Here is a 144,179-nt window from a genome sequence, read left to right as displayed (position 1 = left end):
AACACAAGCCTGCTGACCACAGCACTAACACACACCTGCACGCCTCATTCATAAACCATTACGAGATTACTAAAAGCGCACCTGTGCCTTTTTACTTTTCTCTTTCAGCAGAAACATTTGCTTTCCATTCATAAATATAATACATTTCCTGCATTTGTTCTTTCTGCATCTCTGACACACCTGTGACGCTCGTACATTTGTCAGGGTCACCGTGACACGTTATACCGACCTGCATTTATATGTGGTTTAATTGCATTTGATTTAAATGACGTGTCTTCAGTAGCGCGGCAAGATTCATTCCACACTAACACATAATGGATTTAACACGCTTGTGTAACTCTTTAAAATAGCTGCTATGAGATACAAATGAATGCTCTGTGTTTGTTTAAGAATGGCTGAACTGACCTGGAACGCCAATTTTTATTGTCGCCATTTACCTGATGGTGTTCTCACTATGCCTGCGGCTGATCTATTATTAAAAGTTATGTGGTTCTTTAAACAAAATCTTTATGACTACCTGGACACTTTAACAAGTTATCTTATCTTTCCAGGTGTAAAGTGGCAACAAATCTAGAAAATATCCACACTATTTAAACACAATGATCTTTGCGAGTCTATTTAGACTGTCCAAACTATACTGTTTAATGCATTTATCATTATATATATTTAGCGTCCGAGCCTCTGATGGATTAAAATCAACTGACACAACAACCGCAGCAGGAAATTAGAGGCCCTTACACAACAGAAAGACACTGTGACTACATGTACCCATCTCTAATAAAGGGTGTGATTGTAATTATTTGCGGCATGGTAAATTAATAACAGGAGTTAAGCACATGGGAGAGTGAGAAAGGGAGAGCTGAGAGATGGGGGCCGTGTGCAGCAGCAGCAGCAGCAGGAGCTGTGAAAGTTAAAGGCAGGAGATTCGGTCTCATCTTGGCTATCACATTACCACAGCCTGCATGATACATGGAGATGCTGGCCTCTCTCTGTGGCCCCCATTGCTCTACCCCCACTCACTTACTCTTAAAGTGACACGCCTCCTCCTCATACCAGGGCCAACTGTGCGATAGCACAGGTGTCCTCAGTCTTTTTTTAATGTTTTTTTGGTAAGATGGCTTGACATTTATGAGGATAGATATGAGTTATCGGAGGAGGTAAGCCTGGAAATGTATCTTTACTGAGTGAAGTAGAGATTTGGGTGTTTTGCTGGCCTTTAGTCAGTTATTTGCTGTTGCTTGCATGGCGAGCTATTTCAACTTTAAATTAGGCAATGTAATTTGTTACAAAGAGTGAGCATATTTTTACCCCATGGGCGCTTCCTTAATTAATTTCTGTTTATTTTTTGTTGAAATTCTTCTAAGTTTCAGGCATTTCATCCCGCTGTGTTGTGCTCTAGTTATTAGGGTGAAGGTAAGCAGGAGACCAACGTTTTACTCTATGCAGTGTAATGGCATGGGGAATATTATTATTTATATGGATTTAATGTAATATAAATATACACAGATTTTGCACTGCCGACACTTTGCTTCCATAGCAATTATCTAAAGTGGTATGACTTCAAAAAGTGTGAAATGCAAGTGCTGCATATTTCTGAAACGGCAAATTGAAAAGACTTTCCGCGCAGCTTTAATGTGTTTCATAGGCTCTCAAAATCAGTGATGTGCATTAACCGGTTTGGCTGGGTATGCCATTTTGAGAGGGTAGTCAGGTGCCTGGAGCCAGGAAACAATGCTCTCCACTCTGTTTGTGTTGTGATGCTTTGTTATGGCTTTGTTCTGCTCTGTTTGTCCTCTCAGTCATTTGAAGAGTGGACCTCACTTGCCGAGCTCTGAGAATTGCTCTCTCTTCTCTCTCTCTCTCTGCGTGTGTGTGTGACAGGTCTGCAGAGTATAGTTTCGCCAAACAAAACTAGGCCACAGTATGATTTCACATTTGTTACTCAGCCAATAGCATGCAGCCTGTTTCAATGTGCATCTATTTATCACAGAATCCCACAGGCGTTCGCTGCTCCAAATTAGTTTTTGCTTTAAATTTTATCACATACTAAAAGACAATATTCCCCCAAAGTTATTAGAATTCAGTGTTTGTTTTATTAAAGTAAAGGCGCCGCCTCCCGATTAGCTATCAAAGCAGGCGCAGAAAGAACTCAAATATTCCCAGAAATATTTTTATTCTTCTTCTGATCACAGTGGAGACTCTTCTGGATAAAAACACATATGTCTGGGCAAAAGGAGAAGAGGCCTTACAGCGGTATGAAAGCATGAGAGGCACCTGCTGGCTTGAGCCTGTTTTTTTCCACTGCGATAGTAAATAAGCATTTCACCTGATGCCTTTTTGCTGAGAGGCTCGGAAAGTGTGGCAGATCAAAACGAGGACAGTCAGAGGTGCTGTGCTGTGCTGTGAATAGCAGAAGATGCTATTGGTTACAAGGAAACGCATGTGTCGCGTTTAATCCTGCATTGGCTTCCTTTCAAATGCTGCGAGTTTGTTTTTCTCTGCCTGTTTCAATGCGTGTGTTTGACCTTGATTGTGCATATAATGAGTCTATGTGTGCGTGCGGTGGTGTTAAATGGGTAGGCGTGGTCGGCTGTGATCCACTTTGGCTCGGAGTCTATGGTAACACAGGACTGCAGACGGAGAGAGCTGGGGTGTGTGACTGTTAGGAGCAGAAATCTGAAGAGGCAGTATACACAGAATAAGGGTAGCATGGCAATGGTTGAATGGGAAGTGTGCAGGTTAGTATGTGTCTGAATATGTTTTTATTGTAATCAGTATATTTCCATTTGCTGATTAAAGGTAGAGTATTCAATTTGATATTTTTTTAAAGTGATAGTTCAGCAGCTTGAAAATACACATACTGTCTTTGTTTCTTTCCAAGACTGAAACTGTGTAGTTACAGCCAATTAGCCTATTTTAGACTGGAATCAGGGTAATCTCTCCAAACTTTAAAAAATCCTGCTCATTTAAACTCAAATCGGCACATTGTTTCATGTTTATTTGACCTGTTCAAGTGCAAAAAAATCATTTGTGGTTTATCTATTCAGTTGCTAGAGTCGGTTAGCACAGGCTTTGGTCTTTATGCAGGAACAATGGCGCCATACCAGGCAACCACCAATGTAATTTTCACATATCTGTTTGAGTAGGGATTAAACAAACAAGATACGTGTTAATTAGTGAGCTTCAGACATGACATGGATGTATTTTTTTGTTACCCCCTGCTTCTGTGCTTCACTAGGCTAACTACCGCCTGGCTCCAGCTCAGTTTCCAAAATGTTGAATGTTTTCTCATTGGTCTTAAAGATGCATATTCACGTGTCTTCTCTGTCTTGTGTGTTGGCAGACTCGGAGGCATTCAGTTGATGGGGAGATATCGCAACACAGAAGAAGCAGAAACGATTTTATCAAGAAGATCAAGAAGATCAAGCAAAACGTGCCAAATATCGAACTGAGGTGGTTGGTTGCAAGAGCAAAAACAAGTGCAACGCACCACAAGAGCCATGTGGGAGGAGAGTGAGGGTGTTTTGCTATTCGCACGGACCAAGCCCAAACACTTTCTCTACTGACATACACTGAACGTTCCCCAGCCTTCCTCCAGAGCTTTTCCTCAGGGGGAGCCCCTGCTATGAACCCCAGCTCCCTTGGCTTCAGCAGGCAGTCCAACCTCAGTGCCAGGCGCTGTGTGGGCATCCCACAAGTCTGGGTTCTGCCCACACAGGACTCAGAGACTGCACCTGAACAAAAAGAATGAAATACTCCTGAGTCACTCCTCTGTGTGGTGACTCTCCTGTCTACTGTTAAATTGTTGTAAAAGTTGACTGCCTCTTCCCCAGCAAATTTCTGCTTTTAGCAAAAACCCTGTCCAGCGCCTCCACCAAGTCCTTTTCGGTCACCACTTCGTTATAAATTGCTTTACCACCAAGCAGCAGCACGAGTTCCTTTGTGCTTACCACGTGGTGGAGGACCATGGGATGCCGTCAGAGCTCGGAGGAGAAGGAAGCGGCACGGCGCTCGCGGCGAATCGACCGCCATTTGCGGTCAGAGAGTCAGCGGCAGCGGCGTGAGATTAAGCTACTGTTGCTTGGCACCAGCAACTCGGGCAAGAGCACCATAGTCAAACAGATGAAGATCATCCACAGTGGAGGCTTCAATCTGGAGGCCTGCAAGGAGTACAAGCCTCTCATCCTGTACAATGCCATCGACTCGCTCACCCGCATCATCCGTGCCCTCACCACCCTCAAGATCGACTTTCACAATGCTGATCGCGCCTACGACGCTGTGCAGCTTTTTGCCCTCACAGGGCCGGCTGAGAGCAAGGGGGAGATCACTCCAGAGCTGCTGGGGGTCATGAAACGTCTATGGGCTGACTCAGGGGTCCAGGAGTGCTTTCAACGATCCAATGAGTACCACTTAGAGGACAACACTGCCTACTACCTGAATGACCTGGATCGCATCTCTTCAGCCGAGTATATCCCGACTGTAGAGGACATCCTGCGATCCCGCGACATGACCACTGGCATTGTGGAGAACAAGTTCACCTTCAAGGAGCTCACCTTCAAGATGGTAGATGTGGGTGGACAGCGTTCAGAGAGAAAGAAGTGGATCCACTGCTTCGAGGGCGTGACTGCAATCATTTTCTGTGTCGAGCTAAGTGGCTATGACCTCAAACTCTACGAGGACAACCAGACGGTAAGAAAAATTCATTTTAAAGGGGCCACGTTTTTACTCACAGTAAATGTACACATATGTACACATTTATGCAGTAGCCACTGACACTAACACAGTAATTTGAAGAGAAACCAGTTAGCACAAAGTTTTTACACCATTTGTGATGAGAAATGCAACACTTATTTCTCACAGGAGTGGTGAGAATATATCTCTTACGTGACATAGATAATGCATGACTAATAATCTGCAATGGTCTATGTATCTATGTATCTAGATTCTAGTCCACACACACACTTTACTATATTCATATAGTGAATAAAGGGAAATTACGGCAAGGTGTAAATACTACGAAGCAAATCATATTTGTATAAAATGGTATAACTGTTCCGAGAAGCAAAGAGAACACAAGTTTGTTCTGCTGTGTCATTTCCTCTCTGTACATCCCCTTCTTAGATACAACAACCATGCTGTGGTTACTTTTTTGTTTTGTTTGTTTCTGTCATGCACATATAATTTGCAACAGCATATTTTTTGAAGATAAAAGCTATTTATTTCGCAAACTGTGAACAAAGAGCTTGAATTTAAGCTGCAGCAATTAAAAGTATAATTGTTTTCCCAGCATTTATTTCAGTAGATCAAGTGAATCATGTGTTGCCTTTTCTTTTTTAAATTACATATGTTTATTTCGCTGGGAACAAAAGCTCAACAGCTTATCGTTTCAAGTGGGAAAACAAACGGGCCTAAGCAAACACGTGGTGGGTGTTAAAGTTCATTCTACTGAGTGAACTATTTAGTGGACATACAAGTCTACAGTTAAAGGATACAAGTATGTGAAACTTTAATTTTATGCGAAAATAAAAAGTCTACCTAAATGTAGGGCTCAGAGGTTGTATGAATGACCTTTACCGTTTGGAGGGTTGCCACAGAAAGGCAGAAAAACTATGGTATCCTCTTAGACTAACTGTTGATTGGATTTATCATACAAATATGCCTATCAGCTAAATGTTTAAGACATAACTGCAATAGTTAGTTGTCCCAATATCCCCACCAGGCATTTAGGAATACTCGAAGAACCCTGTTTATCCTAAATAATATGCCTACATATTGTAATTCCTCTACATTTCATTTAGACGCTGTGGAAAGCCTTAACCAAATTTTATGGTGCACAAGCAAAGTCCTTTGACGGTGGTCATGAGTGGACTGATTTCCTGGTAGTGGTTGAAATGCATTCACTCTGCCTTAATGTGGTAGGAAAGCTATTTTAAACCTGTCTGAATGAAAAGAGTGTCCGGTGTTTCTTATCTCCTCTTCATGGTTGTGGAATTTGAACAATTTGCTATCCATAGCATATCCATCTCCTTATCTGAGTGTTTTAGAATAGTTGGGTGGGTTATTGCTTGTATAACAGCCGTTTTCGATAATGAAAGGTCAACAATAGATATTCTACTTTTTCAGTCTAGACCAACTCTGAGAAATCATCTGTCTTCTGTTCCTTCACAGGCATGATCACCCTTTTCTTTCTAGAGGTTCCAGTATCCATGTTCGCCTCTTTATACAGTCTCCACAAGAAATAACACAGAGGAAACTTTTGTCATTCCTGTAGCTGATCTGGCCTGATAATTCATGGGTTACCCGGATAAAACAGGGTGTACACTGTGCCAGGTTGGAACATGAAATCAATTAGTTTTATAGGTTAAAAATAAAGTCTGAGGAGAAAAATGCTGTATGGTGTTAATTGGGTTCACAGAATAATGTGTGAGGCTGTACCTGTGAGAATTAGCAGATTGTGAAGGCACTGTGTAGCAATGGGAGTTCACAGGTGCTGGAAAAAACAACTTTTATTATTCTATGCTAGGAGGAGGAAGACGAAAGCAATGGATCGGAAGTATCAGAGAGAAAGACATCCTGAAATTAGAGCAGCAACCCTGCTGCAGAGCCTACAGGGATGAATGAGATTTCTTCAAATCCAGGCATTTTCATGGTTGGCTTGTGGTAGCATTTGATTATTGACAGATGAGCTTAAAATCTGTGTAAATACATTAAATATGTTGGAAAATAGTTGCTGAAAACATGTGAAAAGACTTTGATCATTAGAGATTAAAACAGTTTTCAGTCCTAAAGCGTGGCTCGATGACACACTGATGCCACCCTGAGCATAAACCTGCACCCCTAGCAGAGAGATAGTGATTAATTCATCTCGCTCAGAGTCAAGTAAGACATTTTCTGAACTCATGTAACACGTTTCAGTCGCTTCAAAATTGCTGCTTGACTGCTCCTATGAGTGGGCGTGGCTTTAGAGCATTCAGTCGGTGTGTCTGTGATGTGATAGCGTTATTCTGTACTACAATACCGATGCTATATACAACAATTGCCCATGCACTTTCTAAATCACTTAACATATTCAGGATGAGTGGTTGGGATCTTATCCCAGCATGCGCTCAGTGAGAGGCGGGGTACACCCTGCCAGTCTATCGCCTAATCTTGTTCAGTGCCAACCACTGAGCCACATCAAATAGTTGTACTTATTATTGATGAGAACATGTAACTCATAGAATACCATGGATGGTGAGTCAGTCTTCTCCCAAACCACATAATGGTGGCCATCAGGGCACACCCTCATGAATCCACCAGGCAGAAGCAAAATGCAGCAGCGTATTCTGAATGTCACATTCACTGTACACCTAATCTAAATGTTACTGGCCTGAGTGCAGGTATGTCTCAATACAGAAGGCTCCACATCGAATTCCTTCATCTTGGAGGCTTCCATAACCACTGTCGGCTGACACAACACTGCTGAACAGCTGCTACCTAACACATGGTCTAGGCTCTACATGCTCAATACATCGGCAATGTGAGAAAGATAAGAGTGTTTGTATCTGTGTGCTCTTACGTGTGTCAGGTTGCAATTTCTACATGATGATGACGATGATATACCAGCTGATGGGAAATACAGCATCAGTTAGTGCAAAGTCAGTGTGATGTGACGGTAAAGGATCATTAAGCTGACCCTGATTCAGATGTGAAGATGTCAGAATTATACTGACAAGCTTGTGTAGAAAATAAGTGAAAGATCCAACAGTTTAGCATGCATACAGAATAATATTACCATGTGTTTCTCAAACTCACCACCTCAGGAAATATCAGGCTGTCCAGGTACCTCCTACATGACCCATGTGAAAATGCAGCAGCTGATCAGTTCTCCTGATCTGCAGTTCTCTTCCTTATATTTCCTGTTTGGAGCCTCAATTATTTATCTTAGCTCTGTTGCCATCACATCTTAGCTTGTAAATATAGATGTATGCTAAACAAGATTTTGAAAACATGCTGTATGTTAAATTACATTCATTGTTGCATTAAGGCTCATTTTAAATGTCACTGCCTTACAAGCCTCGCACTTCTCCACCGAGATGATTTTCTCTGTCAGCGTGTTTTTTTTCTGCTGTACCTGGATCCACTAGTTAATATGTCATATTTTTAATAGTATAATATGTTTTTAATGAAGTCATTTCATTTTTTTTAAGTATTTCAGGGATTCCTGTAAGTTCCACTATAGGGAGGTAGCGTACCACCAGTGGCACACGTACCATAGTTTGAGATCCAGTGCTTTAGAATCAACAAACCGATGCACAATGCCTCCAAATAAAATATCCAGAATAATTTCAACAAGTTACTGAAATAAGTATGTCAAAATACTAAAGCCTGATGTGTGCCAGGCAGAAAACATGCTACATATTTAAATCTAAAGAAAAGACAGATACTGTTGATCGACTAGAGCAAAAAAAGCTTCTGGTAAACAGCTGAATATTAGGCAGACTGCTCTCAGGGGAAATAGGTACATACTGCTAAGAAAAAAAAATCCCATGTGGCACAGTTCTCTGGTACAAAAACAGTGCACACTCGACAGATTTTAGATAAAGAACAAAGACATGACCACATCCTTAACGTATTCAGTTTTACAGCACAGAGATTTAGTTGCTGGGACAATATTCGAAGACACTATGTCATGTGTATTGGTTTAAACCATCCATGACGAAATGGTGAACACAGTAAAGCTGTTGTATAGTATATATATTGATTTCCAATCAATAGCTCTTAGAATGCTGCTATCAATGTGTGCATTGTTAAGGGGAGTTGTCATTTTAATTTGTTTTTACGGCCTTAGCAGTGGAGATTGTTTCCGTCCACCATCAGTAATATTTACCTTCCTATTGCCATGTAAGTACAATACATGACCTTCTTTACCTTAGCACTCACACAACTGAGTCAACAGTGCATTCGATTGAATGCATATGCATGAAAAAGAGGTTATTAATTTATGTAATATCAAATTTTATGAGATGAAACAAAAATGTAGTACAACAAAGTCACAAATTCAACTTTCTGGACCAAGGGTGACTCATGAATTCTAGTTCAAGTGTACCTCTGACTCTTTTATTTCATAGTGAAAGTTGCAAGCTCTGAAAACCTGAGAACAATAGCGGCACAGTGCTTTGTTCAATAGAGGCTCTGTGAGTTCTGTCTTATCTAACGGAAATACAACACACCACGGCTGATTATGGGAGTTGAATGGCACAGGGAGGAAAAAAAGGTGGCAAAGCTCAGTGTTTGTCGAAGCTTTATTCAATGTCACACGAGCAGAGAACAAACTTGGTCAGACGAGATCCAGAACGGTTCAGTTTCAATGCACCAGCTCACACAAGACAGAAAAAAAAAATACACCAGAATAATTACAGTACAACATTTACCCATCAACCCATTCCCTGATGCATTTTCCCTGTCCCATCCCTGTCTTCATAATGAATCGGTTGCCATGGCTACGGTTGCTTAGCAACAGGCCAGTCAAATGCTCCTAATCCTGCACTGTTGACAGTGAGCTGTGACTAGGGAAGGGAGGATGAGAAGGGGAGAGGGGAGGGTGAGCGGAGGGGAGGGGGAACAAACAGCAGCGCTGGAGAGAATAGATATGAGGTGTGTATGTGCGTGTGTGTGCACGCATTGTGTGCCTGCGTGAGTGTTTTGTGGGTGCGTTATTATGAATGTGCAGCGCAGGTTTATGTGCACTGGCTGAGGCTGAGCAACTGCAGTGAATTCTGTGTGTGTGTGTGTGTGTGTGTGTGTGAGGTGAAAATGAAAAGCCTTCGACGTGAGGTGAGCAGTTGTTTAAGCTTGTGTTAGCCAAACACCAAAGCACACACTGAGTGCAGTGTCAGCTTTTTTCTCCCCATTGTTGCAATTATTATTTCATTAATCCCTCACACGGGAACGAATCACCTGTCACATGAAAGACAAATGCAAATTAATTACTGGCGTTTGGTGTTTGTGTGTTAAAAGTTTGTCGTGTGCTGCAAAGACGACGACGTTTGAACTGATCTGAATGTGAAATGACTTCAAATCACACCAACAGACAGGTGCCTCAACATGTATTCAGGGAAAGTCTCTCCTCACCCAGCTACAGCATCTTAACCGGTGCTAATGGGTTATCAAAGGCATTACTATCATGTAATTGAATTGCTTTTATATGACATAACGGTGTTTTGAAAGAGAGCTTCCCAGGAAACAGAATGAGACTGTTCAAGGACACGCCAAGTGAAAAAAATTGTTTTTTTTGCCAATATTCTCCTTAGCAGGCTTTACCTGTTCACATACAGTAGGATTCAGTGTATCCCTTTTGCTATCTGGCTATTGCTGTAATAGAAAAAGCCTATTTATTGTATGTTTTCCACATTTATCTTATTTATATAAATGATTTTAAATTATATTGAAATGCTCTATGATGAACTCCAGACTCAAGCTCCGTGGCTGTGAAGTGAAGCCACAAAACTGCAGTTCCTCAAATGTCCACTTGAGGTAGGCTACAGAACGAGTCTCCATAAGCCACCATAATAAACTGCCCACAGCAGAAATAAACATGTTTACAGCCTGGTACAAAAAACTGTTTTGGTCTCTATAGCTAATTCCCTTGATCATACCAACTGTACTTAGTCAAAATGTTTAATTAACTCACCTATTCAAATTATATTAAGGCTTAAAGCTACGCATAATTACCATAGTGGCCACTTTGGCTGATAGGTAGGTGCTGTTAGGGCTTTATTCAGTCTGCCTCAGATCCACCAATGATCCACGGCACCAACATGGCAGAGCCACGACACTCTTCAGAAACCTATGGGTAATGTCACGGACACGGCATCCATTCCCTATACTGTCAGTGGATTGAGCGCTACACACTATCCACCGTTACATGTAGTATTAAGGTACGAGTCACACCTCAACTCATATACTCAACACATCACAAAAGACAAATGTAAAATTCTAGACTATGTTTACTCATAATCAAAAATGTAATTTTGCGATAATAATATAATATGTACAACTGTAATGTGTTTGTTTTCAAATCTCAGCCCAGCAGTGTTGCTGCCCACATTAACAGAGACATTAGTAATTAAACAGAGAGGGGAAAACAGAAAGGTGGCAGCCTGACTGATGTAACTCTCAGGTACAGCAGAAAAAAAACACGCTGACAGAGAAAGTCATCTCGGTGGAGAAGTGCGAGGCACCTCTACTTGTAAGGCAGTGACATTTAAAATGAGCCTTAATGAATTACGAAGGGGTGGCTGCACACTTAAGTGATTTGTATTTATGGGAAACAAAGCAATGACACTGGGATGAACTTCCTCATTAATACTTAAGCTTAATTAAGGCCTGCACCTCTGGTCAGGAGGTGGTGAGGGGAGAAGCAGTGTGTGAGTGTGTGTGTGTGTGGTTTTAGTGTGAGTACAAAGCAAAGGAAGGGAGTCTGCATGCTCTACCCCTCCTCCAACTCCATCAAGAAACTCTTACTGTACAAGCGCTGTGGTGTCCAAGTATAGAGACTCCCTGAGCTCAGTTGTCTGTCTCCTGCCATACTCTCTCAGCAGCCGGACTCTTGTTTTGACACCCTGGAAAGAAGAGTGGTGTAAAATCTTTAGGGGCCAGTTTTTGTCCCCAGGGGGACATTATACTTATACAGATAGCTTATGTTTCAATCTGATCGGCTCACAACATGTGAGAGGACGGGAGCAGAGAGGAAAGCTTACGGATGAAGACTGCTAACAGACTCTTATGCAATATGTGTTGAACACAAGAAACCTTATTTTATTTCCATTTTCTTGTGGCGTTGGATAATTCATTACCGTATAAAGAGAACAAGTCTTTTATGAGATGTTTTTAAAGTATCCGGTGGCTAGTTTGCAGGACTTGTGGTTCAACAGAAATCAGTTCACCATTTGTGTGTTTTTATTAGGCAATACTTCATGTCACTGCCTTTAAAAAAACTTAAAAAAGGGGTCACATACTATAACATAAGAGGCAGCTCTTGTTGATATAAGTAATCCATCATTGTCTTTTAGAAGCTCTCAAATAATTTTTTAGGCTGCATATAAGAGACACATGTAGCTTTCTCATAGCTGTGGTCATGTCATCATTATCCAAAAATACTGCACTTACACCACTGAATAATCAGGGTTAGCTCTAGTCTAATCCTTCACTATTCCCCCTCAATATCTTTTTTCATGCTGTGCAGATCTTGTGATTTGCTCAGAGCATCATGTTGTTTCCGTAACCTTTTAAACAGCAGTCTTCCATCTGACAACCTCCCAGTCACAAGCTACTGGCCAGTCGCCACATGCCAGCAGCTGCCATGAACAGATCAACTTTCTCTGTTTTCTTTCTTTTTCTCTTATACATTTAACGTCACATGAGCGCACACAGTGAAAAAAAAAAAAAAAAAAGCACATGCATACATGCACATAGGCATGCATAGACATTACACACAGAGATTCATTCATGGACTATATAGAAGCAGCATATTTTACCATCCATTTGAATCCATTTTGTAATATCACATCCGAACAAAAGTAACCGATAAACGGTTTAAAAAAATCTACATATATATTATATTACCGTACATTGTTAATGTTCTGGTTTAATGCTGACACAAGGCATCAAGGCAGGCATAAATGATTTCCATTAGAGAGCTGTGATTAATTAAATCTTTGACATTGAGGGAACCTTTATTAAGATTTATTAACAAAGCTGAAAGATGAAGAAGAAAACGATGTCATCGAGCCAGTCTCAGCGTCCTAAATGAAAAAGTTAAAGCAGTCTGTCCTCAGTGAAAGCAGCCTGCATCCAGGTGATCCATTCAAATGTTCATATGGAACAGTAAATATACAGTATGTTGGTCACTGATAGGTAGTTTTGGACATGGAGAACAAGAGTGGTGCTAAAAGAAGTAGTCAGTTGTTTCAGACGAGAATGCGAGAGTTCAAACTCAGGTCTTCAGCCGTCTGAGTCTCAAGTCTCTGTTGACATAACAGAGAAGCCATACCTTTGGCTAGTGAAGTGGATATCTGTGACTTTAGATCCCCTTTTATCTTGTCTTCATTTTCATCCTCAAATCTTGCCATGACCTTAAATGGTCTAATTTTCTCTCCTGGGTTTTGCCAAATCACATGATCGCGCTTGTCTGAATGGGGTTGTGTGATAAATTGGGCTGATTTGGGAAGTTGCTTCAAAGTAAATAGTACATTTTTCTTAGCTGTGAAATCATTCCCTCGTGGCCTCATCTTCTTTTTTATTCCTTTTTCTCTCTCCATATCCACACAGAGCCGCATGGCCGAGAGCTTGCGTCTGTTTGACTCCATCTGCAACAACAACTGGTTCACCAACACGTCGCTCATCCTCTTCCTCAACAAGAAGGACCTGTTGGCTGAGAAGATCAAACGCATTCCTCTGACAGTGTGCTTCCCTGACTACAAAGGTCAGAACACCTATGAGGAGGCAGCTGTCTATGTGCAACGGCAGTTTGAGGACCTCAACCGCAACAAGGAGACCAAGGAGATCTATTCGCACTTCACCTGTGCCACTGACACCAGCAACATCCAGTTTGTGTTCGACGCTGTCACGGACGTGATCATCCAGAACAATCTCAAGTACATTGGGCTGTGCTAGGACCTGAGGCTGGGTGGGATGGGGGTTGGGGAGGGTGAAGCGGGCTGCTTTGGCAGCAGTTGGCCCGCCATCAGGCTGGATAAACGAAAGGCATGTCAGTCTGCCTGACGGTTTATCTCTTTGAAGAGGTGCAACAGAGAACTGAAAAATGTAAGAGACGGTCAGAGATGGACGATACTGTAGATTCAAGTGTTTCGGTTGAAACAACAAAGCTGATGGGCCGTGGTCAAGATGGGATTTTTACCCAATGTGTTTGCACTGAATATGAGTATGCAGAGACACCCAAACACACACACACACTTACACACACACACACACACACACAACCTTATGTTTGCTCACACACAAGATCCTTGGATCAACAGTCAAGCACTTGTTTGACGAGGCAACACTGGAAATTTTAGACAGCTACCCCTACCTGCCTGCCAAACCTGAGGTAGTAGGTCTGTACTGGTGGTGTTCGGTTACGTTTGTCTACTTTATTTTATTTGCCAGAGTCAATTAATGCTGCTTTACGAGAAGAATTTTGACAGAATCAATGTTCTCTTTTGGATTTTCACCCTAACAATGGTAACCAGTGAGTGCACCTGATGAGACGTGTTTGTGAGGAAAAAAAAAAAAAAATGTCAGTAAGACATGATGTCACAGGGTTTCTGCCTAAAAGAGGAAACTGCCACAGTGTAAAGCTGAAGTGAAATACATTTTCTACACACTGTTTCTGTTCTGCCCCCTGGTCTCTAATGTTGTTCTCCCCCCACCTCTTTCTTTTTATCTTTTTTTGTGCTTTAAAAAAAACAAAAAACAGAATATGTCTCGCAAACCTGCCTTTTACAGCAGGTCACTGACTTATAATACCAGGAGAGTGTTACGCTCCGTAGAGTCAAAAGTATTCTTTATGATCATTCCAGTTTCCAGCAAGAGACAACAAAAACAGTGCCAAGATCAATTTGTAAATAAAACCAGATCCCATTCATAACGTTCATTTTTTGTTTTGTTTTGTTCTTATGGACAAATACATTAAAACATGCATGATTTTGTTACTTTGGGATACTAATATATTTTCCTTGGGATTCTGTTCCTCTTTTCTTAGGTTTAAATAATATATTCCCAAAAATATATATAAAAGTCAAACACTGTGTACGATTGTACAGTTGTCAGAGAGGAATCTATTGAAAAAGAGTTATATCAATATAATAACGGTGATTATGATGTTATGACGCTGATGATGATGATCATAATGGTGGTGAAGAGCTCAATGATGACAAGGAAAATCTCACTACAAAGTTAGCATGAGAGGAGAAAAGTGGGTCAAAGGAGAACAAGACTGTAGAAAACAATGAAAACATTCAATCTTCCTTGCATTATCTAAGTGGAAATTGTTAAACAGCCAGTCAGTATGATGTGTAAATATACTGTAAGGTACACTCTTTGTTCAAACAAATGAAAATAAAGGTTGAGTTGGGATACAGAGTGAGATAAAGAGAGAGCGAGAGAAAGAGAAGGAGGAAAAGCCCACTCCACTCCTCCTCTTACCCTTTCTTTTCAGTTCAGAGGGTGATGTGCAACAACTCAGCTAAGGGCTTCAGGCTTAACTTTACGGGATGTCCACCTCAACAAAAGACAAAACAATTTAAAAAAGAAATATAAAAAGGACAATAACTATGAATAAAAACAACTTATGCAAATTTCCATGGTGTAGTAAATGTGTTTTTGGGTGGTGGTTGTGTCAAAAGTGCTTTTAAATGTGTTTGGGAGGGTAATTTTTCATAGATGGCGGCCCTCCGTGCCACATTTATTCTTTCATAATCGCACCGCTTTAAATGATTTGCAGCGCGGAATAGAACACGCTGTCCGAAATCCTTGTTTCCATCCTCCGTGTCCAAAAATCATGACATAAAAAGTGTTTGTCCTCGCCATACAATGTAGCCGCTGGGGCGTGAATAATTCACACATAAAGTATGCAATTAAATTACTCCTGAATGAACTTGGCCTATGTGTGATGGGGTGACAGCGTACAGTGTCATACAGATTCCACTCTAATTAGTGTATAAACCCCGGCTGACCCAACGTGTCTGCTGACGGGTCTGTGATGGCCCCCCGTATAAAAGTTTAGCCATTATTAGTTTTTAAAGAGTTAAATATCGCATGTGGCAAATAAATTTGGTTTTACTGAATGCAATATTTATGCAGTGAGGTTTTGGCAAACCTCAACCACTGCATATAAAAACTGAGACATGATGAGTGTTTTCTGGAAGACAAGAAATGAGACAATGTCTGTGATGAAACAGGATGATGCTTCTACCATGCAGGCCATCCTGTTACTTTTCTGTAACGCTCCTGTGGTATGAATATTTTTCATATTTAAACATTGTTTAAATATTGATGAGGCTTTCAGTACATCAGACTGGGGACCATACATAAAACATTACAGTACTGTGTGGCTGATGGTTTTTAATATTATTTTCGCTCATCTTAACCTTTACTTACTTTAGCTCAATTTACATCACTGTATGAAAAATGTCTTCAGGTCACGGGTGCATTCGTTTGTGGATTGATTTAAGCAACAGGGGGGATTTGTTTGAGAGATGAACATAAATAAAATCCACTGATGAGAAGGGAGCGTCCTGCTGAAATCATGCCTTGTGACTGTCATGTGCTAGGAGATGGTGCCAACCATAAAATGACTTGAGTTACAGACTGGGAGAAAAGCTGCACAGAAAAAGAGAGGAGGAAAAAACCAAAGGAGGTATAGAAATGTTCTTTATATATTTATTCAATTGAATCGGGGAGTAAATTTACGTGAAATTCTTAGTACAAATGGTAAAGTGGTGAGGGCTGAGGTTTTCTCAGAAATGTTTAGTCACAAGGTGGTGCTAATCAGCTGATGGTGCTGAAGTCATAGACTGGAAATTCACTGCCTTGGACACTTATTGACAGCCTAGTTACTTTGAGTGAAAGTGATACAAATAAAAACACAAAAAAACAGAAAAAACTCTAAGTACATTATTTGGCCAATCTCCCACAGGGAGGAACCAAATGAAAATAAACTTCTTCTGTCCCTAATCCTAATAAAATGTCTTAGTGTACTGTGGAGGATGTGTTATAAAAATGTATGGATAAAACATATTGCATGTAAATGAGCCTTGCACTAAAAACAACTGAATTCAAGCTGAAAAGTTAATTGAAATAAATAGAGCGGACATTTTACAGACCTAATATAAACTGTGCACATTGTATGTGTGCAAGACTGGAAACGGTGGTATACATAACTAAGTGTAATAAATGCAAAGTTATACTTGACATTGACGCAGCGACAAATAGACAACTTGCAGTTATTCTTGCACATATTGTAGAAGTAAATGAAAGCACTAGTACACACCACACAAGTAACCACTGAATCATATACAGTAAAAGGGAGATAACGGAATAAGACTTCAACTTTGCTCCAAAAGATATGAGCAATAATTTAAAGTTCCCAACAACAAGAACAGACGGGCTAAAACTTGAAGCTTTTTAGCAGGAGGAGTTTTAGGAGCAGGACCACACCTTATTTTTCTCTCTCCTTCCTACTCTCCATAGGGTTCTGAGGCGGGACCACCCGGCCCGGGAGCCATAGCAGATTCTCCACAACACACCAACAGACCAAAGTACAAGAGTTTGCGCTTCACTCACAATCTTTTCATTTTGTTAAGTCATTTAAATGTTTGTTGTTGATGGTGTGGTCCTTGCTAGTGAAACACAAGGTAAAGGTATTGTGTCTCATCATACTGCATAAGCAATGCGTCCTGATATGAAATCCAGGTACCAGGATTGTGCCACTTTTATTTACAGGTTAGGTAAATCTGGAGCAGATTTGTAAGTATCTTCAATCTCAACAGAATTCACTGACAGCCATATTTAATTTCTGTAACATATCAGAAGCCTGGGCACTGATACTCCTGTCTTTACTTTTAGATTTTTGAAACGTCAAAAGAGCTTTGTCCATAAAATGTAAGATTTAAGCCGGGGCCATGCCAGACTCAGATTTGTCATCATCATGGAGACATACAATATCTAATAAGGAGAAGGGACAGAGGGCATTTCTAAAAATGTAAGTAGTTCACAAACAACCATGGGCACAAATAGAAATTTTTGGCCGTATGATGACAGTTCTGAAACAATAAATATCTATAATCCCTGGCATGTTCCACGGCCTTGTATATTTCTAGGCATCCTGAATCATTCAGACATTTTTAAAATAAAAATAAAGAAAAGAAGAAGGGCCTTGCTACGAGCCTCTCTTGAACCTTTTCGTGTTGTTGACCCTCTCCAGTTCTCTCAATAAGATCTCTTCCAAACTGGTCACCCCACCACCACTATATCTTGTGATTCCTCTGCTTCCACCTGTCCCCAGCTCCCCTTCTTTTACTCTTTCCTGCGTCTCCTGAGTGACCTCAACATTTATACCTGACATCCTATCCCCTCTGGACCTTCTCTCTTTCCTTTAAGCTTGTCAGTCTGTTCCCACTTGCTCCTCGGCTGTGAATCAAATGGTCAAGCCTTTGGGCAGCTGGGAGTAAATTCCATGAGTCTGGTTTTCTCGGAGGAGTTTTAGTATTTCTCTTTCTCTCTGCTGGCAAATTTACTACTCCCCAGCCTCCTGCTTGTGACCCACAGAAGCCCGTCTCCATCCACTCCTCTCGTCTCAGCATTACTGAGAGAGTGATGACAGCTGAGGCTCATCTTTCAGGCTACCCTATGGTCACTGTCTCCTCCTCTGACCTTTCTAACATGAGCTTAATGTCTCCCTCAACCCATCCTTAATGAAGTACTAAAAAAATTCCCATGAGCAGACTTAACTTCTGCCCTTTTGAACCCTTCTCCCCCTCCCGGACCATCTCGGCTGATCTGCTCTACTTCCTGACTGATATCATCAACCCCTCCCTGACATCTGGCTGTGAACCATCTGTCTTTGAGTTAGAGCCACTGCTCCACTCACAAAACCTTCTCTGTCTTGACCCATCTGACATCCATTATGGACTGCTGTCAGGCCTTCCTTTGGCACTCCTTGGTAATTACTGTGTGGAGTTTTATCGATCCAGAAACTGGGATTGTATCTAATGGAGCCATTTCTTTGTCACAAGAAATACTAAAATAAAATAATATTGCCAAATGTGTAATATTTTTTGTTTCAAGTATATATTTTTTGATTGTGAGCATCCAGATATGTGGCTATTTAAAAGTAAGGTATTAAAGCCAAATTGAACAGCCATATCTTTGAAATGTAGTCAATATTATTTTAGCAATTTCGCAACAATATCATGATTTAAAGAAACAAAGTCATTAGGATTCACTGATTGGGAATCATAAATGTCTGTACAAATCTTCAAGGCAGTGGTGGATCGACCATCCAGTCAACTAACAGACTGACCACTAGACCGACTGCTAACACGGCTAAAAAACACACCTAACAATCCAGAAAAGCATTTTATCTGTTGAGGATAAACAGCTAAAATAAACTGGCCACATAAATTCAATATCAAAGGCCTGTTTATACATACAGGAATGTTAGACTCCCCCAAATATGTGTTGTGCTGAGATCATTTCTTTTTATCCACAGCCAACATGAGGCCCTCTTTGCAGGCTCTGTTGTCTTTTTGTTAGCCTTCCTCTTGTGCCAGTTGAATATGTCAAGAGACCACGGCCCTTAAAGCCTTTCTCTATGGCAGCATTTCCCAAACTTAGGGTTGTATTTGGTTTATGGCAGAATAAAGTGGAAGTAAAGGAGTTGAAGTAAGGAATAAAGTGAAGAGGATGCTCTTCTTTTATTTTAATTAAGAAAATTGAAATGAAGCATTCTCAGTATCAGGGAAAGTCACAAGACGTGACTTTCAAGAGACGGTGTTTTGACAGCAGGAAAGTCAGTCGTGTCTTTTCGTGGGTCTGTTTGTGACTAGTGTTGCTAGCTTCTTTATTAGTAGATTAGAAATATAGATGTTGCTTTTTCTAAAGGCCATTTCAAACTGCTGCACGGCAACCACCCTGACAACTACCTACTTTCACAAGTGCCTTGGTTCGGCATGGTTTGAAGTTTGACAGAGGAAATCTGTGCGTTTACGCATGGGCGGCGACCACTTCATATTGCAACCGCCATGATCAAAACCATTGCGCCCCATCACTGAAATAACTGTAGGCAGTCAGTCGACATGCAGCGGTGTGAATTCCCCATAGTTTCAGGTCCAAAGACACACAATATTTCTCCTCAGGGTTGAGCTGAAAAAAAAAAGTATGGGAACCCCTGGTCTATGGGTATATAAAGTGTACATGACCTCTGTCTTCAGCACTTCTCCATCAAGTCCTCACATGACTCCTTTTCTCTCACAGGACCTCCATATGATGCTCCAATGGTTGAGTTAGCTCCAGACTGAACCTCTCATTTGATATTATAGCAGAACATTGTCTGGCCTCACAAGATAAGTGTATTTGTTGCGCTGCTATGAAGAGCCAAGCCAGCACTCTCTGCAGAAGCCTGTGTGTAATGAAAACATGGACCAGGCCTTTAGTGGAGCCTTAAGCCTTAATCAAGTCCATCTCACAGTGCTTTGGGGCATCAGATGAGATGTGAGCCAACATTCCTCTGCTGAAGCAAAGGGTATAAATGTGACTGATATTTAATTTAACAGCAGAGGTTAGGTGTGACTGCACATGGTCAGACAATTCAGGCTGAATCGTGAAAATAAGGCAGAGGGTTTGGGCTTGGTTTACACATTTCAGACATAAATCTGTTCATTTCGATGAAATCCCACCTCGATCACGGGTTCAGTCTCCTTCAATTTTGAAGACGTAAACGTGTGCCAAATCACAGCAGTGTACCAGACGGACACCTTGTTCATCTCCCACCATAAAACTGCAGATAAAAGGCAGATACAAATAAGATGCAAGGAAACTGAGAAACAGACTCAACAATCTGACACAGTCGCTACAAGAAACGGATGGAAAATACAGATAACACAAGCAAATTCATAAAGTAACACCAATTGGAGGCCTGCCAGCCTGTACCTTAGTGCCATCTGCAGTATGGGACCAGACTGGAACAGAAACTGTCAGACTGATGGACGGAGAGCCAAAGAGACTCAGAGTATTTTGGCAGTAACACAACCACACCCAGTACAGGCAGCAGTAACTGATCAGTACAATGCTACAGCACTGATACTGTATTGCTATTTCTCGCATCGCGTGCTGTATTAGTCCATACTCATTGGCTGCTGGATATGTGGTTGTCTATGAATGTTTCTTGTTCTCACATCATGAAAAACAGATGTTGATCTCAACGAGTCCATCTGATTAAATTAAATTAACTTACTGAAAATAATCAAAAACAGCAGCCTAGTTAAGTTATCTGCCAATTGCGGGTTCAGGACAGCGTGCCTTGTGGTTGGCAGCTAGTTCCAGATGTGATGCTCGCTATTTTCTCTGTTTTCTAACCTGTAGTGGTAGCTATAAAAAAATAAATACAAATTTCAGAGTCTTCATCTTCGCTATGACTGCTTTTAGTCCAGTTTATTCTTTTGTAAAAAGCCTCATCATTGCACAGTAATTTATGAATAGCTCTGCAGTGAACCGCCGTACTTACCCAGCTCTCGTTCTCTGTTAATATTTACTGAATGCTTGCTTTCCGTAATTGCCATAATTTGTGGCTAGTTTGTAGAAAGATGACTTTTTAGGTGTTTGGATGTTGGCGAAACAGCCTGTAGGCATCATTAGTGTGAGTAAAAATATACTGACTTTAGTAACTCCACCTGTCATTTGCTGTACTGCCCAAGACACACAAACACACAGTGTGTATATTTCCCTTATTGACCGACTGTGAGGCTCTGTGCATCTGCTTTTTTCCGTGAGTGGTGTGTCACTTTTCCATGAGCGTGGCCCTGATTTGCTACAGTCCTCCAGTAAATCATTTTCATGACTGACTGACATCGATGTGCATGTGCATAAAATCAGATCACTGGCCTGCCCTTGTAATACTAAAGCAGCTCGGGGAGGGGTTAAGGCTGTGAAGTTGCTCTGCATCAATAATTCCTAGCCAAAATTATGGCACCGTCTCAGTTGCTGTCTTTTTAGAAACTCTAACAAGTCCAGATTAAGGCCTGAACTGGTTGAAGGAATTCTGACTCATGCCAAGAGTCATCCTCCTTTGTTTTAATTGGGATCATTTCTAATTGGGAAACAACTGAATCAATACGTAACTCCAACCAACTGCCATTTAAAATGATACAACAAGGATACAGTGTTCGATTTTTGATGACTAAAGAAGACTGAAGACGAAAACCTGCAATTAGTTGCAGTCAATCTCTCAATACTTTGTCAGTACTAGTGGAATGTAAATCTTAAAAACAGGCTTAATAATTTACTAAAACAGCTGGACATTGTTGCATGTAGTAAATGTACTCAAACAAGAGTAAATGCTACATTTGTTGGGCAACAGTTTCAGCAACAGATTAACACACATTTGTTTTTGTACGACAATTGAGATATAAGCTCTATAACTCGTCAGTAGGATCAGTTCATTGCTTAATTTTTGGTCTTTTCATTGGATCTGTTGACCAAAAGAAAAATATATCAGCAGTCTCAACCAGACTTCTCTAAAGGTCTAATGTGTAGTATTTAGTGGCATCTAGTGGTGTAGTTGCTGATTACAACCACCAAACTACGGCGGCCCCGAAATGCATAAAAAACGCAAAAGACCCGACAGTGACAGTGTTTAGTTTGTCTGTTCTGGAAGACTGTAGAAACATGGTGGGAGTAATATTGCGGAGTCTGTACAAGAAGACCTGTTCCATCTGTGGATATAAAAGGCTCTAAGGTAACAAAAAAACATAATGATTCTTATTTTCAGGTCATTATACAAACCTCTCTATTTATATATTATATTATAGTATATTATTATTATATTATATATTATATTTTTTTTTATACATTCTTCAAACTCTTTCCTGAACAGGATGACCAGAGTAAATATAAATAGCTGAAATTGTGAATCACGTCTTTTTGATAAATAACTAACCCTTATATATTAAATCCAGGACTTTTTATTAACGTCAAGAACACAGCTGCAACCATTTCCCAATTTGTCTTCTATTTATCTCAATTTCCATGGTGACCCTCCATTTCGTGACCCCACTTAAAGACATGATTCATTTCCAGCCTCTGTTAAGTCCTTTCGTTGTCATATGTTCCATTACTTCACAAAGATCACAAAGATATGTTTTTCAGAGAAGCAATCCACCTATAATTAATAGGCTTACTGGCTTTCATATTCTGGGCAGTCTGCCCTCCTGCCATACTTTATTACCCCAGTCTAAAAATGCCTCTAATGCTTTATCACTAACATGATCTAACCTGACCTTTTTGGTCACTTTAGCCTTAATTTATTCTCTTCTAATAATAATAGAAAATTTATTTATTACAGACTCCCACTCAAAAACATTCTAAACTTTCTTTTCTCGTTACTTCCCATCCATTTATTTCGGATTTTGACATATTGAGACAAAAATAACGTTAATAAAATGCTTTTTTCAGACATAACTTTCAACTTCAAAATAATACATGTGCTTTGCCACTATACATGCAGTACATATGGCTGAAAACCTTTCACATTTTGTTCTTCATTACAAACATTTCAAAGCTCTTGGACAAAAAAAATTAAACATCTGTTTGTCAAAAAGAGCTTATTTTCTTATTTCTTTTCTATTTTTCAACATCCCAAATGCCAATGTGCTAAAATCTGAGAGGAGCTGTCTAAGAAATTGTCTTAACTAATTTATTAACACCAACTGTTGACAACCTGGTGCAAAAAACAATGTTGGTCTCTATATCTAATTTCACCATTCATGACAACTGTACTGGGGGTGAATTTTTTATAAAACTCGCCCATTCAAATCGTATTAAGGATTAAAGTTATGCAGAATGCAGCACTTTTTAGATTAGCTGCCACAAATTGCCAACATGGTGGCGGCCAGAGCCATGAACAAAATAAAAACCTTCTAAATGGCTCTTTATTCTGTAGGTGAATGTCAGTAAGTACTAAATTTACCTTTTCAGTTTTCAGGTATTTCCATTTTGTGGAACTGAACTGCTTATCCTGTTCAGGGCCAGGAGCTGGAGTCTCTCCAGGACACATTAGAAAGCCATGGAGTTTCTGTCCCTACAGTTAAACACCCAATTTACCTCCACATTTAGCTTTTTAACTCACAGTCCAATTATCTTGCACACCCTTATCCAACTATCCACCACTCCGTACAGGCCACACTCAGGTCAGAGATAGCACAATCCAGTAAGTTCGTTTCAATAAGAGTATTTCCTTGTTATCATTATGATCGTGTTCACCGTGTGCCAATTAATCTATGACTAATTGCAAACAGTTTTTCACATTAGACATTTTGACATATCACAGCAGGAAAAGCACAGATGTAACTAATAACATTAATGATGTCTGCATACCTTTTATGTGCGTGAATTCCAGAGTCCAGTGCACGCTCACTAAATGTCCGGGCTTCCCAAGGGTACCTTCGCTGCACATTTCTTAATCATTTAGTTTTTTATCAAACTGCCACACACTAATTGATACACTGCAAACTTGTGGTCAGGCAGGAGTACTGATTAGAGGAACGGATTGGATTGTTGGGCTCTAGAAAAAAATTCTAATTACCCTGCCATGTAAAGTCTGCTGTTTCCACTGATGGGTACTTGACAGCACACAGAGGTACACAGACAATCCACAAAGAGTGGGAGGAATAGGGTGAGCGGGTTTGCAGCTGGGTCCCTTAAAGGGATAGTTTGGGTTTTTTTTAGTGGCATTGTATGAAATACTTCTGCATATTCAGTGTGTTACCTGCTGTGGAGTTTGGAGGAACAGGCGGAAGTCCTGGCAAAAGCACTGCTGTGAATGGGGTCAGGAGAAAAAAAGGTCCACCTAAAAAAACTTAATATCCGTTTACGTATACGTTATAGTAAACACATTCTCATATTACCCCGTTAGACAGCACTTTCCCCTACATTGTCTCAACCGCAGAAGTTACATATTCTTAGGCCTAAGCCCCAACAGTGTTGCTCGTGGCATATTACACCACAGATCTTAAGGCAAGTTAAAGTCCATGCAACTTCAAACCCCACAGAGAGAGTCTTTGTTTACTTGCTCAGATATGATCATTTTCCTGGTTCAGGTGCTTCTAAATGTGTAAATATACAAATTGTTTCCATTTTGGCTTTTTTTTTCCGACCGCCAGCTCGAGCTGCTCTGTGAGGATTGACGCTGGCTGCTCGTGGAGTCCATCAAAAATAGAACGGACATGTATGCCCCACGGAGCTGAGTGGAGAGCCGCTTCTGGGACGCTTCTGAACCGGACCACTTCTGAGAGGAGGGCGGTGCATCTGTGCCCGGTGGAATTTGGGGGTTAAACAGAAATTGATTTTTCTTTTAGGTGGGCCTTTTTTTATGTGGCTAAAACAAGTTCTTCTGCTGACCCCATCCAAAGCAGTGCTTTGTTCTACTTCCATGCCAGGACTTAAGTTTGCTTCTCCAAGCTGGCAGCACGCTTAATACAACCCCACTTAAGAAAACCCAAACTATCCTTATAATGCGGCCCTGCAGTTTTTGCAATAGCTACTTTGCCTTTCCAAATGGGATACGCTCCCCTGAACATTGATGCTTTACAATGCAACAAAAAAAGCTTAGCTAGATAAACTAGATATTGATGGAGGAAACATAGAGATTAAAGAGCTTCATTTTGTTTAAGTCTGTATACACATAGCAGCTTATTCATGACCACACTGGTTATTAGGGCAGTGCTTATGCAGCGTATTAGGTGGAGTTTTCAGGAAAGAAGTAGATAGAACCCAGCATTAAGGGCGCATTCAATTTCAGGTGCTTGGCTCATGTTCATTGAAAAAAATACATTTATGTACAAGCCACATCAAAATAAGCAGCACATTAATAGAGAGGTATGGGTTACTATGGCAGACTATATGAAATGGTATCAGGAGAAGAGTTTAAAAGGCAGGTGAGGTGATAAGCAAGCTTGGGTACATAAATGATATTCATACGCCTGAAAAAAAAAATCTCAAATAACCACTGCCTTGTTTGAAGTAGGTGATTTCCCACAGAGAACAGAGAAGGCTTGAGGATAATGAGGCCATAAAAACAGGAGGCAAAGAAATAGTGAAAAAAAAAGGTTCAGTACATGACTAAAACTTGTCCAAAACAGTTGACAAACTGACTTTTCAGGAGGTATTTTTTAAACTCTGACAGGTTTAATAAGGGAGTAAATGATCCCCTATTTAAAGGAAAGGTTGGCCTCTTCCATTCTTACTTTCAATTCTAACTTTGAATTAAAAATAATGTGTAAAAACCTGATAAAAGCGCTGTATGCTTCATGACCAGTAGAAAACAGCCAAAGCTAACGAAAGTCAAACATTTAGCTAGGTAGCTCTCAATTACACTTTCATGTCATATACTGCGTACACTACTTCCCGGTGTAGTGTGGTCATTTCAGCAGTGTCTCAATTCGAGTACGGAATACTTACTGGAAATGACGATCTCAACGTTTCAGCACTTCTGTTTTTTTCTTTGCCGAACTGCAACCTGGCAGAGCGTTAGCAGCAACGTCTGACTGCCAAAATATAAATATAAAACACATGTACAGCTTTTACAACATTTGTATGTTACAGTATTCACCGCAACCACTTCAGCTTCAGCAGCTTCCTTGGCTGCTATTTTCACAATGCCGGGGGTCCCCCCTTTTACGCTACAGAGCTAAAATAGTGTCAGAAGTTTCAAGCGTTCTAGACTTTATTTCAGATTTTTTTGACCATTACAGTTGTCCCTCGCTATAACGCGGTTCACTTTTCGCCAACTTGATGTTTCGCAGATTTTTTGTGTGTAATTTTGCATGCTTTTTTTTTTTTTTTACAGCATACTGTACAGTATGATCGCGCATTGTGTTCGGCACCGACAGAGGAACTGTGAAATACGTGTGAGCTACTGGTAATAATTTCTTATGTGTCAAACCTCGTAGATTGATCATTAAAATTAAATTTGTTAAAAATGTTTGGCTTTGAAAACAGGTTTTGATCTTTGGTTTCATTTACTAATACAGTATTGTACTTATTTTTGTTAAATCTGCGAAAGTTTGAACTTTGAGAGTGTTTAAATAAGAGAGAAATGTGAGAAAATGTTAATGCCTGTCTGAGAAAAGTGTATAAAAGTGTGTGGTTAGGGGTTTTACGGCCTTAAAACATGTATAATAATTGTAAAACTTACTTCGCGGATTTCGTTTATTGCGGGTTATTTTTAGAACGTGTCCCCCGCGATAAACGAGGGACCACTGTATATATATTTGCCATAACTGGAAGTGTGAATGCACGTATCCCACCTTGTAGCAATTATTTTTAAAAAAATAAAAATATCAGGGGATTACCAGTCTTTAAGGTACATCGCCAAGGAAACACAAAAGTATGCACCAAATTTTGTGCTCATCCATACTATAGTTTTTGAAATAAGTGGTGGACTGACCAACCGACTAACATGGCACTGCTAGCATGGATAAAAATGCTCTCAAGTTTGCTGTAACCCCCAAATTCCAAGTTTCCAAGCTCATGGTCTATACATTTACAGAAGACATCAAGCATCTATAAACCTTTTGCGTTAGATTTTAGTTACTACTAGTTACTACTTAGTTAGCTACTTTAGCATTACGGTAAAGTTATGTTAGTATTTCACCTTGTTTTTACCAATTCAGGAATTTACTCAAGGTAATGTTACATTCGGTAAACTAATTCTTGAGTTGTTAAATTACAGCTGAACTTACAGAGAGTACTTTTAATAAAGCAGAAATCAAATTTTTTGCTTGTTTGTTAATTTCAGCTAGAAGGCAATATTATAGGCGGTATTTCAGTCCTGGCTTCTCATGGCAGTTTGTATGTCATTAATCAGCTATCCTTCCTTCTTGAATAAAGGCAGCTTTGGGGAAGAGAAACACTTTGTTTCTGACACTTCTACACTGGGTGACATTTATCACTTGTTTCTCTCAAAGTAACAAAACAGGAAAGACCAGAACAACATCCCATTAGGTTAAACTGGACTTAATATACACTTATTGGGACTAATTAGTAGTACAAACTGCAGCTGGGCAGATAGAAATGTTAGCCAAGCAGCATTATAGCTACAAACTAGACTTTTGTTAATGTAGCATAACTGACTCACTTGCTTGTGAATTGGTACATATTGTTTAAGGACAAAAACAATGTTAAGTTGATTTGATTTTTTTATGAAATTGTTTGAAATGAACTGCCTACAGATTCAATGATTCACACCCATCAGCATAGTCACTAAAGTAAGGGAGGATATTGGGCTTGTGAAGATAATTTGCCCAACAGTATTTCAGATGAAATATATCCCCTGCTCACCATTTCAACGTACATAAGACAGGATAATTAATTAAATGAGGGAATATTTAGAAACACATATCTTACCACACTAATCTATCTCACTTCTGGGCTGCCAGAGCTCTTGTAGTCTCTTCTCCCTCACATCACAGTGATGCACCATTTCTGCAGTGATGCACTTCTGTGCCACCTTGTGGCTGACATATCTTTAAAGGTTTCTTGCGTAGTTTTATAAAACTGAAACAGGAAAAGGTTTTTTTTTCTACCTCTGTACTGAACAAACAACAACAAGGATATTTTGGTAAGTACCTTAACCACTCATACTCATTCAATCTCCTATGAACTCTATGACCTTGAGCTCCCACTGCTTATATTAGTGGACTACAGTTCTCAATAATGATGTTATGTTTGGACTTCCTAGTTCATCACAAACTTGAAGCAGTGAGTATACCACATAATTAATTTATTTATAAGTACATATAAATAAACCCTTGGATTCATGAAGCTTTTTTACAGCACACATTCTGACTTTTCGTAACAGGAAAAGCACAGGTGGATCGATGACTCAGTTCCTGCAACTTTCATTGCAGCAATTAACAATGTTCTGAATTGAACAAGCCGCTGGGGGCTGAAGAAGGGCATCAGACAACTAGCACCGTCTCTGCTCATGTGAACCCCAGTGTGATCAGAGGGAGGGGGCATTGTGGTTTTGACATACATTGGATCCTTAACCTATAATGATTGCCCCAGGTGGTGTGTGCAAATTGCAGCTGATCACCCTGAAGCGCTCCCTTCACCTCTGTCTCCACCCTGTATGACATCAGCAGCTCCCTGTGTGAAAACCCCTCAGTCTTTGTCATGACTTGTGGTTATAATACCCCTCTGTGACTTATGGAAGAGGAACCAGGCCCAAGGATGGTGGTGTGATTACAATTCCTGAACTAATGAATGAATGAATTATGTTGACCTGCAAGTAAATTCTTCATCATTCTTTACAGTTTATGTCAATCACAAGATTTATTTACAGTTTTGTTGTGTGTATTTATTTAGATATATATTAAGGTAATAAAACCTCCAGTCACACTTCCAGCTGCAAGTTAACAGACATTCAGACACATTTTAATTTATCCAGATATGCATCGAAATTAAATATTTTAATTTATGATTGTTTTATTAACAATATGGATCGATAAAAAACAATTAGATCAATACACCCTAATCATGGCTAAATGTTTTAACTGACACAAAATGAATGCAGCACACCGCAACATTAAGACAAATTAAAATCAAGAGATACTTTATACTTAAGTTTGAGAGGATGTTTTTTATGCATTTTGCATTAACCAAGCACATCTGAACTAAAAGCACTGCACATTGCCTTCCATAGCTGAAGTGCGCTAAGAGAGTCAATGAATATATTGCTGTAATTCATTACCTGTCTCACCGCAGATTAATTAAAATGTGTTGCTGCATCGACTCAAGTCCAGCCTTCTGTTCCACAAAATGTTTCTGAATGGAGGAGGAAGCTCAAACACAATACTAGCAAACTGGGTGCACACAATAGGTCTTTTCCACTTAGTACGAATAGCACTTAGCAATGTCTGTTTCCAATACACCTTATTCACGGCAGCCGTTCTGACATGAAATAGCAGGTAAACACAGGTGTTACCAAAGATACTAATGAGGGCTCTTTTCCATTTATTGTAACAGAGCCTTTCCAATCAGCCAACATGCACTCTGACTCTATTTGACCTTAATGGCGTGACACTTAAATTAGCTCATTGGTAGCACCTGTGTTTACCTACAATTTCATGTTAACATGGCTGCTGTGAAAAAGGTCTTTTGTCCTAGTGAGCCACAACAGTGTGACAGTGAGCCAGCATGCGCTGGAGCTGAAATTTTCCAAAGCGTTTTTTTATTTAAAGGTCCAGTGTGTAAGTTTTAGAGGGCTCCATTCACAGAATATTTATAATGATGGATGGATTTGTGTATAATCACCTGAATATAAGAACAGTTATATTTCTGTTACTTTTAAATTAGCCTCATATACTGTAGCCCGCCAGTTTGAACTGCCATGTTTTCAACAGTATCCCAAACTAAACGCATAATCTGTAGTTTCACCTTCATGTTAGGGAGGAGAGGGTGATGCAACAGGGGTTGCAGCCAGCAATTACACCACTAGATGGCACTAAATCCAACATGCTGGACCTTTAAATCAGCGAGTATGTCGCCATAGAAATCAATATGTTGTGAAAATACACAGATTTGCTTGAAAAAAGTAATCCATGCTGACTTGACACTGAAACATGAAAAAAGCACAATGTGAAACACTCACCACTGGTGTTCAAGTCACGGGATAAATACTATCCATTAGTCTGTTATTCGAGGCCAGGCCTGCAGGTTTGTTTCCCTGTTTCGATCCGTTCTGCCAGAGGCTCCTGAATCAGACAAATATGTCGAAACAGGGAAAAGTACATAAGACACAATTGTGTCTGTTTTGACTGCAGGCCACAAAGTCTCTGCTCTGCTTGCCAGAGACAGCTACATCCCCATACAATGTAGACTATAGGGAGTGGACTTCTGCAAGAGATCAGTTTCTTGCACTAATCAGCAGTGTTTGTTTGTGGTCTTGCTGCCCTTGCTGTGTGTGTTTGTGTTTTACACACCAACTTGTTCTTGCCAGGATTATGCTCAGATTTCATTCTCTGTGAACATGGTAAGTAAACTGGGCCACACAAACTCAAACACGTCTGAGAAAATCTTGACCCCTCTGGTGCCATTAGAGGGCTGAAGTCTCCTCTTGGGTTTAAAATCAGAACTGAAATCATCGAGTGTGACCGAGCCTTAATCCCCACAGAGCACTGGCCTCATTCCAGTGATTGATTCTCATTCAAGTGAATATTGATTGTCCCCATTTAGAGATTTCAAGCAGCCATTTGTAACAGTACTAGTCTGATAATTCCCCCATCTCACTCTCTTTCCTCTCTACACCATCCAGGCTGTTACTTTTAATTAAAAAAGCTGACACAGTTGCGGCAATGGTTTAGCATTCTTTTGTCTTTATTGAGGCTTTTGGAACATTAACACAACACAAATCATATGTTTGTGCTTTAGCTCCCTGCTAACCCCCTATTACCTCATTTTATGCCTCCCCTGCCCCCTCCTTTTGTTCTGGGAGTGTTCGATTTACTGGTCGGATACAAAGTGTGACTGTTCTACATGCAAATTAATCAACATTTCATATTTGACAACATTAAAAGGTCTAAAAAGGTAAAAATATTCATTACATGCATGGTTTAGTGACCTTTATGCCAGCACTGCAATAAATCACACATATTTTTTTTTATTTCTCTGCTTTATCTCCTATTGTCTTCCCCCCTCTCCTCCATAACCAGCAACTGAGATTGAGCACCATAACCTTGGACATGGCTGTCAGCATTATAATGATCGATAAAGCTGCAAGCTGGAGTTCACTGGGTCGAAGCGGTTTGGAAACACTGGGACCTACATGGTTAAAGATGACTCAGATGTTGAAGGCGGGTGGTGTATGAAATCTGGTACAGTTTGGATTTTGATGAGAATGGCAAATTAAGTCAGGTTTGGACACATCCTGTACCCTGTACACTGTGAGGTACACCTAAAGCAATTCAATACACCAGTCTTCAATAAATGAATCACAGCTTATTGAGTGTAAATTAGATGGTGAGTTTTTCAGGTAATGAATGGGTAAGGCCACTTAATTGCAGTGCTTTATTACTTAATTACTTGCTTGATTACAGTGGGTAATAATTAGGGTATTGAAGATATATTTACAATATGGCCATTGTTGCTCAGCTTATGTACACACAGCTATAATTAGGTTAAAACCTAAATGGGTGTTTTCTGGGTATTGAACCTATAACTACACAGCGGGTATTTCCTCCTCTATGTCTATGTTACTTTATTGCTTCACTCTAAATAAAACTGTATATGCACAAATGAAATACAGAATAAATAAGTGTTTTGCAATGTAAATATTGAGGTGGCTTTTCTTTTCCAATTTTATTTTAGCACCCAGGACAACCGAAATGTATATCCTGGCCAGCCACACCCACAGTACACACATTATATTTCACAAATTAAAGGTCCTGTACACACACACAAGTGTTTTGATTTCTCATAGCTAATTAGACCTCTAGTCTATTTTGCTTAAGAAGCTTCCTAACTGAGTGAAATGACGCCATGATAAGAGCTGTCTGAGATCTCTAAGTGTTTTGAAAAGGTGCTTCATTGCTTCCTTTCTTACCTCTTTAGGCAGAGGATACAGTGGAGCATCCTTTGCGAAAGGAAAGGAGATAATGCAGTGCCAAAGTTCCCTGCAGCAATGAAGTTATATTTTTACTGGGTTTCCATGTTTATTTATCCTGCAATGAAACAACAAGGTAAGAACATACGCAGAGAAATATCTAAGTGGCACATTTTGTTGTCAACCTTCTGAACATTTCACTAGAGATCCATGTCAGTGTAAGTGCAGTTAATTTCTGAGCACTGCAGATGTGTCTTTTTGAATTTTTCCTTTTTATCTTTGCTTGACCTCATTCAGGTCAAGGAAAAGTGTTTAGGAAAGGACATAGGAGGTCATTGTCTGACTATTCGACCGCACCCACAGTCTTGAGAATCAGGCAACATAAGTGAAAACACCTGTGTGGTTGGAGCTTTGACACTATTGTATGTTGTTTAGTGGTAGAAGACGTATACAGATCTTTTACTGTACTTAGGAAAAGTATCAGTACATCAGAGTAGAAACAAAAAGAGGCATTCATAATCTTAAGAAAAAAAAAGATGAGTCAAAGTAGCATATAATGGATATACTCAGTTTCTAAGAGCTCATGGTCTAAACCTTAGAGTAGTTTCACTGTCCTGCAGAGACACCTAGAGGCTGTTAGTAGTACTTTCGTGTAATTTCTGTTGTGTTTTTCAGCGATCATACATGTTACATATATGTTCTTTGGAGGGTGTCCAACCTGAAGACAGCTGTAACAACTGATGATACACTAGTTTTCCGTGTCTGATGTGCCTTTCTTCAAACTTTCTTTCTTTAGGCTAATAATTAACACACAAATACAATGGAGAGGAACATTCAGTGTTCACTGTGGGTGGTGTGAGGTCAGGGTTAGGAATTTGTATTTGTCATAGACTTACAGTAATTCAGAACATATTTCCTTGTTGGACCTATTTAGAAAACAAAAATGAAGGCCTTGCTTAGAGTCAAAGATTTGATTAGATTAATAATAATATTTATTATAGTGTGAACATAACTGTTACTGGTACTTAGATAGTCCCGTGACTTATTGACAAAGGTGTCAAAGTCAGTGTGAGGACTACTACTATGGTATGTAACATATAATATATGTGTTAACATATAGTCTCTTTCCTATCAGAAGGCTTGGTTGTGCTTAAAAAATTATATTTTACAGACACTATACCACTATTTGAACAGATTTTTGTCATTTCTGAATTTGGGTGAACGTTTTTTATCTGTCACCATATGTGTTTTAATTCAACTGAGTTAATTTCAACTGATTTCAATCAAGTTCAGCTACATTTCTGACGGCGTTTATCTGTGCTCCTTTGTGACACTTGTTTCTTTACTCGTGGGTTTATCATTAACAGTTTTATTTGCTAAAAGCTTACTCATTTTTAACACATTCATTTTGACATCAACACTCATGTTTTAGCTAGGTTTATTTATTTATTCCATATCCACTTACAACCAAACACAACATATCTGGTCATTTATTAGATAAATCTTTGTTTTACTCCACCTCCTTGCCCCCCTGATGGTTTTGTGTACTCTCTTCCCACACTCACACCCATAAACACACCTCCACTAAAGGTACATGCTGTAAGTATCCGTACAGGTGCTTCAGTCAGTGAGGAGCGACTCCAGCAACACTCCTGTTCTCTGGTCCTCTCTAACTCTCTCAGCAAAATGTCTCACGATTATTTCGGATTCTCCAGGATTTTGCATTCAGATTTTGGATTAATAAGGAGCAATGCAAGAAACACGGTGGCTCTTAACAATGCAGCAGATATCTCAGTTATTGTGGTTTACTTTGTAGTTGTCTTGGCTGTGGGAGTATGGGTGAGTTCAGTCTTTTAGTCGTGGCTCTTTTAGTTAAATTGTTTATCACTGTTTTACCGTTTTTCACAAATTGTCAAGTATTTATGGCATTTATGTTGCAGGCTATGGTACGCACCAACCGAGGTACTGTGGGTGGCTTCTTTCTTGCAGGGAGGAGTATGGTGTGGTGGCCGGTGGGTATCTTATTGCTCAGAATAAGACAGAAAGTCTCTCTCATGCGTTTTAAAATTAAGCTCGGTCTCAATCTTCCAAGAAATAAGGGCATTATAAAGGCAGGCGGACATGACAGCTGATAAGTTTTTACTGTTGTCTGTTAATTGGTATTATAAAATGTGTCATAATGGAAGTACTTGGCGTTCAGTGGAATAATTAAATGTGTGAATCATCTATTATGTATCTATTACACAACTACAAAGAGCTGTAATCTTCAGTGCAATCTAATTCCTCTCCTTCGATATCTGTTCAGCACATTTCATAGAATCCAATACAGTCAAAACACCTTGTTCATTAATAAAATCATGCACACCACAGATCGGAGCATCACTCTTTGCCAGCAACATTGGCAGTGGCCACTTTGTAGGCATTGCTGGGACGGCTGCAGCTGCTGGAATAGCCATCGGTGGATTTGAATGGAATGTGAGTAGCCATATCTGACGCCGCTAATGACACCATTATCACTCCTTACACAAATGTATTTTTAACCTGTGACACCGATGTTATCCCTTATCTCTATCAGGTGAGCTGGTAAACCTGACCCTAACCCCAGATTAGCCCTAACCCTAAGCATCAAATCTTGATTGTGTTCTTGTTGTATTTTTGTGTGTTTCAGGCTCTTATAGTGGTCGTCATTCTAGGATGGCTCTTTGTGCCCATCTACATCAAAGCTGGGGTAAACAGAATACATAGAGCACATGTTGGATGAGCAATACAATTATACATATTGTATATTTAAAGGTATTTGTTGCAATGCATAATTTACATTTCCAGCAAAAATAGGAGTGTCAGGCCATAAGAAGTACATTAGAAGAGGTGTGTAAATAAAACAAAAACAAATAAACGTGTCATTCATTATGAATATGTTTAGGTGGTCACCATGCCGGAGTACCTGAAGAAGAGGTTTGGAGGACAGCGGATTCGCATTTATCTCTCTGTGCTGTCCCTCTTCCTGTATGTTTTCACCAAGATCTCAGTAAGTCACCACATCTCAACCCTCATTAACGCATTCTCCTCTGTTGTCATTATAAACTGGAATAATGAGTTTTTTCCTCTCGTCATCACCCAGGCAGACATGTTCTCTGGAGCCATTTTTATCAACCAGGCTCTTGGGTTGAATATCTACCTTGCTGTGATCATGCTGCTATTGATTACTGCACTGTACACCGTCACAGGTCTGTCCACTCATGATGTATTCACTTCCTTTTCCACTGAACTAACAAATCACTCTAAAATCGCTAAAGTCTTATCTTCTTTACAGGGTGAATGGCACCAGGCCTGGGAGTAAAGTCTTCTCAAGGCCATATGTAGACACACACACACACACGCACATACACTCAGACTGGCTAAGCTATCTGTGGTGTGTTATTGTGGTTAATTACCCATGGACTGCGATAAGTAGGAAGAGCCCTGCTGCTGTTTTGTAATAACGTATCCACACCTGAACTTTAGCTTTTCAGGATGAATGGTGAAACAGCACTTACATAATCACTGCTTAACACTGAATAACTAATTTGGCACGATGAACTGGATCATGCCCAAACTTAATTTGATTTTATTCTCTCTGGAAAGTTTCTTTATGTAAAAGAGTGGAATTAAAATATGTCGATTTTTAAATAAAAATGTACAGATGGATAACATCACATATTGTCTCTCAGGTGGATTGGCTGCAGTGATCTACACAGACACCTTACAGACCATCATCATGGTTGTTGGATCATTCATTCTTATGGGCTTTGGTAATATATTATTCTCCTTTTGTATCTTTATACTCCTTTGCTTTTGATAAATTGTCATGACAAGACTAATCCTGTTTGTGACATCAAATTGTGGAAGATTGAAAATCAAACTTGCACACATGTCCTCAGCTTTCGACAAGGTGGGAGGCTATGAAAACTTCCAGACCAGCTACATGGAGGCCATCCCTTTAAACAGAACGAACATTAGTGCGGACTGCTACGAGCCTCGGGCAGACTCCTTTCATATTTTTAGGGATGCGATTACAGGAGACTTGCCGTGGCCTGGCCTTGTGTTTGGACTTACCATTCAGGCCACCTGGTACTGGTGCACAGATCAGGTCAGTCAAGCAAATGGGCAGCGTTGTTGGGTGTGACCACTACTTTATTTGTATTGAGTCAATGGAGGCTATTAGAAAAGACAAGCCATCAACACACACATAGCATACTGATTCCCACACGTTTGTACACACATTGAGGCGTCTTTATCTGGCCTGTTTTTGCCAGAATCACTCAAGCGGTCTGAGGTGGCCTGTTGACATGCTTTTAGTTAGATAATAATGCACTCTCAGAGATAAGATTAACAGGCAGAAGAATGAGATGTTAATTCAAATGTTGACATCAAGCAAACACATAAACACATTATGGTCAGCTTTAGTTATCAGAGGAGAATACTTATCATTAAGCATATCCGATTGGCTTTTTGGCTTAAGTTTTGTATTTACAAATATTTTGAACCAGAAATATAAAGAATAGTTTGGCATCTACTACAACCATCCTTTCATCCATTTACCCATCTACCATTGATTGATTCATGGCACTAAAGATCGTTTCCCATGTTGTTTTTCTGTAGGTGATCGTCCAGCGTTGCCTCTCAGCCAAGAATTTGTCTCACGTTAAGGCAGGTTGTATCTTATGCGGCTACCTGAAGCTGCTGCCCATGTTCCTCATGGTTTTCCCCGGGATGATCAGCAGGATCCTCTATACTGGTGAGTGTGCCGTGGTGACCAATGTCTGAAAGTGCTATCGTAGCTCACGCTTTTCCACAGACATATCGTAGATTTAAGCATTTCTTCACATCCTGCTGATCCTATTCATTTTATTCTAGATGTGGTGGCATGTGTGGAACCAGAAGAATGTCAAAAACACTGTGGGGCCAGTGTGGGCTGCACCAACATTGCTTATCCCAAACTGGTGGTGGATCTTATGCCCAATGGTGGGTTGCCAAAGACCATTGTCTTATGAGCCAGAATGCCAGTAACGCCCCTTTTTCTTCAAATAATCTTCCTCCCGTTTTATTCTATCTATTTCAGGTCTGCGAGGTCTTATGCTCTCTGTCATGCTGGCCTCTTTGATGAGCTCACTTACCTCCATTTTTAACAGTGCCAGTACTCTCTTCACAATGGACATCTACACTAAGATTCGCCGCTCAGCCAGTGAGAGGGAACTCATGATTGCCGGCAGGTAAAACACATTTAGGGTTTAATTTGATGAGATTTCGAATGTTGTGAATTCATTGCAACTATCTCCAATTGTGTGTGTCTGACCATGTATAGATTGTTTATCTTGGCCCTGATTGGTGTGAGCATCGCATGGATCCCTGTGGTGCAGTCAGCCCAGAGTGGTCAGCTCTTTGACTACATCCAGTCCATTACCAGCTACCTCACACCACCCATTGCAGCTGTCTTCATGCTTGCCATCTTTTGCAAACGTGTCAATGAGTCTGTGAGTTTCCACTTCAATCATCTCTGTATTTACACATTTCAATGTTCAATGCAATGCAAAGTTTAAAAGTCTGCAGCCAGGCTAGCAACTATATGAGGCTGTACTAATGATGATGGCACAAGTTGAAAAGTTTGGGGATCACCAAACTATCAACAATTCACCATAAAGGCAGAATGAAAATGTGGACCAGATCTCATGTCAATGAATACAGTAGTTGTTGAGACAATTTGCACTGGATGAAAAGTCATAGGATCACCAAAGACATTTATAGTCATGCTTTGGGCTCCCTGGATATCCATATGTCAAAGTGGTTGACCAACTGTTAAACATCCGTACAGCCTTGCCTCTAGGATGGATTAAAACAGTGAAGTGCATTTTTGTGTGGTTAAATACAGTCCACTATAAACATCCTAATTACTGCCTGAGGGTCTGTCTTTTTACTGTTTTCTATGACTTATTGTGTAATTGGGTGTCTTGTGGACACAAACAGTTGAATAACATGTATTATGTGAACTGATGGAGTGTGAACATGAACGCCCTGTTGATATGATTCTTACTCTCAGGACCTTCACATTAGCTTAAACGCTGAAGTCATGCACACTATCAGCTGATCAGTGTAGGTTAACAGCAGATTTATCACCAGTCACATCCAGACAAGTCATCAAGGAGGTTTTCATAACCTGACCTAACTCATGCTCTTTCTGCCTCAGCTCATTTCCTCTGCCCTGGTTTCTTGTTAATACATTTGCCATGACTTGTCTTGCATTTTGTATATTTTATATCTTTGTTGTACAACATGTATATTGGACGCCCCTCCACATACATCCAGATTTATTTATACACCCCTAAGAGCAAGAGCAAGAGCAAGAGCAAGAGCTAGCAACATGGCTCTATAGATGGCAATGTGGGGTTGATTGATCCACCACTTTGGTCCAGACTAAAACATCTATTGGATGAATTACCATGATGTATTCATGGTCCCCAGAGGGAGAAGTTTACTGACTGTGGTGATCCTTTTTTCCTATAGAGCCACCAGCAGGTTTACATCATTGACAGTATAAAGAGTTTTCTAAATCTAAAAATTGGCAAAGGCGTGGATGATCAGTGGACCTTAGGAAGGCTGATGCCTGGTGTTTAAACAAGCCACCTGTAATGGCACCTACCTGTCAACCAGAGTGGCCACACTGTTAATTATTCATAACTTTAAGCCTCAATATAATTTGAGCAGATGAGTTCTTTTTTCTTTTTAATGCTCTTTTTATTGTTTTTTTTCCAGTTTTATGAATACAAAGAATGGAAAAACAAAACAGACAACAAAACATACAAAACAAACAGACAACAAGAAAAAATAAAAATCCCACCCCAAACTAACAGAGAACACTGCAATATGTATCTTTACGTATATGTATACATTCATATACACATACATCCATATATACACAAGTATACATACATACAAAATCAGCAAGATGATAGGAGACAGGCAAGTGAATATCGTGTATAAAATAATAGAAAAACAAAGTATAAATAAAAAGGCAGTCAGGCCTCCCCATCCAGAAAAAGATTATGAGTTATGGTTTCCCAGATCCTCCAAAACTTGGCTGATTTGTGGTCAAGGTCATGAGTGAGCAGGTGAGTTCAATAAAAATTCAGACTCAGTACAGTTGTCATAAACGGGGAAATTAGCTATAGAGACCAAAGCCAGCCTCAAGTGGACGTTAGAAGAACTGCAGTTTTTGGCACTTCACAGCCACGGAGGGTGCTGCTTGGTTTACATTTGTGGTACTAATTACCAGCTATGGGATGGATTCACATGAAATTCGGTGATCCATTCACTTTTTATCCAGCACGATCATCAGGTCATTTTATTTTAACTAATACTCTACAAACATAGAGCCTCACACAGCTGCTAGCATGACTGTGGACTTATTTTGCTAATACAGATGTTACTCATCTAAACTGACAATTTGTCCTACTTTTTTCTTTCCTCAGGGTGCATTTTATGGTCTCATGATTGGCCTGTTAATCGGCCTGTCCAGGATGATTTCTGAGTTTGCCTATGGGACAGGCAGCTGTGTTCAGCCCAGTAACTGTCCCACCATCATATGTGGAGTCCACTACCTCTACTTCTCCATCATCCTGTTTGTCATCTCCTGTGTCATCATCCTGGCAGTCTCTCTCATGACCAAACCCATCGAAGATAAGCACGTATGTGACCTCTGTGAGATGGATGACACCAAACCCAAAAATGATAAATAATATGCTTCAACCATTGTGTTGTGTTGTTTCTCTAGTTGTATCGACTGTGCTGGAGCCTGAGGAACTGTACAGAGCAGAGGGTGGACCTTGAACAAGACGACTGGGTTAACAACCAAGATTCCAACACTATGGACATAGACGGTAATCAGCAGACGTGCAATACTGTAGATGAATTTACAAGTATAGACACATAAGCAGCTTTCTTTATCGCCTTTGTCTTTTCTGTTACAGAACCAGAGGAGGAGCCAGGCTTCTGCAAAAAGGCAGTGATGTGCTTCTGCGGCCTGGAGCAGAAAAGTGCTCCTCCGCTAAGTGAGGAAGAGCAAGCGGAGCTGGAGAAGAAGCTCACAGACACCTCAGAGCTTCCTCTATGGAGGAATGTGGTCAACGCCAACGCCGTCATCCTCCTGTGTGTGGCTGTTTTCTGCCATGGTTTTTTCGCTTAAATAAACTCGACTGACTCCAATTGCTCTCGGATACTGTAATCTATATTTGAGTGGATCGGATGGACATGATTTTATATTCATTTAATTTATGACCACATGAACTGCTGCACCCTTTTCTCTAAAATAAGTTAATGCAGACTCTCCTACAAGTTTGGAAGATCAGTTGGAAGGTTGGTTGCAATCTGCAGCTTCACTGCTAGATGCCACTAAATCCTACACACTGGACCTTTAATTCACATTACACCTAAAACATTAACGTTAATATTGTGCGTAAATATTCACATGTATTGAATTGCACAGTTGTCTCTCCTCGTCTTTATTGTTGCTTTTATGACTGCAACTGTCTACGTAAATTAGGATGACTCATGGATGACTTGGGCGTCACCTGAAAAGAGCCACAGGTCTTTATTCATGTGAACTTGTTTAGATAATCAGAATGTTTTTAGTTTTGGCAGTAATGCTGTAATGTTTGATCATGATGATGTCCATTCTTATTTAATTCTCAACACTGGAAATATAGATGCATCTTTATTGTCTAATGGACTTTCTAGTTTACATGTGAGTGAATGTATATGAATTGTTTTTAATTCAGGATGCTGCCTTTAATCATAAAAAATAGAGATCACGTGATATGTTATGAGAATTTTTAAGGAAGAACCCTTGAATAAGGAGGACTGGATCCGGAGTATCAAAGTTTAAGTTGAATTTATTATTCTTGTACAAGAAGGAGCAGTGCAACACACAAGAGGGTTACAGAGAAAAGGCTCCCTGAAGAGCCTTATCCGTTAATTCTTATACATTTTTTAAATGGGCTGTCTCAGACACCATTTTATGTATCAAAATGACCCTTCTCAGGCCTGTTTCTCATGTTCTTGCCTCTCCCCGCCATTCTCAGAAAAACACAGTCCAAATAAGGGAAGTGCACGAGACATGCAAAAGACAGGAAACACACATTATATGATCAAAACATCTGAACCTAATACTCCGTCGTATGAACCCCAGTATAAATCTTAATTTTTATAACACGATACAAAATAATGAGGACAAGATGGAAGATGTAGTAGAGATGGAAAAAATTCCTGCGTTTGCTACCTCATTCTACCTAAGCCTTGTTTTTCTCAGCATGTGTGCTCAAAGTCAATGAATGCTGTCACTTAAACCTATGCATCTTAGCTGTTCTTAGCTCTTTTAGGATCTCAGGGAAGAAGGTCTGTGAATTACACAGAGCACTGACTTGCTTTGCCTCCCTCTGGTGGTTCACTGCTGAAAATGTACTGGTTATACTGGTTTGCTGTTTTTATTATTACATTAGACTTCTGGTAAATGCTCTGATTTGTGTAAATTATAACCTGTGTGTACTCAGTAAATAAACGCTGACTGTTAAACAGATGTGATCCCTTTTTAATTTACCATAAGACTTATTACACATGTTTTATCTCGCTCTTATCACTAACTCTGTGGTTAATGTATACTTAGCAGTAATGTTGGCCTTGAATACGTGCACTGTTGTTGAATGATTTATGGCTTTTTCTCCTCTTGTATGCTGCAGGTTTATATCTTTTGTGATGAGTGATTCTGCTGGCTCACTTGGTGACTAAGTGTAACAACCCACAGTCAAAGGTCATCATGGAGGACAGTCAGAAGAGACATTGCTGTTTTAGTGCTAAAGCCCAAACAACATCTGTCAGCCACTTTGGGACAGACAGACTGAGTGGATTGTGATAGATAACCTATTGTAAAAGTGAGTCATTGATGAAGAAATTCCAAGGCTCAGCCAGGCACAGCCTGAAGAAACAACGAAGAGCTACCACCCGACAGGCCCACCACCTTCAGGGAAAGGCATAGAGGTTAGGGTTAGGGTTACCTTGTCAGCCAAAGGACCTGGGCATTTTTCTGGCTTCACAGACTGGTCCTAGGAACAGGGAAGATCACCTCACATTGATGAAGAAAATGTGTATTGTATGTTCTACCCAACCTTTGTTAACCCAGACTTCTCTCTAAGCAGTATGTCAACCTATTAAGTCTGTCTACTCGACCCAGTCTGTGAAAGAGGCTGAGATGTCTCCACACTCCAGAGGCGTCATTTGAGGTGTAAATTTTCAGCATGTAACATCCAGGAATAAAATACAGCAAAGAACCTTAAATTGCATGGGCAGAATGTCCTTCTAAAGTTGGAAATAAAGGTGAAAGACTAATACATAACACTCATAACTCATAACACCCATCCATGTACTATATGTATATCTAAATAAGTGCATTGTTCTGTTTAAATACAAGCTGTCAGTTTGAACACAGTGGCTTCATATAGGCACAAGAGCCTCATAACACATCTGCAGATGAGCTCAAACATGCAGTTTAGGTGTGAAAAAACCTCTAAGCTACCAATGTTAGATTACATCTTCACAAAATACCAAGTATACCTAACTGCAATCACATTTCCTTAAAGACAAAGTATGAATTCTTGTCATCTGCAGTCTGGCGTACTCAAACAGGTAAAGTAGAAAACAGGCCTTGTTGAAAGAAACATGCCTCAGGGTATGTGAGGCCCTCTTTGTACGTGACTTGACTCATTGTTCTAGCAGCTACAGTCCCTCAGGTTATAGTTACTCTGAGCTGCACTTCACCTCTTAAGACTGCAACGGGGAAATTCTCACATCACTTAAGGACCTTGACTTGGCCATAAAACTTAGTTTATGGCCAACTGAGTTGGCTGTAAACTTCCCACACACACGTTTTGTAATGTTTTGGCTCACTGACATTCACAAAAAGCTCATAGTAGCATTCTTGGTATATTCTTAGACAAACAATTACACTGTGAACTCCTGGGTTTAGTATTAGTTGTATTCCAGTATTTTCCAGCACAATGACAGTTGTGGAGTTGTTTGCGGATGTTTCCAAGCCTATAAATCTGTTCAAATCACACACACGTAGTTCTGAAGGAGCTGACTTCATGAATGATTACTCAGGTTTTTCCATTAATTGCTGCTTATTTATGCTTTAGCACTGTTGAGAAATGGTGGAATGCCAGTATTTACTATCAGTAAATGTTAGAGGTACTTTACTTGATCTGCATACAAAACATATGTAGCACTTATAAAACACATTAAACTACCAAACTGTATATAGCCTACACGTACAGCTGAAACTGATTGGTTGATTAATCAATAAATAGATTTTTAATGGTATGCAAAAATATTTCATGGTTTCAGCTTCACTTGAGGATTTGCTGCTTTTCTTTTTAATCATTTTAGTTATTTTTATTTTTGTAATCATTTTGAGGTTTGGACAGTTGGTTGGCCAAAAAAAGCATTTGTGAAGTGAAAGTGAAAGCATTACTTTGGGTATTCGTGACAACGTTTCTGAAAATGAATTAAAAATTATGAATTTATGAATTTATTAAAATAGTCATTAGTTGCAGTGCTATTAAACAAAGCCCTATCTCAACCAACTACAACTGTAAAATCCTGCTTTTACATTAGTGCAAAAAATAATAATAAGTTCCTTGAAAAGCGTAACCAATATAATCAATGCATGTCATTACTCGACAAAGTTACATTTTTCTTGCTTTAGTTACTCAGCACAGCTCCATTAAAGCTACCTTTAACCCCAAAATCTGCAAAACCACTGTGACATTTGTGGAACTAGAGAACAGGACACTGTCATTTAACAAGCAACCAGCCTGACGTTACAATATTCACTTCGCTAGCTGGAGATGTCCAAAACATTATAGTGGTTGTGTTTTGCTCCACTGTCATTTACAATAAGCATTACTATTTAAAAAAAAGTGTTTTTCATATCTCTGTGAACTTCTGGGTTTTGCAGTAATTGTACTCCAGTGTTTTCCGGTGTGATTACCGTGATGTCGTGAAGCTGTTTGCTGATGTTGCCGGACCAACAAATCTGAAGAAGCTGCCTTTATTTCAGTGCTATGAGTGAATAATTACTCAGGCTTTTCCTTTAATTGCTGCTTATTTATTTATAGTGTTGCACAATGGTGGAATGCAAGTAAGTATATGTAGTCCAGTTGGAGATATTTACTGAACAGCTAGCTCAACACTGGAGGTGTTTACTGAAGAGTAAGCTCAACATTACGGTAGCTAGCTTAACATTATCCTGGCAGCTCTGTCCTGTCCTCATCTTACTTTCATACCCTTCATCTCTACAAATAAACAGACTAATGGTATGTAATTAATACTATTAACTTTGGACTTACAGAGTGTGTATGTTTCTCTTTTATGGAGGTTAGCTGCCTCACCACACTTCCAGGAAGTGGCGTCAAGCTCTGACAAGTCTTTCCATGAAAGCGACATCAACATCCATCAAACTCCTGGTAAGACTTCAAAACACAACATAATATTTAAATGTCAAAATTACTGTATATATAATACACACTATAATGTAGTTATAAGCAGCCAAGAGGTCCTGTTAAGTATTTATTGATGTGTAGAGCATTTTATAACATCTCCTATGAAGACGTTTTTGTATTGTTGCAGTGTTTTATTGTCTGTTTAATTACTGGATATTTGACATGCCTACAAAAAGGATGCTGCTGGGTAAGAGATACAACAGAGAGCCGAACATCTGATCTGTTTGAGGAACTTTTATTGCATCAGTGATGTGTTGAGCACATATTGTGAATCTTCCTCAAACAGTCCTCTGCTAAAACTCCTTCAAACAGGAGCTATTTGGTGTCCAGATGTTCCTTATCGCTCTATTTCGTCTCATTGCATTACTGCATTTGATGCCCATATTATGTAAGCAATAACCCTCTTAGATTGAATGAAAAATCACATCATGGTTGGTGTTTTTTCTTTTTTTTTTTTACTTTGATCTGAGGATTTATTTTTTTTATCGGTCAGCGCTAAGGCTTAAAATCCTCGTTATGCAACGTCGCTGAATGTTCAAGATCTGCGGTTGATCTGAGGAAGCTGCCTTCAGTTTTCTGGGTGAATTTGATAGAACCACAGCATGTTTTTTTTTTAAAGAGGACTTTAAAAGTTTTAAGGCGGAATGAATACAAATGAAATCTCTCTGCTGTGTTGTGCCATTTGAGCCTTTTGCAGGAATCCACGTCTGCAAAAAAAGAGAGAGAGAGAGAGATACATGTGGTGTGTTATAAATATGATGAATCTGTTTTTCCCAAACCTTCTAATGAGCAGCCTGATAGAAAATTAATTTATGAGTGAATTGATGCTTTGTTCTGTGTTCTCAGATCTCCTGCACTGCTTAGATTAGATCTATTTGCACCAGCTTCCTGTATTTCCTGTGTGCCTGGCTGGTGTACCTAACCATATGTCAGTGTGTGTGTGTGTGTGTGTGTGTGTGTGTGTGTGTGTGTGATATTGTATACAAAGTATGATTCATGCTTCTCATGCAAAGCCGTCATATATCAGATGGGTGTGTGCATAAATGTACAACAGTGTTTTCATAGGGGTGTTTAGACGGGAGGGTGGGTGGAGGAGGAGGAGGATGAGGAGGGGGGGATAACATTGTTAGCGTTCCTCATTGGCTGAGATATTTTCTTCTTCACTGGCAACTAGAAAACGTGATCCTGCCTGCAGAGGCACTGCAGTGTGTGCTGCAGCGAGAGAGAGCAGCGAAACAGAAAGAGAGGGAGTGTGTGTAAAAGAGAGAGAGAAGAGAGATAGAAGAGGGGGGGGAGGTAGGTGGGCTGGCAAAACAAGCCACATGCATAAGGAGGCAGCCAGAGGCACAGAGACAGAGAGAGGGAGAGAGTGTGTGAGTGTGTGAAAACACTGCGCATGTGTGACCGACTGGAGCAGACGGAGAAGGAGAAAGAGGAGTGATGAACGGCAGCTGAAACAAGAGGAAAGGGGAAAGAGGGAGGAAGAAGAAGAAGAAGAAGAAGAAGAAGAAGAAGAGAGCTTTACCTGAAAACCAGGAGGAAGAGAACGGACGTCAGAGAGAAAACACAGCACAGGTCACTGCACAGACATAAGGTGAATAATTTGAGAGGTGGAGGGGATGGAGAAGGAGAGACCAGGGGGAGACGCTCAGCTACAGAACGGAGGAGAAGGAGCAGGGGTGGGAGAGTGAAGGACAAAAAGGTACCAGAGAGGAGAGAGGGATGCGGAAAAGCAGCCCCGAGACATGACGCATCCACCTTGTAACAGCTTCCTCCATCTTACATCTCCTCCATGTTTTCCTCCCCTCACCACCGCCGAAACCACCACTGCTGCTGCTGCTGCTGCTCCCGCTTGTTGTCCATCCTGCTAAGAATCAAACAGACAGGAGAGAGCATCCTCCCTCCGGTGACACATAACGGCCCAACATAGAGACTGAGCGGCTTGGTTTTATCTTCACAGAGCAGCAGCATCAACAACAACAAAAACAACAACAACAACAACAACAACGTCGACAGAAATAACAGGAACAGGAGGCGAGGAAGGACTCGAACGAGACAAGTGCGTAGTCAGACAGGTGAGGATGAGAAAGGGCTTTGCATGTCTTTCATAGAAATGACACTGAGCTTTTTTACTCTGCGTTAATATTCAGCGTTTTTTTACCTGGATGTTTCAGATCTGTTTAGGTGTGGCTCGTCTCTCTGTGCGTGTGCAAGAATCAAACTGACAGCCTTTTGTTATGTTAAGCTGGGATTTACATGGTTGTTGCATCATGGCCGTCCATTTCGCAGACACACACACACACACACACACATGCTCACACACGGATGCATGAATGGAGACACACACACACACCTCTGCACGCGTCTGTTTATCTGCACCGGCACACAAGCAAATGACTGCAAATCTGCGAATAGGACGGTGATGATGTGTGAGAATGGGTGTAGATGGTTATCTTCATGTCTCCGGCGGTTATGACATTTCACAGCCCTCTGCACAGACAGACAGTTTGGGGTGGGAGGGGGGGCAGAGGAAGGGTGAGGAGGGGAGGGTGGGGTGGAGGGTGATGGGTGCGGGTGATAGGGACAGGGCAGGAACGGCCTGTTCTGTAGCTGTCAGCAGCACTAAGGCATCTCCATATTGGCCATACATTGGCGCTGCAGTGAGAGTGCTGGGTACACCATGCTGCGATTGCATAACTGCACCCCCTCCACACACACACACACACACACACACACACACACACACACACATGCTAAAGCTGCTACTATCTCACAACGGTCCAAATATTTTGGCCACCTCCGTCTCTAATCTCAACGACAGCGCTGTCCACCTTAAACCTGTGCTGATGCAGCCCCCCTAAAAAGGACAAATCAATCGGCTTCAATCAATCGAGCCACTGTTGTTATTGAAGAGCCAGACTTTTTCCCTCCTTAAGCTGTGTCAGCCACAGCGATGATTGCTTTTATTCTCTTCTGGCCGTGGTGTGCAGCTCTGCCATGTTGCCGTGGGAGCTACGTAGACGAGAACAAAGAGCACTTGGCTGTAATGAATTGCGAGGCAAAATGGCCGATGTCTGCCATGAATGACAGTGGGCTGAATTATTAAAAACAACACCTCCCCATGTACTCGCTAAGCACTTTGCGCCCATGCAGAAGCACACAAATGTCAGCCTGCCGTCAGGTAGTAGACTGTGGAATAACTACATGTACACACAGCTGGATGGAACGACTGTATATGCACGAATTAGATCAAAACATCTGGATCTGAATGCTGAGAAAAAAATGTGCACTTCATGTTAGCCTGCCATCATCATACTGCATGTCATATGTGAATGAAATCAGTTCCTTTATTCAGAAAATGGTTGTTAACAAAAGCCCATTGAGAAAGTCATAAAATCAATAATTACATAAAGGTGAAATCTTTGTGTTTAAAGCTGTATATGACCAAACAAGCAAGACACAGAGTCATCCACCTGTCATGAGCATCTATACAATGCCACATTTGATATTCTTTTCACTGAATCCTCGCCAAAGCCCCAATGATGTCCAGAGAGAAGCTGCGGTCAGCAAACATACAGTAAATCTGAGGATTTGTCCTCATAAGGTCATAACGTGTTATATAATCAAGATAACCACATAATATCCCACACACAGGTCTGAGGAGGAGAAATGTGCCGATTTTTTTTTTTACCAGCCGAGGCATGAATGTGGATACACATCGCAACATAGCTGGCATACCTGACATACTGCTGGTATGTGGTCGTGCAGGGGCACAAAGAAAGACCCGGTCCACGCTGTGGACTCATGGATGGATGGATGGATGGTGGGTGTAAAAGACTGACAGGTAGATTTCCATTGAGAGAAAGGAGACAGGAAGGCAGGCAGACTGATGCAGGGTATGTATGACTCATTCAGAACACGGTGCCCTTTCCCTGCTCTCCGATCCGATGCACAGGTGGAATCTATCCAGTTTTGATCAGCTGTGTGTGTGTGTGTGTGTGTGAGAGCATGAGAGAGATAGAAGAGGCGAGGTGAGGGAACATGGTGGGAGTATGAGAGGAAAGGAATGTTGTAAACGTGATTTTTCTCTTCAGGTGTGTTTGTGTCGGTCGGATGATGAACAGATTTAAAAATGTTCCTCTTAGTGGCTCGTATCTGTTCGTTATCTGTTTGTTTGTGAATCAACTGGAATGTAAAGGGTGGTGCCGTGTACGTGATCGGGAGTCGTCCGAGGGTGAGAATGTTCTAGGATTTGAGTCTGTGTGTGTGTGTGTGTGTGTGAGAGAGATACTGGGTATGTGTGTGTTTAATGCCATGAGGAATTTGCTGCTGAGACAGACTCCTCTGACATCTCTGTGGTCAGCTTCTCCTCTTCCTCCTCTTGCTTGTGATGACGAGGTCAAATGCCTGCCATGATTTTATTAGTGTGATAATTCCTCTGCAGGGAGAGGACCCAAACACAAACATGCAACAACACACACACACACACACACTCACACAGTCAATGTCAAGACTGTGAGAGAGCTGCAGCACTGTGTTAATGTGATGGCTAGGTCAGAGATGAGCTCCTTACATAACTGGAGTGAGGGCTCCGTCGATTAGGAAGAGGCTGCGCCAAAGCTGGCCCATCAGCAGGCAGCCTGCATCGGTTATCAGCCCTTTTCATAGCACTGTCACTAAATACGAGGGTAATTTTAGCTGCTTCACGTCCCCCAGGCTCCAGACGCTCCTCAGCCTGCAGCCTGGATGCTTTATCAACTCGACCCCTGCCTCCACCAGCCAAGACATGTTTTCCCAAGATGATGTGGATTCACAAAATGTGTCTAGACAAACAGTATAACTGTGTGGTGATGATACAAGTGCAGCTGACTGTTTGAATTTTAAACAATAGCCACATATCTGCACATCATATTTTCATCATGTATCGTAGATTTTTTTTTTCACAGCATACACATAAAATTGACTTTTTTAAAATCCCCTTAGACCTCAAATGTATCTTTCTTATGTATTTGTACTACAATTTATTTGTATTTATTGGTCCAAATACTCACCATTACATTCATATTTTATTAGTCTAGCTTTAATTCAAACTATAATTTACTGTAGTTTGAACTTCAAAATTGAGGTCTAAAGCCTTGTATGTACAGAGCTGGGGCAATATATTATAGCATACAATAGTATAATGTAGGATATCATTTAAAATAGTTTGATGCTATCTTTACAAAACTCCCGTTGGAAGTGTCTAAATTATAATTTATTACCGAGGTCATACTTAAAGGACTAGATTAGGAGGCAGGTTTCCTGAGAGGAAACATGTTTTTCTACGTATATCACAGCAAGCATTGAGATTACACGTCAGTCCATTGACGTTTTCTTGACACCTCTGCACACACACTACTTAATTTACTACAGACAATAAGGCTCTCTGTGTGCTTTTGGCCACCCGGTGTCTCCTGTTCGTCTTCTGGCTTCTCTGTGTGTGTGTGTTTGTGTGTCTCATTCTTTGGTCCAGCACAATAACTGTGGTAAAAAGGGACAGTGATAAAGACAATCATTTCCAGCTGCGGCTTTGCTCTCCTAAATCGTCCCCACATGCCTCAAACTTCTGCAGCGGAGTGTCAACACAGAGCCCCTTCACACACCATGTTAAACATTGTCTAAACATATATAGAACCTTGCCTAAACAATCTGATGTTTTAAACTAGTAAATATCAGATCATAAAATAAGTAAACATGACTAAGAATGTAACATAATGATCCAGCAATAATTCACACTATGATCATTGTATTGTTTTTCATAATGTCTAAATTAATGATTCTAATAAATCCCCAATTAATACAGAACAGCAGGACACAGTTAACTGTATTGAATATTAATTTAATTGTGCTTGATTTTGCACATACTTCCATATTAATCATTATCCTGACTAATACTGATATTGATTGTAGGCATATCATTCAGCTTTTGTATCATGAACTAGACATATTCTATGACTTTGGTTATCATATTATAATGACCCGCACTTACAGGCTGAGGTATTTACTGCCACATGCTCTTCTTCTTCCTGTTAATGTCTGTACCTGTGAGCATCGCATACACATTCACACATTCACGATGAGCGTTTCTCACATACATATCCTCTGAAAGCATCGAGCTTCGCCCTCTAAATATATCAATATCTGTATCAAACGTGTATGAATGCACTCTGTGTTTGCAAGAGGATCAGAAAGGCTATTTTTGGTGACGTGTTGCAGCACTGCAGCGCTAGAGGAACACATTTGGTGAGATTGTGTGTGATCCTGGCTAAAAGCTTTGTGTGTATGAGTGTGGGGTGTGCAAATATGTCAACAGATTCATTGTGAAAGGATAAAGGAGAGAAACAAAAAGCCACCTGCTTGCCCAACATGGCTTGCAGCACCTGAAAGTAAATGGACTAAAGCACTTCCGCCTGCTCTGTACATCTCTATCATTCGGTGTGAATCTTTAGCAGGGGTTAGGGGCAGGAAACCACTGAGAGGTACATAGATAAACAAACCATAAATAGAAACCAGAACGAGCTCTGCGCTCCCTCTCTTCTTTCTCTCTCTCTCTCTCTCTCTCTCTCTCTCTTCGTCGCCATGTAGGTCACCTCCTCTGCTCAGTTTTTTTTTTCCGCTAATGAATCATCGCTGTTGACAGCCGTGCACAGAATGAAAGATGTGTCATCTTCCCTCCTCTGCTGTTTGGCAGCTATTGTTTTGGTCAAACTGAAACATTTTCATCCATACACTTCTTGTTCGTTTTTTTTTTTCTTCACAAACCCACACAGAGTATGACACAAACCCACAGTGGGGATTTGTAACCTGTCCCCACGCATGTTAGAGTCTAACTGACGCAACTTAGAAGATGATGCTAATAGGGAGCAGGAAGTATGACAAAAGAAAGGCTGCAACATGTGTCACAATCACTATGTGATGCAGTTTACGGCAAAAAAAGATTTTAGCAGTCTATTAATAAGTACAAACTGAAAGTCTTTGGGTTATTTTACTGTTTTGACAAAATAGACCATTGGTTAAAAAAATACTTGGGATCTGGCATTTGCTGCAACAAACATGTAATAACAAATAAAAGGAACAAAACAAATGTGTGTTCTGAGTTGCACTCACCACAGAAGCAGACATGCCACGTTTGTATTTCTTTATGCCTAACTACTGCACATATTAACATGATCTTCCCACTTTGTGGCACACTGATGAAAGGTATACTTTGTGTGGCATGATAATTATCTCCAAAACACACCTGGGCTGAGGCCAAGTTACTAAAGGAAGTGGGACAAAATGTTCTTCCTTGGAACTTCTGTCATCATTGCAAATATGTACAAAGAAACTAATCACGCAACTACAGCAGACTTCAGAGCTGATGAATCCAATAAATCATACACAGAAATATGTGTGAATTTCAAACGAACTCATTATAGAAACAGACTCCAACTAATATCCCACAGCGAATATTCCTTGAATGAAATACAATAAAAATGGATAAAAGCATGTTTTGATGTGTTGCTTTTTAACAGATTATTCTAATTTAAAGGTCCAGTTTGTAACATTTAACATTTCTTTCTTTCTAATGCTTGAAACATGGGGGGTGAGGTGAGGGATATTCAGTCAATCTGCAACTTCACCACTAGATGTCATTAAATTCTACACGCTGGACCATTAAATATCATTATAATTTATTAAATTGTGCATAAAATGCATTTAATGAAGAAGAAACATGTGTATTTCATAACTATCTTTACTGTTTTCGCAGGTAGGTGGCCCAAAGTTATCCTGAGGACAAGTTCTGAGTCTGAGACACTGAAAAAGGGAGACAAGCACAGAGGCATTCTTCAGACTGTTATCACATCTTCTCAGTTTGGGAGGACTGTCTGAAAGTCCAAAACAAACCCTTCACTCCCACCTCTGAGGAATTCAGGAGCCTTGGAGTTTGAAGGAGTCATTCCAACGGAGCATTAAAAAAAAGAAGAAAAAAAGACCTCCTCCATTTCTCTTACGGACAAGTCACCAAAAAGGTCACACAGGGTCACCTGATCAAGGACCAAGAGCAGAGAAAAAGACTGGAGGTTGTTTTTTTTCTTTCTCACGCACTCGAGTTAATGTGTAACACACCCGCAGCCAAAAACAGGAAGTTAAGCGGGCCTTTAAGTGAGAAATCTAAGGGCTAGTTTGAGAAGGCAAGAGTTTCCTTGGCAGGCCACAGGATATACTTTAAGACAATAGCTCTTGGACCTTTTTGAACTGCCTGAACTCAACCTACCACCTGTCCCCCACCCCCAAACTCTGTGAATGCAGAAATCCACCAACCTGTACTGTATGTATATACGTGAGCATCTGTATGCATATGAGATTATTTATTGGTGTCATCACTAAGTGAGAACATATCTTTGTGCTAAATTGCTGTGCTTTGTGTGTGAATATTCTGCAAATAGCCATCAGAGACAGCACAGGAACATCAGCATAAGGTGTAAAAACAACAAAAGAAAAACTACCTTTAAATAGTCAACACTGGTCACATACTGTAAGCTGGACTGTTAAATCATCTGTACATATCAGAAAAAGAGCTGCAGATTGCGGTGCTCTGGCTGAGCTCCTCTATCTGTCTTCCCCTCATAAAGACTCAGGCTGATAATAGCGCCCACCACAGGGGGGATCTGTGAGGGAAACATGGAGGCAACCATTCGTCCCCACGTTCCCTCGAATGGCTGACTTAACAGAAGGAGCCCAAGTCTTTCCCCTTTGTCCAGAACCAGGCAGGGTTGTCCAGCGCTGATAAGAGCCACAGCCCCTCTCTCTTCCACCTTCAAAAACGTGCGAATGTCCTGCCTCAGGCGTCAGCCCGTCACCATCCCCATGGACACCGTCAAGATCATCCAGTCGGAGAAGTTCCCCAGAGAGTGCCCTGTGCCCGTCACCCAGCCTCGCTATGCCCCACCCCCCAGAGTGGCGTGGGACGGTGGAGGTGAAGGCGAAATCATCGTCAACCAGGCCTGCAGTGACCTGACCCTGGACATGACAGGGTCCCCCCGGTCTATGGTGTCCCCCGCAGCTCCAGTGATGCGCAGGGAGCAGAGCTTCCTGGCGCAGCGCAAAACCAGTGCCAACGAAATCTGCTACCACCAGTTCCACTACAAGATGGAAGACGTCATCGTCAACCAGTACGTGCTGCGCTCCTCCTCCACCTCCTCCTCCACTTCTTCCTCCTCCTCCTCGGGACCCGTCATGCCCTGCGAGCCCCTGGACTGCCCCACCTGCGGTCACACCTACAACTTCGCTGGCAAGCGTCCGCGCATCCTTTCCTGCCTGCACTCGGTGTGTGAGGAGTGCCTGCAGATCCTCTACGAGTCCTGTCCCAAGTACAAGTTCATCTCCTGCCCCACGTGCCGACGCGAGACAGTGCTGTTCACTGACTATGGCCTGGCTGCTCTGGCCATCAACACCAGCATCCTGAGCCGCTTGCCCTCTGACCCCAACGGGCCCGTGCAGTGGGGCGGGGACGCCGACCGCAGCTGCTACCAGACTGTGCGCCAATACTGCCAGTCAGCCTGCACCTGCCAGATCGCCAACCCCTTGTCCTCCTGTGGCATCATGTAGACAAGGGGGGACACTGCAGGCATGACTCGACGCTGCCCGACCCCCTCCACCTAAACCCTCACCACTCTTTTCGTCTATAAGCTCTCCCCTCTCTGTCAATCCTCTCTCACACACACATACATACGGTAAATAAATCCCTCCACAGATGTTATCTCTATATATTTAATAGCACAGATGGATACTGTGTGGGACTAATGGATGCCGGTGGTTCAATAAATAGTAAATAAATGTATTTTATGTATGGACTGGAATCCTATTCACCCTCTCTCGTTTGGTTGGACGTGTTTGTCATTGACATCTCTTTACATGGGAATGCCAGGGGAGGTCTATCCCCCCAACCTAGGTGAATAAAGATTAAATAAATGATAAAAGCAACTCTGTGTGGCCTGCACGTGTTATCTGTCAAGCTGCAGAATTATGGATTTCCTTTATTGTTGGCCTTAAAAATTGATTTTTTTTTTTTGTAGATTTTAAGGGAATAGTTAATGGATGAATTAATATGTTGAGGTATTTTTGAATGGTTGTTCTGCACAGTCAAGGGGGTTAAAGTAGTTTTGTAAAAACCCCTACCAGATACCACAAAGGCTACCCCTTAATTTACACCCTATTTTACATATTTGATTCAGAAATGGCTTTGATACTTCACAATTCAAGTTCATTTTCAGGCACAGAGTGAGGGTTGTTTTTCATAGCATTTACCGAAGTAATTAAAAATAAATAATTATGGGAATTTCTGTCCTCAATTATGCAGAAACCCCATTAAAAAACCTTTTATACAATCCATTACTTCACTCCAAATCAGAAACAATTAGTTGATGATGATAATTTAATCAGGATTAGATGAAAATCTATCAGAAATTTTTGATAAGTAAGAAACTGTTTAACAACGTTCACTTGATCTCAAATATGAGGATTCGCTTCTTTTATATCACTGTGATTATATTTGGGTTCAAACTAACATTTTAAAAACTGAATCATTAAGATATTTGCTGAGGAAATTTGCTTAAATCTTCAATTATATCAGATTGTTTTTAGATGGACATGCAATATTTGGGTATTTGATTTGATTGTTTTTAGATGGACATGCAATATTTGGGTATTTGATTTGATTTTGATATGAAAACACGTTTCTTTCATGTTGCAGAAGTAAACTAAGACAACAAGAATCAAACGTTCAGAGAGATACTTACAACATACTTTTGACATTTACAGTGTAATGCACTATAAACTCCACAGCAGTATTCTTTATGAATTTGTAGCTTTTGATGAGAGAAAATAAGACACAAGTTTGAGGCTGTAATAAAGCTAATGAAGCGTTGTGGTCACAGTTTTATAGAAAAACAGTTTATTTATCTATATAAATAATACTGGTAAGCATAAACAATAAATAAACAAGGCAGACTGCTACATCACATGAGCTGGTAGTCAGTTTGAAAGCAGCAACAGTGTTTAGACTTCTAAAGGAAATCTTTCATCTCTCCCTCTTCAGAGCTGAAACCAAAAATGTCCATCATCATCATTTATACAGGCTCAGTTTTCCTCCTGGTCCTCCTGAACAGCTGGCTCAACCGTCGTCGTGCAGAGTTTTTCTCAGATGACTGCATCTGTTGGCTGTATGGATAAAAAATTCATGAAAGCAGAGCTAAAGCGAGTCATTGTGGAATGGCTGTGAGCAGTGTGTTAGCTAAGGTTCATGAAAAACAAGTACAAAATGTTCAAGAGGTGCAGAGGCACAAACTGAAAATGAACTCCCACCAAAGCCTCTGCATCTTCTGGTGCAGTAGGTCTGGACTACTGCGTCGGTGTGGCTGGCTGCCATGTTGGAGCATTTCCTCAGAGCATCATGCATCATATGAGATTAATAATTCTGCCCCCTTAGAGGTTACAGTTATTAATATAAAAACTCACCCCCATATTTCTCTCACAGAAGAGCCTCTTCCCAAAGACCCAATTTTAAGCTTCCAGGTCTTGCTGGTTCTTTTATTTACCCCCTCTTTTTTCGACTCCTGAAAAGGAAAAATAAAATATTAATGAATCAAAATAGGTAGAGAAAATAGGCAAGATAAAGAGAAAAATAAATGTAGATATTCTTTAGCTGGTATTTTGATTTTGTTTATCACTTAAATACAGATGATGTGTTGTGTTTGAGTGTACTCTACCTGCACTTCATGGTTTTCCTCTACCCTCTCCAGTATGTTATCTGTACTCTGATGCTGCCCTCTGCAGCCTGCACTCAACTTTCCTGCACCAAGCACACACATACACACAAAAATATAGCAACAGAAAAGACTGCCAATCCATTTTCATTTAATATACTAAATATACAACCATATACAACAAGAACAAGTGGACTCACTTAAATGCAGTGTTGCAATAGTTGTGTCTGAAGCTGATCTCTGTCGAAAATGAGTGTAATTCTTCCGCCTTTGGGGTTCACTGGAACTGAGTTCTGCATTTTCTGCGTTTTCAAGCCTTGGACAAGAAGAGAGGTCCTCCTCAGCCGCTTTGAAGTCATTCTGACAGGCGTTGAGAGCCTGAAAGCGATTCGAGTGATGATAAAAGACAATGCTGTCATGGTTTAATTTATATTAACCCTCGGGCTGCATGAAAACATCTTGTCATCACCAGCTTGACAAGCTCGTGTCATGTTTAGAAAAGCAGCCTGCCGTTTGGACAATGTGACAGTTTTATAATTGCTTTGCAAAAATGTGAGTGAATATTTTCACCTGACTCACCTCCGAGTCTTGACACTCCTGCAGGGCATTCATCTCCATCTGTAACGCTTGGCTGTGCATCTGTTGTCTGGCAATTTCTTCCAACATTTGACACACTTGCTCCAAGTAGCAGAGCCCAGGACTCAATCCATTCACCTCCTCCTCACCAAGGTCCTGCAGAGATTATTAAAGGAGAAAAGCATAGAATAAAAATACAAGTTTAGTTTATAATCAAAGTTTTTCTTCACTTTTGCTCTGCAAATACTGCAAAATACTGCAACATAAACAAATCATAGGAGACATTATCCTGTGCTAGATGCATGGCTCTATGGATGGCAGTCTACTTTGGTTCACACTGAAAGCCGACTGAATTTTTTCTACTATAAAATAAAAGTTGAAAAATTTCATGTCATCAGGTGAATTGTGGCTCTGTCATTCCAACTTTGCACCCTGCTTGTCTGTACAACTCTTTACAGCACTAAGTCACAAACCACAAACTATTTCACTCATTTGATTTGTGATTTACAGAGTTTCCCGATGGACAGCAAAGTAAACTGCCATGAACTGTAGCTGCTGTTAGCTAATGTTAGCTCAGTTTATTAGCCAGGCTGTCTGGAGTACGAGCTCAGAGACTGTTTGAGAGAGTGTTTGTTAGTGTTGAGCAGAGCCAGTGTCATGCCAGAACAGGAGGTGGGCAAGCAGGCAATGAAACTGGCCTCTATAAACATAATGACAGAGTCGAAGAGACAGAAGAGGACGTTGATGGAGGAAGCCAAGAAGAGAAAAGAAGGGAGCGACCAAACAAGAGGCCATTGGACGAGACTAAATCTGGGACTGACTTTTAGTCATTGATAGGTTCATGAATGAAAAGCATTGGTATTGCACTCTAAAACTGGATTGCTACAATACTAATTTCTACCCATTGTTGCTTGAAATATCTCCACATCTACCAGACGGATAGATAGATTGACTTTTTTCTAGCGTCACCAGCACGTAAATATTTGTTGTTTTTGACAACTAATGGATGGATTGCAACAATTTTAGTGAGATACATAAACATATTAATTTAGTGCCAGGTTAAAAATGAATAATTTGTGCAATATTTTGGTCAACATTGCGGACGTGTTAACATGATGACATTAGCATTTTGCCCAAAGCAGCTGTGCAGCCTCACAAAGCATGACTGTACCGACTCTTTGTCCCATTGATGACTAGAATTAACTTTAACTAAAAATTACTTTCATTGTCAGTTCATCTGTTTGTCCCGTTTTCTACGGGATAAATGTTCTACAAAATAATATACAGTCCAAGTTGTGTTTTAAATGAAAGTTTTGCCTGATCAACAGTACAAACCTTTGAAGATATTCACGTAACTAAACGTAACTAAAATGGCAAATGTTTGTCATGATTAATTGACCGACAAATGTCGTACAGCACCAACTAGAAATGAAAAGAATATGAAAGAACAGTGTACATAAAAACAATGAATTATAATATTAAAATGATGAATAGATGTAGTTGTATGGGAGTTTGACCTTTGCGTGAACTTTTAAGGTGGAACATTAAAAAAAGAAATCCCTAACCTGTTCAGATTATCCAGATATGCTACTGATACATGTTACCTAGATGAGTCTTTCAATAGGATAATAGTATAATTACATAGTATGTAATTGAGTGGTTATTATACTTGACATAACATTGTTTCTCAGTATTGAATTTCTCTAAGCCTTTTAATCCTGGCTCTCATCCAGAGAAATGAAACACACCCAAAGACTAAAGCAACACAACAGTTAATTAAATGCAACTGTCACAGCAAATCCGGTTTTAAGCATGACCTAATTTCACACTGAACACACTAACTCGCACCAAACTGAAGACGAACGTCTCCAATACTGGTGTTCAAAAATCACATTTTAATTCAAAACTAGTCCTTTGCCATCCATTCCGCTTAACATGTTTCTCCAAAAAACCCAAAGACAGCTCAACTTCCCCCACGTCTCCATCCATTCCTCTCATGCCTGTGGGCGTAAAGTCACCTGGGCAGACTGGTTTACGATCCCTTTGCAACAGGGACGGGCTTGTGACGGGTTGTGAGCATGAAAGAAATCCTGTATGAGTAATGACATGCTTATCCTACTTTAAATTTGAGAGCAACTTGATGTGTTGCAACCCTTTAACTAAGGACAAAGTAGAGGTCTTGTCACACCTCTGGGACTTTCTTTCATGCTTTACTTTTACATTTACAAGCCTGTGCTGTGCAAGACTGTACATGTTACTGTGAAACTTGATGTCATCCTGAAACCAAAACAAGCTCAAACAGAAGTTAAACACAAATTCTTAGACATTCGAACACAGGTTGGTTTGTGACACAATCTCACCTCTAATCTTCTTTGAACTGCTGGCTTTACACAACTCATAGACATTGGTCGTCTGCATATCTGCCTCGTATGCACTAGTGGGTCAACAGTCCTCCTTGAACCAAAACTCTCTGACCTTTGACCTCTCACTAACCCAGATGTCTGCTGTTTGGGTTGAAACGATGCTCGAGGACGTCGTCTGAGCACCACGTCCACTGTGAGGGGCTCTGGCTTTTCCTTTAGATGTTTGGATTCAGTCCTCAGGATTGCTTGCTCCACTTTTTGCCGTAGGATGCTGGAGCCCTCCTGAGCTCTGCTGGGACAGAGGCGCACAGACGAATAGGAGGATAAGGAAGACGCAGGAGAGGAGAGCACAGGAGACAGTGATGTTGAAGCTGGAGTGGGTGAGTCGTCTTCTCTTTCTGGTGTAAATATTTCAATTTCTGTGTTATCTGTTGAGCAGGATATAGCAGGAAAGGACGCGTCAGAGCTGGCTGTCTCCACCCCAGAGTCCACCGATTCTGAGCGCAGGTTCCCAGTGTCAGAGGAAGGAGTAGGAGGGTCATCATCATTCAAACACTGGCTTCCTTCAGATACCCAAGCCTCCATTAGGTTTCCAAAACTCCTGTAGAGATTCATCCTCGGCTTGACTTCACAGCTCTTCTCCTCCTGAGCTGCAGCAGGCAAATGAACACCGGTTTGGACGGCCCACACAGTTATTAGCTGAGGTGAAGTGGCAACGTAGAATTCAAAACATCCCCTCTGATCCGCCTCTGCTGCTTCACCACGCCCCTCCCCATCATCCGTCCTGTCGCAGCGCGGGGCCGCATGTTCAAACCTGCTCCTTTCTGTCACTCAGTCCTGAGAAAAAAAAGAGTGACTCATGTGTTATTGGAAATGTTAGATTTGTCTTCTCACCTGTAAGAAATCCAAGACATAACAAGAACAAGCCATGACATGGTCGCATAGACTTACCCCGCATACTAAATACTTTGTGTATTTACTGACAGTACTTTGGATGAAACTGCACTCAGAGAGCTGCAAAGGAATGCTGATAATAAAATGATAAAAAGCCTCAGGTCTCGTTAGTGGTTGTACATATTTCCGCACAAGTTGAGATAAAAACAAATCTTAAAATTTACGAGCGTGAGCATGAGAAGGGTAACATTATACGTTCAAATTCCTCAGTGGATATACAGTATCAGTATCAGTATGTGTGAAAACAGGTTGAAGTTGAAACAGTAAATGCTGTTTCGTCATTTCTCAAAGATTTATCTGAGAGTATAGGAATGTGGAGAATGAAGACTCCTGTCTGCTGATTTGATAATCTACATTCCCCAGGTGAACAGTGGCTGCATCTGATTACACACAAAGACGCATTGATAATGATGAATGTCCTCCATCCAGTCTGCTTGGCCACTTGTATTATTTTTTACATTTTACACCAGCAGTGTAGAAACTAAAACTCAAATACACACATCACATCTGGGCTGTTGCTACGCTTTTAAACACTGAGCTCATGTCGTGTATTTTGGGGAGAAATTTAAAGGATACCTCTGTAACGGTTTATCCTCACCATGCAGGATCGGGGGAGGCTGGAGCCTAGAAGCAAGAAGTAAGGTACAACCCGGACAAGTCACCAGCCCATCACAAGGCACATAGAGACAAACAACCATTCACACTCACACCAACAGGCAATTTAGTCACCACTTAACTTATTAAGTACATGTCTTTGGACTGTGGGAGGAGTGGGAGGTTCGAAACTTCTTGCTGTGAGGTGAAGTGCTAACCACTGCACCACCATGCCGCCCTAACTAAATAATAAAATGTGTAATTAATACATATTTTTTTAATACAAGCCTTCTTAGAGGTTGTTTGATAATAAATAAAACAATATACAGTACTAGTCAGAAGTCTGGACACACCTTCTCTTTCTGCTTTTTGTTATTTTCTTCATTATAGATTCACACTGAAAACATCAAAACTATGAAGTGACACATGGAACAAAGCAAAATATGTTTTAAGTTTTAGATACTTCAAACAAGTCATCTCTCAGCTTCATGTGTTGGGCTTTGTGTTTGGACCCAGTGCAGTTTTAAGGAGTTTATTACGAGAGTTAACACAAAAGCACATGGGGGAAAACTTGAATCGCACAGTGTAGAGTAGCACTGTTAAATCACTGGAAGCTCTAAACAGAAGCTTTAATCACAGCAGTTTACTGGTGCGGGATAATCTGGAACAGGAGTGTTGGCTTTTCCAGACAGGTGTGCCTCATTACTGAGACCTGTACAGTCAACCACAACCTCTGGCCCATTGTCGAGGGAAAAAAAAACAGAAAAGGAGGGAAAATTACAGAGAACGAAACCAAACAGGAAAACGATAATAACCATGACGTAATAAGGTAGTTACCTGGAATGCTTTGCAATGCTTTATTTTAGGATTTCATTGATTATCTTTAAAGCCCAGAGGGGCCTTGGTTTAAGTGTTTTAATTCTTATTCCCTATGTCCCTTCTTACTCCCTGAGATCCTCTGATGTATCATTCCTGGTTGTTCCTCGGTGCAGATATATACACAAAGATCACACCGCACATTTATAAAAGGGCATTACGTTGATCTATTTATGTTTTTTTATGTCACATTTTATTCAACTTTCTTCATTGATTAAGAGTTTTTAATTTATTCTTATTGTTGTTAATGTAGTTTGTTTTATTACATTTGTTCTCAAACTGTGATATTGGTGGTACTCGAGCTCTCTTGAGTGGTGCGTGGAGGATTCCTTGAAATATACATTTTTAATTAAATAAATAAATAATTTATGAACATGTATAACATCAATACTACAAGACTTGAATGAAAATACACGGATAAACAACGAGGTCCTGTAATATGTTTCAATATCAGCCTGCTCCATAGTCATGTTACGTTAATGCAGGAAGTGTGAGGTGTAAGAAGACACTGTTTTATTATGCTCTGCTTTATATTTAAAGGTGCTATATAAATTAAATTTATTATTATGATATTATGATGTTTCTGCACTCAGGTTTTTCCTTTGATTTGTTACCTCTCTGATTTGTCATATTTTCAGGTGCATTTTTTGTAATGAATAAACGTTTGTTGATGCAGAATAAAATAAAAAAATATATATATATTCTATGTGTTTTTATTGTCCTGTTATTGCAGAAACATTTCATAACATGTCTGCCGTTGCATCGCTCCTGTTCATACTCGGTCGCTAGGGGTCGTTGTTGTGCATTTTTCAAAAGTCTCTTTAAAAGTCACTTTAAATAACAGCAACACAACAGAGTGTTTGCTCTGTAATTCTCGCGTCTGTTTTCACTGTTTAGGCTTTTTATTTAAGAACAAATCAACAGAGTCCTTACGGCAAAGCTACTGTTGTATCTGACAGTGCAGGCAGAAGAATATGAGTGAATGAAACAGGCTGGAAGTTAGTTGTTGCGTGTGTTTAATTCTCTGTGGCAACCAGCAAACACCGCGGTGATCAGGAGACCTGCTGCAGCCTCAAAGATGGACAAATACGCCCCTAAATTCAGCAAAGTTCTGGTGACACCTGATCCACATTATATACCTGGGTAAGTAAATGCCTCCTGACGTGAATTGTAATATTTAAGATGAATTAATAGGCTGTCTATTAATTCATATAACTGCACAGGGCTCCCTTAACTGCTGTGAAATTCATAGGAGACACGAACAAGTCAAATATAATGTGACAGCCCTGCAAAAATGCTTAAATTATAATAGTGTTTTATGTATTTATTTATTTGGTTAAAGTTTGTCAGAGTAGTTTTGAATCCAGGCTTTATGTGTTGCTGGTATTTTGTCTCTTCAAGCTGAGGTGTAAAAACTGGCATGATCCCATGCTGACTGTGATTTTCTGAGAAACTGTCTTAAATCTGTAGATTTAACTCAGATCTATCTCAAGCTGCTACAGGAGTTTGTGTTTACCGTCGACTACCTGTTGTTTTCAGGTATGCAGGTTATTGTCCACAGCTGAAGTTCCACATTGGGAAGACTTATGCCCAGCAAACAGCCGAGCTGCTGACCAATCCTGAAGTGAGACACTCCAAACATCTGCTCCTCTACAGGGGTCGTGTCCCATCCAAGTCTGCCGTGACACTGATCCCTGACAGTGAATTGAAGAAGACGATACCAGGATACACAGGTAGGTTTCACACGCTAGCACAGGTAAGGGACAACAAAGTAACTCAACACCTCATGGAAAATCATTTTCTACTGGAGACACCAGTTCAAACTTTTCAATTTACATTAAATTACTAAATGCTGATCAGCAACATGTATCAGCTATAACTGAAATTTAGATACATTAAATATTATATGTGAGTTTTCAGGGTACAACAACAACATGAGACAATGGGAACGTGAGAATAAGCTGTTATGGGGGATAGTGTTGAAAACCAAGATGTCACAGCCATATTCAGAGCAGTGTTTGTAGTAGTGATTTCCAAGTAAAAGTCTGTTTTTGTCAAGTATTTTAAGATGTACAACTTAAAACAACATCTGTTTCTAAAAAAAACAACATCTTGGTTACTCTCATAGATGTCACCGAACCATTTTCATTGGAAATACTTTCTCTCAAAGAAGCGTGTGGAGTACTGAGTGTTTCTGGTATTTGTAATGTATAATTTTGATACTATTCACCTCCATTGTACCAGGGTGGAGGCAGAAATTAAACCAGTATCTTAAAACCTGAGTGAATAAGACCAAACCTATCTTCATGGCTTGACACAAGTATAGATTCAGCTGATGTTTCACACTGAAACAGTCATTTTATATTTGTTGTTGATTTTAGAACATCCGTGTGTTCAGTTAAAGTATTTTTTTGTTATTACAAGGTTAAAATATTACTTACCTGCATACTGTAAAGAATGAAAATCATTAAACTTACTCTTAAAGAAAAAGTCCTATTCCAGTAAGAGGATGAGAGAAGTTCCTTGTGGGTACAGGGTGAAGACAAAATGCGTTCTTGTGTTGTGACAGTGAAGATGAACGTGTTTTTGGCAGTCCATTTTGTGGGTGTAACAATAAACCAACTCTTTAATGTTGCTCGTTGCTGTTTTTTAGGCCTCATTCCAAAACGTCAGGACTACTTTGGCTGCAGCTACGCTGAAACATGTCGTAAAGCTTTGTCTGAGTCTTACCACAAAGAACGCTTGAGGATCCAGCAGCAATCAGCCGAGCTGACAATTATTGCCAACGACACTAACCGACAATTTGAAGTAAATGTTCAGGCTCTATCACTCTCACTCTATTGTCCACGCACACACACACACATGTTGACATGGCACCTCTGAATAGGTTCATTCTTGTTTAATTATCCATGGTGGAACTGCAGTGTCGTGTCAGTTCACTGTAATGTAATCCACCCTTAAAACAACAGATAGGTGAAACTGATCGGCTTTCCAGAATGACTGACAGACTAACAGATTCTTCAATTATGTCTCTAAGATTCAAATTATTTAACTTTCTTAGATAATTAAAAGGAATTATCAGCAGTATAATCATTTTTTCTGTGGCACAAATTTCCATTTTTACTGATTTTTCTTTTTTACTGGAATACGTTTAAATTAAACCTGTGTTTATTGGTATTACATATACAGTATATTGTCATGTACTTTCTGTTACAGCTCACAAACGTTTTTGATCATAGATCTCGTATAATCTCTGAGTCATTCATGTTTTAATAGTCTGTTATCTTTTACAGAGGACAAAACTCCCCTTGACACCAATCTCCAACCAACCGTTCTCCTACAAGCCCTTGAAGTCCTTCACCCCTCTTGGAAGACCATATTACATGGATGATGATGACCCACAGAAGTACTTTATCTCAGGTACCACAAAGATAATTTCTACAGTTGTTTCTAGTACAATGCATTTGGCCTTAAGGACTTAGGGAGTTTGACTTTTTTGGACGAAAACAGCTGCTTGCTGTGACTGAAAATCCAACCGTGCAGACTGTAAAACGAAAACAATACTTTTTATTTCTTTCATGCCAAAGAATTTCTAAAATTTTCCAGCAGCTCACTGAGTGATGTCACTTTACAGGTTTTGCAGGTCACGTGCCAAAAACTCGCTTCCTAATTGGCAAAGGTTACCCCATCATGACCAACCAGGCGCTGATCCAGTTCGGGGAGCAGCAGCGAAGTGACCCCACATCCCTGCCAGGGCGGAAGGACAGTACAGTACCCCCCATGCCCAGAATCTACCCGACAAAAATGGGTGTGGTTCCGGCATTCACAGGACACATCCCAGGTCGTTGTCAGTGCTAGCAACACATTTCATACTACGCAGCCTTGTGAAAGTAATCACTCTGCCAGTGTTCCAATTAAGTTCAAGCATGTCTAACTCTACCCAATCTCACAGGATATAAGTTCATGTATGGACAGACCTTCGGTAAGCTTACCCGGAGTGCTTTGGACAAGTGGCAACAACAGGACCCGTCCAGCAAAGTCATAAAACCCTCAAACTCTTCAATAAAATGATCATTACTGGCGAGATGACATAAGTGAAATCTAAGAGCTTAGGGAGTCCTTACTTTTCCAATTTGTGCTAAAAAATCATGTTCACGGTTAGAAGAAGAAGAAGAAGAAGGGTAAACATGTTAAGTCTTTATTTGACAGACTTTGATTGTCACTGGGCATTAAGAGGAAGCATTCAGAAGTTGAGAAAATGACGCTGGGTGGAATAATTTTAGACTTCACATTATTGCAGTACATTAAAAAAAAAAAGAGTCTATTTTACGAATTTTCTGTTCTTTCCTCTGTCTTATCTAACCTCCAGTCTATCAAAACATACCTGACACACACACTGAAATACCTGAAACAGCCACAAGGTGGCTTATAGTTGTGCAGCTGAACAAACTTCACTGGAAGACATACCAAGCTATTCCACATACTTTGAATATCAGCGGCAGAAAAATGTCTGAAACCTGCCTCTACAGCTAGAAAAACATTAACAGGAAGTTAAGAGATCTAGTAAGATTTAAAGCACTGTACTGTATGTTTGTTAACTCATGCACCTACAGTAAATCCATGCTGGGAATTCACTCAAGAAAGCAAGTTAGGCTACTGAACATAAAACATCATCGACAATCCACGGGGCTGCTGTGTAGCATATTTGGCACTAGTACCAGTGTATTGCTCTCTTTTTTCTGGTAAAGGTAACTATGGAGAGACTAAGAATGAGGGTGACTTATGAGAACTGGATAGTTTTGCACCACAAGAATATCCAACAGTCTACAGCAGGTCAGTATTCACATGTTGTGATTGATACTCACGTACACATACATAAAAATATAAAAGGAGACAGGAAACAGAGCTGGCAGCACCTACTTACAATTATCCCAGAGTACAATTGCAAATAGAAGACTTGGCCCTAATTCATCAAGCTACTTCCTGGACAAGAGCTCTATTGTTGAAATGATCCAGCCTCCTATGACCATACTCATAGGGATTCATCTCATAACTACTATAAGCACAAATTTACAAAAGTACACTGATAAAACAAGAACAAAAGGGACTTTTTTAAGACAAGGTCAGCCAGTCACACCAAGAACTGGTTGCACCAACTGTTCGTATTTTCAAAGTAGGCTGAGTTATAACGTAGGCTAAGTGTTTACTAAATGGAGATTATGCGTCACTAAATTAAAACGGGGTTGCACCAAACGAGTCACTTATGTAGAGATTAATTGTCACTGCATATTTACCTCAAATTCCAAAAAGTTATTCTAACGGCAAACTAAATGACTAGCTAATTAGCATCTGTTAGATGCACGCATGAAAATATAATAATACCTACATGATTTTCAGTTAGCTTTAATATATAGGTTGAACCCTAAAATGGTTAATTTTGGCATTATGTGACAGCTTGCGATGTTACAGCGACTTCCTGTTTACATATTGCTTTTGACAGGACAGATTTTTCCACACACATTACTTTACGTTAGTTTTTACTGGAAAATTCATTGAGTAGTAATGATGCAAACTGATTTATTTTGCTGCTGATAGACGACGAATAGATAGAAAAGACAAGTAAACTTATTAATGGACAAAGAGCTGGTGCAGCTTGATGAATCTGGGCCGTTGCCAAAACTGTTAATCCTGTACTTTGTGTGCTTTCTGATCAGTTCAACAGTGCTATCGAACACTGTGTATGCATTATCATGCAGTTAAGACTTATAACTAAAGTCCACTCTGTCCTCCACGCACAGAGAGTTTAGTTTTCAGGAGTCCTTGTCAGTATGAGCTCCTCCTAGCTTCATTGATCTGATGGATTGAGCCAACAGTCCAAGTTGCGATCTGTCCAAATGCAGCCACTGTGATGGTCGCCTGGATCTAGGACAGAAATGATTTATTGGTTATGAGTACGCACAAATTACTGTGAAAATAAAACAATAAAATCTGCACTTCATTGTTCACTGCTGGTTCCTACCTCCTGGTTTGTGCTCCAATGTGACTCTGAGTAGACATCTCAGACCTGGTGGATGCATCAGCTGCTCCAAACAGTTTAGCCCAGCGAAGCCAACCCTGACATGGACTCTCAGCCTGGACACAAGTTGATGCATTTGGGGTCTCTCCCCTCCTTTCTTCATGCCTGCTGTCCATACTTATTTGGGACCAAGTATCTGCATTTTTCTGGCTACAGTCCTCCCCTTCGACCACACCATCTATTAGGTCAGCTTCTTTCGGCCACCACTCTGGAATAGGACCTAGTGGACTCCTGCAGGCCTGCATCCCTTTGCAATCCTGCTTGGCATAGCTCTGAGAACTTAGAGACTCTTTGTGATGCAGAATAGTCTGGTGTGAAATCTTAGTTTGCTGACTGTCTACTTTTTTGTCAGCTTGCAGTACTGGCCAGCTGGTCACTAGGTGAGCTGAGCATGGTGGAGGTGGAGATACATCCTCCTCCTCGGAACACAGCTGTTTGTTAAGTAACAGTCGGGGCTCCAGGAGCAAGTTAAGGTCAAAGGGCAACACAGAGAGCGGCTGCAGCAGAAGTAGCAGCTCCTGAAACAAGGGCTGACACTGATCCAGTGACATGGACAGGAATCCCCATGAATGGTAGTATGTTGTCACCACATCTGTGGAGACAGTAATGGGTGTGAACACACAAAGATACAAACACATGCAATAATCTACTGGTAAAGTTTAAGCAAGTATTTAAGTGTTTAACAGCTGAATGCATTTAGAGCAAAGTCACAATTTTCAGACCTTTCAACCAAATCTCAGTTTTCCTTGTTCCCTTGTTTACGTGCTAACATTTGCCAATTAGGACCAGGTACAAGGTATTGGACAAATTAAATGCTTGACCTGATAAAAGGTGCAAAACATTGGTACCAAAAGTCACAACAGTCCACTCAATAGTGGTTGATATTTGATATCTGAGACCAATTAACCAATGGTCTGTCCCAACTGACATTGCCATTTGACATTGTGCCTTGCTGATACAGTGTAGTGTGGCCAAAGATAAAAAAAAAGCACAGTACACGGAGCGCTCACCTCTTTGACTCTGAAGGTGACTGAGCCAGAACTCCAAAGATCTCAAGCTGAAAGAGAGAGAAAATTACCAACAAAATGTAATCAGAAACTTTATGAGCATTCTTTAGCATCACTATGGTCAAATGTAGTTTCTGTGCTTACTTAAGTAGGCCCATGATGAAGGCTCTCAGTCTCATGCAGTGGCTGGTGAGCTGGGGACATAGTCTGATTTTGGAGACTAGGCTTTGAAGCACCTTGGTGGATGGACCTGTAGCAGAGTTGGAGAGAGACCAAAAGGAGTTCATTACAACACAAACCACAAACAATGCTGCTCCACCAGTGCATCAAGCCAAAGCCATCTAGCACCACTCGGCAAACTGATGCAGAAGTACATCTCATTTGAATCATGATCTCTAGTCACATTTACCAATCCTTGTAGAGATTTCCACCACGCTCCAGGAGTGGTTGCGGCGCTGCCCAACGATGAGATCCAGTTTGTGATCCCGAAGGCCATCCTCTAGAATTTTCTGGATCGTTGGACACAAATGTTCCAGGACAAGACCGGCAATTGTGGGACTGCGAGAGCTGTTACCCAGACGCATCTGTGGCAGAAGGAGAGGAATATGACACAGTATATTTCCTGCTGACACAAGTTATTTGACTCCAGAATGTAAGTAAGACTGGCGGATTGGCACTTTTCCATTGTGACACATCTTTGAAGCTGCTTAGCTCTGCCAGTTTGTACCTTTTCTTCAGGGTCTCTGCTGCTGCCAAAATGAGCCATGATCAAATCAACCGCCCGGCTCACCGACCTCAGCAAACCTGGAGACATTGGAATGAGATGTTAGAGAACTGAAGTTGCAGTTATGCGCTGTTTGGACAGATACAAAACAGATATATGTTATATCTACAGCACATGTTACATGGGAAATCTGGATCATGTGTTATTTCTGTGTATTTTCTATTTTCACTGCACTAACTGGGTCAACGCGTAAAAAAATATGAGTGCTTTCAGGGTTTATTATCATATTGCAGGAATGCAAATGTGAATGAGAACTGAAGATGAAAGCAGCAGTCCTCATTGACTTGCTTCCCCCAGCTTTTCCTTCTTTCGTCTCACACCGGCTAGCCTCTGTGAATGTCACGGTAAAATTCTTTATGCATGTTGATGCCGCCTGCAGTGCTGCACCACACCGGCTGTTCATCACTGCTGCAAAACGTCTCGGTGGCAAAAAGGCTCACATTTATATAATTAAATTTGCACCGAGTGGCCCATATGGTAGCACTAAAAGAGAAATGATTAGGTGTGTTATAAATCATTACCACTATTTCTACTGCATCATCCTTCTCCCCTCTCGTCCTCTCTTGGAGCTTGCAGTCGCACCCACATAGGCTACAGAACAGAAGGCTCGGCCAATCCCGTGCAGGGAGAGTTAAAAATAGGTCATGTTTGAGAGGAAGCCCCTTCAGGGTATTGAAGGCACTGCTGCACCACTGTGAGCTTTTATTGCTGCTTTCAACAGCTCATCACTGGATACACAATCCAATCAAGGAGGAATCCAGTCATTACTGCTGCTATTTTACTCCATTTAGATTTCAATGTGTGACATTTACTGCGTTTAACATCGTGTTTTATACAAACTGATACAGTGTATAGTAGTCAATCATTGGTCTCACCTCTCCTCTGAAGATGGCTGATAGACATAGACTCATAAGATGTATCGGGTGAGAGGCAGAACTCTGTAGGTGGCCTGTCACTCAAGATCAGAGATTCACTGTGTTGACTCTGACCCGGCCTCCCGTTGAGCCCAGCAGCAGAATCCCAGATTTGCTGTGGGTGTAGCCCAGAAGCAGCTGAGGAGAACAAAGAGGGGAGAGGAGCTACTGACGAGAGGGCGGCTGTAAAGCTACCGTGAAAAAAGCCAGAGTCAGCTGCAGGTGCTGCCCGGTGCCGAGGGAACCTCTTATCTGGTCGTGAGCTTGTGGGAGGAGACAGGGACACCTGCAGGTTCGGGTGATGGGTGTCAGTGGTTAGGGGTAAAGTGGGTGGTGTATGAGAAAGTATTGAATGGTAGGACGTGAGGGACTGATTGGGCCCAGTGTTGGTATGGCTCTGCTCAGGGGTAAGGTTAATTAAGTCCTGGTAGGTGGGGATTTTAACAAGCTTGGACTGATCTGGGGCTGGGGTCAGGTTTAAAAAAGTTTTGCCTGAGTGGGGGCTTGGTTTATCCTGCAACTGGACCAGTGTGGGCTTTGGGCTGGTGTGTGTTGGCTCCGGACTGCTTTTTGATGTACATGGACTGTAGCGTCCTTGGCTTCTGCTGGACTGGCTCCATGTGTGTCTGCGGCCGAAGCACTCTGGACTCGGTGTGCAGGTCGAGCAGGTATCGGAGCTTGAGGGAGCCTCCAGGAAGATGGGGTAGTGGCTGCCCATTGGTGAAGCTTCCAGCTGAAGATTAGAGAAGCACTGACTCCTTTTGCCCTTGAACTTGAACCCTGGTTGGGAGCTACCAGACTTGCTGCTCTTTTGAGTCATGTACTGCTCCAAGAGACAGCCCAAGTGTTGGGTCTGGGGTTTGTCTGTGGGGACCAGGACAAAAGGCTGAATGGGCAGCGAGGTTGGTCTCTGGGCTTTACTGTAGCGCACCACTGCACTTTCCAATGAACATGCTCCTGAGAAGGAGGGAGAGGATAAGCAAAATAGTTAGAACAGATGTTTCTGGTGTATCTTTGAATATGTTGCTGTCTCACTTATAAAACAAAGCAACAAACAGAAATAATCTCTCCTTCACTGCCTTACCCTTCTCTGTAGCTTCAGTATCACAGTGCTCCTGGTCCACAATCACAGATGGCTGTGTGGATGCAATGCTTGTGCCTTGGCATTTACTGCTATGTGGGCTACAATCGCTGGGGCACAGCGAACATGGTGTGTGGGAGAAGCTTTGGATGCTGTCTATATGTTTCTTCCTACAGAGGGCTTTCTCAGTGGAGGTGGTGGCAACTTGATAATCATAGTTCTGAAACTGAGAGCAGTGTGCAGAGGAGAACCTCTTTTCCTTTTGTTGATCCTCTTTCTCCTGATGGCGACACAGAAAAGAGAGAATGGCTTAGGTTTACACAACCAAATCACACTATTCATGGATTTCTTATGAGCCACCGAGTCTTCCATAGAAACTTAGTATGCCATTAATCATGTTTTTTTAAAAATAATTTATCTATCACATCTGTAGAAAATATTTAGTTGCTAGTTATGGTCTGGGTTCACTGTGCTTTACAATCTGCTTCACGGGTTCTCAAACTGTGGTACGAGTACCACTGGTGGTCCATGATATGAGCTAAATGTGACTTAACTGAGTAAGTAGAAGTAAAATTCAAACTGGAAATATTAGGAAGAGAGGTTTACCCTTTTCCACCATATTAGAGGTGCTACATGGTGTAAAAAAAAAAGCTGGACAGTGATGACCTTACTTCAGTGTTTAGCATAGCTATATCATCTACTTCAGGACTAAAGGAAGAGCTGTTTAATTCCAACATTACCTTCTTGACTTCTTTGGGTTGATCAACAAAGTCAGAGGGAGGAAAGGTGCTACTTCTGCTCGGACCCTCAGGGCAGCTGGTGTGGCTGGAACAGGCCGGGCTGGGCGACTGAGAGGACAGGTCACAAGTCACAAGCTTGTAGTACTTCTGGTTGGTCCCCGTGGCTAATGTGGCTTGGCTTTGGAGACAGGCAGTCAGGTCTGACACCTCCAGCGAGGAGAGACCCGGGGGTAACGGCTCCTGAGAGTAAAGATTGCAGTTAGAGTCGAGGCCCTGAGGAGACCAGCAGGAAGCAGATGGCGTCATGTCATCCTCCTGTTTTGGGGGAGTCGCGTCATCGTGTTGGACGTCCTCGGCTGGAGTTTTGGGAACAGGTTGGAGGTTGAGGAACACAGATCCTTCAGATGACTGAGAGGGGTGAACTGCAGGACTGCTGAGGTCCTGAGGCGTGGCAGGGTTGTTGCTTCTGTTATAGATAGTGCAGAAGTTAACCAGGACGCCGTCAGAGCTGTTACAGGAAGAGTCGCTCACATACTCTGCGTGACTGTTGGAGAACAGCTCTGGGGAACATTTGTGTTGGCTGTGGACACAGCAGGACATGTTATCCTTCAGTCTGTCTGAGTCCTGCTCTACATAAGCTATGATGCCAGATCTACTCACATGAAAGCACTGGCATTCAGTCTGCAGTGAGTCCAGCTGGTTAGAGAGCCACTCTTGGTCACTCTCACTACCCAGTATGGTGCCTTCGTTGCCCCATTCACTACCCCCATCCCCGTGGGATACTGTATAATTTCTGGCACCATTACTTAGAGGCCAGTTAGAATTTCCATGCAGCACAAAAGATGAGTCCTCGTGATATCTGTGCAGATTACCTCCATCGCTATCCTCATCTTCCTCCTCCTCATCTAGTTCTGTGGTGGGAAGGAATGAGTTATGGGACCGCAGGCTGCCTCTGGCTCCAGAGCTTTCCTTCTTCAGATGGGAGCTGGTCTCCTCCGGTGACGAGGTGGAGTCGTACCTCCCGCTGCTGTCACTGCCCCCCTCCTCCTCCGCCCGATCCTCATTGAGACTACAGTAACTGCTCGAAAAATGTTTTCGGCCGCCGGTGAAGACGTGCTCTCGGTTCAGCGTGTCTTGCTCTGGGAGGGACACAGCTCGGGTCAGACCCACTGAGCACAGGCGGCCGGGCCTCTTGGCCGAACTGCACAAAGCCTGGACAGGAAGTTGCCAAGTGGGAAGCTGAACCACAGGGAAGTGGCACGCTATCAGGGTGTCCCCTGAGAGACTGGATGCTCCAATCATGCTGCTGAATGAGGCATGAAAACTGTCTCCATGTTCCAAAACTCAAAGCCTGAAAGAAGAGAATAGAACATAATCACTTCACAGTGCAATTCATCTGCTTTGAATGTGGCATCAGTGGTGTAGAAACAATCGCAACTGTGCAAAAGAATGCATACAAACTAGATTATATGCATGGATACTTCAATTAGTACCACTGGTACTGCATATCTGAACTAAGTTTGTCTATCAAGGGTGATGAAACATGCATTGAATTTAAGAATATTAATTCGGGGATGTAAACCGGTACACCTGTTTGGGGAGAAAGTACTGGAACACATGAGTAAATGGCTAGGCATTGAGGTAACTGTGTCTTCAAGACTGTGTCAGTTAGAGGACCAATCAGAATCAAATATATCTAAATATGTATGTGCGGTTTTAAAGGTCAGGGTGGTCACAGCTGCTCGAACGATCCTCAGATTAGTGTACAGTCGCTCCAGATGTTTAAAAAATGGATGGAATTTATATCAGAGATCGCATCATGTGAAAACATGTTGGCTAGAATTAACAATGAAGAGGAAAAATTTAAGAGGGGATGGCGCCATATTTTGTGTATATACTGTCGGACCTCTGGGACTCATCAAATCTTTATTTTTGGTTGTTTCAGGTGTTCATTTATCACAGGCCTTTGTATACATTGCTGGATGTCGGATATACTGCCTGTCAATGACTATGTTTGTTTTCTAGTTTAATTTCGTTCATGTATGTTTGAGTGAATAAAAACGACAAAAAAAGAAGATACATATCAGAATTTTAAAAATCTCTTCAACACAATCTGTTCATGTAGTAATAGAGTTGAACAGAGAAATATGAGACTCTATCTGCATTCATGTAAGAGAAGTCCTAGGAAAGTTAGACCGGCAGTGGTATCATTACATACCCTCTGTATTTGAGTGTAAATGGTTTAAATTGTGCACAGTTGGACCATGGAGACCATGGCACTGCATGTAAATGTTTCCTGCCCCCAGTGGCCTTTCTAGCAGTATTGCTCTGACAGGCTTAAAGCCTCAGGGAACTAATTACAGATTTTAGTATAAAAGAAAAATCTCCTATAAATAAATTGTGGGGTAAAAACATCCCAACAGTTGTAGAAAAAACATAAAAACATGCAGCAAAACTGCAGGCTACTGCTGTCAGAGTCTGCTCCCTCACTTCACACTGCTGGTCCTCCAGTCAAAGTCCTTCTCTTGTAGTCTGCTTCTGGCCTTCAGCACAGCCAACCCTCCATAATTCAGTCAACCATTAATAAACTCCTCCTCTTTCCGCCTGGGCCAACCACAGTCTCTCGCAGTTACTCAGCTGCTCTGTAACTAGGGCAGCTGCACTGCAGAGATGCTCCGCTTTGCACAGCTAAGTGTAAATACATTTTCACATCAGTTTAATTAATTAAAACGTGCCCTGCTGTATTCATACGCGTTTCTCCAGATTTTACAGAGCTCAAGTTTGCTGCAAAAATCATGCAGCATAATAATGATCATCATCCTTTCATGAAATACAACTCTGAGGACTATTGCTAAGTAATTACAAAGCATCACTGCACATAAAATATTTAACCACTGGAGAGTGCTGATGACATTTGAACAGAGAGAAGAGGAAATCAAAGTGAATAAAGATGAATAAGTTATCAGTTATAATTTATGTTGCTAAGACACAGCCACACATCATTAACTAACATCTGCCTTTAGCAGTGTTACATAGTCTTGGTGCTGTGTTGTGAATTTGCACTTGACTGGAAATCATGCTCAGACATATCAATATTTTAGATGCAGCATCCCGTTTTGGGTTTTTCTGTCAAACTTCAGGCTGCCATCAGTTCACAGGCGTACATAGACTTCGGTGCTGTACTGTCTGGACAAAATGTGTAAACAATCTGAACATCTGCCGCAGAGGTAATCCTCTTTATCGTCACATTGCTACAAAACAACAACATCCTTACCATGGCAACAAACACATCACATTGGATCATAAATAGCATCCCAAACAAACTGGGTCAATCTATGTTTATGGAATGTTAACATGGAAACAGAATTGTATATTACGGCCATTATTTTCCGGATACGACGCCCAAATACAACTTTCTCAACAGCTAAATGTGCCACTATACACTGACTTTGTTCTTCTGGCCCGTTAAAGCTGCTAGAATAAAGACTTCTAGACTCCTAAACAAGCTGCTTAAGGACAGGACATTATCTATTAGGCTCTGATTGTTGGGCTGCTGAGGTTTTCAAACGGGAAGAGTCAGCGTCTTTTCATCTCCATTTACCCGGTGATGGTGATTATCGGTTTGAAAGTTATGGATGGAGATGTTCTGAGCTAAGTAATTTCGGTCTAGTGCAGCACGTCGGATCAATATGAAAAGTGTCTATAAGACTCTTCAGCACTAATTCAACAAAAAAACAAACATAAAACATAAAAAAAGAGACTTATGTTTCGGTTCTGCAGCCCCAGAGCCAGGTTTTTATTTTGGTACACTCCAATATTACATATATTTTATACAGTCAGTGTATTTCTACTCTAATATTTCCAGATATGAGCTCATTACATTAGATAATTTTATATTTAAAACTGAAAGGCCATTTAAAATACGGTTTGTTTGCTCAGGAGGTAGAGCAAGAAGGCTATTTTATAGGGCTGGTGTTTTGTCCTTGAGCAAGATACTGAAGAGCTAAACTGTTCCCAGATCAGATTTTTACCTTCAGCTAAAAAGACTTTATCTCCAGGTAAGTAAATCTGTAATCATACGCAGCTTAACATCCCTTCCTCTGGAGGGAGACCTGCTTTACTTTAATTGAATTTTAATATCTTAATATAATTATAAAGATTAACATCTATATAATACTCGATGGATTTATCCTGTCTCTGCTTATTTTCAACAGTTCAATAGTTCAACACCACAGGAAAGTAGGCCAGTGTGACTGACTAGCTGTCTGCAGAGGACTAACAGTTTCACTGCAAAGCGGATACGACTGAGATGGTTTTGATGAACTGAACTATTTCACTGTCAGGACGAGTCAGCCATCTCACATGAGGGATGGGACTGTGGTGGTTCTGTGAAAGCAAAAAAAAAGAAAGAAAAAAGTCTGATGTCCCCTTTTTGCCGTCACACTTGGAAACAGACTCGGATAATGATGATGCTTGTTACCAGTGATGTCGCTCTGTAATGAGACAACATCATTACAGCTCACGTATACGTCTCTAATCATGTGAGGAAAAGTTTCAGTAAGAACCCCGATAATGGTCGAACTAGATCAGATGACCTCAAAAGTAAAAGACATATTTGAACAGAGAGAAGAAGAAGGTCAGCGCACTATATGGACAGATACATGTGTGTATATGTAATGGTGTCCTTCAGTATTCCAGCTAACTGTAACATGATAAGTAAATTGTCATTTAAAACAAAAAGAAGCACACCCGGTCCTCAAACACCACAACTGGGTGGAGTTTGCATGTTCTTTCCAGGTACTCCGGCTTCCTCCCACAGTCCAAAGACATGCAGGTGAATTGGAGACTCTAAACTGGTGTGCATGTGAGCGTGATGGTTGTTTTTCTATGTGTTAGCTCTGTTAAGACCTTGGCGACTTGTCGAGGGTGCACCCTGCCTCTGGTCTAATGTCACTTGGGATAGACTCCAGCTCCCCCACGAGCCTGATGAGGATAAGCGGTTATAGAAAATGGATGGATGTTGGGTATTTTGACCTGTCACGTGTTGTATCATTACAGACTATGTCAGTAAAAAAGGTTCAAAGAGAGCTGTGGTGTGGTGATTTCATGGTATGTCCTAAATTTGCTACATATATATGTGTGTGTTTTTATAATAGAAATGAAACATAAGTCACTGAACTACATGTTATAAAAAAATATAGTGAATAAATAGTGTAGCGCTGGTTATTCTTAGCGTTAACCATAAACTTGTTTGTTAAATTAGTTACAGGCTGTGGGTCAAGCAGCTTCACTTGACTACTTTAATGTCCAACTGTACAAATGAACACTGACTAACAATGTGATACATCATATCACTCCACCCAATATTAACAATCACTTATTAAAGGCAAGGTGAACATAAAATATAGGTTATTTTATAACTGGAAAAAACAGAATACTAACTGAATTATATTAATTCTCTGGCGCAAAAAATCATGTCATCTTTACAATAAACACTCACAGAAATAAATCTCATCTTACATTATTCCCTCTCCAGATGAAATGTCTTAATTTCAATGGTAATGATAAAATAATCTCATTTTACAGTAGCATCTCTCTCTCTTCCACACACAGACAGACTTAAATCTCAAAGAGAGCATTAGCATCAGAAAAGACAAACGCTGGTTCATCTCTTGCATCATCATCCTCATCACCAGCATCATCAGTGACTCTCCTACTTGCAAACAGTCAAAGGTGATGTCCACCCTCTTCCTCCAGGTGACCCTCATTTAAATACGCTGTAAGATCTAAAAAAAAAAAATCATGCAAGCAAACAAAAATAAATAAATAAATAAAAATCATGCCACTCACCTTTGATGTCAAAGGTGCATCAGGAAACTCATATTTTCAGCCCTGTTACCTGATCCGTGCCATTCAAAACCCCCACGCGAATATTCAGAACTGTATTACAGGGTAACATGAAACCGGTCCGACATTGAGGGGTCCGGACAAACACAAGCGGTCCTCACGCCGCCGGTAACAGCACCGCTCAGCACTGGTGGAGTTATGGCGTCACGGCTGCTTTAACCAATGAGGAGGGAGAAGAGGCTGCCGCTAAACGTATCCAAGACACCTGGTAGGAGAAGAGTTTATTAATACAGCTTGTATTTATTATTTAATTTTTTAAATTTTATTTATTTTGAAAGAATGATAAAAATAAACATCATGTGGAGCCATGCGTAAAATTATGATGAGTCACAAATATGGCAATTAAGGCGTGATAGATAGATAGATAGATAGATAGATAGATAGATAGATAGATAGATAGATAGATTGATTGATTGATTGATTGATTTTCATTCGAACCATATAAACTGAAACTATTCTCCAATAATTATGATAACATAAATACAAATGTGTCATTGTTGCTGCTGTAGATCAGTAGATGTGTAGAATTAATCACTGAGCTTGTTTCATTGCCTAAACAATGAAGACATGATGCATACAGTCACACAACAAATATTTTATATAATGATATTGTTTACAGTTTGTTGGTCAGATCACACCCTCCATGTGCTGCTGTCACATTCATCTCACTAACCTTGGCTCATCTCGCCCTCCAGTGGCGAAAAACGAGCAGTGTTCAGCTCTCCATGCATCCATTTTCAAGGACGGTTGCACAATATGTATCATGTATTTTCCTCCTCTTATATACTGTCCATAATCCACATGGTGGTAATGTTGTTCTCTGGGGATCAACAAAGATCTTCAATAATAATAATAAATAAAGAGACAGGCTTTGTGTTGCCCTTCTTTGGAGCAAATGGGTGCAACCTCTTCTATACTGTCCCACTGTATATAGTCCTTAAGGTGGACACCTCATGTGTCTGTGGATCATTCAGGAACAGATCAAGCTATCCACTCTGTTTGAGGTCCTCAAGGCCTGCTGGACCCTTCATCTGAGGCAATGAGGTCTGAGAGTTCAGAGTTCAGGGATATAAGTATCATTGCATATGAGCATATCTCTACCACGTTAGCCTGTTTAAGTGTTGGACTGCGTCACAGACATCAGTACTGAAGTGAAGATATCAGAGGTCAACCATGTTTTTTTTAACCGTGTTTGATCAGCTCCCCTCATAGAGTTCATAAACCGCACTACAAAGAATTTGACATTAAATTGATGAAAAAATCCTCACAATTCCCAACCCAGCTATAAATTTCAGGACCTTTTACACAATAACTATGTCCAGTTTTGTGTCACTTTTTCACATGGATGGGTAATATTTATGTATATTTATTTTAATTTCAATATTTTTTATGCTTTGTTGTCATCATTTGTGCTCATCACAAGATCTTTTGTTGGAAAAACAGCAATTATAGACCTTTTACACAGCAGCCATCCTGACATGAAATAGTAGGGGCCACACAGGTGTTACCAACACTAACTAACGAAGGTTCCGACGCTTAATTAGTACCATTGGTAACGCCTGTGTCTGCACTGTTTCATGTTAAAATAGCTGCTGTGAAAAAGGTCTGTTAAAAATAATGTAAAAGCAGTGAGACAAAGTTTGTCTCTTTGCTCAGTCAATAATCACAGTATCACACGTCCTCGGATGAATAAATACAAAAATATTTAATTCTCAACCAACATAAGTTTTGTTTTCCCCATTGCGCTGAGAGAATAGGAGGAACTGTGAGGAATGTTTTAATTTCTTCTGAACTTGTTGACAAACAAAATTGGGGCAATACAACCTTGAGAAATATGAAACAAATTTGAATATTTACATTGTAAACAACAACATGTACAAAAATAAATATATAATAATAAAAAAAAACATGAACCAATAAACTCAGAGCACCTTGCAAACTTTGCATGAAGATTTATATTTTCTTCTGAGAAACATGTTTAGATGTATACAGCCTGTCTGATGTCCTGCAAGTGTTTTATACAAATTAAATCCTTAAAAATCAAAATTGCCCTAGATGGAGACATTTGTTCATGTGAACGCAGCATTTACAGCTTTGTTTTGCTGCAGTGCAGCGCCAGATCAGATTACTTTAGCTGAATGGAGTTTGGCCTTCAGTTCAAGTCAGCAGTAATTTCATAGTGTTCATTTTGAGACAGGTTGGTCTTGGTCCATAAAGCAGACATTTGTTTTGCAGACAGGCACTCTGAGGAAGGTATGTTTGTGTATCTCTTCTTCAGTTGGAGATCCAGAAAGAACAGATATTTTTCCTGGAAAGATAAAGGAGCAAATTTATTGCTGTGTTATTACGTTCTGACTTTGTACATGGCATGCAAAATGCACGTGGACAAAACTTCACACACTGCACAAAAACAGCCCAGAGATATTGCACACAGTCAAAAAGGAACATTATGTCTCTTTATTATGATTTGAAGGAACATATCTGGCTTCACATTACCAACAAAACATTTGAGGAACACATATATTAAATTAAACTTATCAGAAATACACTCTTCTGTCTGCTGTCTGTGAATGCAGGTCAGGAATGAAAGAGTTTCCTAAATGTGCCAAATGCCTTGTGACTGAGAAGCTCTGCTGTACCTGCAGTATTTTGTGCCGCACTCTGCGTGATCTCTGCAGCTGGCACCAACAGGCTTCAAGCTGTTCCAACGCCATAGAAGTGACCGTTTTGTCCGCTGCAGCAATCCATTCTGGTCTTCAGGCACCGGCAGTGAATTGACCTGTAAAGACAAATGTAAATACTGTGATCACTCTCATGATATACGATGATAAAAACACAACACAAAAGAGATAAACTCTTACATATAAACAGTAAATGTGGGGTTGTTAACTTACCTGAATGACGCAGATCAGAGACAGAAAAACTGACAAAATGATGATTCTTTCCTGAAGACTCTTCATACTGTTTGCAGATCAAGTTCAAGAGAGACACTGTTCTGTGGTGGGACTGGCATGCTGTCCCATGTCACTTGAATTAAAGGCTTTAATTGGTTTGGGGAGGAGTTACACTCTGACATATCTCAGAGATTAATCCTCTCATTTGTTACTTTAATGACTTAGGCTGTGGTCTGACAGAGAAGCTGGCCTCAAGTCAAACCCAATGAAGCAAACAGTGGTACTTATCAGTTTTATAATGATAACTGATGATAAGTTTATCTGCAGGGGAGTCAAAGTGCTCTTTAACCCAGTAATTAAGGACGATTCCACGTCGGAGGTATCCAACTGAATGTCAGGGACTAGTAGAAATGCATTTGTCCATTTACTTCACCCCTGCAGTCTCATTCGGATCAGACCCTATAACCTCCATGCTACCTGCTGACCACTACACCACCTTTACATAAGGTCCTGCTCTTGAAGGGTGAAGGTCCTCACCTAGACTGAATGCTAAGGATGGCTGAGAAAATAAGAGGTGCTAAAATGGCTGCTGATTTACCCTTTGGCCAGACAATAACTCTTGTTTGTTCAACTTTAGATTCACTGGCCAATGATACAACAAAAGGAGTGAAAGAAACTGTGAATATCAGTTTGAATGTGATGCTATAGAAGAGCACACATCCTTTAAGGAATAGACACTAGAGCTGTCCAAAGTAGAAAAAGTTCACATAAAATGTCTAAATTTAGCTAATTAACACGTTACATCTGTGAAAACAACCAATTGTTATTTCATAGTATAAAATATGGATGTCATATCCGTGATGTCACTCAGAAGAGCCGCCAGCTCCTCACTAATCCAGAAATGGGTGGAACTGGGGTGGCCTGAATGAAGCTCAAACAAACCACCTGTGAAACCACCAACCTTTCAAGCAAAGCAACCACACTGTTAATTATGCAAAACTTTAAGTTAATTAATTTAATTTGAACTGATAAATTAGCTGCAATAGCCAAAACTGTTTTTTTGTTTTTGTACCAGGCTGTAAACATGTTTATTTTTGTTGCTTGCGGAGAGTGACATATTATGTAGCCAGCCTCAAGTGGACGTTTGATGAACTGCAGCTCTGGCACTTTAACGTTCCATGTTCGCTTCACAGCCACAGAGGTTGCTGCTCGAAGAGTTATGAGTTGTCAAGGATATTGACCTCCATAGGTCCCCACAGGTTTCAAGCCTCACTGCTCAAGGCTGAGAAATATTTAATGTAAAGCTAAATGGATCTCAGATGCAACTTCCTTTCAATGGTTACAAACGCACTGTACAACTCTTAGTCATACTGATTCATCCGTTGAAATCAACAAGGGTGTGTTGATGTGTGTGTAAGCACGACACAGACTTTCAACACCTGCGAATAAGAAATGAGTCAGACCTGTCTAATGTTGTAACTGTAAGGCAATTCATGCTGTGCTGATTAGCTCCATATATAAAAAAATGATACAGTACTTCATCAAGTAATTTTGCAATGTGTGATGGAGGAAATACAAACACGCTTTCAGAGAATGTGAAGGAGTTTTATTGAAGTTGTAGTAAATGACAAGACAATGTGCAAACAGTTAGATATGTGACCTATTAAGAGTATGTAAACAGCGATTACATGTCGATTTTGTTAAGTAAGGGTAATGTAATATTGTCTTTTACATATAAAACAGAGACCACAACAAACTGAACACAAGACAACCTGTCAGTGATGTATAGGAAACAGTGGTTATTTGAAAAATGCACATTATAATGACACATTATAATGACATTTTGTGTAGTGCAAGACAGAAAATCAATTACATTTTAATCTAATCAGCTGTAGCCCATAAAGATGTCTCCCTCCATTAGAGAAAAAAATTAAATAGTCACAATAATCTGATAGGTTTCTGTTTAGAAGTGCAGAATTATACCATAAAAACATATCTGAAGCAGTTCAAAAGGAAAAACACAATTTCGTATTTGGTAAAATATTTAACAGTAGTGTCTGATTTTAGAAAGAACACATGCTTCACAACATCATGAGATGGGACACCATACTCCAGACCTTCCCTTTACACTGCTGCTGTTTAGGTACTACTGGACGTTATTACACTTCATAGTATATATACACACTTTATATACACTTGTAAAATGTGATATTCTCAGAAACATCCAAAAGGTCAATTTTTTTTTTTTTTTTTTTTTTGGAACAAAACATTTTAGGCTGTAAAATAAGAATAAAACATTATGGCAGCAGTCGTTTTGCACAGTTCACTTTGCCACAAAATGTGAAATGATGTTACAAAATTATTAAAAAGGATTTTTCTCTTGCATCAAAATGGCTGTATAAACTCTCTTCCCAATGCCCCAACAATCTCACGAGAAGACGATAAAAACCAACAGTATTCCTTCATCGCTATTATACTGTACCCATTTATCTTATGGACACATTCAAACACACACACTCTGCACCAATCTCATACAAAAATGGAGGCTTTGATCAAATCGTGACACTCAAGTTTGTGAAAAGCCACAGATTTTTGCCGGCGCGTCATGCATGTGATAAAAAATTCGCCACAGATTTTTGCCGGCGCGTCATGCATGTGATAAAAAATTCGCTAATTTGGCGGTCGCGTGCATTCGGGTCGCAAAATGGCTCTATAGCACCCCCTACAAATTTTCAAAAACGCCAAATAAATGGGGTGACTTTGGCGTAGGACGATAAAATTCGGTACACGCATATGTCATACCCAGAAGCACAAAAATGCTTATGGACGCCATGTTGTCAGATGCACAGGAAGTCGGCCATTTTGGGTGGAAGTTGCGTTTTGGTGCCATTTTTGGCCATTTCCACACCTCGCATATGATCGAACTCGTCCTACAGATTAAAAGCTAACGGCTTCAAACTTGCTTCAAGTCACTCTTCAGCCACGGGGGATTAAAAGTTGAATACAGCTTTTCCAAAGTCTGAACGACGTGGCCGCGGCGATGCCTCAAACTTGGAAGACTCGCCACTACTTGCCACAAAACACAAGGTCGCTTATAACTTGTGGATACATCGTCCTATCCTGACCAAACGTCATAGGGTGGATGCTGGACACGGCCTGAACGCGTACATATGCTCATACTCACACTCACCTATAGCGCCACCTGCTGGTGGTTGGAAATGTCACGCTTCACATGTCAAGGTGTCACGCCCATAGACATATATACATAGACACCGCATTGAGCGCTGAGTAAACAGGAGTAAACATTTATAATCATCACTTTAAAAGTTACATACGTTGTTTTTGGTGCCTGTTTGTTTCCCAGATATATTAGTCTGTGTGTGAATGGGTGTATAAGAGACATTGACTTAAAGAACTTTGTAGAAAGGCGCTTTATGAAGTTCAGTCCATTTCCTTTTATTAGTTTACGGGCAGATCTGCCACCTCCAATATGGCCCGTATCCGCGACCAGCGACCAACCCGCTCAATGCGGCGTCTATGTATATATGTCTATGATCACGCCTATCTGGAGCACTGCAGTGTCATCAAATTGGCCCATGTAGGGCTTCAGGACTTGGTGACGCTTCCTGGTGAAAACAATGACGCCACCTCATACGGTGTGGGTGTGGCCAGACGGCGAAAGTCGTGTGATGGCGTTTGCGGTTTGAACACCTTTTCATCATCGCACAGTCATGAAACTTGGCACACACGTCCACCCTGACGACCTCGTACATATGTGAAGGGTATCGTGTGTGGGCGGAGCTAAACGGCTCTATAGCGCCCCCTACAAATTTTCAAAACCCCCCTGCCATTGGGGATACTTGCGTCCTGCTCTACACTTGACGGACGTGTGTGCAATGCGTGTGGGACGGTGTCCAGCGCCTACCCCGGCGTGCGCACGTGCGAGGGCCCGTACGTCGCTGCTTGCAGCTTTAATTCTAATTCTAAGATTTGGCAAGAGATCTGAATTACTCAATTCATATTGTTTCAATCCAAAATCCAGGAGTAAAAAGAAAAATATACTGAACTCAAAATTTAATTTTTAAAAATAAGGATTTTAGCATCATTACAGACATTAACCTCAACCCTGTAACAAACAACACAAGAGGTATACTCCTCTTCCTCGAGTTTCCTAAAACCATTTGATTAAAAAAAACAAAAAAACATTAAAAAACAGATTGTGGTTATTAATCCAAAGTGTTACTTGGAGGTTAAGGGGGGAAAAAACTGCAGATGGACTGAACCTTTGAAATGTTGAATTGTAACATGCCAGTGCTCTTCCTTTCACATCGTGTTTGATGCTACGATGAGAGCAGGGGCTGTCGCTCAGCAGCAGTGCTCTGAAAAAATGGAACCAGACACAAAAATATTAGATTAAGACAACAAAAAATAACATATCATCTGCAATTATATATGTTAAACATAATAAAAAACAATTTAAAAACTGTACTCAAACAGAGGGAATGTTAAAAAATGATTGATGCCAACAGAGCAAATGTTCTTGTTTGGGTTTCTTTTGGACTGTTAGTCAGACAAATCAAAACATTTAATTGTCAAAAACAATTAATTGATTAAAGAAAAGTACTGATAGATTGATCAATAATAAAAATAATTGTTAGTCGCAGCTTTAATGACCACACAAACTCATTAATGTCTCACCTCGGGGACCTTCTGTCGACACATCAGGAACATGAAAATGATTCCCAGAACGATGCCTAGACCAATCAGTATGAACGGAGCGTTCACCATCACGTTATCCTCGACGACAATCTTTCCCAGCTTCAGGGCTGACGCGTCGTCAATGACGACGCTCTGAGAGGACGGAACAAGAAAGAAAGAAGTTCACATAACCCTGCATACTTTCTGAATCTGAATTTAGATAAAGTAGATGGAGATCAGTTGCAGTCTCTCAGTTTTCAAAGTTTGGCGCTAATGCCGAAGAGACCGAGCTCTTCTTGTATTGTAATGTAATCCAGAGAGGCAAATTCAAACCACATAACTTCATATAGATATTTAAATACTATGAATTCAGTGGTACAAAAATGTCCAAAGTAAGTACTCAGTAATGAAATAAGGTGTTACTATAAAACTCAAATTAATATGACCTTTTATTGCTTCAATTCAAGTTAAGTGTCCTCTTAAGGGTGTTTAGATGGTCAATTATCAAAAAGGTTTTATTGCCACATCGATGTCTCATAAAGATAGAACAGCAATTATTTTTAACAAGTCTTCTAATTTAAAAAAAACAAGTAAGGTGTGTACTAAAAATGACACAGGAAGTCCACTTCATAGACAAACCTCTGTCTGAGCTAGTCTTATAATAAAAATACAAACATTCTGGGCCAACCAGTGTGACTTTTTAATTCAGCAATGAGATGTATCATCTCAAAATCATGCTAAAAAGGTGTCTGTGATATTATATAAAGACACATAATAAAAGTGTGACAGACAGATCAGTGAACCAAGTGTGTACAAGGTTGACAAACCTGTTTACCCTTTGAATTTGGCCTAAACTTGGATTTAGATTGCTGATGGGGGTTTAATGATCTGCATGCAAGTGTTAAGTGTATGACTAAATGACAAAATTGTGTGTGTGTGTGTTCATGCTTTTTTTTGTACCTCATTGAGATAAACCACAGGAAAGATCACCGTCCTCACGTTTCCAGTTGGACTGAAAGAAAAATCAAATTATTAACAACGTTTCATGTTTTTCAGTGTTCTTCGTTTGCCTGTGAGTTAATGAATACATGGGAAAGAGATGTTCATCAAACACTCTACACATAGGATGACAACATGCACATCGGTTGGACTCTAGATGACGTTGCTTGTTCTTTCCGATGCCAGGTAGGTACATAACAAGTGACCCACAGCTGTGCAAAAGTCCATTCTTGATGATGATGGTGGCATGATTGCTTACAGTTATCGTACAGGCAACACTTCCTAGACTTGTGTAGTCATGACAAGATGACAAAAAGGTGCAGCTACAGAGACTGAGGAAAGAAGTCAGCTGTTTACCTGAAGGTGGGAATTTTCTCGATGTAGACGTTGATCTGGATCCGCTTTGCTGCTTGCAAGATGATTCCTGTGAGCTATGAAACAGAATTAAACGTTAGAGGGATGCATGATATGTATCAGTGCCAATGTTACATTATTATGTATTTCTCCGATAAGCTGATACATTATCAATTAATAATTTATTTGGAATTCTTGTGTTCTTTGTTTCTTTTGTGTAAAATAGTGATGTCAGTCAGAGAACATGGTTTACGAGAAACCTAACAGCACTGATCTGTGCGCAGAACTATGCTGCAGCACATTTGACACCAATACCACATATTAGACAGCAGTTATTATGGTCAATATGTTTATGCTGCATGGACCTGTCATTAAAAGTACTTTATTAGTCTGGTTGGCACAAGTGATCTGAGAGTTAACACCAGCTTACACGTACTGTACAGTGCAACAGAGATGTATCTGCGTAGATCTTTATTACAGGCGGCCCAGGTGAAAAATCACAGCTATGCTGGGGCGGCCAAGGTGATTTAGTCTACCCATCGAGTCAGACAAGGCGCCGCGACCTATTATTTATGAAGGAAGTCGCAGGACTTTGCTCAGTCTTAATAAACTCATGATTACAGTTAAGGAAGGAGGATAAACAGATAAAACAGTAGCTTGTTTACTGGTTTTCAGTTAATGATGGCACCACCTTACAAGATGTTTTTCACCATCTTTGATATTCATGAATCATATGCAGCAAGAAAAAAGGAGATAAATAAAGTTATGAAGCAAAGCAAGCAGTGCGAGGCTGCCAAAGAAAATCATAAGAAAGACTCTAACAGACTCTGTCTCATAATTAGATCTTAACATCTTCCTGTCTTAACAGATTATGTCTCTGTTCTCTGTCTGCTTTCTTTCAACAGTCAAATTAGTGTCATATTCAGTAGGTGGACCGTTGCAGAATCTGTATATGAAATGTTCAGAGACATTGAGCTCCTGGAAGTCCCCTTCCTCTTATAAAGGATTTGCCAAAGCCAATTTATTACAGTATTACACATGATAAGAGTTGTTAGAGCTTATCTTTGGTGACAGCTCCGTCCCATGCACCTGTTTTAATTTTTAACCACTGTTGGCACTGGCCAGCGATTGCAATGCTGAGATAGTTCCCCACCTAGTGGTAGACACGAATACTTCTGTGAGTTTTCATATCAGCTTTCTACACTGCAACTATGTCTACACATATTTGATCTTTAAAGCCTTGTGTTTTGCTTATTGTAACTTCAGCTTGAAGAGTTTGGACAAGCAGTTGTAACTATATTATTATAGATTATGTATAAAATGTGTGTTTAAGAATTGTAATTGTAAATACTACCGGATGGATATCAATCGTGGTCTCGTGGTGCTCCTTCTTAGGATTCATGCCAAAGACATCCTGGACAAATTTTCTATCTCCCTGGTAGAAGTGTGGTGAGGACATTATGATGGGAGCTCCTAAACACAAAACACATTCAGTTAGAGTAAGACTGCATTTCACTTCCTGAGGAACAGTCTTATGGTTTTTCTCATGCAGAACAGCTGCTTAATGCTCTTCTCACCTTGTTTACATGCGCTGACATTCAGCACGCCGGAGCCCAGGCAATTTCCAGCAGGCACACAGAAGCCTGCATTGGCCGGGTTCACGGTCATATTGGCAAACACCTCACTTGGGGGACTGAAGCGATACCCAGGGATCCGCTTCACGGTCACATCCCCCTCATACAGTGCGTACAGAGACCTTGGAAACAGAGCCAGATGCTGGTTAATCTTTGCAGGCACAAATGGAATTCTGTACACGAGCTCTGCGGTAAGCGGATTTACAGGAAACCAGCAAACAGGTTTCACTAAAAACTGTTCCTTCCTGGCACGTTACTGCCTCATAAACTAAGGCTGTCTTTTCACAACTTCAGTCAGCAGTTAGTTGATATGTATATGCTGCACTCTGAGCTCTGATATATGTACAGTCAAAAGAAAGCTGATAGTTGTTGTTTTAAGCAGCACTAATACATAGTAAGCTAACTGTGACCTCATTCAAGAGGCCAACACTGACCAGCCGTGCAGCCAGCAGCAAGGCTAATTTGGTTTCTTTAATCCGATATCCAGATATGAATTATGCTGAGAGAGAGGCTGAGGATGACTGAGGGGAGAGTCATTTCACTAACCAACTCAAAGCAGGCGGATAAGACCAGAAAGAGAATGACTCAGCAAAAGAGGAAGCGGAAAAAACTGAACTGAAATCAGTTTTATATTAAATAGTTAATGAGCAGCTGTGCACAAAATGAGTAACAACATTAATGACACTCATGATAACACATGATAAATAGAAGAGAAAATAAAAAACAAACCCACATTAGCTTTAAGTAACTTTTATGCTATTGAGGTGATTTCATTTGTTTATTTTAGCTTTGTTGAATACTCGATTGTGATTGGACAATTATGGCATTCTACAATCTGTCATTCATAGCAGCGGCCTGTCAATATAATAACAGATCATATAATATAATTATACATTTTCATTGGCCATAATTGACCAGTGACAATGCTATGGATGCAGTTATCCTCATAACATTAGTATCATCATCAGTATCATCAATATGAAGGACCACAGCAGTGTATACATAATTTAAAGGAACATTAACTCCATTCATACTTTAACATTAACTCCTTGCTTCCATGGCTGTAGTACAGTAATCATATATGGCAACCCAAAGCGTCATCATGGACAATGTGTGGGATCAGATGGGATCAGACAACACCCGGAAGACAGATTTCAAAAGGAGAACATGCTGGCTGTAGTATTGTTTGTTTATTATGTTTTCTTGCATTGTAATTTTAAGATTTAACACAGTAAATATCTGTCATGTTGCTCCCGTAAAACAAGATATTGTGGGTTTTAGTGACTGACTCACTGTGAATTCTCTCTTACCTATTCGCTACAGACACTCACTAAAAAAAGCAAAAGCCCAAAATCCAAATGAGTCCTGAGGATAAACATGAAGGCTCATCATCATCAGACTCAGTCTGTGTGTCCAGAAAATGTGCAGTCATGAGATTTAAATACTACTGTCTGTAAGAACGTATATACAATGTACATTTGTGGACATACTTCTTAGCCGTCTACTCACCTGCACAGGTCAGAGGAGAACATGTAGAGCGTCTCATCCTTGGTGATGGCTGGATGGAAAGACGCTCCATTGGTTCCATTGATCATATTGCACTCATCAGACGTCCACCAATTCAGCGAGCTGCAGGCAGACACAAAATTTATGCATCCAGAAATGTTGTACATTTAAAACTCCCAGCACCCAATCATGTCATCGTTTTTCATTTGTCAGCTGATTGAAGGACTGCTATTCAGTTAGTTTGGTAAAAAATGTGTTTGAAAGAATGCGGCAGATCTAGACTGATAATGTTCGTAAGTTAGAAACTGCTTTTGTTGAGTAGCAGTCCTTTGTGTGTTTAGGGAATAGTTTGACATTTTGTGCTAGGCTGAGATAAGCTAACCATCTCCTTGCTGTTGGATTCATTGACATATAAGGGTGGCGTTGATATTCTTATCAAAATCTCTGCAAGAAAGCAAGTAAGTGCATTTCCCAAAATGTCAAACTACTCTTAAAAGTGCAGTGTTAGCTCACTAGCAGGTCCAGTATGGAAGATCATCAATATACCGTACTGCCAGACACAACAGAGGATTCTGAAACAATTAGGTTTTCAAAGAGAGACAATGATGAAAGAAAATCTCTGAGGGCAAAAAATAGCAGTTAACATGAATGTGGCTCTTTAACATGAACGGCTGTGATGAAAGACACAGAGACAATGTCACTGACAGTGTCAGTGGATATCAACAGAATGAAGCAAGTCTTGATCACATTACTGCCTAGTACTGTGACTCTCACCCATTCAAACTGCAAGTAATCAGTGATCACATCCCTAATTGGATTTACACAGAAAGACATCATTCTCATTGACATTTTGTTTTTGTTTTTTTTGGAGTTGAACAGAGACAGTTACCTTTCACCGTTCCATGTATCCACTCTAGCAAAGTCCTTGTAGTTTTGTTGGCCAGTGTAGAAAACATATTCGCCATCGTTGGAAGCATTGTTCTGTAAGAAAAATACAAACATTTAAAAAAAAACAAGTTCTCACACAAAACATAAAATAATGTATTCATATGCTTAAATGAGACCTTATAGAAGAGTCCAAAAACATCATCCAGCTCAGGATCAAATATTTTCAGTGCTTTGAGCAGGCCGTCTTCATATCCCCACAGCAGCTCTCCTACTGTGCGGGTGGTGAAGAGGCCTTGACCTGTGCCCCTCATGTAGGAGGAGATTATATTAGCTGGAATAAATTCATCCTTGAATTTCTCCATCACCGTCTGCCAGGAGAAAGAAAGAAAGAAAGCAAGAAAGCAAGAAAGCAAGAAAGCAAGAAAGCAAGAAAGAAAGATTTTGTTAAAAACAACCTGTTATGTAAAGCACTATATTATTACATTAAAACTGAGACATGAACTTAATAATAGAAGCTGGAAAAATGACAAAACATGCATTAAATGAATGATGAACATTATAAATATAATAACTTGATCACTTTTAGACAATCGGTTTATTATTTTGCTGCCATCAAACAGCCTTTTTTAGGAATGCCTGGACTATGAGTGATTTAACATGTATTATGTAATAAATAGCTGTTACCTGAGTGTGAAAGTACTGCTTTTTTGTTCCAAAGAGTAATGTTACTTCTTTAAGTTACATATAAGACATATTTAAAAATTTATCTGTGATCTCTTCCCTTAAAAATATTTCTAAAGACTAAAAATACATTAATAAAACACAACTTCCCTGTTTGCATGTGGCTGTACAATGAAATAAATAAATAAAACTACTGTGTGACTCAATAAACAATACTAATACGTGATGGGTTTCTGTGGCTGACCATTGCAGGGATGTTGACTGTCCTGATGAGGTCGCTCTCTGAACCTCGGGACATGTTGGGCTGGAATATGTACGTCTTTGTGTTGACAGCTGTTACTTTGGTGCCATTATCCTGGAAGTTGACTTGCTCCATAGGCCGGTACTCTCTGTGTGGAAGAAAATAACAACTGGGTTTACTTAAGTTGAAGGAAGTTAACTGCTGTTAGTTCCTTATTACAGAGCATCCTTCCAGATACAGTATCAAGCTTCGTAAGCCCCACGCTCAATAATGACAAAAAATGTAACGCCACAATATTTGAAAACAGATTTGAATATTTTCCCCAAAATACTATTGTTGAATAATGATAAAGTTAAAAAACAATATATTTGTGCTAAGTATAGCATAATGCAGGAAGAAGAGGTTTCATTTCCGTTACTGACTCATGTGACTGTCAAAAAAAAAAAAAAGAAAAGTTGAACAATGGTGACAGCTACTGTGATACACTCATTGTCAAAACAGCACAGTTTCCGACACACATCAAGGTTATTACTGTAACAACACAGAGAGTTTATAATGAGAACTGGCAACAATGAAACAGTGAGACAATGACGTAACTGCAGGAGACATGGAGCAGACAGCCTTGAATTCTTTTACCTCAAATTTACAAACAGTCAAGCATTTCAAGGACTCATGGAAACCATGATATACATGTGAAAGTTCAGTGAGGAAGTGAGTAATATTTGCCTTTTCTGCCTTATTGCTCCACTTGAACTTTCAAGTACTGGCAAATTAAACTGTTCTGCTATAATTATCTTAAAGAGCTGCCTTTTGGCAGAATAACATGTTATTTTGACAGAAAATAAAGAAGGAAAAATACAACCATTTCACTGTGCTTCAATTCTTATTTCTCTGTGAGACAAACTGGCAGCCGTACAAAGCTACTGTGTCTGTCAATGCTGAGAGTGGAGAGGCAAACAAGCTGCCTCAAGCTCACCAGAGACAGGACTGCAATAATATCTCTCTGCTTCTGTCTCTGCCAGCTGTCACTGTTATTACCGAAGAGACTATAATTTAGTAATGGCAGAAATGTATTTTGCTCCTCTGTTTACAGTACTTTCTGGTACAGAGGATGCAACAGAATGCACAAACAAATCTAAGTGAAAGCCTGGACAAAAAGTATTTTCAAAATAAAATGCACATCAAATATAAGTTGGATGCTAATGAGGTTTTCCCAATAAGATCCGCTGTAATCACACTATTTATGTAAACCTACATTTATTCTGATAAAGTCTGTTGCTGTAATTTTTACAACGTGACACCTTTAGAGCCATTCAAAACTTCAAACTTATTACATTAGACATTCAGTTTCATTTTCCAGGTTTCTGTAGGTTAAGACAGCGTCAACAGTATGAAATGTGTTGAACGAGAAAAACAGGTCAGCTGAGCATTCAGAGCTTTGGCTTCTTCAGTTGGGTTTTCTTCTTGTATAACGTTATTAGTTTAGAAAGAAGGCGACATAAAAGCAAAAGTTTTTGCGTCCCCCTCATTTTAAGGCTGCACTTTCTGCACCTATACCTACCTGTATGTATAAGGTCCGATCTCCACCACAGCAGGCCTGTCTCCATCCAGCACCTCCAGGGGATTTGTCAGATTAAAGAAATAAAACTGCATGTAAATAGGAGCTGGCGGATTCTCCCAGGCCTCAAACGCCTCCGTGCCATTCTTCAAAATTATTTCCTATGGGGGACAAAGGGCAGTGGGTTAAAGAAATGCCTGACTTCAGATGACTAGTCTGCTGCTGACTAAGCTGTCCCCACATCATAAGACATTTACACTGATGCTGCGGTTTCATAAAACCTGCTGCAAGTGGTGAAATCACCATTTGTGTTATGGGAATTTTAAAGAAAAACCCTTGAATGAGGAGGACTGGATTCAAAGTATGAAAGTTTAAGTTGAATTTATTATTCTTGTACAAGAAGCAGCGTTTAACAGTCCAACACACAAAAGGGGTTACAGAGAAAAAGGCTCCTTGAGGAGCTCTATCAGTTGGTTTTTATACATTTTTTAAAAATGCGCTGTCTCTGACACCTCCCCACTGATACAGATAACATCATGACGTTCCTTTAGTTGGTTTACTGCTCAGAAATGAGCACTATATTTTATATCCACATGGTACTCTCTCTTGTCCTTGTACTACTAATTTATAATTATCTCTCCCTGCCAGCCTCAGTAAATCAGAGGCCAACTAAGGGAGATATGCAAGACATGCAAAAGACAGGACACACACAAACACTACAGTATCTATACGAGTTAAAACATCTGCACCTCAGTATAATCCTAATTTTTATAACAATTTGGATTGCCGTTTATTTAACATTAAAGTATATTCATGCCATGTATGTATGCTGGTGACAGACTACTTATATACTTGAGCTTAAATCCAAACTTTTCATCACTCTTGCTCTTGTCTTTAACAAAATCATTCACAAAGTAATATTTTGTGTCACATCTACCAGCTGTTATGTCCTTAAAGTTTGGTGCATTCAAATGCTTCATTCAGTCCAGCCATACAGTATCTGACAATCCTAGCAGGCCATAAATAATATATTATAAAAACGAAGCTGCGGGCCGTGATTGGGCCCCCGGGCCAGACTTTGGACACTCCCAAACAGCTAAAAACATGCTAACCAGGCTAAATAAGAGTGAGTCTGCTGTCACAACAAGTCTAACTTGTGGCGCACACGTTGCCAAATATAAAGTAAACATCCATTAGTCAGCTACAGAGCCGAAGCTGTCCAGCAAACACTGTCACGATGAAACTCGAGTGGAAACGAAACGTATCTGTGATATTTTGTAAAAATCGTGCTAGCGAACGTTAGCCGTCACCATGGCGATTATCCTGAGCGGTTATAAGACGTTAGCCTGCGCGAGGCGCTTACCTTTGTGACCAGCGACTGCACAAAGTGCGGAAAGACGTTAGACAACACCAGAGAAATGCCTAAAATCAACATTAATATAGAAACAACGCCGGTGCCGTAAATGCAACATGATTTCAGTAGCATGGTGAGGCAGCAGCAGACTGGACAGCTGTAGCTGTCACTGACTTTAGCTTCTCTGTATGTGTGTGTGTGTTTGTTTTGATGCCCAGGAACTTGCTCGATGGAACAAAGACACACATCCGGATTGAAACACTCTCCTACGACCACATCCGGTTTCCTCTTCGTCGACAGCTTCCTTTGAAGCGTATAACCGTGACAAGAACACAACAGTGATGTTTAAATCAGACCAGTCACATTAATATACTTGTAATTTATAATGCGACGACGTGACAGTGCTCTAACATCCATCGGTTTGGTGGATACAATGGTGTTTTTCCACGTTAGCTACTTGTTGAGGCGCGACTGCAGGAAAATATCTGTCTTGAACATAAAGACTCTTTGTTTTTAGTCACATGACACTTAGGTCATTCATGAAGGCTCAATCTTTAGTGGACCATTTTGTTTAAAACATACACCATAACCCATAAATATTATATATTATTAATTGTATTATGTACAAAGCATAAACAACTGTCTATTTTTTGATGCACTAAAGTAAACAAAAGCAAAAAAAAAAAAAGAAAGAACAAACGAAAAATATAATACTTTTATGTCAAGTCGAATAGTTTTATTGTCATTTCAATTATATACACAGTACACAGTGTTTCGCCAAGTACCAAGGTGCTACATTAAACATACTGCAGACAGGACTACAATAAAGAGCACATACATTACGACAAACATCTGACATTAAGACTAAGGTAAAAATGTTTTTCAGTACAATTACATCAAATTGGAGCTTTCATGCTTTTATACGTGACCATTTAATGCAATCCAACAGTTAGAATGTTAGTGTAACTGTGTTGAAATTCGGGTTAAATTCAGGTCAAACTCAGGTTATCTAAATGTAAACAAAAACAGGAGATTTCGTTGCACCATGGTTTCCATGTCTTCAAAACATGAAAATGAGCAGCAGCGGTGTATGCTCAAGGCTGGAATACCTAACCAGCAAAGCGGGCCCTAAAGGCCCCATATTCAGTTTGTGACAGCTGGTTTGTGGTAATTTCATTAATATACACCTCAATCAGAATATCCACTGATGGGCTGTTCAGGTAGGTCCTGTATTACTAACTTTCTTGACTTATTTGTCTTGTATATGGGCCCAAAGGGGTAATAAAAAGATACCCTTACTTTCCCCAACCTGTCCAAACCTGCAATCAATCCCTACATTTTCATATCTTAAATACCCTTGAGCAAGGAACTTTTGCCTTGAATAATTTTATAGCCAAACGACTCAGTTTCCATTACCTATCATTCATTCCTGTCATTCAGAGACATCCTTACATATCTGAAGGGAGGAGACAGGATCTAGAAGATAAGACGGTTTTTCTGAAGGATCCTAATCAAAACAGAAATTATGCAACTGAAATGAGATATTACATCACTATGTTATTGTATATTGTTATGTATATATGTTTCAACATAACAAGGCTTGTACCCAAGTCAAATATTTTCTCACACATGCAAATATATTTCATGACTGATATGGAACACTTTGTGACGATACATTTTATTATTAAATACTTTTACTTTGCATAACAACGTTGTAGTAAGTTTCCCACTAGATGGCGCTGTCTTGTCATTTAATGAAACTTCATGCCAGTTCTTTGTTGGCCTATAAACTGAAGTCATGGTACATGTTGAGTCAACATTTCATATAAAAGGGGACACACCTTGCTGCTAAGCAGACTGTCCCACGAGAAGGCGTCTTTCCCTCTGTGTCACACTCTCATTTCCTTTCTCTGATTGTTTACACAGACTATCCCAAATTCACATTAATTGAGAGACACTGCTCATACTCATCAAGGAGATATTTGCCAGGACAAACTGAACAGACTACCATTAACTGTATATGTATCACATATACTGAGTCAAGTCAGAAGTGGTTGATTTCAATATGAACATTTGCTTTGAATGAATGGACTTGGTTTACAACAAATAAACAGACAGTGAGTCTGTATCCTAGGTATCATTACTTCATCTCACTAAATAACATCAGCCTAACAGCTCAGACACGTTCTTACCTGCATTAATTAGTTTCATTGTAGTGCTGTTGCGACATAGTCCTGTATCATCAACATGACTTGTCTGACTGGCAGTCTCACAACCTTAGACGTGATACACGCTGATTTTACACACAGAGACCAGTCAACACATTATGAGAACTACAGAGCCCATAAACACAGTTTAATGGTATCTTCTGTGGATCTGTAGGAGCTTTGAGATGCATGAAATGATCCAGGGGCGATCCACAGGGATAAAAAAAAGTCTATATATTAATATATTGGCCCCTGTTTGCAAATCTGCCTCTAACAGCAAGCAGTGGCGGAGGAAGTATTCAGACCTTTGCGTCAATAAAACTAATACCACACTGTAAACTGTTACAAGTCCTTCTTTGAAAATAAGCATGAAAATAAAATTAAAAAGTACTCAGTGCAGAAAAATGGCCACTTTGACTGTTATATTTTTTTTATATCAGATCATTACATTGTTATGACTTATGCAATAATAGAAAATCAATATTTTATTATTGGTTTAGTTGGTTGAGATGAAGCTAATTTTACACTGTTTTGTATAGGATAATAATTCCATTATAGATTAATAAGCTTAACAAACATTTTTTTTTGTTTGGTTGGTAAAAACTTCACAATGTTGTTTGTCCAGCCAATAGCCAAAACTTCAAGAAGCATAAAGTGACATGATTTAGGATTAGGATTAGGGTTTAGTACTATCTTTGCGGTTTTGTGGTTGCTGATTGCATCCCACTTGTTCCAAGCATGAGGGTGAGAGTCCTTATCTAGAGCCTGAATTTAGTTTGTCTGTTTTAGACCACTCTAGAAACATGGCAGTTCAACATTGCCATTTACATCGTAATACAAATGTTATCTCGAGATAATGGAATCATTTTGACATAACTTGAGATAACCTTTGTTTTCCTGAGCTAATGACATGACAATTAATTTAAGATCTCAAGAAAACAAATGAAATGAACTTTTGTTATCATGAGAAAACAGAGAAATTAAATGTATAAATGCATGGCCACGTATATACGGAAACCCCAAGCGGTCATACATTCATACATTTTATTTGCTCAATTTACTCATGACAATCAGTCAAGTCATTAAACCCGAAATAACAAATGTTGTTATCCCGAGATAATGGGGTATTTTTTATCAAGATTTTAAGATTAAAACTTTTTTTTTTCTTGAGATAACAACATAATAAATTCGAGATCTCAAGATAAAGGAATCCTTAACTATGGAAGCCCTTAATGGCCATGCATTCAGACAATTTATTAAAAAATAAATTGTCTGTTTTCTTGTGAAAATTAGGTCATTTTTTTTGTTTTGTTTGTTTTAAGCTTTAATGTAATTTGAACTGATGAGTTTAAAAAAATAAAAAATCTGACTCCATACACCTGAGCCAGGCTGTAAAAATATGAGGTTGATCATTTTGAATATAGGTGCTCGACTAATTCGGAGATTGACTTCTGCAGCCAGCCTCAAGTGGCCGCTTGAGGAATCACAGTTTTCACTTCATGATAAAACGGTAGAAATAAAATGTATGAATGTATGGCCGATTTGGTCTTCCGTACACAGGGACATGTAGGATTTAAATGAAATGTTACTATACTTGAGGTAAAAGTTTCTCCTATGACATTACTATGAAGATCCACTTAAGACAAACCTTTATTTGTAAGGATGTAGTTAAAAAAAAAAACTGAAACAAAGTGTTATGTGATTTTAAAAAAACAAGTCTAATCTAATATATTCTCTCCTGTCTGTGTGTGAGTGAGGGAAATACTCCTTTAACCAGAACATGAATGGGACACAATGGAGAACAGAAGAGGGCTCGCTCGCCGCGGTCACGAGAGCATTGGGAGAGTGACGTCACTTTCCTAAACCGGGCAACAGCCGTTGAGTTGAGAGTTGAGTCCCGAGCGCGAGACAGGCAGGAGAGTCCGTGAACAACTTTTAATGTATGCGGACCAAGACGGACCCGGGCCAGTGTGTGTGTGTGCGTGTGTGTGTGTGTGTGTAGGGACGCAGTGTTTTCTCTCTCCCTCTCTCTCTTTCTCCTTTTATGCATCCTCCTGCTCGACTTAGCTTAACAACGGCTCCTTGTTTTCTCTACCGGCTCGGTAGCTAATCTGTTTTTGGCACAGAAAGCGGTTGTGTGTCAGTTTCTTTTATGTGTCCAACCCTCCTCTGCTGCTGAACACAGGACCGGGTAAGTCCGTCCAGTAATTTCACATCATGTGAAAGTAGTTAGTTGGTCGAAATGATGGCTGGTTGTTATTATTTTTATATAACTAACTAACTAACTAACTAACTAACTAACTAAGTGTTTGGTGAATTAAACAGCGTGTGAGCAGTCCCACGGCGCAGCTACAAGCGGTCCAATCTGATATTCAAGTGTTTTGTGTGTACAATGAGCGGGCATTTGATACTTTTTTTTGTGCATGTGTCTTATGCACAGCTTCCATTGTTTGAGCAGCAAGTATGTAAATATGCACAGGTAACTACTTGATCAACTGCTCTAATAGAAAGTTTGACAGTGGGTTTAGTAGCAAAGACAACCTATTTATAATGCATCATAAAGAGAGATGTCTCATCAGGGCTTCCCATTGAATGCTGTGGGCAAATATAGGTTAATCTATCTTAATGGTTTGCCAGAGGACTCCAGACATGGCTGTCCTTGATGCACCCACTTACAGTACACCTCCTCCACCACTTCAGTGTCTGCCCACATAAAGACAGAGAATCTGCAAAGCCTTTATGTGTCTGCAAAGCCTTTATGAAAGCACGCATTTTTTTTTTTGAAGGACCTAACTGCCAGTAATAATTGCAAAGAGGCTCAAATTGCTTACTTGGTTGAAACATAAGCAGACACACAGGACCCTGGAAATAATAATAATAATAATAATAATAATAATCATAATGAGCAAAGTAAGTAGACTAATTTGGGCTGGAATGCTCACAGGGATGTTTTTGGTAGTAAATCACAGACATGGTCGTTTCAGGCATGAAGAAAATGGAAATCGCTCGAGCTGGTTTTAGGCTCAAAAATACAGTTGCCACACATCCCCAAGGGCTCTGTGGTGATTTAAAACATCCTTATAGGAAACAATACAAAGCCGGATACCGTTTCCAGCAACAGGTTTAAATTAGAATTGCATGTGGGATGAAGTCCATTCCCAAAACTGCCCATTGAAAGGAGTAGTTAAGAGTAAAAGTGCTTCACATTTGTTACAGCTCTGTTACTTTTTACATGTGTAGGTATTTAAAGTCGTCCTGCAGACGAGGCTTTAATAAACAAACTATTTGAGCTTTTATCATAATGTTAAACACCAAGGTTGTAGACTGTTGTCACCATAAATCCATGCTGCCGAACTGCACATTTGCACCTCATATTGGCAAACGGCATCGCAAAACACTCGATAAGTCGGGTAGTTTAGTCTTTTCTGAAACACTAAATCACATTTGAAATGGAAGCAAACATCACAGAGGCTCAGTTTAAACATCTGTGTTTTTCTTTGTCTTCACAGCCTTGACTGAGTGATTGAGTGAGTGACTGCATGGACCGGACTGAACATGAAGAGCCTTAAAGCCAAGTTTAGAAAGACTGATGTAAGTACTGTAACACATGTTCATGGCTATGTAAAGTGTGTGTACATGCAGCCACGTGTGCACGTAGGTAGGTGTGTGTGTATGTCTACATGGCTGAGTCAGTGTCTGTGTATGTATGTCTGAAGCAGTTGCAGATGATTTATGGCAGATTTTCTCAACCTTAAGGTCAGCAGCGCCCCACGGCTTATTGATATTTTGCTTTTCAAGAAAAAAAATAAACAGGTTTCTGCTAAATAAATAAACAGCTTAGAGTCATAATGTTGGTGTAAACCATTTAGACCTGCCTCCGTACTCTTATAAACAGAAAAAGCATGCTATGCTCAATTTCACATGATAGCCTGTAATTGAGGGTGTCATGAGAACTTTGGGACCTAAAAATGGGGTCATGAGGTTGAGAAGCCATGACTTGTGGTGTGTTGCAATATGACACAGACTTTTTTACAGACATGTTGAGTCACTTTGGGAGGTGAATGTACAATGTGATGTGAACACTCCAAAAACCACAAATATCATCACATACTCTGACTCTGCACCACGCGCCAGATGAGGATTTAATCCCACTGGCTATGAATCAGTCTTTAGGGAGGAATGTCTTCCATGTTGATCCAGTCATTCATTCGGTCTATGATACTCTAGACTCACAGGAAGTGAGGCGTCTCCACAGCGTCTGACTCATCTGTTGTCACGGTGACCGTAATGACACAGGGCCAAATGGCAGACAGGAAAAATCTGGAGGGTTGCTGGATGAATGGGATAAAGTTTTAGGGGATGGTGGGAGTGTCAGGAGTTGAGGAGTTTGGACTGGAGAGAAAAATGCCAACTTAATGAGACACTTGGTTTATGTAGGCAGTTTCCATGAGATTAAGAGGCAGGATGATGTGCTCTGGTTAAATGGCATGCTCTGTTGAGAGGGAGACTGTCCCGCAGAGGAAGAATTAGGTGGAGTATGTCCCTGCTTTTCCTCAATTATAGCCACAATATACTGCAATGCTTAAATAGTGCATGGATTTGTAGAGACTTCTGCTAGTGGACCACAAACCCAAATCACCAGATATCCACCTATAGATTATCTTGAACATTCACTTAAATATAGTTAAACCAGTTTTACAGGGAATATTGAATAAAAAGTGCTGTATATCAATAGAAAACGAGAGAAAAACAACCAATTATTCCTCATGTCTGATTCAATCTTAAACAGGGTGCAATTTTACATGGGGCCACAGCCTAATATTAGTAAATTATTGCAAATTCAGTCAGCTATGTGGAGGAGTACAATACCGTTCATTGTTCTAGGAAATGTTGTGTCCAGCGTCATGCTGAAAGGTCACAATAGCTCCTCCTTAGTGCGTATATGGATAGTGGCTGTCTCACCTTTTTTTTACTGGGTATTTTCCAGTCCAAACCTGTATTGTATTACTTAATACAGTTGTATATTGCTTAAGAGATGGATGGTTTCGGAGGGAAAAGCTTGTCCTCACTGAAATAGCCAGTCGTAGGCGGCATGAGAGAAGCAAGGTAAGAGCAGTGGATGTGAATGTTGCTTAGAAACACAACTGAAGCCATTCGCAGTCATGCATCGCGTTGCAGAGCTCACACCCACATACATTGTCGCACTTTGAACGCTTGGATGTCGGATCATTTTTCAGTTTGTAGTAAAGCCTCATGCAAATGTCTGTGCATTGATATGGTGTTATTTGGAAAAGGAAATGACTGAAGTGTTGAGCTGAACTTGTCATAATTTATTTTGAAACTGTTAACAGCAGTTTTGAGTGATATACTAATGCACTTCCACTCACATTATATAAGAAAATAGGTATTAATGCTTTGCTGTAAATTACATCATTTAATAACTGATCTGACTGCAAACGCATGTTTATTTCTGTGTAGTTTGTGTTTCATGCAAAGCCCTACAAGTCAATATTTCCCCTTTAATGTATGTATGTCATGCTGTGTGTATTGATCATCAGAGAACTATATATATATATATATATATATATATATATATACACACACACACACACACACACACATACAGTATATTACATCTTCTGTTCTGGTTTGTGTATTCTGAAATCAGATATTTCTCTTTTCTTTTAATTAAAAGAGAGATCTGTGTGTGCATTAATTTTGTTCTGCAGAGGACTCCTGGGTATAACAGTGCCAGCATTGTAGTGATTAAAATTAATGGTCATGATTAAGATATGCAGAAAAATCTTTCACAGACCAACGTGTTTATTTTCGGAGCCAGTAGTCATTCCATTGCTTTTTATAGAAACCCAAACAACCGTAATAAAAAGGGGAAAAAAAAACGCTCCTTGATTCTATTTTAGGTTGTGTGTGTCAGTGACAGAGTACCCAGGAATGTTTCCCCCCAAAAACCAGCCCTTTATTTTTTTAAACAAAATAACAGAAACCTAATGCCTCCGTAAATAGCTTTTCTATGAAGTCAAGACATTTCCAGATAACGTGTAATGGAATCTGTTTTAGTGTCAAATCTTTACCGAATGCCTCAAGGATCCTCCTCCAGCTCAGCGTACTCGGCAGCCAAACCTGTACTCAAACACCTCTTCAACATGAGGCCTAAATAAGGTAGAAATGTTACTGGAGGAGAGAATAAGATGTATTATTACTGTAGTATGATACAGCCAGTATAAGGGTTAAATGTTCAGCTGGATGATGAGGCCTGATAATAAACCCTTCATTGTATATTTTTAAAATCATGGATGTTTTACAATTTTAATGGATTCTTTTTGTGTTTCTCCACTCAAGCGAAAGACCGAAAGACAAACATAATTCAAACACTTCATCAGCCAAACCTTGCATGTAATAATAGCTGTGCAAGAACAAGAAAACAAACATCCATGTGCAGTTTGATCGAAATGAGCTGACTGAAAGTGAGCCCAAGGTTTACTCTTGTCTGGTAGTGTCTTGCTTGGTCACCCTCTCCTTTCCTCTTCTTAGCTTCCTTTATTGTCCTCTTCAGTCTCTTGGTCTCTGCCATTATGTTCATAGAGGCTGCTGAGCCCGGTTACATTGCTCAGCTCCGGTTCTGGCATGACACCTGCTCCCAATCAACGTTTCCCCTTCTCTGAAAACCTCCTCTCACCAAAATGCATGTGGTACAAACACTAACACTCCTCCAGTGCTCTGAGTCCTTTTAGTTATGAAATATGGTCCTTTTCTTTATGAAATATGATCCAGTTTCACCAAAATCACTGAAATAGTTGGTGGTGTGTGACATGAGATGGAATGACAGTGACACCATTTATCTGATTACATGTCAAAGTGATTTAAAGTCTGGAAGTCAAATCAAATTGTGGATTTGGAAAATCATGACACATCTATCTGTTTGACAAAAAGAGAACTCATTTGACATTTTTTCACAGCAGACATTTTGACTTGTCACTTTGTCATAGCAGGTGGGAGTAATAACAGTAATAATGGCTTCGTTCTATTTTAGTATCCCAGTAAGTCATGATAATGATTCCTCATGCACAATACCAGGACACTAGAACTGCCAGAACTCAACAGAGACCACCCTTTATTAATGTCATTAATTGCTCCTGTTTTTTCCCCCCTGTTGCAGCATGTTTCGAAGACATTCATTATTCCACATCATGCGTTTTCCAAACATCTAGAACTGTACATCAGATGCAGTGGTACCGCCATAAATGATATCTTTTGGTTTGAATATTAAAGGCTGCTAATCATTAAAAGGGAGATAAAAAAAAAGATGTACCACACCAGATTGTCCTTTATACCATTAGCTAATGAACTTAACCTCTGATAAACGCTTAAGCACATGTACTTTGCTTTGTACTTTGCATCATTTATAAGGCTTAATAAAGGCTCATTTTTTTATGACGAGATTATTAGGTTGACACGGTTATCTGTGTTTAATGCCTGACTGCACACGCTGCAGTTTCCTACAGGATAAAAAGTCAACCATATAAAAAATGTTTATCTAGTTAAGTTTAGAGAATATTTACGGTTAGGAGGGTAATATATCACCTTTCCTTACTCTATACCTCATGTCATCGATTAGGCTGCTGTACCAGATTATGTCAACTACAGAACTGATAAGAAAGACGTGTGTGTCAGGTTGTGTGAAGATTATCAGTGTGGTCCTCTGGGGCACACACTCCTACAGAAAGAAAACTGCACACCACACATGCACCCATTTTCCATTGCACTGACAGGTAATGTTTGTGCTGTAAGGGATGATTGAGGTGGAAGGCTGCAGAGTGCAAACTTTGTCATGAATATGCATTGAAGTAAAACAAGCACTCAAAGCAATGCGACATTAATCAAGTCCACAGCAGCTACCATTTTTAAATGTTGGCAGCTTTAAATCCATCTCCTTCCAGTTTAAATCTGACAAAACAGACCTGTTTTACCACATTATGGTTGGGGTTATTGCTTTTTATCCTTCCAGTATACTTGATTGTTATATGGAAAAATGTTTGGCTGTAGAAATGCAAACTATCTATGCATCCAGGCAACTCGCAGCAGAATGTGTCACCAGGTTAAGTAGATTCAGCTTTCTCAAATGCTAAACTGTGAATGCGCTGTAAGGCTAAGTAGTGTGAAAATGCTGCCTACACTTAAGGTGCTCACACATTTCTAACCTTAATATTTAACAGCTTTGTTGCTTCACAAAAGATTAACCGGGGACTCAAATTAACGTGTGATTTTCTCACAGATTATGCAGCAACGGTAATGGCAGCATTTTTCTGCACTGCGATCTTCGTGGCTGTGTTGTGGTCTGACTTTTTCCACATTAAGTTTATCCACCAGAATTCTGTGCATGCCTCAGCCTAAAAGGGAGTAACACCAGTGTTGCTTTATCAGACCCTGTGAGCAGGTGTGTAGTTATGCAAGGTCAATGTGAATCAGAGGAATTCTGAAAGTGTGTATGTGTGTGTTCTGAAATGCTTGTACGTCTGTCTGCTAGACTCTGTGTCTGTGTTTGAGTGATGTTTCTGTTTGTCTGTGTCTGCCTGATTATGTCTTTGGAATATATCATAGACATTTTGGGATTCGTCTGTGGATCATTTAGACCAAACCTTTTTGGCCAAACATTCAGTGTAATGAGGGAGCTTCTGTGTATGTGTGTGTTTGTGTGTATGTGAGCAGTGTTTAAGACAAGCAGACGGTGTAATCTGGTTTCTGGGAAAGGGGTTGGCGAATGGCCACAGGGAGACTTACAGGCATTCTGCTTTAGCCATGTCTGAACAGTCAGCTGTCAGAAATGGTTTCACTTGCTATGATAATGTCAATAATTATGGTTCTCTTTGATGTATTTAAACTAGACCTAAATGTGAATTCGAATGAGCCAATTCAATCAATTTCACTTTATTTTAATACGTAAGAAATTGAGGTGCACACACAACCTTTGTAAAGTTAGAGGAATTCAAATGGCTGTATTGTGTCTATCACCAGTTCTTCCTCTGTAATTATTGTAATATACTTTTAGTATAAGTTAGTAATTAGTGTGGTTCCTAGTGCAGTTGTAGAAGATTGATTGGTATCCAAATTTATGCAACAAAGAGCACAATCTGTATTTATGCAAATGTGATTTGTTTGGAATACAAGAATTCCTATTGCAAATAAAAGCAGTAACCTCTGTGGAGGCTTATGAAGAAGTGCCAAAAACTGCAGTTCCCAAGCAGCCACTTGAGGCTGGCTACAAAACTCATCAGTCCTCATGTTAAAATGTCCCATGCAGAAATAAACATGTTTACAGCCTGGTACAAAAAAACTTTTTTGGTCTCTATAGCTAATTTCCCCGTTCATGACAACTTAGTCTGAATATCAATTTAACTCGCCTGTTCAAATTATATTAAGGCTTTAAGTCATAATAATTAACAGTGTTGCTGCTTTGATTGACTGATGGGTGCTGTTATGATATACGATGTCCATTCTTAATACCGTGATGTGGTAATGGTACCAAAATATTGGTATCAACTATCTGATTGAAGTTGAATCTGAGGTTACTGAGATTCAATAACCAGCTCAAAATTGTACTCTGTAATGCTTTTTATAATGTAAAAAATCCAGGGTTTTTTTTCAGGGTTTCCTGAAGCAACCTTGATGTTAGAAAAAAACAGTCCCGTATAATTAGTCTGAGAAATCTTAATTAAATCTTACAGTGTGCGTCGACCCTTAGAGACCACATTAACGACACTCTCCCTGCTGTTTGAGCAGAGCTGCTCTAAATTAGTTAATTTGCTTAGACTGTTATCTTACTCTCAGTCCCTTTACTACCACCCCCAAGCACATTACTTACTGGCTGTGGTGTTGTGCGCACACTTACTCACTCGCACACATATGCATTCTCTATTATTATGTGTGCAGTCTATTGTTGACAGTGGTTCTTGCATTAAACCCTCACCCAGCCCTTCATACTGCCACACTACTTAAACCTGCTTCCCCAGCTGCTAGACTAAGCAGGATTACTCAAGGCTTTCAAACACACACACATACACAAGCTTTCACATCCATGCCGTAGACCAGCATCCACAGCATATGCACAGACACACACACCCTCCCCTAATCATCCAGTCTCTTTGTGTCTAATTGATGTGTGGATTATGCCGTCTCCTCTCACTCCACACAGCTGTTTCGTGGCTTCAATTCATCCAAGCTACATGACACCGGCGACTAAACTGTGCATCTACTGTTTGGAACAATCTGAATTTGTATAACCAAATATGTGAGGAATGGCGTCTTATCAGGGGTTATGCAATTTGTTTTGAGTGTTATCTAGAGCAGTGCGGCAAAGAAAATCACATGCTGATCATCTGAAAACATTTCTAAATATCGTATTGTGTACTCTGTGATTAAAAAATGTGATATTTCCCCTCCTCAAAGAAGATATTGCCATTAGAGAAAAATGTTGCACCCTACTTATAAAATAAAAAAAACATTAGAGTGAAACAATAAAGCAACAATCCTTCAATTATAGAAGGTTTCTTTTTTTATTGAAGCACAGTCTGAAGTATCTCCACTCGGCTCTGTTTGATTTGGCCCAGTCTGACTTGGTTTGGCATGGAATGATTTGTTCTGGCTGTGTGTAGTGAAAGGGTATTAGTACTGGGAGTGACAGTAAAACCTCAGGAATGGCCCAGCATTAATCTGGGAGAGGAGGTGGAGGAAGGGTTTGCATCTTTGTGTGTGTTGTCAGTTGTCAGCAGGAGATAGTAGAGAAGTCCAAGAAATAACTATGGCCCTGTTCACACTTACTGTATCATTTTATCTCTAGGTATACAGCGATTTTACATTCAGTCTACATCCAGCTAAGGGGAAACCAAAGAAAGTGTCAACACTGATATAAAAATACATACATAGCCAACACAGACAGGGAACATTAAAGATGATAAGGGTTCACAGCACTTATCAGTTTGATGTAAAGGTCCAGTGTGTTTGCAACCCCCTTATTCCTAGCGTGAAGGAGAAACTTCACTGACCTCAGAAAACACAAACCAGTATTTAGTTTGAGTTTTCTAGGTTCCTATAGAAACACAACAGGCAGACTCCATGAAAGAGGACGAGCGGTGAAACAAATCAGCACCTGTTTTTTCATAATTGTTAGTTTTAGGTTAATTTTCAACTAAACACGACAATTTTTTAAAATCAAAATCTTCTCAAATGTACAAAGAATTGTTGCTTTTCTCTCTCTGGTTGGTGAAAAAAAGACATTTGAAGATGTGATTTGGGAAAAAGGTGGACAGTCCTATTGTATCATTGACAGTTTATAGACCAAACAATTAATGACTTAATTGAGAAAATAATCAGCAAATTAACTGGTAATGAAAACATTCATTAGTTGGCATGGGCAGACATGATTAGATTTGTTGATTGACAGAAAATTCTTCAACCAAATGATTTGATGATTTCAAAAACCCCAATTTTGACAAAATATAAAAAACGTTTTTTGTTTTGTTTAATTGTATTCTTTTAATTTGGAAAATTAAATTGATAAGTGTTATGCATATGGTCTTGAAAGGTGCATTCAGCCTTTGGCCGTATCCTTTAATCAGCTGCTTCTTGCAGCACATTCAAAGGCAGAGCTGTCCTTGTTGTGAGTTTACTTTGTCAATCTTGACATTAGGCGTAAGCAAAAACTAAATGTCATCTAGCCAAATGTTTTAACCTCCTTTGTAGAACTGAACAGTCTCACAGACATGGGTGTTGGCTCTTTGTTTGTACTAATCTTGTTTACAATAGCTTATGTGGTGCGTGGATTGATGGTCCACCTATGCTACTGATCACCATGATTAGTTAGTGTTGATTGCCACTGTGCTGTTTTACCACTGATTATGACCGCACGGTCTCCTAAAAGAATGTTAAAAAATACAGACTTGAACTCGTTAATCTGAGGAAAAGGAGAGGAAAATGGCTTAGAGCTTGTTTAACCATCATCCCAATTTAAAACAGTAACCCACACCCATGGGATCTCTTTATTCCTTATCGTCGCTGTACGTGACCTACAGTACAGACAAACAGCCGACAAACCTGCTCTTCAGCAAGTACATGAAGCACTGAGCTGGTAAAAGCAGGCGAGTGTGATCTTTTGCCTATGCATGTGTTTGCAGGCTCATTTATGTGTGGGCGTGTGTTTGTGCATGGGCTTGTTTGTTGTCTGGAGTGGGTGTGAGGACATCGGTGATGATGCGAGGTGCTTGTCTGCTGCTTTATCTGTTTGTTTTGTATGAATGTGTTACTGAAGGTATGTTTTTTTGCCGTGAGTTTAAAGTTCTTCAGAAAACTGTGGGTGTACAGCCAGTGTAGCATGACTCACTCGACTGACATGTCTGTTGACGTGGTTCAGGACTACATGTAGATAAAGTAAAGCCGTCAGACACAACTAATCACTGATAATGATGGCGACACCAGAGAGATTGACAAAAGCTGGATGAGGGGAGTTGTAGTAAAGGATGTAAAGAAAAATGAGAGAAGAGAGACAAAATTGAAGTAATAAGAATAATAATAATAATAACAAGCCGGATAAAGGACAAGACACTGGGGATGATCTGGAAGACAACCCTGTTTTAGCAAGAAGGGCTGTCAGGCTCCCCCACCCCCAGTTTGGTTCAGATGGGTTGTTTAGTTTGGCCTGCACTGAACAACTGGAACAATATTCATGCTTGGAGATGGATGGAGGAAGGGTTAGACTCAGTTCACCTGAAAAAACGTTTGAGAACTTTCCGTCATGAGAGACTTTTGGCACCGGCCTGCTTGGTTTGCAGTGCACATCAGGGAACTGTTTTTGCTTGCAAACCTTTTTGAGATACTTTTTGTTTTTAGCCCTGTCTAATGCTTTTAAGTGATGGAAGTGACAGTTTTATGGATCCAACTTTCAAATAGAATTGCCAGACCTGTTTCCGATTTGTTGTCCAAAAGTTTGTCCTTGTAGCTGAACAGAATACTCAATGAGACTGTTGAACTTACTGTATATTTTCATGTAGCTTTACTTCGACTCGAATGGTATGTATAAACTGACTGAAGTGAGGGATATATTTTTGCCCTACTCTACTGACTTTATGAGTAGCCCTTGAGTGTAATGAGGCTGGGTGCTTTCCAAGTCCACCAGTGTTTATTTATAGGGCAGGAAAGGCTATTTGTGTCAGGAGGAAGTGTTGCACGAGAGCTATTTTTTACTGGAGGTCTTCTTGCACCCATAAATGTCCTAAGCCGGATTTCTGCATCAATCCTTCAGCTTTAGAATAAATACATTCAGTGAAAAGTATTAACTTTAACTTGTAGTAGAACTTGTGACAGCCTATAATACACTAAGCAAAACATAGCATACTGTGTATTGTCACAGTGCCTGGAATCACATTTTAACTTGGCAATAATTTAACGGTAAACATCTGTGAGCGAGCACATAGATACAATGGGTTTCAGTTTGGAGAGTCATGGTGGCCTCATAGTGTTCCTGTAACTACATGAGTTTTTTTTATGAGAGGAGCACTAGAAAGGCAGTAAAATAAGAGCTAATTAGACAGGTCAAAGGGAGATGTTGTCTAATGTTTGAGGTTTTCAAGCTCCGATAGTGAAGTGAACAGAGGGCAACGGGGGGCCAATGGATAACGTGATTTTCTTTTTGTTTTCCTCTCTGTGAATCCAAGTGTTGATGTCCTATCATCAGTGGAAAGGCTGAGAGAGATAAAGAGCTTTAAAGAGTGTAAGATTGCATCATGTCTTTAGTTTGTCAGTTATAAATAGTTTTACCACCTTTAGGACAAAACAGTCTTCAAGTGCTTAATTCTCTTAGTGTGGAGCAGCGCTGTGCTTATTTGGCACACATAGTACTTTTATCAGAGGCATGTCTCTGCAAATCCAAGTAAAATGATTTATCATCACTGTATCTCAGGCACAGATATTCTTCTTGTCAGTCTTGGATGTTGGCGAATTTGGCATAAAGAAACAACCTTGGCAGACGATGGAATGCCGTTTAGCTTGGCTCTGATTGGCGTCTATAAATGGGAAAGTTGTAGCCTTTTGTGGCTCTAAGTGATGCCACTTGAGTCAGTGTTGTATGAAAGTGAAAAAAATCTTTTAGTGTGGAGTCAAAAAGAAGTGTGCCTACAGCCCGTTCTTCATCTCTGTGTGAGGCTAGTAACTCAAGAATACTTTAGCCGCTACCAGCATAACACACCTAAATCTATGACACAATCTATGACACACTTGTGGGTTGAGTTGCATTTTTGGTAATGTAGGCACCAGGATTATAGGAGCCTCAATGCTAAATTGATGGACTACTCTTTTACCTACATCACTGGTTCACAAACTATAGGATGTGTACCACTGGTGGGATGCAACCTCCCTCTAGTGGTATGTGAAGGAATCTCAGAAATATATATATTTTTAATTAAATGAATTAATTTTAAAAAATTTAGTGGCGTGAACATACATTCGTGATTAGTCACCAGCTAAAATGTGATGGCAAGATCGTAAGTGGAGGTAAAACAACTGGTTCAAAAACGCAGTGTGCAGAAAGTGGAGGTAAAACAACTGGTTCAAAAACGCAGTGTGCAGATCAAAAATTTCCCCTTTCCACTAAATTGCCTCTAGTTTTTGAACTGTTCTGTTCAGGAACAGACAACAATAACTAAAAGGTTTATTAGGAATAAGCCTGCCTCCTGTATAAACTGCCCGCACCTGAATAAGGTCAGCCAACGTTACGGTACCATCGTTCATAATGGTCACCACCAGACTGTAGCAATGTTCACTGAAAGTTAAAAGACATTCAGTTGGGGAAGGATGGTGCCACCAAAATTGCAGTTACTCTAATACAAAGTTGCCAAATGAGAACAAATGGTCTCATGATGTAAATTGAATTCATTGTCTAAACGTGCAGTCCAGATTGGGCAGTATTGTGAAATACATGGCAGCATCTTTCATTATGAGAGCAGCCATCTGGTCTTTGTTTAAGAGTTCTGTCTACTAACTCTCTTATTCTGGGTTTGAGTTTCAGAGTCTAGTAAACTATTGTGGTGTGTGTGCTTGTGTGCGTGCTCATGTTGATGTGTGTTTGTAGTACAGAGGGGCAGTAAGCGGTTTCAGCTGTGGCCCGAGAGAAAGGATGTATTGTTTAAGGACATTTGAGCATCTGCTTTGTTGCAGATAAGGGATTTGAAGTTAACAGTCACTGCTGATCAAAGGGCAGAGATATTGTCGATGTGTCAATCTGTCGTTCCTTCACTGTTTCCTTTCCTTTTTGTTCTCTACATTGTTCACTCTTCCATCCTCTCCTTTACTTCCTGTCTGCTCTGCCCTGCTCTGTCTCTCGCCCAGTCTCTCAAACAAAGAATATTCTTGTAACCTGTGGAGGTTTTCCCCCTCTGGAGTTAAGTCTATGTTGACTGTGTGTCTTACCTTCCATCTAACCTACTTTTCCTCCTGCATTTATTTAGCTTTATCTCTCATCTCTGCATGTAATCCCAAAGACAACATCGTTCTCATTTGCACAAAACGCAAATCTGGTTTAGTGTGTGAATTAAACACTGGGTGGTTGTGTGTTCATGCTTTAGTTGTTTTTATCCCCTTTCTACACAACATGACCTGACTTGGCTTGTTTTATTTCCTTTCCATGTTTTAACCTTCTAGTATGTCACTGCGTCTACTTTGTTTTCCCCATTTATATTCCCTCTGTTCTCTCTGTGTGTCAAAGTTGTTTGTTTTTCATGCACAACTAACAGCCTAGCTGGCTGGTCTGTCTGTCCAACACTTCAGTCCAGAGCAAGATTTCATGACAATTACCATCCAGATCACCATGAAATTAGTTAGGGATACATTTCCCTCCCCAGAGTATTATTCTGAATGATTGTGGTGCCACCGTCAGGTCAGATTTCCCCTAAACAACACTTTAATCCATCACAAGGCATCTGGAAAAGTAATTCCTGGATTTCCATGACATTTGCTGTGGATATGATATAGTCCCGGTTTTGCCTTTCACAAATTTTTCTAATCTTTACATTTCCTGGGAAAGGATTTGTTTAACATGTCTCACCAGAGTTCACAAAGTACACACATTCATTGATAAGCAAAGAGCCTGGGAGGCCTCTTGGATCGTTTGTTTATCAGGCCAAGCTTAACTTTGTATTAACTTAGTTTTATAAGCTTATTATGTGTGGAGTTGAAGCATCTGTTTGGAAATAAACACAGTGCGGGCCCTTCATCTTTTCTCTTTTGTAGGACAACCCAGATAATCGAAGAAGAACAAACACATTTTTATTTGTAAAAAATTATTTTGTCAGTGTTCGAGGAAAATACTAACGTTTTTTAAGTAAATGTTTTTCTGTTAAACTCTCCTTGCTCCTGGCGGCTGAACTCTACAAACATACATAATGTGATGTAGGAATTACTGTTTCCTGATCTTCGTTTGTTTTTCCTTCAGAGAACTGAGAAGTTGAGAGAAGCAGAAAAAACACTCTGAGCAGACATGTTTATGCAAAAAGCATTGGGTTAACAAACAGTCACACACGCTTGATGAGCATCCGTTTTCTTTGCACTATAACTGCAGTAATGACTGGGTGTTTGAAGTAGTGGGTCCATAAACTGTTTTTAAAACTTTACAAAGAGGGAAACTAACATTTGTGAGACGGATGAGGAGAGGAGGACACAAAGAAAGAGGGATGTTATGTTAGGAAAAATGACTCTTTAAAATATAATTGTGAAGAAACCCACAGTACCGTCCAGTCTAATACCTCTGTTTCTTTTTGTCTCTCAGCATGCCCTCTTTCCTTACTCCTTTGCCTCTCCTGATCCTTGTTCTCTTTCCCTTGCCCTTGCAGCCAGCCTCAGGCCTGGACAAACAGGAAACACTTAGTGTTATCAGCCAACTCTGTGTGTGTCTTAACGAGTGTCAGGCTAAAGACAGAGAGGGAACCAACACTACCGTCCACACCCTGATCCCACTGTAAACACACTTATCGCAGCACAAGAAAGAGAAAGAGAGGGAGAAGCTGTAAGAGAGGCATGCTGGCAAACAGAGCTGAGAGGAGGACGAGGGGGGCGAAGTCGGGGGAAGCACAACTGAAAACAGGAGAGGAAGTGAGATCCTTTTCACTTCCTGGTGGTACACCCAGACCAGCAGAGGTTTATAATAGCAGGATTAGTGACCCATGACCTATTGCTGGTGTAACCAATGTGGGCTGTCCAGAGCAAGCCAATGTAGGCTAAACCTACAGTACTCAATACAAGCAGATATTGTCAATATCATTTAGAGTACATAGCTGTATTAGCTGTATTTTAATGTGTTGTACCCTTTATAATATAAATAATTATAAGATTTTTTGTTTATTATTCAATTAATATTTAATTGTTGGTAATAATATTAGGAGAATAATCAGAGGTATCTCCTGAATATAACCTTTTTTATGGTGTTTTCGACATTTTAGCTCAGAACTGGTTCTCGAAATCTAACCCCATCATCTGCGTGTCTCCACACCCGCTTTCCTATCACAAAAAAACCCCTCTCCCATGGGAACCACATATTTAGTTTCCTATGAGCTTTCAGTTACTGATATAGCTGTCCTTTCTAATAGTCTTTAACCAACAGGGACTAATTAACGGGGGCTCATGAATGCTTTCAAACCACGTCAGAGCTTTGTGTTTGGAAATATTACCTTAATTTGCACCTTGTTTATTACCCAACTTATTCACTCACTAGACTTTCTGCTTATTGTGCCTTAGCCCCTTAGTGTCATTTAAGCTGTGATCGTATTGTATAATGCATCTGCCTGCTGTTAAGATTTAATTTCCCTCAATGGATTAATAAAGTCAATTATAAGCTAGCTATCTACAGGGAAGAACCACAAATTGATTGATTTACTTTAACAATATTTTCTTGTTTTCTCTCTCAGAACTGGCAAATTAATTAATCTTTTTTTTGAAGAGCTTAAGCCCGTGCTGATTTTGCAGTTTTTCTACCCTCTCTGCCAGCACATGATTATTTCATCAGCTTCCCCGCGATGACACTGTGTGTATGCGGCCGAAACTAGAGCAGTGCATTCCGCTCCACTTAAACCTGTCCATTACAATGTAGCGTAATGCAGCTATATCGATGTCACGCTGCTTCATCGTGACAGCCCTTCATTTTTTGTTCAGCCTGTTAAAATCACAGAGGTCATTAGGTTATAATCATACTATACAGTACATCAGTACATACCTTGTAGCTTTTCTATTACTGCTGGTAGGGGTTCCAGTTTTTCTCCCACATGCAGTTCTTGTTAATGAGACTGTGATAGGACCATTTCACTTCAGTTTTAGTTTCAACTCTGTAGTTTTGGTTTTTGGCTAGAGATGTTTCTTTTACAGTAATATAAAGAATCAAACTAAAAGCAACCCATAAACTATTTATTTTGACACCCAAATTTGCGGCCTTTCCTTCTTACATTATATGAATATCTTCTGGTTTTGGACTGTTTCTTTGGATAAAATGAGACATTTGATGATGTCAAACTGGGCTCTAGGAAAATGTGTGCACTATAAAACATCAAAAAAATGAAGATGAAGATGCCAAAGATTAATTAATCCAGAAAAATGATCATCTGATTGATCTGTCTTGGAAATAATTATTTATAGCCGTAGACAGATTTCTTTTGTATCTTGATGCAGTCGAGCGTGAGCAGTGTAATGCTTCAGTGCGCAAAGAGGAAGTCCTGCTCAATATGAAACCAGTAAAATTAATCATGAACACTGGAGAAAGTGCACTTCTGAGACGCAGATGTGTGAAATGTTTAAGTACACAAAGCTCTGCAAATGTTATAAGACTGGTTTCTCTCATATGAAACCTCTTCAGTAATAAACAATATCAGTACTATCAGTACTGTGTATTTGATAGAGAAGGGGAGTGTGGACTCTACTCTGTGGACACAGTGGAAGTTCAGATAAGGTTAAAAGCTTTGAAGTGAGTGAGTCAGTTGTTAAAAGACACAGGGTAGTGGGCACCTCCTGTCCTTTTCTTTGACCTGAATGTTCTGCAGTTTCTTGCCTCAAACAAACTCACAACCAACGAAGCAGAAACAAATCATTACTTAAGCGAGTATACAGAGAACAGTATTCTCAGCTCCAGGCCTGTGGGGGCGTGTCCACTGAATGCGCTGAAGCCGAAGTCATCTCTATCTCTCTGCTAGGGCCTAGGGGCCTCAGCGTGTCATTGAGCCACCCTTTAGGACCACCCAAAAAATCCTGGACTGAAAACTGGTGAAAAACAGTTTGAACCTCTAACTCCACATCTCAGTAATATATCGTTCAACTTCTTTTCATGTGTTTTCAGCAACTATTTTCCAACATCTTTAATGTATTTTAAAAGAAATCTCAGAATTGCCTTTAGGCGGACTTCAAGAGATTTTCTGCTTGAGTGGAACTGAGATGTATTCCTGTCCTGCTGCATGCTAGAGTGTGGGGAACACTATCTTGAGGAAAACAATTATTATAACGATTCTGGTTTGATCAGGTGGGAATCAACTCCAACATGCACTGGGGAAAAAGAAAGTTGCCAGTTAGTCACAGGGCTTCACGTGTTCTGCTCTAACATCTATTTTAATCAACTCTGTTGGCAGACCTTTTCTACTAATATCAATTTGTTTTCAGCTGTTAATTAAGTCACTTTAAGTGACACCTCACCATCTGCAGTATGTGGCTGCTCGTGTTATTCAATCTGTCATGTATAGCAGTGGGTTTGTTATTCCTGCTGTTTCCGCGTCACAAAGGCACTTAATTACAGCAGCAGCTCCACCCTTCCTCATGTCCACAAAACATGATAAGAAGAGTTTTGGGTGCTGTGTTGAATTATATATACAAACCGCCCTACAAGCTCCTTTCACATTCTCTTTAAAGAAGCAACAGGCTACATTCTCATATATGTGCACATACTTCTTCCATCTACTTCAGTCGTCATCCTTTTCTGTTCCTCTAACATCTCACGAGTGTAACTATTTTTAGTATTTGTTTGCCTCAGTCTCCTGCACGCTGATTGAACAACACATGACTTGTCTATGAATATCATGAGACTTTTCATACCGGGAGACAAATCTAGTCAACCTCTGTGATAACATAGAGTTCTAACCACTGCACAATATGGGATATGTCTCTTATAGCTCCGGCTATCTCGTGCTGTGTCGGGTTTCACTGCACACAAATTATAGTGATGGACAGATGCGTAACTTCTCTGACATCTCTGTTCCATTTTCACTTAGCCTCTAACTCGCATAGTAACTTTATGAATGTTCTGCTCCACACCCCAGAAAATTGTTTGGCAGAGGTGATAAACCACCAAGATCCTGATTCATCTTGTCTAAGAGTAAATTCTGTTGGTAGATGACAGTCCAAACATTTACCACACACATTATAAATATGGCATTTGCTGTGTGAAATAGCTTCTGCTCCTCTGGGTTTGTTTTGTGTTTTTTATGTTTGCAGAGATGCTCACATGTCAGGTTAATGCTGTGAAACTGAAATTAAAGCAAAATTGCCAATATAATGAGCCCTGTGGACACTTTTTTTTCTGCAGCTGAGTTGGGGCCTAACAGATGTCTTGAATGTATATTCTTCCATGTGAAAGATTTGCAAACACGGTGTTTACATCCATGTTTGCTACTTTGTAGTCGTCCTTTTCCTTTGACTTTATTGGTGCGTTGCTTTGCTTATTTGCACATTACCATCACAAACTGTCAAACACTGGAATAGCCTGAAACTGGATGTGTATTGTGTTGCTTTCATGCTTGTGTCCTTGTGCATGCTACAAACAAAACTGTGACTTCTCTACTTAACACATTGCTCCATAGCAGTACTATTGGTCAGAAACCTGACATCAGGAAAAAAAAACTAATAGAAAGTTCATTCAGAAAAGATCACTTTGACAACACAAATGTTGCACAAAGAAAAAAAACACACATGCGCTGCAAATACATTAACGGTAAGTTGCCTGCAGTCTGCAGGGAATACTGATGAACACACCACTAATGAGTGAAGGGCTAATGCAAGGACTATGCAGTCAGAATGTTAAAACTCAAACAAACCAACGTTAGCTGAGTTTTCCTTCAAGTGGTTGAACTGTATCCTGCTGCGTTCATCAGTTTTCTTTGATGGATTTGCTGATATTCTCACCACTGTACGTGTGTTTCCCTGATCTTGCTTTTATTTTGTAGTAACTCTAAACTCGTGTTGGATATTCTTGGAACTATTTGAAGGGTGCCCATCACAGACTTGGTAGAGCACCTGTTGGATTCATATGTCTTTTTCCACACGTGTCTGTCAGTGCTCAGCTGAGCGTCTTTATATCCAATCTGTTATTTCCAGTCTGTCGGAGAACTTTCTCATCTTACGCAGCCTCTTAAATAGCATCTCACCTCTCGCTTCAGTACTTTGAAAATACATCAAAAGAAGTGTGTGTGTGTGTGTGTGCGTGTGTGGGTATTGTTTTACAAGAACTTTTCCACAGCTCCCTGCCTGAAAAAAAAAACAAGAATGTTTCTCCACTCTCAGTCATTTTAGACTTTATTTTTTCAAAACGGCAACAATTTAGTATTTTTCATTTCCTCCCTGCTCCACATTAATGACTCTGTGGGTTGGGCAGCAGAGCTCAGTGGTCATCCAAGCTGTTTCAGTGACAGAAAGGGTTTTTATAGCTCTGCCTTTTTCCACCAGCTGTACAAAATGTATTCCACTCATTGCATTTGGGTATTTGCCACAGAGGCTATTTACACCGTGTATCACCATGTTGGCTTATTGGTCTCTTAAAATAGGGTACAGTTTACCACCACAACTATTTATGGAGTCAGAGAGTTTACCCCCTTATCACGTATAGGTCAGTAGGCTATTAGGTCAAATCTAATACTGTGCTGAATCCTAATATGCACATGGAGTGCTGACTGATGAACGGGTTCAGTTCTCCCCTTACGCTGCTATCGGGTTTTGCTTTTCCTTCAAATGAGCATTACACTATGATTATGGCCAAGCCACTTCTCTCCTAGTTTGATCTGATTCCTGATTTTGAGTTGAGTTTGTTGCCAGAGTTAAACCCTGTAGTGAACAACTCTTAAAGCTTACTTTGTGCCTGGATGAGATCATGCTCGAAGCTTTCCAATAGCTGACTTGTCTCTATCTGAATGGCCTGTCGGTGATACAAATGTGGGGCCATTTGGTTTGTGTATGTGTGTGTCAGTGCGCATGCCCACAATAAATGTTGCTTGTGTGTGTGTGTTCCCACATATGGACACAAATGTTTGTGTGGGCCATAGCAGAGCCAAAAAACATGCTCTCCCTCTGAGAAACATTACTCACATTAAGGGCATCTCAGTCTTTTTGGCTGCAGAATAAGGTTTGCTAATGTGGGCGTCAATGTCTAATGATGTACGTCATTGTTAGGAATGTATACATTATTACAGATAAGGTACTTTCTTCGAAATAAAACCGGTGATTAGATACACCACAATGACAAAATTAATATCTTAAAGAGATAATATTTACATTGTATTGTCTTCCACCTCCTAGGATTAGATTTGATGTCAGCTTTTTCTCTTACCTCATCTCTTATTTTCTCCTCTTTGTCTTTCTCTCCTTTTTCCTCTGTAGGTCAACGAGTGGAACAAAAATGACGAGCGCCTGCTCGCTGCGGTGGAGCACGGCGAGGTGGAGAAGGTGGCATCACTTCTTGCCAAGAAAGGTGCCAGTGCTGTGAAGCTCGACGGCGAGGGCAAATCAGCGTAAGCTTTCTTACTATTTTACTATCTTTCACACAGATTTAACAATAAGAGAAATCCACTATTCAGCACATGCCTGTGCTGGTATATTTATGTCTTTCTGTAATCAGTGTATGAATCCCAGTGGACCCCAATTTCCTCATGGGGTCAGTAAAGACACCAGAATCACAACATGCCTCCAGCTCCTGAGTAATTAAAAACTGTATACACTGCAGGGGTTTCTCTAGATTACTATATGAGCTGGGGGGAGCGACTTCAAACAGAGAAGGAAGACACTTTGATTTATATCTGCTACTGACAAGGCTGCAAGCAAAAAAACAAGAACAGAATAAGATGCAAATCTCCAGATTGCTGCCTGGTTTAATAATATTTGACAAGTTAAATATAAGTACAGCTATTCATGCACTATCTGGGATTTAGCTCACACTTTAACAGCAAAGGTCTGATAAGAAGTGGTTTGATTGTGGTGAAATAAAAGTGGGTCAATTAAATTTCAGGGAGACATTATCCATTTTAGGTGATTCTTGTTTCTTATCTCTCCAGAATGTGCTCAAATTCCTGGGCTTATGCAACTACTTTCACGCTCCACAGCACGATGTTAAAAATGAATGACCGATCTAAAAATACGAATGTTTCTCTTCGTTTCCTGAAAGGTTGACATTTTGGACCATTCATTCAGGCTCTCTGACACTCGGTGTTTTCGAGAGCCAGTTTGTTTCTGCAGAGGCAGTGGAGCTCGTTGCCTCACTGATTGAGATTGCTGATAACGCAGAGGCTCGGTGTTAATATTTGACCTCTTTCTTTTATTGAAACACAACACCCACTGACCTCAATGTGTTAAGCAGCTCACGCAGAGCGAGGGACATCAAAACACAGGAGCAATAGGCAAGGAAAGGCGGATGCACAGATTCTCACATGCTGAAATAAACACACAGGCTTTTTTTTGTTGTTTTTTTTTGTTCCCCCAGTAGTTCACATCCTTGACCTTTTCTTTGTGTGCGTGTGACTGGAGCACAGAAACACACATGCAGATGCATTCTTGCAGCCTTTGCAAATCATGATGAATGTGGCGGTTTGGGATCTCAACGCTCCAATCTTTTCAGGACACACAAAGGAGTCTACAGTATCTCTATGGTGATAAAACCTGATTGAAAGGCATGTGGGCATTATTGTGAGAGTGTGTGAGTGTGTACCCCACGGACACACACCAAGGGAAGGCTGGGCATGTGTAGTGTTTTTTTTTTTTTTTTCATTCTGCTCACTGAACTGGAAAGGGGTTGTATTGATTGCCTGCTGCACACATATGCACAAACAGACAATTCAGAAACTGCAAGATGTGGTTGTACAGTGCTGTACTATTTCATGGCCGGGTGTGCGGACTTCCTGAAGTCTCCCACAAGTCACTGCACCTGGCCAAGAAGATCAAAAAGACTTTAAAAATGAGGTACAATTTGTTAAGTAGAAGTTTTGGTAGATTTTGTTACCTTTTGGACAGAGCCACGCTCAGTGCGTCCCCCTATTTCCTGCAGACTGAAGCTTCATATTTCCCTAAATGTTCTTTTAATGGTTATGTATTTTATTTAGACAGGGAGTAATCAATCTTCAGTGGAAAACAAACAGGCAGCTTCATTAGACACGACAGCAGAAAAGTGGGATTGATAGTTATTGATAAGACTTTGTTTACACACACTTCTCCAGCATGAGTTCACCACTAGAGATGAACGATTTCCCATGTCATGAAATCTATGTTTTATAGCTGTCATACAAATATCTCTGCTGTTGTGATTTTACAACTAACAATTACTGCATTTGTTCTTTGGTTTGTGTTTGTGTGTAGTCTTCATGTGGCAGCTGCTCGCGGTCAGACCGACTGTCTATCTGTCATCCTGGCCCATGGAGCTGACCTGTCAATCACTGATGCCGCAGGTATGTACTGTTGTATTTAGGAATAATAGAACATGTGACCGTTGCTTTAAATCTTATTTATTACTGCATAAATTTGATTTTATCAATAATTACTGTAAATATAAAGTTGAATGGATAGTGGTTGGAATGGTTAGTGGATATCTATCTGGTTTTGGCACAGACAGATTTCCCTTTCAGATGCTTTCTTAAGGCCTTTGTCTTTTTCATTTTATCCAATTTGTCACTCAATTCTTTGGTCTAATGAAGATCTCAACTCAGACCTTTCTTGATTTATGTTCAGGTTACAATCCGTTACACCTGGCTGCCAAAAACAATCATGTCGAGTGCTGCAAAAAGCTCATTCAGGTAAGCTGGATAAAGTATCTCTAAAATAGCTTTGTCATATATACTGTGACAACTTGCTGCAATCTATCAAGCCATGTATTTTACACACAATATGGTCCCACAGTGAAAAGATACGACATGGTTTTTGATTTAATATAATGGCCGTACAGATTTTTTTTTTTAGGTTCAGTTAAATGTTTTCAAGATGTGTTGTACAACAGTAAGTGCAGAAAAAGAAAGAAATATGGAAGTAGGAATGTTTTAATGGCAAAGCATCCACTCACTCAGCAGGACTTCTTCTTGGACCCATTACTTGGTGTAACAAATAAGGAATGTGTGAAAGCAGGAGCATGAACCACGCTCTGAATAGTCTCACTATTCTGTTAAGATGTCTGAAACCAGACAGTTTGACTGATTCATTTCTTCAGTCTGCTGATCGTGCGTGTGCACAGATCAGCAGATCAGGAGGACACAGACACACACACACTTTCACACAAACATACACCATCTTTCTCCTTTGATCTGCTGACCTAACTATCCCATGACATACACCTGCCTGTTCAAACATCCACACAAGTCTCCCCTAAACACTGTTTTACCCTGGTGCCCCAAACGGCTGTGTTCTAACAAACCTTTGTGACTTTACTGGACATGAAGTTGCACCAAATAATGCCGGTTTGTTGCCAGAATTTTGTTACTTGCAAAGTGTTATTTTAGTTGCTTTTATCCCTAAAATGTGTAGCAGGACACAACTTGCAAACTATGAAGAGAAACGATCAAAAATAGAAAATAAACACCACTAACATTATTGCTGATGCTCTACAGCAGGGTGAAATGTATTGTGAGAATTATGTGGACACATTCTGGGACATACACAGGCACATTTTTTGAAAAGTGTTGGAAATCCTTCAGGGAAATATCAGAAGTTGCTATATTAGCAGTAGATGTAGCAGGTTGATAGAGCGTGGAAACTAAACGTAATCACAACAGTTCTTCACATAACAAGCAATCAAGTGTATTGCATTCTACAGACTAACAAAAAAAAGTGTAAGAGTGTTCAACAATGGACTTACCTTTTTATAATCATCCATAATTCATGTATAACATTGATTTTCACTCAGCTATGTTTCCCCTTTCAGAGTAAATGTCCTATTGATGCCGCAGACAGCTCAGGAAAAGCCGCTCTGCATCACGCAGGTAAGTGTCTTGAGAGTTCATTAAACAAAAGTGCTTTTATCGAAGATTAGTCTGCTTAGAAGAGGACGTGGGAAAATATCTTGTGAGATTAAATTTAAGATTTTTTTGATTAAATCATTTGGAATTAATTGATGGTTTTCAGCCCAGTTTGTTTTAGTCAAAGTTTCCCATAATGCTCATTGTTTCAGTGGGTTATCTTTTCATGAGGCTGTGAATTTCTTTCTTTTCTTTCTTCTTTCTTTCTTTATTTTGTGTTCAGTGCGGATTTAAATTTGTATCCATAAAAATCCATAATCCATAAGCCTGCCAATGTTCTTCGATGAAAAGGAAAGTCCAGTCTTGTCTGACTTAATTTGGTACTTTGGAAATGTGAGATGGGGACAAAGGAGAGACGTTTCTTGTTAAATTAAATCCTAGACCACACAACACTCTCTGGACACCTGTGTGCTTCTGTTCCTTGTCTGACTTGTTTTATTTCATCCTCAGCTGCCAGCGGGAACATCCAGACCGTCCAACTGCTGTGTGAACTCAAAAGTCCCATCAACCTGAAAGATGCAGTATGTACTTTCATTATTACTTCCACACTTATTTTTCCTGGCAGGATAATAAGGGCCTCTGAATCAGAATAAAGACGACATAAATGCTTTATTCAGTTCTCCTTCATATCGCTTTCTGCTGTTATTTCCAGAGAGGATTTTATGGAATTTGTCCAAGGAAGGTTAATCACTGTTTGCACATTTTGGATTGTCTTTAAAGATTTAGCTTTACATCTATTATTCCTGTGTTTGCAATAGGATGCTTTCTGTGTCTATCTACTGTCAAAATGTCTAATTAGAGTTTGTCTGCATCCCTTAATGTGTTTTAAGTTTGAGAGAGCCGAGGCAAAATAACTTCAGTTGTCTCTCGCAGTTGTAAATCTACAATATGAAGCATCCTCATTAATTGAAATGTTCGTGTGTGTGTGTGTGTGTGTGTGTGTGTGTGTGTGTGTGTGTGCATGGGCACGTATGTGTGAATGTGTGTGGGGTAGAGGGTCAGTGTACTGTGGGAAATCTGCACTACAGCCGCAGACATGTGGTCTCCATTGCAGTGACGCTCCATGCCTGTGGTTTTTACCCAACTGAGATGTGTGCACATGAAATTGTTCGTGTGTGTGTGCATGTGTGTGTGTAAAAGAAAAAGAGAACAAGCAAGAAAAAAGAAATAGAGAAGAGAGTCTGTTGCCCATTTATTTCCCTTTTTATTATCATGCCACAGCTGGCCTGCTGGAGATAAACACACTCAGACTCACTCTCTCTCGAACACACTCAGCGGTCTCATAGCCTACATGTAAAGATGCTATGTTACTGTTAATTAAAATTTATTGCCGCCTCATGCTTGTTTAAGCCTGTAACAAGTTGTATGTTGTGGCTTTAAAAACTTGTTCATGCTACTACTTTGTACAAAAGGCTTGTAAGAACTTTAAAGCTAAATTATAGGGTTCCTGAAATCCTGTTACAATTGGAGCAAACCCAACCAGACATGCTAGTTTTTTTTCTATATTTTTTTTGTCCTTTTAGGAAACTATAACCAGCATGGGCAAAACTTTGATTTATTGTTTGCTGTTAGTGGACATACAGACTACAAAGTTGTATGGAACATATTGCTGTTTCTGTGCCGAGTGGAACATGCCAGCTTGTTAGCCTCAGGCATACATCACGGCTGTAAGAAATATCCATATCTGATCTATATTTAACTCGAAACAGAGGAACATCTGCCAGGTCTTACATGTATCAGATGAAGAATGTATATAGAAAATCGGGTAAATGAAAACTTAAATTCTGCTCCGAGACAGTGGTGCCTTCTTATGTTTTCAGTTAGAAAGCAACATATTTCTTTCTTACTTGAAATTATCTGTCAACTGCAGGGTGCTGAATAAAGCATTGCAATATAGCAGAATTAAAAAAAAAAGTCAGGAGGAACATCTTAAAGTTCAGCTCTGTGGGACTGTTGTTTGGAGAAGATATGTCATCCGATTGTGAATTGTAGCCTTAAGTGACAAATGATAGTAAGCATGTGTATTCTAGGCAGTACTTTAAAAGTTTAAATAGGCATGACTCAGCTCTAGCTCTCACATACTGGGAAGTAGCTTGGTGAGTGATTACTTCCACCAGTACTAAACTACAAGTTGAGTTGCATTTGCATTTGATTTCTAGCAATGATTCCCTTTCGTTTTTTGGATATTTTTATCTCCTCAGGTCTCTCAAATCATTTAAATTAAACAATCTGATAGACATTGGTCCTTTTTCCAGGGTTGCATGCTAAACAGTTTGAGAGCCACTGGTTTTAAGTATCCCTCTCTTTACTCCTCACTCAGCAGCATATAAGGTGATAGAAGTGGCATAATTGTCTGGCACAACGACCACTTCAATCATTTCTCCTGTCACTTTTCATGAGTAAGAGATGGTATGAAACAAAATGCCCTTTTTAAAGTAGTAGGTCAGTGATGAGGTCAGGAGGGAAGAAAGTGTTCAGGAGCCTCTGATGTCTTATGCTGTATTATTTATTGATGTTTTGCCAAGGAGAAGTAGAGACACTCTCAAAGTTCATCAGAAGTGCCTGAGTCGGTCTCACATTCTGACGATTTGTGATGGTGGATAAACTTTAAACCCAAAGGTCACACCCCAAATACTTTACGCCCAGAATTAGTCAAAGAGAATGTTTTTACCCATGGAGGTGTTATTGTCAGCATATTCTAGTCTGGGGACACAGATGTCTGTTTACGCAGATTAGAACGTCAACAACCAGCTATCTATTATGTCTAAGAAGGCAGCAATAGGTCTCTTCGACCCTGGCCACCACAGTGTTGAGATATGGTGGCACCTAGTCAAAGACAAACAATTAATACCGCCGAGGACCTCAAGGCCCACACATGACCATGTGTAGCCTAAGGATAGAAAATTCCATAACACACACTACAGCAGCACCTATCACAGCTTATTTATTTACTAAGAAATTATGAGCATCTGGTCAATATACAGGGTCAGTTGATGACATTTTAATTGCACAACAACAACAAGGCGAGAAAACATCACAAACACAAGACTAGAAGCTGCTATGTTTACTAAGGTTGACTTTTTTTCCCCTCATAAGTTGCAGTTTTATAGCCAACTTCAACTCCTCCAATGTGTGTATTATTGCCCCATTAGGAGTGTATTAAGCTTAAAACAGGGGCATGTTTGTATGTGTTTTCCTTGACTGACAGGCTTGTCATATTATCGCACTAAGCTGTGATAATTGCTGTCTACTTGCCGAGGCTTTATCTTGTTTCCTAAATGTGGTATTCTGGCTTTAAACTGAGGAGATGCCAGCAAGTTGTGAACAAAAGCAAGTGCAGACATGCAAACACTTATACACCTGTGCTTTCACATTCACCCACACAGAATATATGACTCTGGAAAAGCAAAAAAAAAAGCAAAAAAAAAAAAGGTTTCTGTCGTTTAGATTCCAGAGCAAAAATGGTTCAGTAGAAACACAGACTGAGCAGAGCAGACACAAGGCTGTTAAAGTCTTTAACAGAGCTAAGAGGAACCCACAACATAGTTCTGTTCTCTGTGGCATGTGGAAGCAGCAGGCTTGTAATATAAAACACAAAGCTATGCTGACACACTTTACTGTTTCTTAACATTCCTTTACTTTTTTCTAGTTGGACATGACTTTGGATTTTTTTTTAAACTTAGTTTTACAACATAGATGATCTGTAGAAATGTCTGTTTAATATTGACTTCTTTAACTGTTGTCCTAATGTCATCTTAGTGAAGATGATGTGGGCATTACCTCCTTCCAGGCTGCACACCACCCTCTATAAACCCAGCCAATCAAATGTTTATGTTAGATTTAGGTCATAGATAGCTATGGCTAGGTTAAATGTCATGCTTGGGGTTAGGCTCTGTCAATCCTGATGAAAAATGTGGGATGTCTACGTTGCATGAAATACTGTCCCGGTTCCCTAACTCAGGGCAGTAAACTCTGCTGAGCCAGCCCATTCATTTAGAACTGGAAATATATCATTTTCGGGATTTTCCCGAAACTACGCCACTCTTGAAAGTGGAACAACTTTTGGCTCTTCTTTTTATCTGCTGGGAAATTCATTTAGGAGACATTCACTCCATTTTCACGTGGATCTGAGATTTCTCTCACCACACAGACACTCACCATAACTCATGTCTAGGCCCACATCCTCATGTCACACAAGATAAATTATGCAGGTGTGTGTTATATTGGTTTGTTGTCCTTCCATAAGATGATCTCAGACATATCTAATGTTTCCAATGTCTGTTTGTTCCAAAGGACGGGCTCACTCCCTTGCTGTTGTCAGCCAAACACGCTCATGCTGAAGTATGCAGCACTTTGCTAGACTGCGGTGCGGAAATCAATACTTCTGACAACAGTGGCAGGTACAAACAGAGTCAAGACATGCACAGAGCATTCAGAAATGACACATGTAACAGTAGTGATGACTGATTTAAGACACTCATGTTCATGAATAATGGTAGATGTTGCAGTGGTAATCCGTATTTGTGTTTCTGTGTTGCAGGACGGCCTTGATGCTTGCCAGCGAGTCCAATGCCGTTTCTGTTGTTGAAGTCTTGGTTCAGCGAGGAGCAGATCTGTCGGCTATAGATTCACAAGGCCGTGACGTCCTACATTATAGCAAGCTGTCAGGCAACTCTGAGGTCAAAACCGCCCTCGCTGCTGCCCTGAACAGACAACAGATCTCAGGTAAGAGTCATGCAAAGACACAGAGAGTACAGTAAGGCGGCAAGGTAAGTATTTGGTGTGTGTACATTATCAACGTTTTATGACCCTTATACAAACACACATGCTTGTTTTGTGACTTGAGGATGCTGCATTACTTTGCATTGTTTCCTTTGAGACTTAATGTAAGTTTAGTAATAATCACAATACAAATCTCAATATTAACTGGATGATGTTGTGTCGTATTTTTTCCATCACATGGAATTACAGTCCCCAGAATGTCCCCTCAACATTATCAATACCAACACACACACATACACACGTATCACTCTGTGGGGTAGATGTGTACCACACTAGTTTGAACACAAAGTCAACACTGCCATCTGGTGGCTATTGTTAGTATTGTTATTTTCTGTATGCTTGGTGGAAACTGTTGGCTACCTGTAGTGGAAAAATGTAAAATATTTAAAAGAAAACTGTAATTATTTTTTTATGTTTTCTCCTTTTGCAGATGCAAAGTCTCCTAGAAGTCCTCAGGTAAGACACCAGTCTTGTACCTTTCTTTACAGGTCCTCAGGCAGGCAAAGTTATGTCTACTACACCTGAATCTACAACCAAACAACTATTAATGACAATAAAGAAGTCTAAATTAGTTTTTAATATTACTAAATAATGAACAAAAGCCAATTTTAGGCTAATTTCAGTTGCTATTTTTAGAAAACAAAACTGTAGCACTCATTGATTGACTCTCCTTTTACTAACCAGCACTGAATCCCACTTTTCTTTTTCTCTCTCTTTTCGTTGCCTTTCCTCTGTCTCTTTTGCTGGCTCCTCAGCATGATCAAGTAGCTAAGCTAAGTGATGAACGGATCACAACTCCCAAAAAGCGAAAAGCACCTCCACCTCCTATTAGCCCACTGCAGGTAAATGCATGTCTGTGTATCTGTCTGCTTGTATCAGTTTGCCACTCTTTACATTAATGCCTGTCCACAGTATATTCATAAAATATGTCCCTTTCCCTGTTTACATATTATATTATTATTCTCTCTGTCAGTCAGTCTTCTTTCGTCAGTTTGTCAGAGTATGACAAAGTATTGCACTCATGTAGTATGTTTATGTTATGTTATGTTATGTTATGTACTAATGTCTTTTGTTTTCCAGAGGTCAGGACTAAAAAATGTGCTCATTATGAACAACTCAGGCAGTAATAACAGTAAATAGTCTCTGTGCCAACAGATTATGAACATAATGCAATTATTTGTTTTTGATACTTAAATCTTTATTTCCAACCAAATCATGACAAGCCTTTGAGGGGAAACTAATCAACTTATTCCTTCTTCAGAGCGCTGGACCCTCTTCTCCTTCAGCCGTTACCTCCACTGGCACTCCTGCATCCAACAAAAGTGACACTCCCAAAACATTCAGCTACAAGGTAATATAACAAAACAAATTATTAAAGGAAAAGAAAGTTGAATAAATGCACAATTATTTACACAAAATTTTAGACCCACAAAATCTGAATAATTAAAAAGCATATAAATTAAATATGAAATCACTGTTTGGTTTCTTTGTGACCCTAAAAATATATAAATATAAAAATATTAGTATAAAAACAGATGGAAAGCAGCATTAACATTACAGATGGCATCTCATGTACCAGTTATCTTACATTTTGACCTCCCTACCTTTTACCCTCTGTTGACCATTTTTCCTTTATCCCTTTCCCTTTCTCCTCCATCTCTCACCTTTTACTCTCTGTTTCACCTCCTTCACCACCTTCCTTCATCTCCTGCTCTTCTTCCCTCCCATTCCTTCTTTCCGCGCCACTCCTCCCCTTTGTCATTTCAAAGGAGGATGAGGTTAGAGGAACAGCACTGAAAGAGGAGGTTGAAAAGCTCCATGAAGAGAGAAACATGTTGCTGGAGACAATCGAAGACCTGAAGCAGACGGTGGAGCAGACGGGGACTTTTCCTGAACCGGATACGAAGGTGATTAACAACTTAGTAACACTATAGTGACGTGTTTATATTGCATATATAGCAGATTTGAAAACAGATGTTGTGACTAGAACAGGAGACTAAAGGTAAATGACGTCAGACTTTTTAAAGCAAAGCATTAAAACACACACAGTACAGTAGATTATAATATTAATTGAATATAATGATTGGTGTATAAAACACATTGTGAATGAATCATCAACTAAATAAACTAAATGTTTGCCTGATTGGATGAAGAGAATTGAACCATTTTTGGGCTTGATGTAGCTAGACATTTTTACATGGTGACTTTTGATCCATTTAAACTTTTTTTCTATGTATCACAAGTCTAGTAAAAGTCTTTGTTGTTGTTAAAATCTTACATCAGCACTACTTTTCTAAGTTTTGTACAACAGACAGCTGTGTAGTTCTTAACTTTTTCACCTTGGGCATTCTTGAAGGAGGTCTAACCTAAGCTTTAGACATGCTACAACTCGTTTGTTTTTCACTTGGGAGCTAGTGGTCCTTAATATCGCTCTCCGTGCGCCTCTGCACATGAATGTATGTGTGTGTGTGTGTGTGTGTGCTGACAGGCCGAGCACAGTTTTACAGCGTCTGCAGCTCTGGTTTCTGCTCTGCAAGCGAAGATTACTGCTCTTACTTTGGAGAACCAGCAACTTGCAGGCAAACTCAAGGTAAGTAATCCATTCATTCACCAGGACACTGAAGGTGAGGGCAGGACATTATACTGTATTTATGAGCTGCTGCACATTTTAAATGTGAGAGGATATGAGCTTAAACTAAAAAAACAGCATTAACAAAATTTACAGAAAACATAATAATTCGGATAAGTTTATTGTTTAGTTTATTCTGATAAATTAAAATAATCTATCAAATTACATTTATTTAAGCCTGTCTAAAAATAATACTCATATGCCTTTGGTGTTTTCTACTACTTTTCACAAAAATCATCCTAACCCAATAAAAAACATAAAAATACTGGAAGTGATATTATTTCAATCAAAGGAAATTTAAAGGAAAGGAAATTAATGCTACAACATTAGTCATATTTTGACATATTTTTAACATTCTCTGAAATGTGAGTTTGTTGTTTCTTTGATATTTGATATAGAAAAATAACTGACACCAGCTTTGTTTGCTTTGTTCGTTACATTTTCACTTAACCTCACGCTTAACTCTTTTTACCCCCCCGCACCCTCACCTCACAGAAATATCCATCCGTCCAAGGAAGCGAGGACCTGAAGGAGACTAGCCGTCCAAACAGCATGGCCTCCAACGCCTCCTTCCACTCCACCCAGGATGAGTTTGAGTCACTGCCGCAAGTGCCCTCCACCACCCAAGTGGAAAGGGAAGGTGGTGTTTCGGTCAGACGGGAGGAAGAAGAGAGTGAAGGGAGCAAAGAGGAGATCAGACTGTTGAGACAGGCGCTGGAGAACGTTCAAATCAAACTGCTAGAGACCAGGAAGGAAAACCGCTCGCTTCATGCACAGCTGAAACCTGAGCGAGGCAGAGAAAGAGAGGAGTATGAGAGCGTGAGGGAGAAAGGAAGAGAGGAAGAGTTGATGGAGAGTCTAGCAGAGCTTCAGGCGAAGCTGACAGACACTCAGGAGAGATACCACCAAGCTGTGGAGGAGGTGGACGAGCTGAGAGAGCAGATGGGAAGGGGAGGAGTCGAGCTGATGGAGAAACAAGAGGTCCTGAGACGTACGTCATCCACACTTGAACATGAAGTAAAACAGCTGAAAGCTCAGCTCGTCCAATCAGGATCTGAGCAAGAGAAAGCAGCTCAACGGATCAGACAGCTGGAGGAGGCGCTGAGGAGGGTGGAGGAGGAAAGACGGAGTGTAATGGAGAAAGAACAGAGGACTGCAAAGATTGAGGAGCTGTACAAGGAGGCACAGGAGGAGATTAGGATGTTACAGGTAGATATTCTTCTTCACTCTGAATTTCTGTAGGACTGCTACTGTTTCTCTTCACTTTGTCCTTTTATTAAATCATTCATCCCTTCATCTATTCCTTGTTGTACTTTAGGAGGCTCTGAGGGGCACAGTACCAGTTGAAGCTGCTGCTAAAGACTTTGAGGAAATGAAGGCAGAGCTAAACGAGGTTATCGCTGGGCTGCAGCGCCGCTTGCTGGAACTGTCGCACTCCTACAGCGAGACTAAAAGTCAGTTAAGTGCTGCACAGAAACAGCTGGCTGAAGCCCAAGCTGAGAGCACTGCGGCCTCATCTCCCTCCTCTGAACATCAGCAACAAGTCCAGGTGCTAAACAGCAAGGTGGAGGAGCTGCAGACGTTGCTAGCTGAGACAGAGAAGAAGCACACCGTCTCTTTAGAGGAGATTTTGCTGCTGAAGCATGAGGCAGAAGTTCAGGCGCAGAGCTCAGTGTCACTCGCCGACCACACGCAGGTGATGTCATCTCTGGGAAATGCCATCAAAGAGTTGGAAAGCCAATCAGAAGCCCTAAAAGAGCAGCTACACCAGAAAACCATGCAGGTGGAGGCTCTTCAGAGCAGGTGAGGGTGAAAACTGATAAGTCTTTTTCAGTTTTTACTACACAGTGTTACAGATGGATGTCAGGGTGGAGGTGAGACTTATTAGATTGTATATGAGCAAGTGCAAAAGCAGTGAAGAGAAGTAACTAATTATTTCTTCTACTTTAGCAGTGCTAAGGACCATATCTCAATATTTTGTGGTCACTAGACAAACTACTTGCTAACTGTCACCCATGTGATTCTTGTGTCTATTTCACAAAAAGGCTGACAGCAGAGAAAGATGTCACCCCAGACGACTCAGTCTCCCGTGCGGAGCACGAGACCACGCGAGAGCAGCTAGAGGGCGAGGTGAATCACCTGACGCAGCTCCTCCAGGGGGCCCTCAGGAAGCAGGACGAGATGGCTCTGGAGGCTGCTGATGCATGGCAGAAGGTGAGAGGAAAGAGGAGCCCGAGGGGGGCAGAACGAAACAAGATGGAGGATCTTGAGTGTAAATTATGTAAAACTGCTTATCTACTCATCAGGCACGGGAGAATCGTGCGGAACGGGAGGCCCTGCAGGAGTTGGTGATGTCGAGGGAGAAGGAGAACCAGACGCTGACCTCCAGGCTGGCCGAGTCACAGGATGCTGTGAGTCAGCTCAAACAGCTGGTGGAGAATCACGTGGCCTCAGAGAGAGAGAAGAACAAGAGGGTGAGTAAACATCAGAAACAACACCACTACTGTAGCACTTTAATTAAACATGAATTCTCAGTCAAATCAGACAAAAAGTCTCCTTTTAAAGTTAATTGTTTCATTAAGAGCTCTCTACGTGTGTCCCTCACAGATAGATGACCTGTCACGGGAGGTGGGGAAACTGAAGGATGCCTTAAACAGCCTATCACAGCTCTCCTACACCTCTGGTTCTCCCTCCAAGCGACTGCAGCAGAACCAGCAGCTGGAAACTCTGCAGCAACAAATCAAACAGCTACAGTACCAGCTATCTGTAAGATTTGTCCACCATGTGTTTTAGAGAACACACGCTCATGTTGAAACACACAGGAGTGTGCCGCACTTTAATACCTTGTATTTACCTCATGTTTTCTGTGTAGGAGTCGAAGAAGCAGCACAATGAGATAGTGTCAGTCTACAGGATGCATCTCCTCTATGCTGTCCAGGTAAAGCCATCTTTTAATTTTGCCAAAGACTGGATCGAGACCAAATTTGGCGCAGGTTTTTCCGTTCAATGCTTGCATTTTGGCTGCAGTGGTGCCCTCCCAAAAAAGAACTCTGCAGCGAAGAAGTTGAGCCAGATTCAACTTTTGGAGAAATGCAACTTGACGTCACACTGTGGCAGCCAATCAAATGATTAGACTGGTCAAACTGCTCCACAATCAGCCTGAAATGTGACTGAAATGGAGCCTGATGCAGGAGGATTTATGGACTTAACTCTGTTGAGTTCTGGCTTTGTTTTTTTCATGTACCCAGCTTCTAAATCTGTGTACATGCAATTTATGCTGTAAACAGTGACAAGATAAAGTTTTGTAGGTTTGTGTCCGATGGTTTGAGGGAAAGAGTGAGCATTGGTGAATGAGAGTGAGGAAGCGCGGCCATCAAGAAAGCTGGTTAATCAGCAAAATAAGTTAAAATATATGAATAAAGTTATACATAGTGGTTATGTTAAGCACAATTAAACACATCCCCAACACACCGCTGCACAACTCTGCGGTGTTTCAAAACATATTTTCTTACTAGTGGTAAGTAGTTGAAAGTTTTGAAATCTCCATCTCTAAAGTTTCTGTTTCTATCCTCATACATGGATGACACTGCATCGGAGGTACTCATGGGATCATTTCTTTGGTAGAACATACTTAAAACATGTCGTGTCAGTTGTTTCAAGGGTCATTTTCAATGCCATTAGCACCAAAAACACCTGTCATCCAATGTATTGGGGTAGCAGCAGAAATCTTAGACAGACATCTCAAAATCTGGACAAACCAACATTAGCGTCTATTGACATTGTGTATTGACTTTAGTGAGTTAACTGAACCTGTGCTGTGTGCCTTCAGGGTCAGATGGACGAGGATGTGCAGAAAGCCTTGAAGCAGATCCTGATGATGTGCAAGATGCCAAGCCAAGCCAAGGAGACCTGCTGAGAGACTCACTGGGCCCGGTTTCCCAAAAGCACATTGTGAACTCACAAAACATGTCCGCCAGTCTGAATTCACACGTGGCTTTTGCTGTTCACAAGCAAAGAACCAACACGCGGTGCCTCTGGATAAACTTTGAGTATTTGTTAACGAGGAATAGGTTTACAATCATACGTTCATTGCCTTTTTTGCTAACGTCATTTTGTTATGATGGAAGTTGTTTTTGGGAAACCCCCAGCCCAGCCAAGAGATGCTGTACATCAGCCAACTGACCATTCAAATGAACGGGCGGTTATCTTCTGTGAACCAGCCAAACTTCTAATCTCAGTATGTGCATGTTAACACTGTCAACGTGCAGTAACCTTTAAATCACATGCAGTTGGACCAGTGTGATGATACAAACATGCATGTGTGTGCACACTAATCAGTCCAATGAAAACAAGTGACTTTTCAGTGTGGTCTGTTTCTGTTACAATGTGCGCATAGAGAAATAAAAGCCTCAGTTAGCGCTGCTGTTAATAGTATCTATTTTATGATACAACAGTGTTTTTACTTGTTCAATGTTTCATGGTTGTCAACATCTAAATTATTTGTGCCCTCTTTAACGATGCATGTGACTTTTCTCAACGCCAGCACAAAAATCTCATAGAAATGTTTTTCTTTCTTTTGGCCCGCACTTCATTTAAGAAAATGCATGCTACTGTTTGTATTGCTATTTTCCTATTAGCACAAAAATTTATAAAAAAAAATGTATTTTACTGAATTGTATTATCATGTTTTCTAAGTTACTGTACGTAAATGAAGATTTTTGATGGCCTGTGTGTTTTGTGTGAATGAGATGCCTTTTCCTCGAGTATAACAACACACTATTTGGTCTAGCAACACTCAAATGTGTTTATTTTCCTGTTATTATTCATATTTTACACATATGGGATTCATAATTGTTCACTGTAATTAAAAAACAAAAAAACTGTTCAATTCAGTTGTAACAAAAGCCCAACAGTATGGACTCAGAGGATGGTTAGGTTAGGTAAGATATTTTTAGTTCTTACATTTCCTCTCCTCTTGTCTACTTTTACACGTTGGTCTTTTGTCCTTACTTGAAAAGCATGCATGTGTTGGCTGAAAGTAAATGGTTGCAGCTAGAGTTCTGTCTGTAATCAGTATTTTTCTGGCTCTGCAGTGTATTCTAACTGAGAATTACCACCAATATCACAACTTAACAATTGTCATAGATGCCAATATCACCAGGCTTTCCTTGTACCATCTTATTAATTTATTTCAACTGCCATGTTGAATGTTTTTTTTATTTTTTATTTCCTGTATTTGATTCAGCCATCTCTTTCAGTGTTTTCTTTGTAGGTACGGATATACACTGTACAGTGTTTTGAGGATACATTTCACATACATTTCTTTGACTTCTAGAGACTTCTGAACTGTTTTCACATCACACTCCTTTGCCTTAGTACTGTACGTATAGCCATACGCCCTCAGTTATCACCTTTTCCTTTGAACGGTGTTCAAGATTATTAAGAAGACACCTAACACTACCGCTGTTTAACTGTAGTCAGATTCAACATGTTTTATATGTGACTGAAGCTTCTTGTTTCTCACTCAGGAACTTTTTTTTACTGAACATGATTTGTTCGACCCTGAGTAGAGATCTTGCTTTATTTCATAGGATGGAGAATATCATAAACAATCTCTCTCTCTCTCTCTCTCTCTCTTTTTTTCCTCTGAAGGCCTTGACTGAAATGTTTTGTAACAAGAAAGGGAAAAGAAAGAAACGACTCTCCTCTTGGTTGTTTCTTTTTTGTAGTGACAGTTTTGTAGTGACATGAAAAGAAAATGCTTGTTTGCCAACTGCTTCCACATTAATAAATTTTCAAGATACGGAACCATCATATGTCCATGTCTCATACTGAATATCCCTCACATATCAAAACATGTGCACTTGAGGGGTCAAAGCCAACGGGTGGCTGCGACTTACCCAGCTGCTAGATAAGTTTTACACATTTATATATTGCTCATTAGACGACGTGATTCCAGGAAAAATATTTGGGGAAAATAACGTTAAATAACTGCTACTGTGAAGACACTTCACCACAAGATAACTTGAAAACAATCCACAGAGACAAAAAGCTGTCAAAAATCCTCCTGGACAGGAATGACAACATAAAACTGTGTGACTTCAACATCACCAAAACCAGAGATGCAGGCTGCATTAGCTGGAATTATTATATGAAAGATAATTTAGCTTAATTTGAAGCCATAATAGAATTGCCAACCTCAGTGGCCACAGAAACAAAACCTTCTAGATAAAATTTAAATATGATCCAAGGCATTACATCAAATCGTGATGGTTATGGGCCTGTTAAATGTTCAGTTTCAATAAACCTTTGCTACCAAAGACAGAGGCTGTTCCTCTAGTTGCCCGAAATGGGACACAAGGTGGCGTCACTATAAAATTCATTTCAAGAAACTGCAATGAAGTGTGAAATGTGTGAAATGCAAGAGCAGGATAAGACTGAACAGGCGTTAAATGGCCACTAGATGGCAGCCGTTCGACAAATTTGGATGTTTTATTTCACCAATCAGGCCGTCCCGCTCACAGAATTTAGATGGGTGACAAAATCAGGGGAAAGTTTGATGAAAGACATGAAATGAAACATAAAAAAATATATTGGCTTGATGAGTCAGACATACTTTTACACCTCTATCATCAAAACACCAAATGAGGGAATATGTTTTAATTTATTTATGTTTTGTTTTGTTTGTTTGTTGATCCCAGAAGAGACTTTATGTAAAAGAGGGTTGATGCTGGTGGCTCGTGGTGGTCCAACAACTTATCGAGTCGCTTTATGATGTTTTATTCCTTTAACTTCTATCTATACATATAGAATATAGAAATCTTGAGTTCCAGAATACACTTTGGAATACTGAATGATTTTTTTTTTTTTTTTTTAAAGCTGCATTGTTTATCTTCCTGTTGGGTTAGGCACACCATCCACCATGTCAACACTCGGTCCTCCCTCAATGTCCACTCAGCTTTGCCTCTCAGAAGTCCTGCCAGCCCAACTCTGAGTAATTTATCTGCCGTTCTGTTTCCTCTAACCGGTGGCACAACTACTTCGTTTCCTGCCCTGGCCCTGTGTTCTGCCCGCTGGTCAAACACACACACACACACACACACACACACAAACACATATGCACGCAAGAAAATCACACAGACACATGCACATACACCTCTGCCTTTACACGACAACTTCCTGTCAATCTTGTTTTCCCACACGTTCTGCCCTCAGGCATCGGGGTTAGTGGAGAGAGATCTAGTGCTGTGATCCTAATCCAGCAAGGGCCCATATTTGTCAAGCATCCCGGGCTGCGGTATAATCTCAGACTCTGGAGGTTGTAAATGGCGAGATGAACTCTGCTTGGCTGAACTGAAATATTTTATTTGATGTTATTTGTCTAGAATGTCCAAACATAGAAATGATTTTGGAGTCATTCCTGTATTTCTGTCGGTTATTTGATGGAGAATTAATTGACCTTTCAGTGTTTTCCTTCCATGTCTAATTTCATTTAGTGACTTTAAAGTTGTCACATAGGCTACATTTAATTTATTTCCTTGTTCCAATGCAAGTAGAATTGAAACACATAACTGATTAGTGATGTACAGAGAGTTACATTTGAGAATCTATTATTTTACAAACAAAAAAGTCCCTGGTTGAAACTATCAAAATGTGATGATAACCAGCTTTTCTTTATCTTATATGATTGTAAGTTAAATGCTATGAAAAAATTTAATTGGATTAATGCATTATGGACTGTTGGTTGGACAAAATAAGCTTAAGTTAAAGACATTCAGGGAATCTTTTACAGACAAAATGAATACGTGATTTACTGATGAAATCATGTGGAGATAAATCTGTCATGAAAATATTTAGAAGCAACGTTGTCTTGATTTAAATATTCACAATCACAAACGATTTTGTGATTTGTATGGCTGCACCATTGCATCAACTGTGACATTTTTAAGTACTCTGCATGCAGTCTGACATTTCTCTGTTTCTCTGAGTTGTTGAACTGCAATTTAAAATGGAGGCTTTGAAATAATGACTTGCCATTGAGTTGGTTAATGGATTCAGATCAAAGATAGCAAATGAGCGAAGGGGACCCAGAATTGAACCCTGAGGAACCCCGGATAACCCCACAAAAAAGGACTTATATGAATGCGAAAAGGTGAACTGATTGTCCCTTTTGAATTACACAGATAATGGGGGATAGAGGATAGTTCTACTTAGAGAAAAAATGCTCATAGATAAAGAGTGGAGACAGAGTTTAGACGATGTGAAGAAGTCATAACAGAAGGTCAAAGCACAGGAGAGGAAGGCTGCGGCTGAAGGAGCCCATTCGGGGAGGAAATGAGAAGAGGTTGTGGCCAAGAGAAAAAACACGGAGAAGCATGAGTAGCAGTTCAGGAGAGAGGGACAAGTGTATATGTAGAATCACTGGAGGGATGACTAATCTGCGACTAAGAGACTCCTCTGAAGCACGAGGGGAATGGACTGGGGAGGGGAAAAGAGCTGATGGGAAGGTTAGTTTTTCTTAGTTTTCTTGACAACCATGGCTCACTAGTGATTAAGCAAGGCAGCAATAAAAAGTCGTGCAGTTTCGCCTGCCAACTCGCCACTTTTAAAACATTTTTAAATTCTTCTACCCGTGTCTTTGCTAACTTTGATTATACTGTGTATTTCATAGTAATCAAGGTTTGTGTACTTAGTAAATATTGTTGGATGGACTAAAGTGCGTCATAGGCCGTATGCTTGGTCTCAGGGAGCAGGCATGCGTTATCTGCTCGAGTGTTGGCACTTGTATCTGTAAGTAGTGTTATTGTTTCTGTTGTTATTTTAATGAAGTATTTCCTATTATGTTTGGCTGCTATTAAAGACATCTGGACTAGGAATCTTGTAGCTAACTATAGCACATTAGCACTATTATCAACATGCACTGCTGTGTCTTACAAGTTGTGAAACAGAGCTGACTTGTAAACAGCTGCTCCAACCTACATCTAAAGCCTTCAAAGCCGGGAGGTACATCTGCCTGGTGACAATCTTTGACATATCTGTGCTGCAGCTGAACTCTGCCCTGTGACTGTGGTTACTTACGCCTATAATAAAATGTAGCATTAAAAAAAACAGCTGAAGAGCATCACTCCACTTTGGTCTTGCATTTTCCACCCACTGTAAGAAATACAGATTGGCATCTGTGCATAAAACGATGCGCGCACACACACACACACACACCAACATTGTGCCACAGTGCTGTAGGTCTGTGATTTTACAGGCTTCAAAACATTTTCCTCCAGTGGGAAAGTGGATTCATCTGACATTATGTGCAAAATTGCACAGCACGTCATTGTCCGAATTTGATATATCACTGTCAATGTCAACACAGCGACATTTTAGCTTACACTACATGTAAAAATACAGTGTTCAGACGCCCCTTTCTACATCTGGTGTATTTTCTTTCTGGTGCTAGTTTTCTAAAGAACTAGACTGCAGAGCCTTGATCTCATGCAACACCTCTTAGGCATTGTCAGCATTAGGTTGGGGCTGTAACCCCACTGAAAATTATGATTGCCCCACTAAGAAATCACCAGACATCATGTTTGACTCTAATTCATCAGATTCTCCAGTTTATCCCGACATCTGATATCACTCCCCATAGAAACCTTTTATGTGTTTGGATTACATGGGGCGAATTCATGTTCACAACATGCAAGTTTCTAAACATGAAGTTATTAAATGTTTCATCATCAGATGACCTCTTGAAGAGGAAAACACTAATGTCTCTCTGACTGTACCACTGCAACAAAGTGTTTACAAAAAAGAAGAAGGCGGCAGGCAGCAAAGCCGGCACAACAGTTGGACACCACCTGTGACATGGTGGTAGCATGGTTCCTCCAGTGTTACTAACTCCTGATAGTGCTGTTTCTAAACCAACCGGCATTCAACCTTTAAAAAAAGTTACCAGCAAAGGATCTTCGTTTAGATTTATAGAAGTGGGACTCCTGGCTTAGGCACTGCAGACGCAACTTTCTGGAGGCATTTCCTGCACTTCCTGTCTTTGTTACTTGTTTGTTGAGATGTTTAGTTTCTCTGTTATTCTGCCTGTAGTGTATTTCTCCATCTGTCTGTCTTCCGTCAGCACTTGGATCCCATCTGCCCGCCCTATCAGAGCGCAGGATGTGATTATTATTGTAAAGTTTTGTAGCAGGAATTTGATACCTGAAACTTCCAAATGCCACACATTTGCACCTGGCCTATTTATTTATGACTAAATCTATACACAACACCACCACCACAAGACCGAGCAAGAAAAAATCTCTTTTCACTAATATATTCTCAGTATTTAATTAACATTCAATTAAATGTAAGAGATGCAACTACCTTCACGAGGCAGTGCAGAACTATCTACGCAATAATTTCCACTACACAGCCAAATAAAGCCAGTCTAGGCTTTTCAATGTTGCCATAAACAATAATTATGAGAGACTATACTTAAAAGGGATTATTTGTTTGTTGATTATCTGTCGAACTGCAGTTATAAATAATTATATTGTGTATTTAGTCTCAGTAAGTGCCTCTAAGCAATGCTGGGGACAACTGTTTTTTGGCATCCAGGCTCTTATAAACAGGGGAAGGGTTTTGGTATGTCAGTAATCTCTGCCATGGTAACAGTCATGTTGTCATCGGGGAACTCAATGGCAGAAAAAGAGAGTGATTGTCACTGATCCGCGGTTATTTCTTTGGCAGAACACTGAGACCACAGTGGTGTTCACATATGTATTTTGATGGGAGGTCTGACGCTAATGAACACTGTAGAAGTGGAGGAATGAAACAGATTTGACGCCTTTCCAGGTTCAAATTTTCTTTTCGTTCCTGGTAATCGTTTCTCAGCAACTGTCATCACATTACAGCCTTCACCTAATCGCTCACTTCAACTATCTCACTAGGCTCTTTACTCTCTTTTCCTTTCCTTCCACCTCCTCCTCCTCCTCTCTCTGCTGCACGTCTCTATGGGTTTCCAATATTGTTAACATGCTTACGTTCCTATCTAATACAACCACATTTTATTGTCAAGTAATTAACCGATGTGTGCAATATGCTGCTGCGTTCACCCATCTAGCCTCAGCCATCAAGCCGTCAAATGTTCTCAGTTTGTCTAATGCAGCCCGGCCTTGAAACAAGACCCTGCAGTAGACGAATGGAGGGGCGTAAGAGACGCATGCAGCTTAATTGCTGCAAGATGTAACCTCGCCTGCAGCCTACTGTGGCCCACAAACACACTCACACATTCATGCACATGAAAGCATGCACATACACACATAAAAAATTTAAAAAAAGGACGCAAACACACAATCAAACATGTGTACACATGGTAAAGAAAACACAAACAGTTCTAAGCGCATTAGTAAATTATAAAATGGGTGGGTTTTTTTTTTTTTTTTTAAACTCTAGCGTCACGGCACCAGTCCAAACTTCATAGACACATTTTGGGTTTGTTTGCTGGTGAAAAACAAGGTTTTAATTCTACTACAAGGCTATCCTTTGATGGAGAACATTCAAACTTCCTCCTCTCTGAAGAAAACCAAATGGAATCAAACCAAATCAAAATGATTCAAAATCTTGTTTCCTTAAGGCATTTTAAGACTTCAGTCTTTGAAACCAAATTCTAATGAATAAAAGATGATATTAATGCAAAGATGCTTTTGAGAAATCTACATTTGGCTCTCAGTAGAATCGTGAAGCATTGCTGAGCAGAGAAGATGAGAGAGATCAGAGAGTAGACAGACAGGAGCTGATTTGATCTTATATTTGAGGAGCATTCCTGAAGCCACAGAAGGAGCTCCTCTGAATTACACGATTACAATATATTATTTCGAGGACAGTTGAATCCATATATTGCATATTGTTACATTTAATGCAGTCCCTCGCAGTCAGAAATGATAAAGAAACTGTGACCGGCGCACAGGTCCATAGAGAATCAATTGGAAAAGTTGGAAAAGGTGGCTGTAACAGTACGCTGGAACATTCCCCTCTGGGAAAAAACGTACACTTTATAACAAAAATCTAACATCACCAAAGAAATCAGGAAAAATTTCACAAAATTCAGCTTCATCTTGATTGGTGCTCCGGGCAGCACACCAGGATGACTTCACAAATTATAGCCTTGGCTCTCTGGTTTCTAGCTTTGGGAGAAAAGCTACACAAAAAAAAAAAAAAAAAAAAAAAAAAAAAGTAAAAAACAACAACAGGAGGATTTGACGGTGCTGTGCCGCCGCGATGATAGCAGATGTGATTTCTTCAATTGAGCGGTATTCCCCTACAACAACCACTACACCATCTCTGGGCACGCTGATGCTTTTCTCTGACATCACTGAGCTGACTGCAACTCTGCTGGCGGCACTAACCTGGGTCACTGAGATACAGTTACACGACTCACGATTCTGGAAGACCACAACACAGCAGACCACAGAGAGGTTCACCGACAAAGTCTTACACAGAAACACTGCATGGTTATGATAATGTAATTTAAAATAGTCAGACTGGGAATGTGTTTATCTGTATTTAGAGACAAGTGTTTGGGAAGTGATTTTTTGGTTATATTATTCAGATTACTAAACACAATTCAGCACCACAGCTTCATAACACACTCGTCTCTCTTGAAAGTCTACAAATCTCCAATTTTTCTATGTGTACTGAACTTATTTAATAATACTTCATCATGTGCTGCATCCCAGATCAGAAGTGTGCTTTTCCTCTGTATAGATGTGGGATAGTTGGATTAGATCCATGATCTGAGAGTGTTTTGGCTAAAGTTCCAAACCCCAGAGATGTTTATTTCTGCATCTGATTTAGCACAGAATGATTGCAGCAATACAGTCTG

General features: G+C 40.2%; 9 protein-coding genes across 12 annotated transcripts in view; 5 read left to right on the top strand and 4 right to left on the bottom strand.

Annotated features, from left to right (window-relative positions):
• gnaz (guanine nucleotide binding protein (G protein), alpha z polypeptide) overlaps positions 1–16,096 on the top strand; it is a 26,446-nt gene extending 10,350 nt beyond the window's left edge. The window contains exons 2-3 of the mRNA XM_010736506.3: positions 3,344–4,689; positions 13,312–16,096. Of these exons, the coding sequence (XP_010734808.1) occupies positions 3,967–4,689; positions 13,312–13,656 (1,068 nt within the window). The 5' untranslated portion in view covers positions 3,344–3,966 and the 3' untranslated portion in view covers positions 13,657–16,096. The remainder of the gene's footprint in view (positions 1–3,343; positions 4,690–13,311) is intronic.
• Positions 16,097–33,975: 17,879 nt separating this feature from the next.
• Positions 33,976–41,306, top strand: slc5a1 (solute carrier family 5 member 1). The gene is made up of 15 exons (XM_010736519.3): positions 33,976–34,201; positions 34,303–34,374; positions 34,733–34,837; positions 35,031–35,090; positions 35,286–35,390; positions 35,484–35,589; positions 36,073–36,153; positions 36,283–36,491; positions 37,004–37,139; positions 37,259–37,366; positions 37,464–37,614; positions 37,707–37,875; positions 39,868–40,083; positions 40,170–40,275; positions 40,366–41,306. The coding sequence occupies exons 1-15, from the start codon at positions 34,049–34,051 to the stop codon at positions 40,578–40,580; spliced, it is 1,992 nt and encodes a 663-aa protein (XP_010734821.2). The 5' UTR covers positions 33,976–34,048; the 3' UTR covers positions 40,581–41,306.
• Positions 41,307–46,153: 4,847 nt separating this feature from the next.
• Positions 46,154–54,949, top strand: rnf208 (ring finger protein 208). Of its 2 annotated transcripts, none has more exons than XM_010736539.3 (2): positions 46,154–47,005; positions 52,736–54,949. In XM_010736539.3, exon 2 carries the CDS (start codon positions 53,800–53,802, stop codon positions 54,574–54,576), a length of 777 nt encoding a protein of 258 aa, XP_010734841.1. In that variant the 5' UTR covers positions 46,154–47,005; positions 52,736–53,799; the 3' UTR covers positions 54,577–54,949. The 2 variants fall into 2 exon arrangements, with proteins under 2 accessions (XP_010734841.1, XP_010734833.1); XM_010736531.3 differs by having other exon boundaries at positions 46,154–47,021.
• A 949-nt stretch (positions 54,950–55,898) lies between these two features.
• si:dkey-106l3.7 (hypothetical protein) lies at positions 55,899–60,638 on the bottom strand. 2 transcript variants are annotated; one of them, XM_010736548.3, is made up of 6 exons: positions 59,669–60,638; positions 57,303–57,464; positions 56,933–57,110; positions 56,736–56,818; positions 56,485–56,582; positions 55,899–56,187 (listed from the first exon to the last, which is right to left on the bottom strand). In XM_010736548.3, the coding sequence occupies exons 1-6, from the start codon at positions 60,284–60,286 to the stop codon at positions 56,097–56,099; spliced, it is 1,230 nt and encodes a 409-aa protein (XP_010734850.1). In that variant the 5' UTR covers positions 60,287–60,638; the 3' UTR covers positions 55,899–56,096. The 2 variants fall into 2 exon arrangements, with proteins under 2 accessions (XP_010734850.1, XP_010734857.1); XM_010736555.3 differs by having other exon boundaries at positions 57,312–57,464; positions 59,669–60,637.
• A 2,268-nt stretch (positions 60,639–62,906) lies between these two features.
• cimip2b (ciliary microtubule inner protein 2B) lies at positions 62,907–66,195 on the top strand. The gene is made up of 6 exons (XM_010736568.3): positions 62,907–63,238; positions 63,635–63,828; positions 64,749–64,903; positions 65,389–65,515; positions 65,730–65,936; positions 66,048–66,195. Exons 1-6 carry the CDS (start codon positions 63,174–63,176, stop codon positions 66,164–66,166), a joined length of 867 nt encoding a protein of 288 aa, XP_010734870.2. The 5' UTR covers positions 62,907–63,173; the 3' UTR covers positions 66,167–66,195.
• An 84-nt stretch (positions 66,196–66,279) lies between these two features.
• LOC109141475 (iporin) lies at positions 66,280–78,761 on the bottom strand. The gene is made up of 10 exons (XM_019271881.2): positions 78,548–78,761; positions 72,698–74,048; positions 71,961–72,237; positions 70,838–71,833; positions 69,906–69,982; positions 69,588–69,762; positions 69,323–69,428; positions 69,182–69,228; positions 68,115–68,763; positions 66,280–68,017 (listed from the first exon to the last, which is right to left on the bottom strand). Exons 2-10 carry the CDS (start codon positions 73,997–73,999, stop codon positions 67,906–67,908), a joined length of 3,741 nt encoding a protein of 1,246 aa, XP_019127426.2. The 5' UTR covers positions 74,000–74,048; positions 78,548–78,761; the 3' UTR covers positions 66,280–67,905.
• A 1,256-nt stretch (positions 78,762–80,017) lies between these two features.
• On the bottom strand, positions 80,018–81,604 carry LOC104923476 (liver-expressed antimicrobial peptide 2). Its single transcript, XM_010736581.3, has 3 exons — positions 81,499–81,604; positions 81,244–81,383; positions 80,018–80,912 (listed from the first exon to the last, which is right to left on the bottom strand). The coding sequence occupies exons 1-3, from the start codon at positions 81,562–81,564 to the stop codon at positions 80,879–80,881; spliced, it is 240 nt and encodes a 79-aa protein (XP_010734883.2). The 5' UTR covers positions 81,565–81,604; the 3' UTR covers positions 80,018–80,878.
• Positions 81,605–84,952: 3,348 nt separating this feature from the next.
• scarb2c (scavenger receptor class B, member 2c) lies at positions 84,953–95,649 on the bottom strand. Its single transcript, XM_010737062.3, has 12 exons — positions 95,421–95,649; positions 94,061–94,218; positions 92,503–92,647; positions 91,754–91,945; positions 91,579–91,670; positions 90,693–90,812; positions 89,127–89,305; positions 88,904–89,022; positions 87,553–87,626; positions 87,157–87,208; positions 86,197–86,349; positions 84,953–85,877 (listed from the first exon to the last, which is right to left on the bottom strand). Exons 1-12 carry the CDS (start codon positions 95,541–95,543, stop codon positions 85,839–85,841), a joined length of 1,446 nt encoding a protein of 481 aa, XP_010735364.2. The 5' UTR covers positions 95,544–95,649; the 3' UTR covers positions 84,953–85,838.
• A 3,705-nt stretch (positions 95,650–99,354) lies between these two features.
• rai14 (retinoic acid induced 14) lies at positions 99,355–137,133 on the top strand. 2 transcript variants are annotated; one of them, XM_019271916.2, is made up of 21 exons: positions 99,355–99,809; positions 101,128–101,209; positions 120,296–120,426; positions 122,261–122,349; positions 122,630–122,694; positions 123,813–123,870; positions 124,357–124,427; positions 128,200–128,306; positions 128,447–128,631; positions 129,119–129,144; positions 129,444–129,530; positions 129,950–130,039; positions 130,458–130,595; positions 131,177–131,278; positions 131,813–132,526; positions 132,636–133,120; positions 133,363–133,531; positions 133,624–133,791; positions 133,925–134,083; positions 134,190–134,255; positions 135,147–137,133. In XM_019271916.2, the coding sequence occupies exons 2-21, from the start codon at positions 101,174–101,176 to the stop codon at positions 135,231–135,233; spliced, it is 3,033 nt and encodes a 1,010-aa protein (XP_019127461.2). In that variant the 5' UTR covers positions 99,355–99,809; positions 101,128–101,173; the 3' UTR covers positions 135,234–137,133. The 2 variants fall into 2 exon arrangements, with proteins under 2 accessions (XP_019127461.2, XP_019127462.2); XM_019271917.2 differs by lacking the exon at positions 129,444–129,530.
• Positions 137,134–144,179: the final 7,046 nt, after the last annotated feature.

This window comes from Larimichthys crocea, chromosome IX (genome assembly GCF_000972845.2).
Source record: "Larimichthys crocea isolate SSNF chromosome IX, L_crocea_2.0, whole genome shotgun sequence".
In the NCBI taxonomy this organism is placed as follows: domain Eukaryota; kingdom Metazoa; phylum Chordata; class Actinopteri; family Sciaenidae; genus Larimichthys; species Larimichthys crocea.
The sequence above is the reverse complement of the archived record's forward strand: the minus strand, read 5'-3'. Positions and strand labels throughout refer to the sequence as shown.

Bases quoted from the DNA above. Each gene is read 5' to 3' on its own strand.
- slc5a1 (XM_010736519.3), top strand. From the start codon at position 34,049: ATGTCTCACGATTATTTCGGATTCTCCAGGATTTTGCATTCAGATTTT. The intron at 34,202-34,302 runs GTGAGTTCAGTC...TTTATGTTGCAG, and splicing joins TCTTGGCTGTGGGAGTATGG to GCTATGGTACGCACCAACCG. The intron at 37,140-37,258 runs GTGAGTGTGCCG...ATTTTATTCTAG, and splicing joins CAGCAGGATCCTCTATACTG to ATGTGGTGGCATGTGTGGAA.
- rnf208 (XM_010736539.3), top strand. From the start codon at position 53,800: ATGTCCTGCCTCAGGCGTCAGCCCGTCACCATCCCCATGGACACCGTC.
- si:dkey-106l3.7 (XM_010736548.3), bottom strand. From the start codon at position 60,286: ATGAATCTCTACAGGAGTTTTGGAAACCTAATGGAGGCTTGGGTATCT. The intron at 57,111-57,302 runs GTGAAAATATTC...AATCGCTTTCAG, and splicing joins AAGACTCGGAGGTGAGTCAG to GCTCTCAACGCCTGTCAGAA. The intron at 56,188-56,484 runs GTGAGTTTTTAT...TTATCCATACAG, and splicing joins TCTGTGAGAGAAATATGGGG to CCAACAGATGCAGTCATCTG.
- cimip2b (XM_010736568.3), top strand. From the start codon at position 63,174: ATGGACAAATACGCCCCTAAATTCAGCAAAGTTCTGGTGACACCTGAT. The intron at 63,829-64,748 runs GTAGGTTTCACA...GCTGTTTTTTAG, and splicing joins GACGATACCAGGATACACAG to GCCTCATTCCAAAACGTCAG. The intron at 65,516-65,729 runs GTACCACAAAGA...GTCACTTTACAG, and splicing joins ACAGAAGTACTTTATCTCAG to GTTTTGCAGGTCACGTGCCA.
- LOC109141475 (XM_019271881.2), bottom strand. From the start codon at position 73,999: ATGATTGGAGCATCCAGTCTCTCAGGGGACACCCTGATAGCGTGCCAC. The intron at 71,834-71,960 runs GTAAGGCAGTGA...CCTCCTTCTCAG, and splicing joins TACTGAAGCTACAGAGAAGG to GAGCATGTTCATTGGAAAGT. The intron at 69,429-69,587 runs GTAAATGTGACT...ACTCTGCTACAG, and splicing joins GGAAATCTCTACAAGGATTG to GTCCATCCACCAAGGTGCTT.
- LOC104923476 (XM_010736581.3), bottom strand. From the start codon at position 81,564: ATGAAGAGTCTTCAGGAAAGAATCATCATTTTGTCAGTTTTTCTGTCT. The intron at 81,384-81,498 runs GTAAGTTAACAA...TTGTCTTTACAG, and splicing joins CTCTGATCTGCGTCATTCAG to GTCAATTCACTGCCGGTGCC. The intron at 80,913-81,243 runs GTACAGCAGAGC...TTATCTTTCCAG, and splicing joins TGCGGCACAAAATACTGCAG to GAAAAATATCTGTTCTTTCT.
- scarb2c (XM_010737062.3), bottom strand. From the start codon at position 95,543: ATGCTACTGAAATCATGTTGCATTTACGGCACCGGCGTTGTTTCTATA. The intron at 92,648-94,060 runs GTAGGTATAGGT...TCTTCCACACAG, and splicing joins ATCGGACCTTATACATACAG to AGAGTACCGGCCTATGGAGC. The intron at 91,671-91,753 runs GTCTCATTTAAG...TTTTTCTTACAG, and splicing joins TTTTTGGACTCTTCTATAAG to AACAATGCTTCCAACGATGG.
- rai14 (XM_019271916.2), top strand. From the start codon at position 101,174: ATGAAGAGCCTTAAAGCCAAGTTTAGAAAGACTGAT. The intron at 124,428-128,199 runs GTATGTACTTTC...TTTGTTCCAAAG, and splicing joins CCATCAACCTGAAAGATGCA to GACGGGCTCACTCCCTTGCT. The intron at 128,632-129,118 runs GTAAGAGTCATG...CTCCTTTTGCAG, and splicing joins GAACAGACAACAGATCTCAG to ATGCAAAGTCTCCTAGAAGT.